Consider the following 130,734-nt stretch of genomic DNA (forward strand, 5'->3'; position numbering starts at 1 on the left):
AGCGCGGGAAGGTAAGAGAATTCACCAGAGCCAGAGCGGGGAGCAGAGCAGGCAGAAGGACCGAAGTGCACTGCTGAGGGGAGCAGCGGGCGGCAGGAGAGGTCTGCGCGCCATGCGGGACCCTCCTCCGGTGGCCGGGGAGCAGCCGGGGATCGAACAGGCGCCGCGGAGGCTGCGGGCCGCTTCGCAACCCAGCGCTCAACCGCTGCGCCACCAGGGAGGCCCAAGATTTATTATTTATTTATACAAGCACTGGGGTACAGACCAGAGGTGCGGGAGAGTGAGAGAATTCACCAGAGACAGAGCAGGGAGCAGAACAGGCAGAAGGACCAAAGTACACTGCTGAGGGGAGCAGTGGGCAAGACAGGAGAGGTCTGCCACACCAAATGGGAATCTCCCTGGCCGGCCAGGAATCAAACCTGCGCTACAGAGGTTGCGGACAGATTCACGGTGCTGCGCTTAACCCGCTGCACCACCGGGGAGGCCCCCTCCTTTGTTTTTTGCTGAATCTGCAGCACACTCTTTGAATTGTGCGTGGTACATAGAGGGTCCTTTTACATTTCCTGAGTAAGTGAGTTCTTCTTCGAAACACCTAGAGTTGGGTCTAAATTCTTGTTCTGCTTCTTAAATGCGTGGCAAATCTCTCGGCCTTTCTAAGCCTCAATTCCTCTTCTTTGAAGTAGGAATACTAAGTGTCTACTCTAACAGGACATTGTGAAGAGTAATGAGCCAGCATGCAAACTGCCTGGCGGTCTCTGATTGCCCTCTCCACCTCCTCCATTAATCTCAAATTACTTTGAGCACTTGACTTTCTCTGTGAGCCTTTAGGTACTTAATTTGGATTGTATCAATGTTGCATCTACTTTATAACTACGCCTAATTTGTTTCCTGTATGCTTTTATGTTAGAATCCCTCTTACTGGGATGGGTCATTTGCTTTCTATATATAGTATACCACCCAACCTCTCTCTCTCTTTCTAAACACTTATACATTTTCCCCACTGTCTTCATCATAGGTGTTGGAGCACATTTGATGGTCCCTTCTGATTTTTTTTAACATATTAAAAGGACAGGCTTATTAGGAAAGGAGAAAGAAAAAGAGAAGCAAAGAGGGGTATAGCTCAAGGATAGAGCATTTGACTGCAGAAAAAGAGAGGTACTTGCATAGTCACAGGTGGGCAGGAGAGCTGTATTTTTTTTCCCCAAGTTTTTTTTTTTAAGATTTATTTATTTATGCAGGGCCTCCCCTGGTGGCGCAGGCAGTTGAGCACAGCGCTGTGAAGCTGTCTGCAGCCTCTGTAGCACGGGTTTGATCCCAGCCGGCGGTGGAGATACCCACATGGCATGGCAGACCTCTCTTGTCTCACCTGCTGCTACCCTCAGCAGTGTATTTCGGTCAGTCTGCCTGTTCTGTTTCCCGCTCTGTCTCTGGTGAATCCTCTCACCCCCCTGCATCTCTGGCCTATACCCCGGTTCTTGTATGCATAAAGATGCTTTAAAGATTTATTTATTTATGCATACAAGAACTGGGGTACAGGCCAGATGTGCAGGGGGCTGAGAGGATTCATCAGAGACAGAGTGGGGAACAGAACAGGCAGACCGAGTGAAATACACTGCTGAGGGGAGCAGCGGGCGAGACAGGAGAGGTCTGCTGCGCCATGTGGGTTGCTCCCTGGCTGGCTGGGATCGAACTCGTGCTGCCGAGGCTGTGGATTGCTTCATAGTGCGGTGCTTAACCCCTTGCGCCACCAGGGAGGCCCAGGAGAGCTGTATTTTACCTGTCTCTTCTGATTCTAATGCATTATAACACCAACCAAGTGTATCATGATCACAGGCCTACTCAGAAAACTTGAATTTCAGTGCTGGGGCGGACTTTTGTGATAATATCTATATTTATCTTTCAAATAAGGAAAAAGACCCCCAAAGAGGAAGTGATTTGTCAAATATCACCAGGGTAGTAACAGAGCTGGGCTTAAAAATCTGGGTCTCAGGACACCTAGTCAGTTTTAGTTGGTAAGTTTAATAGACTTAAGTCTTGCAATTATGGTGGAAAGTTACAGTGCTGAGGGCCTGACTGAAAACTTCTGATTGCATGAGGATGTTTTTCAGTGGCTGTACTGACCAAATCTTTCTCTGTTCCTTCAGACTGTCAGTTAGAGAAACTGCCCATGAGGCCCCGGGATCGGTCCCGTGTGATTGATGCTGCCAAACATGCCCACAAGTTTTGTAATACAGAAGACGAGGAGACTATGTATCTTCGGAGGTAGGTGCCTGATGGTCTCTGTCTAGGATTTCCCTGTGTGTTAGGGCCTAGTTCTGAGGACTATAAATATCTAGTGTGGAATAAGCCATCCATTTGGATCCAGTGCATGTGGCATTTGTGGTGGTTCTCTAACTTCTGTTAATACAGCAACACCTTTGTTGTGCTTTGTTGAAGTGGTGCTGAAATGTGATTCTCTTGCCATTCAATAGCTGTAATTTGTCTTGTTTTTTGCAAGTAGAGTGAGTTCATTTAATCTGTAATCTCTTGGAACATACCATATGCCAGGCACTGAGCTAGGGACTGGAATTGAGAAGATGAGTCAGGTACTGTCCTGATGGTTAAAGAGCTATGGCTCAGTTCGGGAACAGGCTACCTGTTGTGACTGGATATGACAAAAATCGTGATGCGGTGACCAGAAGGCTACAGGAAATAGGAGTGGGCACTCTGCCTGAATGGTTGTCAGAAAAGGCACCAAAAGTTAGTGACATCTGTGTTTGGGCTTAAACTAGGATTTCTCCAACTAGGAGGGGGTGAGGAGCACTCCGGATGGAGGGACTATGGGAGCATTCAAAGCATCAAATAGGGTGTGCTTGAGAAATTTGAATAGTCCTTTGTGGCTAAAGCACAGGTTCCTGTATAAGAAGGGATTCTGGGGTGAGGACAGTAAAATATCCTGAAGTTGACAAATTTGGACTCTATCTGTAGACAATACTCATCTCTTTCAAGCAGGAGAGTGACATGCTTAGGTCTATTTTATTTTTTTTAAGATTTATTTATGCATAGTAGAACTGGGGTGTAGGCCAGAGGTATGGGGGATGAGAGGATTGACCATAGACAGTAGGGAGCAGAGCAGGTGGATTTACTGAAATACACTGCTGAGCGGAGCAGCGGGTGAGTCAGGAGAGGTCTGCTGCACCATGTGGGTTAGCTCCCTGGCTTGAGATTGAACTCAGGCTGCAGCGGTGATAGTGTGATAGCGCTGAGACTTAACCCTTAGGCCACCAGGGAGGCCTACTTAGATCTAGTTTAGATTTGGGAGTCTTTAATGTATGGGGAAATTGAAACCTGGGAAGGCACAATATTACACGAAAGTGTATGGGATAAGAGAAAAAGAGGACTGAAGATACAATCCTGGGCAACAGTGACATTTAAATAGCGGATTAAAGTAATTGGATCAGAACCAGGAAAACTTGGAGATGTGGAAAATGAAAGGAGAGGGTTTCAAGAAGGGAGAGTGAGTAGGGGAGGGTGGTGTTCAATAGGTGCCAGATGCCACCTCTTGACCTAGAGAGTTCAGTCTTAGGGAATTAAAAAGCCCATCCATTCATTCAGCAAATATTTCATTTCCCAGCTCCTTCTGTGTGTCAAGCACATTTCTGGAAGCCTGAGCTGTAACACTGTATTAGTTTCCTAGAGCTGCTGTCACAAAGTACCACAAAGCTGGTGGGTTAACTCAATGGAAATTAATTGTGTCAGAGTTCTGCACAGCTCCGGAGGCTGAAGTCTGAAATTAAGGTGTCAGTAAGGCCTTGCTGCCTCTGAATGTTGTAGGGGAGGATCAGTCCTTGCCTCTCCTAACCTCTGCTGGTGTTTGCTGACATTCCCAGGCATTCGCTGGCTTACAGATACGTCACTCCAGTCGCGTCCCTGCCATCACAGGGCCCTCTCCCTGTGTTTGTTTCTTTTCTTCTTATAAGTTACACTGAAATAAAGACACATTCTCCTCATCTACACAACCTCATCTTTAATAAAAAAATTTTGTTGAACCTTGTCCAATGACCCACTTTCCATTTTCTGAGGTTCATGGGTATGACTTTCTAAGGGTCACTATCCAACCTGCTACAACTAGTAAGCAAGCAAAGAGCCTGCCCTTACGGAGCTTATATTCTGGTGTTGAATTACAAAAAGCTACAGGTGGACATCTCACACTATTTATTTAAGAAACCAAACTAGTGTTACCCCACATGAATGAAAAGAGTTAGCAGCCACTGCTAGGTATCTGCTAGCACTGCTGTAACGAATGAGGCATCAAGCACCATTGTGACAACAGGACTTCTAGAATTGTGCAGCTGAAGAGAAAGTTGGTTATGTACACATACCACTGGGGTGCAAGTTATAGCATTTAAGAAGTTCACAAAGGAAGGTCTTTCAGGGAACATTGAGAAAACTGTACATTATGGTATATAGCAAGGTTTATAAAGAACATGCCCTATCTAAAGCTAATCAGTCTCTTGTGCTTTTTCTTCCTCTATGAACTCATTTTAAATAGTATCAGCTGCCTAACTTTAGGATCACTAAAATATTTATAGCATTGTATATCAAAATAGATTTATATACTATAACATACAAGTTATATACTTATATATAATATAATGACTATCCATATAATTATGATTATACAACAGTAGTGTGTGTGTGTGTGTGTATTCTGTATATATATATATATATATATATATATAATGTATGTCTTATGCAGTTAGTACAGAAAATAATCTAACAACACAAGCAGGCCTCAGCCTCCGATGGCATTATAAGGCACCTTTAGGAAACTGGTGACTGTTGGCTAAGTAGAAACCCTGGGATCCAATGGGCTTGATCCTGGAAGTGAGCCCACTTCAGACCTAGCCTTCGCCTCTGGCCACATGAGTCTTGGGCCACAGAATTCTTAGTTTACCAACAGGCACGGCAAACTTGCCTCTTGGCTGACATAGTTCCTGCTCTAATCGTGAGCAGTCTTTCCAAGGGCCCACTCTAGTGTGCTCCCTCCTGGCCAGGGTGGAATTTTGGTCTGCTCTTCCTTCCTCTTTATTCAGCTGACTATGGGAACACTGAGTATGGGAAAATCAGGCTGTCTGCCAACACGTGCTCTGGAGCTCATCCTGTTCTACTTCCAGGTCTTCCATTCTGATGTACCTCCCATTTGACACTGTTGTCCCCTAGGGTCCTCTTTCCCTCATTCACCACCTATCCCCCAGTGTAAATCCAGTGGGTGGTTTTCTGTGTCTGTCTTGACTGTGCCTCCCTTGATTCTCCTTCATTGCTTTCTGTGAAGCTGCTCTTGTGATTCTCCCACTCTTTCAGCCTTCTTGGTCTTTTGGAGTCTTCTGCCTGTCCCTTAAATGTTGATATTCCCCAGAGCTGTGACCTTGATTTTACCCTTTCTCTATACTCTTTTTCAACAGCCTTGCCACTTTTCATAGCATCAGTTACACTTGTATGCTGATGACTCACAAAATCTAAATCTGTATACATTTCTCTCTGTATATGTAACTGCCTGCTCTACCATTTAACCTGATGTTCTACCTCAGTTCCAGCATGACTAAGGCCAAAGTTATCATTGCTCTAGTGTTGAAAATACTACAGATTGGTTCACTCAGCTCCAGCCCCCTTCTGTATACTGGTATCTATAAAGTCAGGAACATATTCCTGCTCCCTTCCCCCAAAACACTAAGATTCTGAATGTGATTTAGCTTTTGCCAGTAAAAGGGATGGTAGGAGAATTTGTGTGAGGCTTCCAATGAAAACCCTTTTTACTCTTCTGCTTTTATTCCTGCCTACTTTTTGGAAAATGAATGTGATAATTGGAGTATCAAGAACCATCCCAGGACTGGGAAGGAAAGGCCACAAGAATTGCAGAGCTTTTGCCATGTTCTTCTTGGCTCTCCCATTGTTAGGAACCACCTTCCTATGGACCCCTTTTACTTGAGAATAGGCTCTTATGTTGATGGGTCTCTGTAAATGATCATCCAATCGCATTCCTTCTTTTCCTCCTTCTATGATGACATCACCATTAATACATAAGCTGAAGGCAGAAATTTGGGAGTCAGTCCTCTTTGTCTCATCCATCCCAGCCCCCACCAGCCCCTGTACACATCCAGTCACGTACCATGTCCTGTCCGTTCCACCTGCTAATCTCTCTTGTGACTGTCTCATGTCAGCACTGCTGCTCTCCCTTCATGCCCAGGACCCAAACTCTCTTGCTTGAGCCATTTATGTGGCCTCTTACCTGGTCTTTGCCTCTAGTTTTGCTCTCTGCCAATCTACTGCTGCTGCCTGAATGATATAAAATGCCTCAGATCTTTGGTGAGGCCAAAGGGCTCTTCTTTACCTCCAACAGTGCCTTTCATTTCTTCAAATGAAATTCTTATCCAGAAGTATAAACCAGGAAGCAGGAAACTGCTCTGATTGGGGAATAGTAGAGCCAGATTCACTAAGGACTCCTCTCCACCCTTACCTGATTTTATTTAAGGATCCTTGTGCACAGTTTTAGCAATCCTAGCTTCCAGGATAAAACTCAAGCCTGAAGAAAACTCTGTGATCTGGCCTTGGCCTGCCTGTTCATCTGCATCTCCTGGTACATCTTTATTTTTTTTTAAACAATAGACATTTATCATCTCATGTATTTCCTGTGGGTCCCAAATTCAAGACCAACTTAATTGGCTGGTTCTGGTCTCCTGAAGCAGCAGTGAAGATGCTGACTATGCGTACAGTCTCATTTGAAGTCTTGATTAGGGTTGGAGGTTCCACTTCCAGGGCGGCTTATGCTTATGGTTGGCAGCTGAGTGCTAACTAGTTGCTGATGAGAAGTTTTGGTTCCTCACCACAAGGTTCCATAGGGCTGCTTGGGCATCCTCACGGCATGGTAGCTGACTCCTACAGCATGACTAATTCGGATTAGTCATGACAGACATTAGCCAGACAGAAGCCACAATGTCTTTTGTGACCAAAACCCAGAAGTCACATATCATCATTTCTGCAGTGTTCTACTGGTGTCACTGCTCAGCCCGTTCATTGTGGGAAGGGACTACACAGGGGTGTAATAGCAGGGGGCAAGGATATTTGGGGACTGTCTCAGACTGGCCATCAAATCAGGAATAAGGTTTTGTTTTGTTTTCAGCCTTCCCTGTCTCTCATAGTCCTAGAGATTAAGGGCAGGAGAGAAAACCAACATCTATCTCACATAATCACTTCTTTCTAATCATACTTAAATGCTTTATCTCGTTCACATTAGAGTCTCAATGTCTCAATAAAATGAGCTTTTTCAGGACATGAAGCCTGAATCCTGAATGCCTTATACTTCTGAAGCCCTTAGGACATCTTGCTTGAATCTTGGCACACAGGAGTAGATTAATTTTTGTAAGCTTGACAAAATCCCTTTTATCCTTGGTATTTGAAGATTAACCCATTGGGAAATTCAGAGCCCCCTTTATTTGATATTTCTGTTTTGAAAGCCCAGTCTTAAAATAATACTGGCTGGTTTCAGGATTCTAGAAGTCAGTTGAATCTCTGCATTCAGACTTGGTACTCCCATCTCTGTGTTCTCTTTACATCACACACATTCCTCCATTTAAGAACTTACCTCCATTATTACAATTTTCCTCATTAAACTAAATTCTTTTTTTAAAGATTTATTTTTATTTATGGATATTTATGCATGAGGTACAGGCCAGAGGTGTGGGGGGTGAGAGGATTCACTAGAGACAGAGTGGGAACAGAACATACAGATCTATTGAAATACACTGCTGAGGGGAGCAGCAAGGGAGACAGGAGAGGTCTGCTGCGCCATGTGGGTAGCTCCCTGGCCGGGGATCAAACTCCTGCTGCAGTGGCTGCGGACAGCTTCATAGGTTGTGTCTTAACCCCTTGCACCACCAGGGAAGCCCCTAAACTAAATTCTTAATTCAACCAATATTTATCGCGTGTTTACTTTGTTTCCAGTGCTTTGCTCAGCTCTGGGGATAGAGTGGAGAGACTGTCAGGGGTGGTCTCCATGCTCTCTGATCTGATGGTCCTTGTAATCTAGTGGGATGACAGAAAAATAAAATAATTGGAAACTCATGAATGAAACAGAGAGCTCAATCAGAGACTCACATGAGAGCCTTTTGGAAAAAGTGGTCAGGGTTGGTCTGTATGACTAGATGGTATTTGAACTGAGAGCAAAAATGATGAGAACAGGGCATCTGTGACAAATCGGCAAGAAGAGCATTCTAGGCAAAGAAAAGAGCATGTGGGAAAGGAGGGGGAAGTGCTTGTTTGTCCAAAGAATAGAAGGAAGACTGGTGAGGCTAGTGTGTGCGGGCAGGGAGGGAATGCACGAGAAGGCAGGGGCCCAATGATGTGCTCAGCCAGTGTCTGGTAGGCGATGGAAGGAGTTGGATTTCATTCTAAGTGACTTGGAAGCTGTTCTTTGCCTCTATTTAGGGAAGGATTTGGAGTCAGATGGTAGTCGCAGCAGATTCTAGTGTAGGCAGTGGGAATTTTTATTTTAGATAAGAATTTAGAATGGGAAAGGCCTAGGTCTCGCACATGCACACAAACACACACAAGATCAGTATGACAAAATCTAAAATACACAAAAGTCTGAAATAGTTCTGTGGGGGGAAAAATCAAAGACAGATGTTAAACTGGGGAAGAAACATTTGCAAGTCTACTTAACAGAAAATTAAGACAACTTGGTAGATGAAGAGCGTGAACTGAAAGTTCACCAAAAAAGAAAGTACAGACTTCTGTTAAATGTATGAAGAGATACCTAACTTCACTCTTTAAAAAAAGAGATGCAAATCATGATATTCCATGTTTCACGTGTCAGATTGACAATAATGTACTTTAATAACAGTGTTGGTGAGTGTAGGGGAACAGGAACTCTCACATTTGTGGGAGTGTGGATTGGTTCACCTTCTCCACAGAGTAATTTGGCGACATTCATTAAAATTTTAAATGGACACCCTTCTAGGAATTTATCCAACAGGTAAAAGGCATTGTGGTTCATCCACACAAAGGAATACAGTGTATGCCTTTTAAAGAATGAAGCAGCTTATTATCAGTTGGTAGCTAAGGAACATATATTTATCTTTTAACCAAGAAATATTTTAAGTGAATGAAAAGGTAGAGAACAGTGTAAGTTATGCTTCATTTGTCTGAAAAGGGAAAGAAAATTATTTTTTTTATCTACCAATAAGGATTCTTTTCTCATGTGTTGATCAGCTATCTCTGGGAGGAACAGAAGAAAGCAGAGGCAGTATTTGCCTCTGGGGAAGTGAACTGAGTGGAGAAGCTATTTGTTTTTCATTTTATATTCTTATATATTCCATAATAGGCAATATGTATTGCTTATTGAAAATTTAAAGCCACACAAGAGGCCAGGAGCACCAGTCAGGAAGCTGTGACAGTAGTCCAGGAAGAGGTACTCGTGACCTGGGCTTACATGGTAGCAGGAATGTAGAGAAAAGTACTTGGGTTCATCATCTATTATTTTGGAGGTAATCCACAAGATCTGCTAATGAAGTAGATGAGAAGAATCAAGAATGAGTCCCAGGTTTCTGTTAGGTTTATGGGCAGGTGGAATTGAGTCTTTATCTAAGTGGTTATCTGAGGTGGTTATCTAAGACATTGTTGTTTGGAGTCTTGAGCTTGAAGGCCTGGACTTGACTTCAACCTACTCTACTCTGTGACCATGGACAAATTATGTAAATTGCTTTGTGCTTAGGGGCTTGTTGTAAGGATTAAATGAGTTAGTACATGTGCACATTGAAACACCAACTGGCACACTGAACACAGTAAAAGTAGCCCTGCCCACCTCCCCCACCCCCCGTCTCCCAGCAGGGAGATGCCTGACTCAGCCAATTTCGGTGGAAGGAAGAAATGCTGGAACTTTGAAAAATTAAGACTTGTTTAACCTGTCAGTTGATCTATGAAATGAAAATGTTTGACCTTTTTAGCATTTGAACAAATGAGATAGGTAGGTTATGAGCTTGGTTCATCTTTTTTTATTTTTAACTTCCATTTTCCTTGTAGGCCTGAAGGCATTGAACGACAATACAGGAAGAAGTGTGCAAAGTAAGTACTGGGTTTTTCCAAGCATAAGCAAGCAGAGGTTAAGTATTAGGACGAGAATGATTTGGCTACAATTCCCTGTTACGTCTTTATCCTTCTAATCTCAACAGCCTTCAGACTTCAGCTATATACCAATAAAAGCTGTCTATCCTAAGTATACAATTGGATGAATTTTGACAAAAGCATAGTCATGTGACATCACTGCTATCCTGATATGAATGTCCATCCCAGCACTCCACATGCCCCTTTTGACGGTTTTGCCTTTTCTAAAATTATATATACATTCTACAGATGTACCTTGTATGTCTAGTTTCTTTCACTTAGCATAAACTTCTGGGATTCATCCATGTATACTATTATGTATATCAGTAGTTTCCCTGTGCGGTTAAGTAGTATTCCAATTTAGCCATTTACCCACTGAAGGGCATTTGGATTGTTTCCAGCTTTGCTATTATAAACAAAGTTGCTATGTATCTTGTAGTATAGATTAGGTGGAAACGTGTGTTTTCTCTTGGAGTGGGATTGCTGGGTCATATGGTAAATGTAACACTGTGTAATTTAATCCAAGTCTAAGAGCCTTAGTTTAGAGATTATTATTTAAAGAAAAAATATATACATATATACAGATTTCCAGCTTTAGTCTGTTAATAGTAACAATTTTAAGCTATACTAAGTTCAGTGGTATTGATGTAACTAGTTATAGCTTGGCTCTCATAAGACTCAGGCTGAGTATTAAACAGAGAAGGTAGATAAGAAGGCATTTTAGTCTGGGGACACACTGGATTCATTAAATTGGTTTTATAATGTTTTATAGGTCTCCTTCATTGAGCTGAAAAAAAAATAGAATAAAAATGGCCAACCAAAAAACGTACAGCAATTATTACAGGGGTTAGATTGCCAGCCGCTGTATGGAGCCTTTACACTTCTCTTGATGCTGCAAAAACAAAATAGCACAAAACTAGCCCAAAGCCCCCATACTGGTTCCCAGGCTCCATGCCTTGGAAGAATGGTGGCAGTTTTGACTGGAAAGTAATCAGTCCAGGAGCCAGCATTTCCTCAACTTGTCTAATGATCAGAATCACTTGGGACACTGAGGAAAATGACTGATTCCCAGGCCTCACCACCCTCCTCTACTCTCCCCAAGATTTGCTGAATCAGGATCTTCTGGCGAGGGATGAGGGACGTAGGAATCTAATCAGCACTTTTAACAGGCTCACTCCATGATTCTTATCAAGTGGATTGGGAAAACTCCAGGAAGAGTTAATCATTCGTTTATGCCACAAATAAAAATATCTTCAGCATCTAAGCACACTGCCAGTCAAATTGGTATTTGGGGGATTTGGATCCAGAGGCTTCCCAGAGACTCACTCTGCTGTTTGTAGGTGTGGACTGCCTCTCTTCTACCAGTCCCAGCCGAAGAATGCACCCGTGACCTTCATTGTGGATGGAGCTGTGGTCAAGTTTGGCCAGGGTTTTGGGAAAACGAATATATATACTCAGAAACAAGAGCCTCCTAAAAAGGTGAGCACCACTGAAGGAGACAGATGCTTAATGCAGCTGCAGATGTAGTCCCAGATTGTTAAATAAGATTATGGAGTAACCCAAGTAAAAAAAGAAACAAAACAAAATTCTGGAGTACAAGAAACTGCCCTTTGTGACTGCATCCTTTGTTAAGAGAGTGCCATTTTGTATTTAAGCAGGGTTACCCGCTTGTGATTTCTATTCTGTGTGCTTTTTTTTTTCCCCTCCAGCTGCCTTATGAGTCAAATTAGAAACTGTGTGGTTTTTGTCACATTTATTTCCTTTGAAATTTCTTTTTCCATTGTGAATAATTAAAAATGGAAAGAATCAGTTAAGTTTTAAACATACCTTAGAAACCCTTGATGGCAAATGTTACAAAATATAATGCAAATAAAAACAGCGACCCTTTTAGATAGGCCATCCAGTCCCAAACGCACCCCCTGCATGCATACACACTCACTCATTCTATTCCTGTGACTCCAGGTGATGATGACCAAACGGACTAAAGACATGGGCAAGTTCAGCTCAGTCACTGTGTCTACTATTGATGAAGAGGAGGAGGAGATTGAGGCTGTAAGTGTGTCTACTCTCAGGGAAATTGGGTGGGTGCGGGGGGGAGCAAAGGGGATTCTAAGACTAGAGTATGGAGCAGCAGAACCCTAAGAAACTCTGCTCATGGACCTGCCTCTGCTAGTAAGAAGAAATATGACCCCAAGCTAGTTCCTACCCCGTATCTCAAGGCCTTCTGTAAAACAAGAGCCAGGGATTTGGGTTAGATCAATGATATTTTTTACATACTTTTGAAGTGCCTTAGGGACTAAATCCATCGTTCAGCTTCAGTTTAAAAATGATTGGGCTCAGTGACTCCTGTTCCCTTCTAGCCCAGCTCTGCTGGCTTGTGAGCCTGTCCTTGGCAGCAGCAGCAACTTCCTTTGTGGTGCTTCCCTCTGATGATGTCTGTGGAGTGATGTTATCTGTTATTTTAAAAATGGTTTTGGTGGAACTCTGAACTCTCCTGGATTATTGAAAAGATGAGAGTCGAAAGGGAAGAGAGTCTTGCCATTTCAGCAATAATTTCATAATTCGAGTAGGGTAAATGGCTACCGAAGGTCGTTGTTACTCGTTGGTGTGACTGCGGGTTTAAGGATTCTTCTTTACTCCCTAGAGGGAAGTTGCTGACTCTTATGCACAGAATGCCAAAGTGATTGAAAAACAGCTGGAGCGCAAAGGCATGAGCAAGAGGCGGCTACAGGAGCTGGTGAGTGGCCTGGGCTGACAAGGGGCTGGGCTTCACTGTCTGGATTTCTTGGTCTAGAAGATCCTCAGCAGGGGGAACATACCTCAGGAAGTCTGTGTAGGTTACTGGTGAAGTGGCCACCAGTTTCCAGCCCTGGGCTCTGACAGTGAGTGCACTTTGCCCTGGAGTAGTGACCACAAAATCTGGGCCCCGAATGCTTGTTAGCTCTCCCTAGCCTCTCCCTAGCCAGAGTGGTAGTTAATCTGCTTGTGGCCAAGGTGAAGAATTAACGATTGGACTTCAGGGTACAGTAGTACCAGGAACCTAGCTCTTTGTTGCTTCTTAAAGCTCTGCTAGGTCTGTCCTGCATTATTGAGGGGCTCCTTGGGAAGTACAAACATTTAAGTTTCGTGCTGCCTACACTTCTTTTTAGTAGTTTTTTTTAAAAATATTTATTTATTTATTTATACAAACACTGGGTACAGTCAGAAGCATAGGAGGGTGAGAGAATTCACCAGAGCCAGAGGGGAGAGCAGAGCAGGCAGAGGGACGAAGTACACTGCTGTGGGGAGCAGCGGGTGGCAGGAGAGGTGGCAGGAGAGGTCTGTGTGCCATGTGGGACCTTCGCTCGGTGGCCGGGGATCGAACCAGCACTGCAGAGGCTGCGGGCAGCTTCGCAACCCAGCGCTCAACCGCTGCGCCACTGGGGAGGCCCTTAGTAGTTTTTTTAAAAAATAATAGTCGCATTAAGATTGGACCTCACTGCACTGGTGCCTCCTCAAAAATTGTACCAGTGTAGTGTAGTGACTGGGAAGGCTCTTTTGCTGACAGAGGTGGTGGGTCTTGTGGGCCGTTTTCCCTCACTAGAGCAGTGCTGATCAAATTTTCTGAGGTGAAGGATGGGGGCTTTCTTCATTTTTAAAAATTTCCTATTTGTCAAGAACAGATTTGTAATTTATAAAATGAAATAAAACAAGATTTTGTTTCACTTATTAAGTTATTATTACTCTGTCAAATTGCTATAGAAGCTTCTAAATCCTAATTCTCAAATTTTGTATCTTGCATGAGCCAGTAACAAGCAGTTCACCACACAACATGAAGTAGCACTGTTCTAGATCAGCATTTTTTTTCCTGTTCTGCCGAGAATAGTATTCTAGGATAGCACAACACTGATCACCTTGCCCTTTGGGGTCCTGGGGCTGTGGGATAATTGCTGCACTCCTCACTACAGACCTCAGCCTTGTGTGCTCGCCCCATTTTGCCTACAGGCACTATCATTTTCTACGTGTGCCATATCATTGGAAAGCTTGGGAAGCAGTTGCTAGAGATTCAGAACCACTAGATTTAGAGCCACTATTCTAGTTTGAATACTAAATGAACATTAAGGGATAGAGTTTAGGCAGTAAGAATAAAGAAGGAAAATAAGGATTTATTTTTCTTTTATCTTTTTTTACATTTTAAAAGGAAAGGAAGAGACAGCGCTTGCACAGACACAAGCAGGCAGGGGGAAAAGCTAGGACAATAACAATTTCATGTCATGTATCAGTACATGTACTTTTCTTCCTCTTAGGCTGAACTGGAAGCCAAGAAAGCGAAAATGAAGGGGACCTTGATTGACAACCAGTTCAAATGATCATGACTGTTCTCTGAACTCAGATTAAAGCATTTAAATCAAGAAGAAAGAGAAATTACATTTTTTGTTTACGTGGACTAATTCTTTATTCCCAGCAGAAGGTTTTGCATCGTCTGCCATTGACTCTCCTACATGCAATGAGTTCTTTGAATCCATCTGACTGGCTTTTTAGATCTTTCTGTATATATAGGTCTTTGGTACTGTTTTTTTTTTGTCCATTTGATGGAAACTTCTTCATCTGTGTAGAAACTCTATGAATAGATCAGTGCTTGAATGTCTCTGGTTTCTAAGGTAGTGATTCTTATATCTTCTTTAGAGTTCATAAAATACTTAGACTTTTGAAAAAATATTTCACTGTGTCATAGAAAAAAGTGACTTGAATTGGGTTTAAAGTGGCAGCAAGCCAGATCCATGGAAGTGGCTGCCTCTCAGACTAGCAGGTATTGGCTATGGTTTGAATGTTTCTAATGTCAGCAAAAATCATAAGAAGCCAGAATCCACATAAAGCTTACTTTACTTCAAACATTAAAGCTCTGGGTAAGTGATTCTTTCTCAGAATTTCTACTTGAAAAAAGAAAAGCCAAATAGTATAAGGGGGTAGGATCACTCAGATCTGAGTGGTCATGGGGTCTCAGTAAGCAACCCAGGGGCCTACAATCCTGTCAGATAGCTTAGAGTGAGTACTGATTCCAGATGTGGGTGCTACATGGGTGGGAGATAGCATAGAGTAAGAAAAGATACTGAGATCAACAAAACTGTTGAGTATTTTTTACTTAATATTTACTTGTGTGTGAAGGAACAGTGAGCACAAGAACTCTGGTCTCTTCCTATAAGGATGCTGATCCCATCAGAAGGGCACCCTCATGACCTCAGCTAACCCATTATCTCCCAAAGGCCCACCTCCAAATGCCATCACATTGGGGGCCAGGGCTTCATTTCTGGAGTGAAAGGAGGGGGACACAGTTCAGCCCATAGCTTTATATAAGATGTTAATATTAGGGGAACCTGACAGAAGAGTACTATCTTTGAATAACTTCTGTAAACCTAAAATTATTAAAAGAGTTTTAAAGAATTTGGAAGGAAAAAAAAAAAAACCAAGCCAAGAAGTGTTAAAGGTGCCGATAGAGGAATTCAGATGATCAATCACAGAATCAGCTGGATCAAAATGAAGAGGGATGATGATGGAACTGAAATACTGGGGGAAAAAGGGAGGGTCAAGGATATATGAAGGTTATAAACAGGTTTAGTTTCACCATAAGTGATGCTGTTTGTTTTCCTGGAGTAATATAAAATATTAAAGGCTTAAGTGTAATGGACTGTGCTTTGCTAAATTTGAGTGAAAAAGAGGAAGTAGCCAGAGAAGTGCAGAAGCAGCAGCTGAATAAGATATTAACAAAATAAAAAGAGTTTTTTTAAAGGAGGTGGTCCACAGTCGTAAGGATCCCAAAGTGGTCAACAAGCTAGTTTTAAAAAATTTGTTCAGTCCTCCTAATAAAATTGTAAGTCTAAATGTAACCAACTACTACAGTGGCAACATTTTACAACATTTTTTTTACTATTTTGTCACACTTGGTAGTTTGCAAAAACAATCAAAAAAATAGAATAGGGCCTCCCCGGTGGCACAGCGGTTGAGCGCTGGGTTGCGAAGCTGCCCGCAGCCTCTGCAGCGCCAGTTCGATCCCCGGCCACCAGGCGAGGGTCCCACATGGTGCGCAGACCACTTCTGCCGCTCGCTGCTCCCCTCAGCAGTGTACTTCGTCTGCCTGTTATGCTCCCCGCTCTCACTCTGGTGAATTCTCTCACCCTCCCGCGCTTCTGACTGTACCCAGTGCTTGTATAAATGAATAAAATAAAATCTTTAAAAAAAAAATAGAATAAAGGGCCTCCTCCATGGCGCAGCAGTTGAGCGCTGTGTTGCCCGCAGCCTCTGCAGCACCGGTTTAATCCCAGGCCGCTGGGCGAGGGTCCCACATGGTGCGCAGACCTCTCCTGCCGCCCGCTGCTCCCCCCAGCAGTGTACTTTGTCCCTCTGTCTGCTCTGCCTTCCCCTCTGGCTCTGGTGAATTCTCTCACCCTCCTGTGCTTCTGACTGTACCCAGTGCTTGTATAAATAAAAAAATAGAATAAGTCCAAATTTTTTATATGGCTTTTTGTACTAACATGAAAAAACTGTTGCTAAAATGCTACTACTAAATAGAGAAATTATGTCATGTTATTTTAATAATTATTTCTATATGAAAAAGTATCGTGAACACATGCTGTTTGGTGTTAAGACAATGATTTTAATCTTTAAGATGAAATAAAATGTATAATTTGAACCAGATGTTGAAACAATTTATGATTAATATCTAAGGACAAATATTTCAGAAAATATGTAGAAAAGTAACTATAATTACTACAGGGGGTCCTTTATACAAGTGTTTTTATATTATACTTTGGCTTCTCAAAATGAAATTGTCATCTGTTCTCAATAACATTTTTTTTAATCCTGCAGGAGAAGCAATTTAGCATAGTTCTGTAGTCAGATTTCTGGCTTTATCATTTACTGGCTTTGGGATCTTGGGAAATATAAACTCTCAGAGTACTCATTTGTAAAATGAGGATGGTAATGATTAAACCTATCTCATAGGATTTACGTCATTACATACATTTACATCATCTCATTTACATTAAGATAATACCCATAAAGTGTTTTCCATAGTACCTGACACATAGTAAGTACTCAGTAAAAAACAGCTATTATTGTTCTTATTGCTGCTAAAAAAGTCATCACCCTTCAAATCTAAAAACAAAACAGGGTTAGTGGGGTTGACAGTATGCGAACAGCAACAATAGGAGGTTATGGTCAGAGAACAGAATGTTGATGTGGATGGCATCCAGGCTGTGGTCATGGGAGTTTGTGGCTAAAGTGGAGTGGAGGTAAAGGTCATTGTTTGGAGTTGAGGTCAGGGAATGTGAGGAGGTGATGGTTGGTCATCTTATTTGATGCTTAATCATCTCTCAGTAGGAGTACCCCTAAAAGAGGTAGAGAAGAATACTCAGTCGCAGGTACCTCGTAGGATACAGGAAAATAAAGGGGAAAATAGTAACAGCCCTACATAGGGCTTTCCCCAGGACCCCCGCCCCTCATTCTCCCATTCTTGCTAGCTTCCATCTACCCCCACTCCAGCCTACCTCCCCTTCTGAATAAGAAAATCAGGAAAGAAAAGCAAAGGAAAATGCCCTATTATCTCCCTACTATCTCTCAGCAGCACCTCACACACACACCTTGGGCACATACTAGGTGCAACCCACTGTAGATAATACAAAGAAGTTAAAATGCTCTTCTTGCTCCAACACCTTATAATACAGGTGAACAGATAAAAACATAGTACATGAAACAGTGTGACCTGACACCATACTGTATTTGTCTTTTTGTGACAGACATATGTAGAATAATTCCCTGAAGGTCCATCCATGTAGCAGCAGATGACAGGATTTCCTTCCTTTTTAAAGCTGACTAATACGCCAGTCTCTCTCTCTCTCTCTCTCTCTCTCTCTCTCTCTCTCTCTCTCTCTGTGTGTGTGTGTGTGTGTGTGTGTGTGTACCCCGAATTTCGTTTATCCCTTCATCAGTTGGACATTCAGTTTGCTTCCATCTTCTAGCTATTGTGAATAATGCTGCCATGAACATAGATGTATAAATATCTCTTCAAGACTCTACTTTCAATTCTTTTGGGTCCGTACCCAGAAGAGGGACTGCTGGATCAATAGTAATTCTATGTTTAATTATTCGAGGAACTGTTATCCACAGTGGCTACACCATTTTATGTCCCCATCGGTAATGTGTAGGGCCCCAGTTTCTCTAATCCTGTAATCACTTCTTATTTTCTATTTTTTAATAGTAGCCATCCTAATAGGTGTGAGGTGATATCTCAAGGTTTTGATTTGTATTTCTCTTGGCCATTTATACATTATCGTATGAGAAATGTCTGTTCAAGTCCTTACCTATTTTTTAATTGGGTTGATTTTTTTGTTGTAAACATATCTTTAATGCTAATTTTCCATCTGTATTCTCCTTTGGCAAAGTGTCTACTCATATCTTTTGCCCATTTTAAAGTGGGCTTTCTATGGACCTTGAGCGCTGGGTTGCGAAGCTGCCCACAGCCACTGCAGTGCCGGCTCGATCCCCGGCTGCTCCCCGGCCACCGGAGGAGGATCCCACCTGGCGCACAGACCTCTCCTGCCGCCCGCTGCTCCCCTCAGCAGTGTACTTCGGTCCTTCTGCCTGCTCTGCTCCCCGCTCTGACTCTGGTGAATTCTCTCACCCTCCCGCGCTTCTGACTGTACCCAGTGCTGTATAAATAATAAATAAATAAATCTTTAAATAAAAATAAAGTGGGCTTTCTTACTGTTGAGTTTTAAGAGTTCTTTATATAGTTGACATAAGTCTTATGTCAGATATCTCCTAGTCTGTGGATTATCTTTTCATTTTCTAAATAGTGTAATCCCTTTCATGACCCAGCATCATGCAGATTTTCTTCTATAATTCTTTTGGAAAGTTTATGTTTTACATTTAGGTCAATGATCCATTTTGAATTAATTTTTGTATAAAGTATCTTTTGTATATGTTGAGGTTTTTTTTAAGATTTATTTATTTATTTATACAAGCACTGGGTACAGTCAGAAGTGTGGGAGGGTGAGAGAATTCACCAGAGCCAGAGCAGGGAGCAGAACAGGCAGATGGATGAAGTAAGCTGCTGAGGGGAGCAGCGGGCAGCAGGAGAGGTCTGCGCACCATGTGGGACCCTCACCCAGTGGCCGGGGATTGAACCAGTGCTGCAGAGGCTGTGGGCAGCTTCGCAACCCAGCGCTCAACCGCTGCGCCACCAGGGAGGCCCTGCATTGTGTCTTGATTCAAAGGTCTTCAGGTAAACCAGTCTAGAATTGCAACACATCTGGAGGTGGATGAGAGGCAATGACACTTCATTAGAATGACAGCAATTTCAGTTAGCTGTACCAGAGGTCAGGCCTATAGTTGGTTTTTATTATACACAAATCGGTAGGGCAACATTTCTGCCCAAATATTTTAAGCCACTGCCAATGATTGCTAATTGTCAAATCATTTTAATTAACATTCTGGACTTGATTTCTGTTATACCAGCCATGTTTAATTGAAAAAATAAGATAAATCTTGCTTCTTTTTAATATTATAAATCTGCCCAACAATCTTCTAATTCAGAATCAGTCCTAAAATCTTTCTCTGATCTTTTACCTAATTATAAGTGTCCATATCTTGTAAATGAGGTGAGTTTGACTTTGTGAATTTATGGGTCCAGTGTCAGGTGGGGTCTCACCACAGTAGATAGTCTTTCTGCTATGTGTTTTGGATCAGTAGTTCTGTTGGAGAAAATGAATGGAGTTGCGTCATGGAGGTTTTGTTACTAGGACTACCTGACAGATGAGACATAGGAATCATGAGCAATGTCCCAATTTGTGGGTAAATTGAAATGTCATTTACGGAAATGGAGAGGAGCAGCTTTTGGGAAAGCCAAGTGTTCTGTTTTGCATGTGTTGGGCTTGATATGCCTGTGGGTTCTCCAAGTGGAGGTGTCAGGTAGTCAGTGCTCAATTGGGAAGGTCCAGCTAGAGACATAAATTTGGGAGTTGTCATTCTGTAGATGTTACCTAAAGCCATGAGACAAGATGAGATTGCCAGAGATATAAGTGCAAGGAGAATAGGTACAAAGATTGATTCCTGGGCATGCCATCATTTGAGTTGAGGAAAAATCCACAAAGAAGACTGAGAAGAAATGGCTAGTCAGGTTGAAGGAAAACAGTGAAAGATCCTGGAAGCTAAGAGAAGTGAGTGTTTTATGTCAGTCGGGGGCCAGTTAAGGAAGCAGTAACCGGAGGCTTCCCTGGTGGCTCAAGGGGTTAAGACACAACACTATGAAGCTATCCGCAGCCACAGCAGCACGAGTTCCATCCCTGGCCAGGGAGGTGACCCACATGGCGCAGCAGACCTCTCCTGTCTTGCCTGCTGCTCCCCTCAGCAGTGTATTTCAGTCAGTCTGCCTGTTCTGTTCCCCACTCTGTCTCTGGTGAATCCTCTCACCTCCCACACCTCTGCCTGTACCCCAGTTCTTGTATGAGTAAATTAATAAATCTTTAGGAAAAAAAAAAAAGAAAGCAGTAACTACATTCAGAATTTTAAAGAGAAAGAATTTAACACAAGCAATTGGTAACTCAGATGAGAGCCATTCTTTTCGGGAAGAGCTAAGAAACCAGGATGGGGATAGTGAATTAACCTGGAGATTGAGTAACAGCAGGAAGCAGCTTTACCCTGTAGGACTAGAGGTAAAAGTTGAAGGTGATACCCAAGTCTAGGATCTGGAAGGTAGAAGCAAGAAGACCAGCTCAGGAAGATTTTGGTTCATGGAGCAAGGGCCTTTCCAGTGGGAATCACAGAGGAGTTAGTCACTTCTAGGGATGACACTCAAAACAGAAGGAGAGGAAGGGGACTATCCTGACTTCTTCCCTTCCCCTCCTGATCTCTAATTTTCAGTCAATGAGCCCCACTGGCCAAATCCATCAGGAAGTCACAGGGAAAGGGTGGGAAATGTAGTGTCTGCTGTACACAGCTGAGCAGAGGGGATGGATCTGAGAGCAAATAGGCCGTTGACCAGCGCATGTAAGAAAGAACGATGAGGACTTGGAAATGACTATGACATTCGGTGATGTGGACTGGTCTTGGGTGACTTTGACAAGAGCAGTTCACTAGAGCCGTGTGAGCAAAAACCTGACAGCAGTGGGTTCATGAGAGAATGGGAGAAGAGGAATTGGAGACAGGGAATATAAACAGCTTTTTTTGTTGTTTGTTTAGCTGTAAGGAAAGGAGAGAAAATGCGCTGGTATGTGGAGTGGGAAGTAAGATTGATAGTAGGTATTTTCAAGATTGGAGAAGTAGTGTATTTGAATACTGATGGGGAAAATGTCAAGAGAGAAGGGACAGTATTACTGGGGTAATGTACTTGAGGAGGCAGGAAGGGATGGGATATTGTGCAGAGTGGTATGATAGGATTTGTAGAAAGTCAATCAGAATCATCACAGCCCAAGATGGGAAAAGACCTTAAAAATCATGTGCTCTGCCCTCCCATATGCAGGAATTCCCTGTGGAGCCTCCCAGACACATATTGGTCCAGCCTTTGCTTTAAAGTCTCCAAAGATGGTAAACAAATTTCTCAAAGCATCCATTTCCATTTTAAGACAGCTATAATTGTTAGAAAATGTTTCCTTTTCAAAACAATCAGAGGCAATTAGTGCTTTGTTCTGGATTGGGTTATGGCTTGGACCAGCTGTAGGAATCATTTTGGGGTTAATTGAGAAAATATAAATATGTGGTATTAAATGAGATGAACATTTGTTAAAATGGTGGAGATTGTTGGCTGAAAAGACAGCTTGCAGAGAACAGTATAAAGAGTAATCTTATTTGGTGTAGCATATCTCTATTCATTTGTATAAACACACTCCTCTCTCTTTCTCAAGCATGTGTGTAGAGGGGAGGCTTGACAAGAGAGATAGCAAGATCGGAAGAATATGCATTAAGTTATTAATAGCGGTGATCTCTGGGTAATGAGAATGTGTCATGGTTCTAGCAGCACTTCAATGAACAGAGATAGTTCTTATACTATTCTAGAAAAGAGAAAAAGATACCTTTCCCCAATTCTTTACACGAATATAGAATAACTGATACAAAAACCTGACAGTGCTAGTAGGAAAAAGAAGTATATAGACCAGTCTCATCGGCAAATAGAGATATAAAAATCCTGAATAGAGATGTAAACATTCTGAATAAAATATTAGCATATAGAATCCAGATGAAATTCTAGAGGTGTTTTCATTAATGTCAGGAACTAGCCTCAAATGCTGTCATCATTGCTATTACTCAATATTCTGAAAGTTCTACCTTATTGAATAAAATAAGAAAAATGAGAGGTATAAATGTGTAGAAGAAAGTGATAAAATTATCATTGTTTTAATTAAACTCCTTTGAGTTTTAGAAACAGATACCCAAGTTATCTTAAATAATAAGGATTTATTATAAGGACACACAGAGGAATAAGGTACTAAGAATAGAAGATTTCTTAAATATGTTAAAGGGTATCAAAGAAATGCTACAGCAAGCATCACACTTAAAAGCTTGCCTCCTGAAATTGGAGGCCAAGAGTTCCATCTATTCATTGTGGTAGCTTTTTTTTTTTTTTTTTTTTTTTTTTATAGAGGCATGTTTTTATTTATTTATTTGTTTGTTTGTTTGTTCTGTTTACACATGCACTGGGTACAGTCAGAAGCGCGGGAGGGTGAGAGAATTCACCAGAGCCAGAACAGGGAGCAGAGCAGGCAGAAGAACCGAAGTACACTGCTGAGGGGAGCAGCGGGCGGCGCCATGTGGGACCCTCCTCCGGTGGCCGGGGAGCAGCCGGGGATCGAACCGGCACTGCAGAGGCTGAGGGCAGCTTCGCAACCCAGCGCTCAACCGCTGCGCCACCGGGGAGGCCCCATCTATTCATTGTATTGGAAATCCTAGCCAGTGCAGTAACAGAGGGAAAAGAAACAAAAAATGTGAAAGATTTGGGTAGGAAGAAATATCACTGTCATTATTTGTAGAAAACGTGCTTGTATACATAGAGTATCCAAAAAAAGCTCATGAACATTTGAATTTATAAGTGAATTTAGAAAAGTTGCAGAACATGAAGTCAATATTGAAAGTTTTACTTTTGTATGTAAACAAGCAGTTTGAAACTTAATGAAGTCATTACAATAGCATAAAAATGCTAGGGATAGGACCTCCCTGATGGGGCGAGCGGTTGAGTGCCGCACTGTGAAGCTGTCCACAGCCTCTACAGTGCCAGTTCGATCCCGGCCGGCTAGGGAGCAACCCACATGGCGCAGCAGACCTCTCCTGTCTCGCCCGCTGCTTCCCCTCAGCAGTGTACTTCATCAGTCTGCCTGTTCTGTTCCCCGCTCTGTCTCTGGTGAATCCTCTCACCCTCCTGCGCATCTGGCCTGTACCCCGCTTCTTATATAAATAAATAAATCTTTAAAAAAATGCTAGGGATAAATCTAGGAAAACACATACAAGGGCTTTACATTTAAATTATAAAAGATAGATGAGAAAAATTAAAACCTAAATAAATGAAGTGATATACTATGTTAATCAATTAGAAGAGTTGATAGGTTTAGTGTTTCAATTCTTCACAATCTGATTCATAGATCCAATGAGATCCCATTCAAAAGTCCTATCAGGTGTGTGTGTGTGTGTGTGTATGTGTTTGTGTCTAGAGGGGGACTTCACAACCTAATTTAAATTATATGGAAATGAAGAGGTCCAAGAATAGCTAAGGTACTCTTGAAAAACTAGGTGGGAAGACTTGTTCTACCAGATACAGTCTTATAATATAGTGAAAGTAATCACAGCATTATATTGGCTCAGTGACAGGCAAGTAGACCAGTGAAACAGAATAATGTCCAGAAACAGATCCCCACAAATATATATCCCAGATAAACAACATAGGTTACCATTCCTTTCTATGGGAAAAGGAATTTTTTTTTCTTTTTTTTTTTTAAACTCTTTTTTGTTTTTTTTAAAGATTTATTTATTTATTTTATACAAGCATTGGGTACAGTCAGAAGCATGGGAACGTGAGAGAATTCACCAGAGTCAGAGCGGAGAGCAGAGCAGGCAGACTGACGAAGTACACTGTTGAGGGGAGCAGCGGGCGGCAGGAGAGGTCTGCGCGCCATGCAGGACCCTCCTCCGGTGGCCAGGAAGCAGCCGGGGATGGAACCGGCACCGCAGAGGCTGCGGGCAGCTTCGCAACCCAGCGCTCAACCGCTGCGCCACCGGGGAGGCCCGGGAATTTTTTTTTTTCAATGAACGTTTTTTTAGGACAATTGTCTATTCATATGGCAAAAGAAAAAAACTTGACCACTACCTCATATCATCCTTAAAAATCCATTTTGGTTAAATCATAGCTATAAATGTGCAAAGTAAAACATTAAGACTTCTAGGGCCTCCCAGGTGGCGCAGCGGTTGAGCGCTGGGTTGCGAAGCTGCCCGCAGCCTCTGCAGCGCCGGTTCGATCCCCGGCTGCTCCCGGTCACCGGAGGAGGGTCCCGCATGACGTGCAGACCTCTCCTGCCGCCCGCTGCTCCCCTCAGCAGTGTACTTCGGTCCTTCTGCCTGCTCTGCTCCCCGCTCTGGCTCTGGTGAATTCTCTCACCCTCCCGCGCTTCTGACTGTACCCAGTGCTTGTATGTATCAATCAGTCAATCAATAAATAAATCTTAAAAAAAAAGACTTCTAGAAAAATAATATAACAAAATATTTTCATTACTTGGGAAATAAAAGGCCTCGTAATCAAAATACAAAAGCACTGAATATAAAAAGATAAAATGGATACATTTGACTACATTAAAATTCAGAGGTGTTTATCAAAAGAGGCGATTAGGAGAATGAAAACATTTGTAACACAGGAACGTATAAAGGTCATATCCAGAGTACCTAAAGAACTGCACATCGTCTTTTGGCTAATAGAGGGTTTGACTCTGGACTCCGGGAAAAGCGCAGGCCATAGCGTCCAGACACAAGGACTCTAAAAGGACAGCAGAACGTTTATTCTTTCTGCCTCTGATGGTAGAGCCAGAAAGTGACGGAGGTTGGAGGGAACGTGGGATTTGAAAGCTAATCTGCTGTCTAAAGACCCACATTGAGTTTTTTTTTCCTCCCAGAAGGACTGGAAGGAACAGGTGGCCCTGGTTCATGGTGCCCTCCGTGGTAGTATCACGAAGGACAAGTGGAATGCAGGCATGAGTCCCTGAACGACAGGAATACCTCCTGGGAAATGTCTTTAGTTGGTGATTTCATCTTTGTGCGAACGTCAGAGTATAATAACACACACCTATGTGGTGGAGCCTTGGAGGACCTGGACTAGATAGAGGGGCCACCTTCATTTATACAGTCTGACATTGACCGAAATATCATTAGGCGACAGTCTGTACTCCGGAGTTAGGCCCAGATCATGAAAGCTCTAGAGGTCAGTTCTCAATGTCAGCTTGCTCCTGATCCCAGGCAGAGGAGGAGGTTCAAGAAAGCCCCCTGCCTGGCCTCCCAGACAGCTGGAGGTTGGGGTGGAGAGGGGAATGTAGTCATGCCTTCGGAATGGGGCTGGAGAGAGAATCAGCTATTAATAGGCATTCCTGCCCTCTCCCTCCCCCGTGGGTCCCAGCAAGATTTGGAGGACTTCCATGCCCTGGAACTGATTTGGTGCTTCTGCCCCTGGCCACCAGAAGATCCGTGCCACTTCTTCATTCATTCTAACCTCGGCTCCTCTGCCATCCCCTCTGCTCATTCCCCTCCAGCCTCAGTGGTCTCCTGACTCTCAAACAAACCCCAGCCCCAGGCACATTCCTGACTCCAGGTCTTTGTTTTTGTTGTTCCTTCTGATTGGAACACTCTTCCCTCAGGTATCTGCATGGCCCACTCCCTCCTCCATCCCCTGCTTCACATCTTGATTTAAATGTCTTATAGAGGTCTTTGCCTTCCAGTCTTTCTAAAATGTCATCACCTACCCAAAATGCTTATCCTTCCTTGCATTAGCTTCCCCCAAGACCCTACATATTTTTGTTGCTCATTTTGTTTGGTCTGGTACTTCCACTGTCATGTAAGCTCAGTGAGGACGGGGCTCTTTTGTTGGTTATTGTTCTATTCCAGAGCAGCGGAGATTTCCTGGAAGGGTAGTAGATGCTCAATAATTAAGGGGTTGACTGAAGGAATCAAACATTTACTGAGAACTGACTAGGGACCCACCCTGAGCACTGAGGGTGGTTGAGAGAAAGTACAGGCCTAGGCCTTGCCCTCAGGGCACTTGCAAGGATGAGGAATCAGGTCTGCAGGGCCCTCTAGTCTGATAACCCAGATGGAAGTAAGGACATGGATTGGTTCCTATGCTCCAGTAATTCCTGATGCCAGCGACGCTCGGGTTTCATGGCGACAGCTGAACCGGGAGGCCCCACTGGCAGAAATGCTCTCCTCCTCCTCCTCTTAGCCTCCTTTGATCCTGGGCCCGAAAAAGCAGTCCCTGAAATCTCTTGGCTGCTGCTCTGAAGCACGGCCTCCCCGCCCTGATGGAGGAACTCCTTAACAAGCACCCTAGAAAACTTGGTTAGGGAGTCCAGCACCCTCTCACACGCAGTCAAAAATCCACATATTACTTTTGACTCCCCCAAATTTAACTATTCATAACACGCTGTTGAATAGAAGCCGTAGAGATAACATAGTCAATTAATATATGTTGTATGTTAAATGTATTAACATTTAACACATTGTACTCTTAGAATAAAGTAACCCAGAGAAAAAAGAGAAAATACATTTATAGGGTTATATGGAATTATCAATACCATAAGTTTATATCATCTGTTTACAAGAAAATCTGCATGTAAGCTGATCCGCAGCTCAACCCAGGTTGTTCCAAGGTCAACTGTGTAACATACTGGGGTTGCCTATTGACACTCAGGGGCCACTCGCAATCATAAGCCTCTTGACGGCAGGGTCCATGTCAGAGCTGCTCACTGTCTAATGCCAGTGACTAGCCCAGTCCCTGCAGGCCAGACTGCCTGGGTTCCATCCCAGCTCTGCCACTTGCTAGTCATCTAACTTTGGGCAAGTCACCTAATCTCTCCTATGCCTCAGTTTCCTCATCTGTAAAATGGAGAAAATCAACGGTGCCCATCTCAGCGTAGCATTAGGAGAATGGCACACGTTATTATTTGTCAGGCGCTTAGAACAGTGTCTGCCATTTGTCAAGTGCTTGGCTAATGAAATACTGCCTGTTGATTGAACTGCGAGATGCGGTTGCCACCACCTGTCCTGAGCTCAGATATGAATCCCAGGACTCTTTGCTGCAGGGCTCTGAGCTCTGGGACAGCTCAGATCTACAGTATTTCTACTGTGTATATGGGGGGAGGGTATGCACAGGACACCCCCAGATGCCCTCACAGCAAGTTTCCATCAATGTCCTCTCGTAGCCTTTCCTGATTATTTCCAGTTCTGATCTGCAGCGAATGCCCTTGGCATAACCAGTTTTCCTTTGCTCTGCCAGGAAACTTGATTACTCTCCCTCTCTGATTTTTGTCGTTGCAGCTTGATGCCCTGGTTGCTTTGTGGGGAATTTTTAAAAAATATTCAGCATTCTAAGCATACACATACATTATGCAAAAAATTTTAGAACCTTCTTATCTTCTCTGGGCCAAGGCTGGGTTAGCCCATCGGAAACCTCCTCCCGATGCAGCAGCAGATGGCACAGACATGATCACAGGGGTGGGAGTGGGGGAATGTGAGGCCACTAGTGTCAGGTTATAAAGCTGGTACATTCTGAACTCAGCTGTGAGAGTAGTCCCAAAGCAGCAGACATGAGCTTTCCCGGGGGAAACGGAGCATGAGGAGGCAGGTGGGGTCTAGGCCAAGTGCTTCCCAAGAGTGGACTGGCTGATAATGGAGATGCTTAGCCCTGGCTCAGCAGGGTTCAACGTCGAGCTTCAGAGAGTCCCAGAACTCCCTGAAATGAAATGTTTTGTGTGCATGGACATTTTCTGTGGAGAGGATTCATTGATGTCACCAGATTTTCAGAAAGAAGAAAGAATGTTCCAGAAACACTGGTCTAGACCTGAAAGTGTGGGCGGCATCATGGCATTCTGGGACACACACAACCTTGCCGCCAGGTTGCCTGCTGTGCATTCAGTCTCGGGCAGGGCTTACCCCTTTGTGCTTCAGTGTCCTCATCTATAAAGTGGGCATAATGGAAGTAGCTACTTTTTGGGTTCTTGAGAGGTGAAAGTGAGGTACTGAGCACAAAGGCCTTAATAGATAGTTGAACATGACAAAGTAGGTATTACCATTGGGGATTTAGACCACCACCTGGTGTGTGCGTGTGTGTGCGTGTGTGTGCGTGTGTGTGCGTGTGTGTGCGTGTGTGTGTGTGTGTACATGTATGTGTGTTGCTGAGATTGGAGGGTAGGGGATAGGGCACAGTAGATGGAACTCCTGAAATTCACATTTTGTGTTCTGGCAGTTGGAGGAAGGACCCGTAACACTGTATGTGCTGGAGCAATGGACCCCTGGAGGATCTAAGTAGCCCATCTCTCCCCTCTAAAGTAGGGCTGGAAGTAGAATGAACTCCTCTTGTATTTAGAATGCTCTAAGGGTGCAGCAAGGTAATGCCACCTAGATAACTCCCCTACACATCTGCCATTTCTGTGTTCTGAAATTTCTAGGGTTACTCATAGGATGGGTAACAAAACCTTTGCTAAAGTGTACACTCAGTATCAATTCTGTGCAGGGAAGCAGGGTAAGCACCCCCCCTTACATTGTTGGCTTTGTTCTGGCATTGGCTGTTTCATTTTCTCCCTAGAAACCTTGTCACTCCTGCCAGTTATAAAAGTTGTCACTAAGGGGTCCTAGGTACTCATGAACAACAGCTGGTTTCCCGAGCGAGCAAGCACTCCTTCTAGCTGCCCCCTCCGCAGTGGAGACCCTTCTCGGAACTCAAGGCATTGTTTTGGAATGATCACCACTATTATTCCTGAATGAATTTATAAATAATGTTTAATCGGGCAATACGCTTATTTTTTGTCACTCTATTACCTGAAGAGCCACCTGTTCTATATTTCATCATTGTAGCAGCATTCTTTCCATTGTAGCTTCATAATTAGTCTGCCATTGTAATTTTCTATTTTGTATTTGCCTACTAATTAGGTTTAATTTGGACTCCTATAATTTTAATTCATCTGCTCATAAATAGTGTTTATTTTCCTTCTTGTCAACTCTCAAAATCGTTTTTTGATTGCTTCGTAGGATGTTAATCCACTCAGTTTTAGTTGTCATTAGCCAGATTGTCGCCAGTAACAATTGTATAACAAAAAGAATAGTTTTACATGGAAGTTCTTCAATTTAGGTCTCATTCAGAAAATAGTTTAGGTAAAAAACTGGGGAATTTAGGAACTTGGTGTAAAATGTTCTCTAAATAATACAGATGTTTGCTGACACAATGTATCAGGCAGAGAGGACAGGAAACATGGCAGTGGCCAAGGATGAGGAGCCTCAAAATCTGAGCACTATTGGGGTCTGCTAAATGATTTCTTTCCTAGTTTCAACTAAACCCCAATCCCACCTGGCAATCCCCTTTCAGTGTGCTGAAGCCGCTATTCTACAGCCAGGCGGCTTTCCTCCAGTCCCCAGCTCCAACCAGCCCCCTTAGCTGAAGTAGTTTCTGTTTTCACATCCTCACGCGGACTGAACCAAAGGTTCAGCTCAAATGCAACAGCGCCCCCTTCCTTCTGTAGTGGTCACTGTGATGGGCTTCCTGGACGTGGCTAAAGGATTGAAGCACTTGGCGCCTGCTGCAGAACACCCTCGCTGCCAGCCCCCTCAGGGAATGCCTCTGCTGGCGAGCTGCTTCCCCAAAGGGCATGCTTCTCCCTGCTTCTCCCTTCCTCAGCTGCCAGCATGCAATGGTGACAGATGTGGGCTTGGAAAGATGCAGCCCCAGCTCCTAGGTCCAGAGCTCCTCATGAGGCTGGCTGAGGCCTTCTGGAAGCTGCATGGGAGCCCAGTGTCTCCCTGCAACCTGCTTCCACACCTTCCCTTCCACAGGCCATCCTGAGAGCGGGCCCTAATAAGCCTCAGGCATGCTGATCTCTGTCTCACAGTGGGCTTCTCAGCAAAGCCTTCCTGCAGCACTCCCTTCTCCTACCCCCAGGTCCCTCCCGCTGCCGGAGACTGCCACCCACCTCCCCCTGTGCTCAGTCCCCCTGCCTCCCCTTGGACATTGTTCCATCACCATCACGATGTCCTCTCTCTTTCCTGTAACCAGCTTCTCTCTGTGCGTCCATCTCTTCCCCTCAGCATGAAAATTTGAACAAATACCTTCATCAAAACCTCCTTCGACACAGAGCCTCTTTCTAGCTTCTGTCCTTTCTTCCCCTTCCCAGTCTAAGCCTCTGGAGCCAGCGCACTGCAGTCTGGCGTCAGCTTCCACAGTGCTGCTAGAATGTCTCCTATTTCAGGCCTGTCTTATTTGCCACCTCTGGTGCACCTGGCTCTGATGGCCACTCTCGTGTCCCCCCTTCATTTCTAAGGCCCTTGGCTCTCTCCTGCTTTCTTTATGTTCCTTAAATGCTGGGGATTTCCAGGGCTCCATCTTTAGCCCTTTTTTCTTCATAATCATCATCTCTTTCCTGACTGTGGATTCGAAGACCCCCTGTGTGCTGGAGCTGCCCAAACTCCTGTCTCTGGCCCAGATGTCTGCGCCCCCACCACAACACAGCGCCAGCATCTCAAACCCAGCATGTCCACATTGCCTGTCGCCTCAGCCTCCTGCCCCCTGGGTCCTCCGTAGGACCCCCTCTCAGTGAATGACACCTCCATGTACCCAGTTACTCAAGCCAGAAAACTGGCACTTCTCTTGGCATCACCTCTCTGTCTTATCACCTACTTCCCAACAGCCACCACGTTCTGTTGATTCTGCTTATATCAGCGATCTTGGACCCCTCCTTTTTGCCCTCCCTGACAAGACCCCAGTTCAGGCTTTGAACCATCGAAGCCCAGTGACTGCCACAGCCTCCTTAGCATTCTTCTGGCCTCCACACCCGCCCTTCCCTCCTTTGTCAGAGCAGTGAGTCTTCCAAGTCCATTGCATCCTGCCGCTCCCCTGTCAAAAAGGCCCTGGTGGCTCCCTATCAACTTTCGAATGCAGGGGAGACTCCTTTTGCACCTCTCAGATCTGGCTCCTGCCTTGCCTGACTTCCTCCCCGCCCCCCCACCGCCACCTAACACTTTATTTTTTTTTTTATTTTTTTTTATAAGATTTATTTATTTATTTATACAAGCACTGGGTACAGTCAGAAGCGCGGGAGGGTGAGAGAATTCACCAGAGCCAGAGCGGGGAGCAGAGCAGGCAGAAGGACCGAAGTACACTGCTGAGGGGAGCAGCGGGCGGCAGGAGAGGTCTGCGCGCCATGTGGGACCCTCCTCTGGTGGCCGGGGAGCAGCTGGGGATCGAACTGGTGCTGCAGAGGCTGAGGGCAGCTTCGCAACCCAGCGCTCAACCGCTGCGCCACCGGGGAGGCCCACCTAACACTTTAGATTCTAGCTCAGCTGATGGCCTTGAAGTGCTTCGAACAGGCCTCCTTCTCCCAGGTCTGAGTACCTCCGGGAAAACCACCCCCCCACCCCCCCACCCCCACCCCCCCCCCACCCCCCCCCCCCCCCGCTTACCCTCCCTCCCCCATGTCCCCTTTATCCTCCTGGAGCCCTTGCTAACTGTCCCCACTCCCTGCGGCTGTTTGGGCCTTCGCCCCTCCCCTCCTCTTTCCAGACCCTCGCGGACTCCCGGCACCCTGCGCAGGGCCTGCCTTTCCCTATCTTTCTTTCTACCAGACTGCGTTCCTTGAAGCCATCGGTGATCCAGTCATCCTGGTACCTGGTACGGGCTCTGGCGATGGGTTGCTGCTCATGGAGGGCTTTGGGTTGAATGAGTCAATGAGGCGCAAGGAGCAGGAAGAGAAAAGAGAATGAGAAGAGACGTGAGAACAAGATGCTTGAGGGAGGCAGAAGGTGAGTCTTTGTCACAATGTTGCTCTGGCTGAACTCCCTGTCTTTGGTCCCTGACAGACGTCCTGACCAAAAGGCAATCTGCTTTTGCCCAGAACTCTGGCATGGCTGTGGTCGCTGTCCCTGTCTGCGTTAGGAAAGAGCATGGTGACCCACAGCCTGGCGCATCTCCGCCTTGCGGCCAGGGCCAGGCAGATCCGACCCCCGCCCGCTGCTCAGTGACCATGCCGGTCTGTGCATGCCGGTCTGTGTCCGTGGTCAGTGTGGACGGGGCCACTCACCCAAACTCTTGGCTGCCTGACATATGAAAGAAGGGGAGGAGAACCCCAACAAGGCTCATCACTGCTTCTGTGATACTCTTGTACACAGTCACACTTGCCACCCCAGGGGGCTGCAAAAAGATTTCAGGGAAGCTGAGCTGTCACTGCCCTTGGCCTTGGGGGGTAGTTGGCCTGAGTCTGGGGCAGCTCTGGTCACCAGCAGCCTCTTCCTCTGTGCCCCAGTGTTGCTAAACAAATATTTTCTGTGTGTGCTGTGACGTGAAAAAGATTATTACTAAATAATAGCTAATAATTCTGGTCAAACACCAAGAATTTCATGAGTGCCCCCCTCGGGTCTTGGCATCTTGAACTTTGAACTTACCCAAACATTTTTCTGCGCCCCACCCCACCCCATTTACGGCGGGTTTTTGTTTATTCCCGTTTTACAGATGAGGAAATTGAGGCACAGGAAGGTCAAGAGGCTTGTCAGAAACCCATCGAAGCCGGTGTGGGTAGCTGGCTCCAAAGGACAGGAAAATGTGGGCGCACAGCTTTGGGAAGAGCGACTGGGTGAGGGCCCGCCCTCTCCGGCTGCCGGCTGCCATGTAAACACTCTCTGCCCACAAGAGGTCAGTAGGTTCCGCCGAGCAGACAGGGGTTCCTGGAGGCAGTGCACAGTGGAAGGTGGAGCTGTCCTCCCAGACAGCAACCCAGCCAGCTCAGCAGCTCCCTAAAAGGAAATCCTGCTACCACCAGCACTTCCGGGAAGTGCCTCCTCCTCCGCTGACAAACCACAACCGCGATTGGCCAAGGTGTGCTTTTCCCAAGGAAAAGAAGCTCCCAGAGGCAGCTGCCGTATTATAGGGCCGGTCCTCAGGCTATGACCCGGCATTTGTGGTGGGCAGTACTTGTAGATGGGGCAGCTGGCCTTTGTGTCCTCTGCCCGGAGGGCTGCATTCAGAATAACTGGAAGCAAAAATATCACAGGGTCACCTCTGCTGGGCTAGAACCTTCCTGGGTAAGGGAGGTTGAGGTGGGGGGGAGACTTGAAGAGCATCCCCAGAATTTAGAATTTGGAATCAGACAGATCTGTCTTTTTATTTTTTATTTTTTTTTATTTTAATTTTTTTTAAATAATAAATTTTATTTTTATATTCCCCATACAATTGCAACCCCCCCCCATTCTGATCCCAATCCCTCCCCTCCCGCCCCCGCCCCCAAAAAGTGTCTCTGGTTCATAGTTTTTTGTTGATTTTGATTTTCGCTTTCTTATAGTTATTCATTTTTCTGGTCCCTTATTTAAGTTTTCTAGATTCCTGCTATGAGTGAGACCATCCGGTATTTTTCTTTTTCTTTCTGGCTTATTTCACTGAGCATGATCCCTTCCAGCGCCATCCATGTTGCTGCAAATTGCATGTGTTTATCTTTTTTGAATGCTGAGTAATATTCCATGGTGTATATGTACCACATCTTCTTGATCCAGTCATCTATTTTTGGGCATTTGGGCTGTTTCCAAAGCTTAGCTATTGTAAATAGTGCTGCTATAAACATAGGGGTGCAGGTGCTCTTTGGAATTGATGTTTCTGTGTCCTTTGGGTAAATACCTAGGAGTGGAATTGCTGGATCATATGGAAGCTCTATGTTTAGTAGGTCCAGAAATCTCCACACAGCTCTCCATAGTGGTTGGACCAGTTTGCATTCCCACCAACAGTGCAGGAGAGTTCCTTTTTCTCCACACCCTCGCCAACACTTGTTGTTGCTAGTTTTTTTAATATGTGCCATTCTCACTGGTGTAAGATGGTATAACACTCATTAACATATACTCACCAAACGAAGGAGCACCAAAATATATCAGACAACTGTTGTCCTCTCTGAAAACAGACATCAGAGAAAACACATACGTAGTGGGAGACTTCAACACGCCACTATCAACAATGGATAGATCAACAAGACAAAAAATAAGTAAAGAAACTAAAGCTCTAAATAAGGACCTAGAGCATTTGGGCTTAACAGACATCTATAGAACACTAAACCCCAAAAAAACGGAGTACACATTTTTCTCAAGCGCACATGGATCATTCTCCAGGATCAATCACATACTGGGGCACAAGACAAACATCAACAGATACACCAAGATTGAAATCATACCAACCATCTTTTCTGACCATGAAGGCATCAAACTAGAAATAAACCATAAAAAGAAGGCAAGGAACTTTCCTACCTCATGGAGATTAAAAACCACACTACTGGAAGACCACTGGACTAATGAGGAGATCAAAGAAGAAATTAAAAAATTCTTTGAATTGAATGACAAGGAGGACACCAATATCCTAAATGTATGGGATGCAGCAAAAGCAGTAATAAGAGGAAAATATATAGCAATAGAAGCTCACATCAAGAAACAAGAAAGAACTCAAAGAAACAACCTAATCTCGAAGCTCAAAGATCTAGAAAAAGAACAACAAAAAAACCCCAAAACCAGTAGAAGACCTGTCTTTTTAATCCTGAGCCTTTTTGTCTTATTAACTGTGACCTCAGGCAAGTTACATAAGTTCCCTAAACCTCAGTCTCCTAAATGGTAGAACATGAAATAATTAATACCTGTTTTTCAGGGCTCAGAGGACTTACCCACTCATTCATTTGACAAATGGCAGAGGGCCTAGCCCGGGCTTGCTACTAGGTTAGGTTCAGCACCTCCGATGCTTCCATGCAAGCCCGGCACATAGTAAGCGCCGAATTAACAGCTTCTCTAGGAAGGTCAGGCTGTGAATTTGGGCTCCTAATAGAAGGCAGCTGGAAGCATTTTGAACAGAGGAGTAGCCGAAGGAAAACCCTTTCCAGGAGCCCCCTCCCCCGTAAATGCAGTGTGGAGAAGGGATTGAGAAAGGCCAGCGTTTAAGTTTCCCCAGGGTTTTCCTGAGCAGCATCAAATCCAGGCAGAGCAAGAGGCCTCAGGCTAACGCTCATTGGAGTTGAGCCCATGTTGCAGTTGGGGCAGCTCCTAAAATCATAGACCACACAGTCTGCCTCTACCCCAGGGAAGACACAAGGGGAGGAGGAGCCCAAAAGAGCCTCACTGTCTGCTCTCTGAAAGATCACGGCGGGTCACCTGGCCTGTCTTTGGCAGTGGTGTCAGGATGTGGGAAACAGGTGTGGGCATGCATCTCCAGGCGTGATGCCGGGGTATTTAGAAGGACCTGAGAACAAAAAAATGCAAATGCCACATGGTGGGGAGGGCTTGATTCCTCTGACTCAGACAAGGGCCTCATGAGATGCAGAGACCCAAATGGCACCCTGGAGTCCTTTAGTAAACTATCAGCCTTTCCAAGCCTGTCTTGCCAACTGGGATGTTTTACACACACTTTTGCTTCCTAACTAATGAAACATTTGATTGTTCAAAACATACGTCTCCCAAGTCTCAAGTGATGCCTTCCTCTGGTGGATCAACATCCCCACCCACCTCTCAGATGATAGGGTTCTGCGTCAGCAGTGGCCCCCACAGTAGCAAAGCTGGTGAAGGGACATCTAGACTAGCCCTTTGCCATCATTTTCTACACTAGCAGACTAAGGGTCATCATGGTCATGTGACTTATTGAAGGTTGCATGGCCAGTAAGTGGCAGGTAGAACTGGAAATCTCTATAGGTGTCTTGTCAGGGGATGGGCCTGTGCTCTTTCCCAAGCCAAATGGCTTCCCGTGTGGGTTGTAGTTTAATGAACTTCCCTCATTCCCTTGCTACTCTCCACCTCCCTCTTCCAATTTTTCTCATTTAGTCTACACAGACACGGTTAGACCCACGTGGTTTGTCAGGCATGGAGACAGCAAGCCGGCCTAGCCAAATTTTGGAGAACCAGTGTCCTAGAAAGAACACAGTAAAAATTCCTGTCAGGCACCGAAGGGATATGCTGGAGCTGGAGTCCTTTCAGAGCCAGGCTGAGGGTGAAACAAGAACCTGTGGAGAGGAAAATTTCTGGGCTAAAGAGTACAGGCCTTGGTTTCCAGTCACAGCCATCTCTGGGTGATACTGTGAGGAAGAAGTGAGATCAAGGCATAGAAGAAGCATTCTTTTTTTTTTTTTTCTAGAAAAATTGAGTACCTCCTATGTCCGGGTGCTGACTAGGCATGAAGGAAACCACTGTGAAAGAGAGAGGTAAAGTCCCCATCCTCATGGAGACTTTTAAAAAGTCTTTATTTCTTTGCTTTAAAAAAATAACATTTTCTTCAGTCATGTGTCTGTCCTTTACCAGGTTTGGCCAAGGTTGGAGTGTCTCTTGGGCCTTTGAACGTTGTGTTTCTGGCGCCAAAGTATTCTGAACCTTGGGCTTAGTGAGTGGTGTGTTGGTAAATATTTAACAACCGGCTCTCTGGGGAGAAATGTATGTACATACCTACGAGCATGTGTGTGTATGTATGTATACAAGTTAATTATGTTACCGATATAAAGACTAAAACACAAAATCACCCATAATAATAAAACATACAATATTGTTTATTATAAATTCCTTGTAGCCAACTGATCCTCACAGAACGCTTTCATTGATGTTTGCTGCCTTCTAGACTCTCTAGCCAACCTGATGAAAAAAGGTAGTTCTGACATAAATGTTGGTTGATGTTTCATTTATGTGTGAAACAACAAAGACAGATGTCAGAACTTCATTATTTTGTCCTTAATCTGAGTGACTTGTTTGCTGAATAGGATAATGCTTTTCAAACACTGGAAGATTATTTCCTCATTATTTGGTATTATTCACAATGTAACAGCTGCAGATATGGCACACAGTTGAGTTTAATCTGCATTATTGACATTTCTTCCCATTGCTTTCTTAGATCTTAATAATCAACAAAGCCATAAATCAAACCCGGGTTTGCAGCATTAGCTGATTTCTGAGCTGCAAATACTCCCACCATAGCTGATCTCCAGCTGCCAACTTCAGCTGGGAAGAGGTATGCAGATGCACACTGTTATATATTATTCAAGCATACAGCATAATAGAAAATACATAACCTCAAGTGCACGGAAAATAGTAAAATATAGCAGCATGATTGGAAAATGACAAGTTTGGAGGTATTTACTGCCTTTGTTTTTAATAGAATTTATTTCATTGTAAGTATTTATAGTTTTAATCATAGCTGTATTTAACAACCGGTTCACACATTTTCTGAAAATGCAGCATTTCATTCTCATGAGCCAGTAGGAGCCAGCATATCCCCAGCCCTAACTATATTTCCAGGTCCTGAACAACTGTCAGCCCTACTTCCACTGCCCTTTGCCCTTAATTCAGAGCCCCCAGCCACTGCAGTAGCAGAATGCACTGCTGGATTCTAACCCTAGCTGTGACCTTGAATGAGGGCTGGGGGGACCGATGGACAACAGCGGCTTTTCCATGGGTGGTGGCCTCTTTCTGCCTGAAAAATGCTGGGATGGAAGAAAATGAGGGACACTTGCAGTGACTTTAGAAGGCACATCTAACAAACTCTCAAGATGAAGGGGAAGAGGAGGGGTTAGGGAGTGAGGGCAGGCGAGCCCCGGGTCAGCCCTCTCACCACTGGCTAGGCTGCAATTTATGCCTGGAAGACTTTCCAGAAATGCCACTGTCAGTGGAGGGCCTCCCTCATGGCGCAAGGGGTTAAGCACAGCACTATGAAGCTATCCGCAGCCTCTGCAGCATGAGTTCGATTCCTGGCCAGGGTGGTTACCCACAGGGTGCAGCAGACCTCTCCTGTCTCACCCGCTGCTCCCCTCAGCAGTGCATTTCAGGCAATATGCCTGTTCTGTTCCCCACTGTCTCTGGTGAATCCTCTCACCCCCCCCACCCCACACCTCTGGCCTGTACCAGAGTTCTTATATGCATAAATAAATAAATGCATAAATAAATAAATGTTCTTATATGCATAAGGGATATTACGAGCATCCTAGAAGCTACCCCTAGGGGTGGCCCAGGTTTTGCCCTTGGAGTATACATTTTGGGCCTGTTTGTTTCCTTTATAGCAGAAGGGCAGGTGACAATGTGATTTTGGGTGTGCGGTGGGGCTTCTTGCTGACCGGTTCGGTTGGCTTTGGAATATGGCCCTCTCAGGAGGACACCCACCTGGCACTCTGGGCCATCTGTGTGTGCAGGCCAAGAGTAGGCACTGTCCTTCCCGGCCACAAGCGCTTGTCTCTGCTCCACAGGGAACCCGTGGGCAACTTATCAGGCACAACTGCTCTGATGAGGTTGGGGCCATGTTGGGACAGGGTTCTGATGTTATTGGGTGTTTGCACGTAGGCTGGCACACCTCCAAGGGCACTGTCCCCAGCCCCACCTCACCCAGCACTCGCAAAGACCAGCCCTCCGTGAGTGAATGAATCAGTGAGTACAACCCTGGCTGACAGTCAAGATTTCTTCCTGGTAAGAACAGAAACCCTGCATGGGGTCCTGTGAGGGAGCACTCAGCTTGCCATCTGGCACAAGGAACCTCCTTTATTCTTCTTAACATGTGGGGGGAGGGGAACTGCCTCAACCCCCACCCCCAGGTGCACAGGGTTTTACTCGCTGGAGGTTCCAATTGTTTTTCTCCCCACTGATGAGAAGTCACTTCTGCCTCCCACCTCCTTGCACACCGCCCCACCTCAGGCGGAAGTGCTGACGGGGGCGGGATGTGTGTGTGTGTGTGTGTGTGTGTGTGTGATTTGCTCTTGGTAGCAGCCTGAGAACATCCTGTGCAGCTGAGAGGGCAATGGCAGCCCTCCCTGCCGTACCAGATGGGAACTGACCAGGAAGAGCACGCAGACACTGTTCCTACCCTCCTAGAGGGGAGGGATCAAACACTTCTACCATGTGCCCTCCCTGCCAAGCCACAGGTTCCACCTGACGCACCCCCGCCTCACCCACATCCTCCAGCAAAGGCCTCTGACCACACCATTCACAGGAGGGTGGAAAAGCGAGGAGGTTCCCTCTGTATGGAGTTGGCTGAGAGGCGTGACTGGCGTTTCCGTGGGAAAAAGCCTCTGGGCCCACTTTTTCTGTTGTTCTGCGCTGTGCACAGTGACTACGAAGAGGCCATTGCAAAGCTCTCTGCAGGAGCACTCAGGCCTTGTCTCCAAGGATGACGGCCACACCTCCTGGCAACATGCCCTGGGCTGAATGACCCTGCGAGTACACCAGGTTGGATGTTCTGGTGTGTGGTGTGCGTATGTGTGTGTATTTGTGTGTGGGGTGTGTTTGTGTGTGGTGCATGTGTGTGGGATATGTTCGTGGTGTGTGTGTGTATACGTGTGCTGTGGTGTGTGTGTTGTATGGGGGGTATGTTTGTGGTGTATGTGTGTGTGTGAAAATATTAAAATCCGTCTCCAGACCAGACTTTGCTCCTGTGCTCCCAATCTGAGTCCCAATGCAAGTGCCTAGCGGGCAGCCCCACGGAGCTATCCCACAGCCACTCAAATGGAGTTGCCTGCCCACCCTTTTCTTCCCCCTCACCCCCCGGAGTCTGTCCTGCCCCAAGATCCCCTTCTCAAGGAATGACACTGCCACTCACCTACTTGACCAGGCAGCAAACCCGGACAGTCCTCCATCCAGGACAACCACCTCTGGGAGTACGATCTTGCCTCCCGTCACCCTATTATCCCCACTCCATTCTCAGCCCAGTTCATAAACAGCCTCTGAAACTGCGCAGAAGAAGAAGGCCCTCGAGAGCAAACATCTTTTTTTCCTCCAAACTTTCGGCTCCCCCTTTATTTTGGTGAATTCTGGGTTCACATCCTGACATATTAGCTCATTTTTAACTCAAACCCAGTTTATCTGACTTCTACAGATATGGGACTTTCTTTGGCAGAAAGGGAGAAAAATGAAGTAAAAAGGAAGTTTTGACACCAATAAGGAAGCCAGGGGAAGGCAAAGTAGAGCAATGCACATGTGCATGATAGCCAGAGGGGATGCCCAGGTCTGGGGAGAACTGGCTTCCAGAGATGGGGTGGGCTGGCTTCTGAAGGGACCGCCCAGGAGAAAGCACTACCCTGAGGAAGGTGCAGCCCTGGGGAAGGGAGAGATATCAGCCAGGCGGCTCCTGTCTGACTGGGTGGCATGTTCCCCACCCCCACACCAAAGGTTGTGGGATGGAGCCAGCAAAGATTTCCCAGCGCTAACATTGCCCAGAATGTGACCTGGGCTTCCTTCCAGGAGGGATGGAGAAACTGGAATGGAAATTGGGGGTAGGGCTGGAGAAGCAGCTTCCATTGCCCCCCACATCCTACTGTTCTACTCCACCCCTGCCCTCTGACCTAAGGGTTGACAGAGCCCCAGATTTCTGCTCTGGGTGGGAACCGATCCTTCCCAGAGTCTGAAGGAGGTTTTCCCTCTGACGGGGTCACTCTTTACAAAACATCAATCTCTCTTTCCAACCCCCATCCTCTAGGCCACTGGAGACTCAGCCCCCGACAGCTACAGCCCCACAAGCCCCTTCACAGCTCTGCGAAGTCAGGTTGAAGCCTAAGTCCCCTCTTGGCTGCCCCTGACAAATCCAGGATGCGCCCCCATCAGTCCTCTAGGCCCGTGACACCACCGAACTTTTTGGGAATAGAACAGCAGGTAAACATTCTTCCAGGAAAGCTCTAGTGTAGTGTCCCCCAAACCTAACAGGCACCCAGAAACTTTCCCCAAGCCTCTAGCTGCTCAGCTTGCAATGCGTCTGGTTTTCTTTTTTCCCATCCTTGTGTGTCCCTTGAGGCCCCCCCTTCCCTGCACTCAGGTGAGAATACACCTTTTCCCGCCCCTTCCCAGCCCTGTAATGCACTATATGTGACATGGTCACAAATCTATAAACAACGAAAGGCACGCATTAGAAAACAAAACAAAATATTGGGGTACAAGTTCTTTTTTTCTAAGTTTTTGTGTATATTCATTGTCCTCAGGAGAAAATCCAGAATCCAACCATGATGTGCAAGTCTCTTCAAGATTTGGCTGCTGCAAAGTGGGGTGTAGTGGATCAAAGGGACACAAACTTCCAGTTATAAGATGCGGACATTCTGTGGGTGTGATGTGCAGCGTGGTGACGATGATTTACAACACTCTGTTAGATACTTGAAAGTTGCTAAGCAAGTAGATCTTTAAATGTTTTAACACCTACAAATATAATAATGATGTGATGTGATGGAACATTTGCTAACACTATGGTAGTAATCATTTTGCAATATATGCTTATCGGTCTTCACTGCACACATACACACAATGTTATACGTCAATTATATCTCAGTAAAGCTGGGGGGGGGGATCTGACTGCTACTTTCATTTCACCCCCTGTCCTTTGTACCTGACACCTGATTATAATTTTTAAACTTTTTACTTGGTGATTACTTTAAATTTACACTATGTTACAAAAATAAAAATAGTACAAGGAACAGTTGGACAGCCTGTAACCAGATTTACCTATTGTTAATATTTTATATGTATATATAATATATAGTATCATATTATGTGATATGTATGATATACTATGCATATCACATAACATATGATGTTACAGGTGTATAAAATATACACTTGCATTAGCAATAGGTGAGTGTGGGGGGACAGAGAACCCAAATGATAAAGGAAATGGCATAAAATGTTAACAGTGGTTGAAACCGGCTAATGACTACCCAGTGTTCCTTGTATAGCGCACACATCCACATCACACATCCCATATATATAGCTATACACACCCGTACATAGTTTTTCGTGAACCATTTTGAAAGTTCTACACATCATGATCCCTTACTCCTGCCCCTCAGTAGAGCTATCCCCGCCCCTCGCCATGGCACAGAGGTCAGCTTCATAAAGCTAACACTAGCAGATCTCCTGTCCATATTGCAGCTCTGTCAGCTGACATGGCGATGTTCTTGAGAACATGTCTTCCCCGCCCACGCAGGAGCTACTCGAAGGTCAGAGATTGCATTGAGTTGTTCTATTTAGCCTTATTTAATCCGGAACATTTCCATGGCAGCTTTGGCGACTTTTATGACTTTGCTATTTTCTTTTTTTTTTTTTAAAGATTTATTTAGTTATGCATACAAGAGCTGGGGTACAGGCCAGAGATGTGGGGGTGGGGGGTGGTGGTGAGGGGATTCACCAGAGACAGAATGGGGAACAGAACAAGCAGACTGACTGAAATACACTGCTGAGAGGAGCAGCGGGCGAGTCAGGAGAGGTCTGCTGCACCATGTGGGTAGCTCCCTGGCTGGCCCGGAATTGAACTCGTGCTGCAGTGGCTGTGGATTGCTTCATAGTGCGGTGCTTAACCCCTTGCGCCACCAGGGAGGCCCTTGACCTTGCTATTTTCAAAGAACACACTCCCCACCCCTGCTAACATTTTCCAACAGACTGTTCCTCCTATTGTGTTTGCCTGTTTCATCCTGATTAGACTGCGGATCTATCCCTCCGCTGGATACTGTGAAGGCCTCCTATGTCTTATGTGGGCCCTCGTGGACAGCTGTCTCACATTGGTGATGTTAATTTTGATTATCCATTTGAGCTGGTGCATGATTTCTCTTGCACATAATAAGCATCTGTGGGGAGACACTTTAAGATCATGCAAATATCCCACCTCTCATTAAAATCGCCACCAAACTTAGCATCCATGGATAATTCTTGCCTAATTTTTATCATGATGCTCCCCATCATGATGAATGGCGGGTTTCCAACTCCCACACTCCCTTCATCCACATTTACCACTTGGCCTTGCATCCCAGTCATTTGAAGCCACATTTCAGTTCACCACACCTGTTGCATCCTCTTGGCTGATTCCCATCAGTCCTTTAGCTTGGGGATGCCATGGGGGTTGGGGTGGGGGGTGGTACCCAGCTCCAGGGGGCGCCATTCACATTTTAGCCATGCCAAGTGGCACCTTGATCTTGGCTTACATGCCACTTCCTCGCAGAAGTTCCCCAAGATTCCCCAAATGTTGATTAGATACTCCCGCTCTTTGCTCCCAAAGCCCTGTCTCTGACCATGGCCAGTACCCCCATCACACACTGAGTTGTCTCCTTTCTCTGCCTCCCTCGTTTGGGTATCAGCTTCACCAGGGTAGGGTTTTTTCCTCTCTTCTCTACTATGTATCCTCAACATCTAGTGCTATACCTGCCTCCACCCCTGCCCCAGTATGTGTTCAGCAAATGTCAAATCAGTGAGCGACCTTGATCAAGTAGTGTAGCTGGTCATATACGTGGCTGGCTTCTCTGGAAGGGGACTTGGTCCTTAAGGGCAAGAGCTGCACTCATTAGTCTTGGTCTCCTCTTCCCCCGCCCTGAGTATTTGGCACACGACCTTGTTCATAACAGGCGCTGGGCAAACATTAGCTGGATGAGTCCCGGTGTGTATACTGGTTGTTAAGGAGACGCTTTTATTTTCCCTTTCCACAGAAAGGCACTAAGCTCTGTGTGGGCAATACCTGGGAACCAGGTGCCCTTTCAACTCCAGCTGTCCTGGTCCAGTAGGGCCCAACCCTGCCTGAGCACGGGCAATGCCGATATGTGTAGTCAGGTCGTTGAAGTTTCTGAACCTGATGGATACCAAAGACAGTGCAGCTCTGAAGCTCCCTGGAGGCTAGCCCCTGGCACTCCCTTGGAGCTTCCCCGGGAGCCCCTGGCCAATCTGGACACTGGGCGTGGTGAGCTGGCCTCAGGAGTCTTTCTGGTGCTAGGTGACTTGGAAGGCACGCTGCTGGAGCCAGGACAATGCAGAGAAAGGAGAGGCCCAGAAATGAGCAGCCTTTACTGTCTGCAGCACAGCCTGCCAGTCTGGCAGCGTGACTTGTGGTCGCTGCAGAGACGTGGAGCTGGGGCCCAGGCTGGCGTCTTGCTCCAAAGCCCCACAGGGCTGAGCCCCATCGCCATAGCAGGGCAGCACCACTGGGGAGACTGAGCGCTTCACGCAGCTCAACAGCCCCGGGCAACTTTTCCCAGAAGGCACTGGCTGGGGAAGCTCTCTAGAGATACCGTGGGGGGCCCAGCAGCAGCCCCAGGCAAAAGCCAATGTAGTAAGGACTTCAGCTGGTGCAATCCTGCCTTGATGGGGAACTTTTAGCCCAGATGCAGGTTACTCTTTAGGTTTTCCCCTCTAAGAGAGGCAACAGACAACAGGGCACTCTATTGATTTTTGCCCAGTGGGAAAAAAAATTGCACCAGAGAGGCCCAAGATCACTGAGCGAAAGGCTCGAAACTTCTAGCCTGAAGGGAAATAGAGCTAAAAGAGGAACCACTAACATTAACATTTTTATTTTTATTTCAATAGCATTTTATAGCATTTCCATATACCAGGCACTATTTTAAATGTTTTACAATCTGTTAACTCATAAAACTTGTAACAGTTGTTTTAATGTAGAAGTAGTCATCCACCCCGTTTTACAGTCAAAGAAACTAAGGCAAAGAGAGGTGAAATAACTTGCCTCTAGTCACCCAGCTGCTAAGTGGCAGAGTTTTATTATAATCCTGAAACTGTGGTAGCTGTGATAGTTTTTTTTCCTGTTTCTGCTTAACGTGCAAGAACAGCAGGCAATCTTGTGAGACTGAAACAATAGGACAAAAATACCCTTCCTCATTTTAAAAGAGGAAAATAGCAGAGTTTTCCTAAGTTGACAAGTTGTGTTTCATAGCACAGGCCCAGAAGAGTGTTGGTTGTCGTCGAGGTGACCACTCATTGCCAGAACCAAAAAATAGCTTTGGAAGATGGAATTAAGATGCTGGGTTTGTGATTAGATAGACAACACCCAGGAGGGAGGACTGCTCAGTTTTGTTGGAGTTCTGGACCTACATTTGACTCACACCATGATTCAGCAGAAAGCAACGAATCAGACTCTACCAAGTGAATTTTAAAAATACTTTCATTGTTCTTCAACACAGTTAACACTGCCCCAAACCCCAGTCCCAGAGACAGTGGTCTGAGAACCTTGCCTCCAGTCTCCTTGCCTCCCGTCTTCTGCCAGGGGACCTTGCATTAAACTGGTTCTTTTCTCAAAAGTTGGTGGCATGGCGTTTGGCATCTGTGCCAGTGGCTAGCCAGCTGGCCCACATTTGGCAATACCCCAGACTCTTTTTGAGTAATCTTCTGCTGTGCTACCTCCCTGGATTTGTAGGCCTTGAGAGAACAGGCAGAGCCCTCTTATATGGATCAAGTGTAGGAGTCCGGCCTAGCCCCTAGTCACACACACACACAGAGAGAGAGAAACAGACAGACAGACAGACAGACAGATAGACACAGAGAGACACAGAGAGAGACAGAGACACAGAAAGACTAAGAATGAGGACATCCATCTGGATGCTTCTGGAAAATCCAACTCTGTTAGGAACTAAGGCCTACCTCAGTGGTTCAGAAACACCTACATTTTATTTTCTGAGCCAAAATTCTGAGCTCAGATGGTTAAGGACTCCCTGAAGATGAACATGGCATCAATATCTCTATAACCCTGATCTCTGGCAAGAATCACTCAACATACTGGAGCCAGAGCTAAGCTTTGAGTTGACACTCAACAGAGCAGGGAAGAAGATGGGTGAACAGGGGCACTCTTGTTCTACTCTGAGTTTCATTGTGAAAGATAATGAGTTGTTTATAGGAAGCAAGGTCCCATGGCCTCTTTGTAAATCTCAGACCTGAGAAATTAAGACCACAGCTGCAAGCCCAAACAGGTAAGGTTGTGATAGTCTGTTGAAACATCAGCTAGAGAGAACAGGTACTCAGGGCTGGGAGAGAACAGGTACTCAGGGCTGGGAGAGAACAGGTACTCAGGGCTGGGAGAGAACAGGTACTCTGGGCTGAGACACATGACACACTTTGGAACAAGCAAACATTCAACCAACATTTTTTCTGAAGGCCTGTTTTGGCACTTGGCTAGGCATTGGGAATACAAATGTGAGTAAGGGGCCTCCCTGTTGGCACAAGGGTTTAAGTCTAAGCACTGTGAAGCAATCCGCAGCCACTGTAGCACAAGTTCTATCCCTGGCCAGGGAGCTGACCCACATGGCACAGCAGACCTCTCCTGTCTCGCCCATTGCTCCCCTCAGCAGTGCATCTCATTAGATCAGACTGTTCTGCTCCCCACTCTGTCTCTGGTGAATCCTCTCACCCCCACCCCCACACCTCTGGCCTACATCCAAGAGGTACATAAATAAATAAATCTAAAAAAAAAAAACCCACAAATGTGAGTAGGAATGCTACATTCTACCAACTTAACATATGTTGTAGTTGCTGAGAGGATGTCTGGAGGGGACAGGGGAATGTGGTACAGTGATGGCCTGGGGTAGGAGGGAGACTAGTGGTCACTCTGCAAACCTTGCAGGCTGATGAATTTGCTTTCAGGGGCATATATTGACTCTATATTTCCTATCTGAAAATGAAAGAGGTAAGAGGGAGAGACACGCATACGTAGAGATATAAAGAGTGAAGTAATAGCCAGAGGTCAAAAAGGCCTGTTCACAGCGCTAAGATCGCTGATATCAGTGGATGACGCAGGACTTCAAGATTGAATGTACACTTTCGTCTTCTTGGCTTAGGTTGAATTTAGGCTTAAGCCATGACAGTAACTTCCAAGAGGTTTTACCATGTCCTAGCTAGAAAAAAAACTGTGTGTTTTCTAGTCTTTTCCAAATATGTCACACAAGGTCACTGATAAGCTGACAAGAACGCACAGGTGTCTGAGACCGGCCCAAGTAGGAGGGATTTTGCACTTCCCCAGGTTTTGGCCTCCTCCTCCCCCTTCCTGGGCAAAGGTGAATAAGTGGTGACATCCATTCACTTTGCAAACACACACCCGCCCCTTGTCGGGCCTGCCCCTGGCACAAAGGAATGGTTCCTGGCAGGCTCTGTGTCAACTGGTCGCCAGCCACTGCCGGCTGCTCACGCTGGTCTCAACCTGCTGAGGACCCAGCACCCGCCTGAAAACGATGGTTCGGAAGGCAGCTCCGAATGTTTTCAGGATAACCAGCGGCCAAGGCAATTTTCTAGCGTGGGGTGTTTTCTCTGGAAAGAAAGCTGACAGTTTTTAATCCCGGCCTGACTTCCTCATGTGCGGCTCCTGCATGCTACCTGCAGGCTTCCTTTTTCTGAAGCCCCACCCGCTGCAGGGGATGGCAGGCAGGGTCACCACCCTTGGGGACACTTCCAGGGCCTGGGCAGCGTGCTGAGTGCTTTCCATGCCTTGTATTTTATCAGACTCCACAAACACCGAGTGAATAAGGAACTGTGACTGACTTCGTTTTACAGATGAAGAGCCTCAGCCTGAGAGAGGCACACAGCCAGTAAGTGGGGGTGACTGGACTGGAAGCCAGACCGTGTGGTTACCAGCCCATAACGGCTGTGCTAGAAAGGCTTTTAACTGCGTTGCTGTAGTGTCTCTCATGAAGTTCATTTTAATATTAGTCCAATCCAGTCCTATTTAGGAAGGGAAACATGCTGCCAAGAAATCACTTATGAGAGCCTGAAGCTAAATATAAACGGCTTTTCTATTAGCTCCTGTTTAGGGCTAGTCAGGCCAAAGCTCCTCTCCAAGTGCCCTGGGAGCCAGGGTTTATATGGGCGCGTACCACTTGGGTAGATAGGAAGGGAACTTAACTCTGCTGAGCTAGAGCCTCCTGACCTCCTGACAGAGAAAGTTAAGCTTTTAAAATCAGCTTGGAGGGCCTCCCTGGTGGCGCAAGGGGTTAAGCATCACACTATGAAGCAACCGCAGCCTCTGCAGCACGACTTAAACCCCCAGCCGGCCAGGGAGCAACCCACATGGCACAGCAGACCTCTCCTGACTCGCCTGCTGCTCCCCTCAGCAGTGTATTTCAGTCAATCTGCCTGTTTGTTCCCCGCTCTGTCTCTAGTGAATCCTCTCACCACCCCCCACCCCCGCATCTCTGGCCTGTACCCAGCTCTTGTATGCATAAATAAATAAACAAAATGAAATCAGCTTGGAAATGAAAAAACTTTAGGCCAGGCCCTGGGCAGGGTTGGCGCCGGACTGGAGAAGAGCATTATATGATAGAAAGCCTTGGGGGTGCTATTATCTCCCTATTTGACAGATGAGGAAACTGAGGTTCAGGAGGTTAAGTGCCTCCCCCCAGGACATAGAGCTAAGAAGTGGTAGAGGTGGGATCTGAACCCAGGTCTCTCTGATCCTAGAAGTAAGTGTGCCTTGTCTCTTCCATTTGAGTTAATTTGTTAAAGAAATTTTTGACTTCTGGATTTCTACTTCCCGACAGCCAAACTGTGCTCTGCTCAGAGTGGGCAAGTTTTGATTGACCTCAGTTTGCAGAAGCTGTGCTCACACCATTGGGTCCACTGGGCATCAGCTTCTTGGCTCCTCCCTGGCCCTGCTTGGGAGATACAATCAGCAAGGCGGCCAGGAGCTCGAAGCAGGAGGCTGTGCCAAGTATGAGCAATAACCCATGCTTCCTGTACTTAGGCGAGGGCTCTGTGGCTGTCCAGTGCCCACCTCGTGGCCACATCCCAACTCTGGTATTGCAGTGCCTGCTAGTGGAAGTGAATGACAGGGGAAGTGAATGACACCGATATCCCGCTCACGCTCCTTCGGACAGCTGGGGTACCTAGGAGAGAAGACTGCCTTTTAATATCACTACATTTCCGTGGAAATTGGACTCTGCCAGATATCATCTGCCCCCTTGTGGACAAAGCTTTCCGACATGTTGAGAGAAGAGAAGAAAACGCATGAAGTCTCTGAAGTTCCTAGAAAAATACCGCAGCCTGAAAATCTTGCAGGGTCTGGGAACTGGCCACAGTGATTTTCATTGACCAGGTACAGCAGAAACCCCATGTGTCTTCTGGTTGCTTCTACTCTTTGACAGGGGTTCCGGACCGTACTCAGCGACTTGCTCTTTAGCAGTAAAACGCACTCAGCAGGTCTCTGCATCTTTCTGGGTTCATACCTACTTCCCCGCTTAGTTTGTCGTGATCGCTCAGTAGCCTCCTTTCAAAACTAACAGGTCCTCTTGTTCCTCCTTTGCCTTTTCCCACCCTCCCGTCCTTTCCATCTCCACCGCCATCACCGGCGCGTGTCCTAATCTCCTCACGCTGCCACAGTCTCCACATCTGCATGTGTTCCCTACCATCTGGCCTCACACCATGTCTGTGCTAATCAGCCAACACCCTTTGCATACGAGGCCTACAGGGAGAAAAGGTCAAGGTCTCCAACTTCCTCTCAACCAACAACTACTGACTCTTGGCCTGCTGTACACAAAGTACTTGTCAGAAATCTGCGCAGCAGAGCTCTCCTGTCATGGCCGCTGCTCCCCTCAGCAGTGTATTTCAGTCAACCCGCCTGTTCCGTTCCCCACTCTGTCTCTGGTGAATCCTCTCACCCCCCACACCTCTGACCTGTACCCCATTTCTTGTATGCATAAATAAATCTTTAAAAAAAAAGACATCTGCTCAGGCCGAAGGTATATATTCTATGTCGTTTAGGCACGAGGCCAACCCTGTGATGTCCCAGCAATGGGAGGAACTTGCCTGAGGCCACACAGGCCACTGCTGGAAGAGCCAGGATTCTGCCCCAGGATTTTCTGACTCCACAATTCACACCTTTTCCACAAACTGCCACTCTCATCCACTCACTCTCTTCAACAAATAGAATAGAGTGTTTTCTACACACTGGTTACTGTTTTGGGCACCAAGGGTGTGGAGATGAGCAAGTCAGGGCTCTCTGTCCTGGATTCCTGGAAGTTCATATCAAGTGGGGAAGACAATGGCCTTGCCTGAAGCATCTGTGTCCCCTGGTTTCTGTTTGCTTGTCCAGACTCTGCCGATTTATGGGAAGCTTTTATTTCAACTTGGCACAATTCATTTCTTTCCCTCCCTCCACCTCCATCTTGCCTCCCTTCCTTCACAAACACTTCTTCGCCACTTACCAAGTACCAAGGACTGTGCCAGTCACTGTGGATACAATAGTGAGCAAAGCAGAGGTCCCTGCCCCCTGTCCCCTGCAGGTCTAGCCATTCACCTTGTCGTGCCTTCCACCTTTATGTACACCACTCCCTGTCTCTGTGGTGTTTCTTTGGCCTCTACAGAAATCCAAACTGATGGTCTAGGCCTGTCTCAGTTCTCTCCTCTGTGGTGGAGCCTCCCCTGCCCTCCCACCCGCCCACAGTGATTGCTCTAAATTCATTCAACATGGACCAGACCATCTGGATGACTCTCGTGTCTGGACAAGTCACTGGCACATGTCAGGCATTCTTGCACCCTGAACTTTCACATTTGTGTATGGATCTTGTCACATGACAACTATTCGCCTCATCCCCCAGGGGAAAAAAAAAAAAAAGAACAACTTTATTCTCCTCAAGAAACCCTTCCAGAATGTCTCCTATGTATTTTAGCGATGGAAAATGTGCTGAACTTTTAAGGAGACTCTGAATCACAGAGAGCTTTCATAAATATTTTATCATTTGATTGTCACAAAATGCTAGCCTTTCCATTTTACTTTTCAACTTTCAAATGTCATTTAGGTGACCTAATAGATAAATATAATTTTTCTCCTCATGAAAGTAAAAACATTGATGTGGTTATAGTAGTCTTTGACTACCCATGACCCACCCCACTCAAACATAAGGATGAAGAAATGGGTTCAGAGAAGTGCCACGGTGTGGCCCCAAGGGCACACAGCTGGGGGGGGGGGAGACACTTTCTAGTTTCCATTTCTTTTTCTTTTTTTTAAGGGTTTTTAAAAAATTTATTTTTATACAAGAGCTGGGGTACAGGCCAGAGATGTGGGGGGTGAGAGGACCCACCAGAGACAGAGTGGGGAACAGAACAGGCAGACTGACTGAAACACACTGCTGAGGGGAGCAGCGGGCCGGACAGGTGAGGTCTGCTGGGCCATGTGGGGTGCTCCCCTGCCGGCCTGGATCGAACCCGCGCTGCAGAGGCTGCGGACAGCTGCACAGCGTTGGCTCAACCCACTGAGCCACCGGGGAGGCCCTAGTTTCCATTTCTCCACGATACCTCCCACGAGGGCAGGGACTCTCTCTGTGTCCCGGGTGCCAAAAGCACAGGACTCTGCACCAAGGGTGGGGTTCAGCTGGGTTTTCTCTACCCATTGGCCCCCTGCTGACGGGTTTCCTCTGCCCCAAGACATTGCCCCTGAGAATCTCCTTCCGGAGTCACCACGGCGGCGGCGAGATCTCTTAGAGGCCGGGCAAGTGTTTGCTGGGCCCTCGCTCGGTGGCTTCCAGTGTGCCAGGGCTTGAGTGTGATGGGGGAGAACCACAGGTCGGATATTGCTGCGGAGTCAAGACTTTTCCAGTCAATACCTCCCACGCACTAAGCCAAGGAGGCAGCACCATCCGAGCGCCGGTGAGCAAGTGCAGAGGAGGCCTTGGGAGTTCAGAGGAGGGGCAAGCACGTGGCCGCCGTGGTCGGAGGAGGCGGTGGGCTGGAGGGAGGTGAGAGGACAGGAGCCCCTGCGGAGGGCGCCGCGGGCGCCGCGGGGCGGGCGGGCGGACGAAGTGCGCCCCCTGCAGGCAGCCGCGAGAAGGCGGTGGGACCCTCGGGGCTGCGGCCGCCGCTTCTCCCCTGGCCTCTGCTGCTGCGCGGCGCCACAGCTTCCTCCGCCCGGCTCCTCCAGCCTGCCCGGCGCGTCCAGTGGCTTTCGGGCGCCGTTAGGCGTTTCCCCCTCCAGCTGTGTTCGGTTCCACGCGTGGCGGGCGGGGGTATGTCCCCTGATCCCCACCTTTACTAAAACGCCGAGAGCACCCCCTACTAAATTTCTCTGTAAAAAAAAAACCACACACACACAACCCCGAGGGCCTCCCTGGTGGCGCCGGCGGTTGAGCGCAGGGCTGTGAAGCTGTCCGCAGCCTCTGCAGTGCCGGTTCCATCCCTGCCCACCGCGGAGCAGACCTCTCCTGCCTCTCCCGCTGCTCCCCTCAGCAGTGCTTTCAGTCAGTCTGCCTGTTCTGTTCCCCACTGTCTCTGGTGAGTCCTCTCACCCTCCCGCATGTCTGGCCTGTACCCCGGTTCTTGTATAAATAAATAAAATCTTAAAAAAAAAAATACCTGGGCCTCCCCGGTGGCGCAGCGGTTGAGCGCTGGGTTGCGAAGCTGCCCGCAGCCTCTACAGCGCCAGTTCGATCCCCGGCTGCTCCCCGGCCACCGGAGGAGGGTCCCACATGGCGCGCAGACCTCTCCTGCCGCCCGCTGCTCCCCTCAGCAGTGTACTTCGGTCCTTCTGCCTGCTCTGCTCCCCGCTCTGGCTCTGGTGAATTCTCTCACCCTCCCGTGCTTCTGACTGTACCCAGTGCTTGTATAAATAAATAAATAATAAATAAATAAATCTTAAAAAAAAAAAAAAAACCCGAAACAAAAAATGCCCACATCTGCAGGGAGAAGACCTGCCTGGAGAGAGCCCCAGGTCATTTAGCACTAAGCACATATTTCTGTGCGCAGCTCTGTCCCATGCGCCTCGCCAATGCAAATTCACTGACTCCACATCACAGCGCTGTTCTTCAGCCCATTTTGCTGCTCAGCAAGTGGAGGCACTGAGAACTTGCTACCTTTCCACTACTGGAAGAGGCAGACTCATGCTCTCAACCACTACACCAAGCACCCCTCCTTGGCTTGTGCTGATGACAAGGGGTCTGTCCCCAAACAGCCCCGTGGTTCCCAGCATGAACCTCTCCCCTTCCTGGGGCTCCCTGGCCCTTGTCCAGGCTCCACACTATCCTGTGCTGCCTCTTAGCCCTCTCTATGTGTAGTCCTCGGCCTAAGGGTTCTCCACTGAGCGTGTTCTTTGTGACTTGCCAGTACCTCAATTATCCTCATCCAGAAAATGGTAATCATAGCAGCTGCATCAGAAGCTGCAGAAAGTATTAGGTGAGAGAACCTACACACGATCAGAAGAGTTCCTGGTCCACAGGATAAAGAGGGGTTAGTAGACCACTAGGGGCCTCCTACAAGAGAGAGGGAGACGAAGAGGAGGGAGGGGGGAGAGAGACAGAGAGAGACCCACTGTAAGCTCTCCTTGGCTCAGTGGCTGGGGTTATCTTAGGTGCTGGGGACATTGGGCCCAGGGCCAGTCACATGCCTGGTCTAATCAGCCCTAATAAGTCACGCGGGTGTGCAGTTGGTACAGCTCTAATGGCAGCATCCTCGGGTGCCCTAGTAATATGCCTGTTCCTTTCCCCTTGGAGTGGCCTGAGTCATCTTGTATGATAGTGTTTAGTACTGTCACCATCACAACCAGATAGCCAGCCATCAAGTACGTATTATATGGAGGGCTCTGTGTTGGGGGCTCACCATCAAATGGTAGGAGCACTGGCTATGGAGTCAGATCTGTTTTCACACAGATTTGGGGAAGGAAGAGCCCCGAGATCCAGGCTTTCTAGTTTGCTCGTGTGGACAATAAAGCAGCCCTAAAGAAACCAGGTTATATCCAGCAATATTCAGAGCCCCCTGCTAAGCACAGGGGCTGGGTAAACTAATAGATGTAAGTCAGGAAGGCCCTATGCAATTTATTTCTCCAGAATTGTTCCCAGGTAGCAAGAGGCTGGATCCGGCCCACATTCATTCATGCCAATGGATAACCAAAGAAACAAATTCCATCAGTCATTCATTCTCTCATTTATTTCTCCTTCTAATGGAGATTTACCACATATTCACCATGTGCTGACTGGATTCTATGCTATGGTGTTAGGAATGTAAAAAACAAGCTCAGCCCCTAATGGACACTGACAAGTACATACTTAATTACCATACCATGAAATGAACAATAACATCCATTCACTCAATTATTTCTTGAATACCTACTCTGTATCAGGCAACATTTCAGGCACTGGAAATACAACCATGAATGAAACAGACGAAATCCCTGTGCTTGTGGAGCCGACATGAATAGACTACTTTAGCAGTTCAAAGGAGAGGGCCACGTGCTGGGAAGGCAGACAGTGAGGAGTGATCTGAGCTTCATCTTACATGACCATACTCTGGCAGAGCAGCAGAGAGGGGTAGTCAGGGGAGGGGGTCGGGGCAGGGGCAAGGGAGGAAGTAATAGTGCCACATAAATTGGAAATATGGAAATGAATGGCATGGCTGTGGAATGGCAAATGGTTTGGTTGGGACTGCGGAGCATGCGCAGAAGGAGTAGCAGAACAAGCGGTGCACTCGGGGGTCTTTTCACGCCAGGTGCCCTCTGAAAAAAGCATTTTTCTGAGACCCAACCCTGTTGAGAGGTGAGGAGTGCCAAGTACTACCTGGTTATGGATTGTATCATCGGTTGGTTTGGGCCTAACCTAATGGGCCAATGCCTCAGGCAAGTAAGAAGAGAGGTGCTCAGCATTCCTTGCTAAGAGCCTTCATTTAAAGGCAAAGTCTGTCCTAGAAAAGCTAATGAAACTTGAAGAAAATAAAATTTCACCCCAGAACTTCAGGTTCAAGTAATTTTTTTACAACAAAAATTCTTAAATTGATTGAAAAATAGAAAATAGTATGTCCTCTACAAAATAGGTTCTGAAAACAGTATTTTGGTCATTATAATTTCTATTTAACTTTGTCCAGTGGATTGTGTCTATTGGTAATGAAACTAGCTGACTTTCATGTCTTAGTATATATTTCATGACACAAATAAACAGTTGGACAGAATCACCTTGACATTTTCTTTGAAACTTTCTGTCAAGTCAGACAGCTCAGCAAACATTATCTTACCTCTCTAAGCCTCAGTCTCCTCAACTGTAAAATGGAGTTAATAATAACAACTACCTCTCAGGGCTGTTGAGAAGATCAGGAGAGTTAATCTAGGTGAAGTGTTTAACCCACATCTGGTATATAAAAGATCAAAATCATGAACTCTACTCCTGACCCTGTAGATTTAGAAAAATCAGCAGGTGCTATTTGTATCGATTGTTTAATCAGCAGAAGCAGGCTTATCTTAATCCAATCTGTGTGGCTCTAGAAATTTCAAAAGGAGCCATAGCCCCCTCAGGAGAAGATTTAAGAAATGGTAACTCAAACAAGAAACACTGATTTCCAATTTTCCTGGGGTGGAGGGAGAGTGTAAATTGAGGCACTAACCCATGATGAGATTTGATGTCCCCCACAGACTTCAAATTGTGGAACTGAGGGGGGATTACAATTTTACTGGGAAACTCTTGCTCCCAGTTGCCTATCCTAATTGACAAACAGCATGCCTCTACCCAGACATGTAAGCATCTTGACCTCCTGCCCTTCTGCCTGTCTACCCTCTGCAAGGCTTAATTTGTATAATCAATGGATCCCTGAGCCCTAAACTTAATCACAAAAGTGAAAGAAGATCTTTTGCTTTGAAAGGTCTCAGTACATTGCCTCTTCCCAGCAACTTCTGTCCTGAAGGTGTGAAGTCACAGGATTGGGTCATCAGGCGAGGGCCTCATGGATTCCTTGAAATACTGCTTGCTACAAGAGCAAAGGGAACCCTGGGGATCACAGTGTCTGCTGGGACAGCAGGGCAGTGAGGTCTGGGTGTGAAGCAAGATGGATTGATTTTTGGCCTTTGCTCCCTTTCATCATCAGTGTTGTAAAATCAGTGCTCCGAATTATTGCTCATGATTATCTCTCTAACCACAGGCTCCATTCCAAAAGACTCTCCAACCCCTCCCCTCTCTCTGATTCACTTTCTTGACAGCATTTTCTTGAGATTGGTTTAGAAAATTGTAGGCCAAGAATAAATCCCTTGAACCTGTCGCCCACGAATGAAATAGAAGCCACTTAAAGCATTTTGATAAAACAATAGCAGTCAAAATAATAGTAAAATTGTAGAAAGCAGGCGCCCGACTTTACACATACTAACTCCTTTGTCACACCCTTCCTATGCAGTGGGTACTAATGGTATCTGAATATAGCAGGTGGGGAAACTGAGGCACAAAGCAGGGTGTGAATGAGCTAAGCTGACCTTTATTTTATATAGTAAAGTTGGATAATTGTCCAGTGAGAAAGTGTGGTATTAGAAAATGAAACCTCTCGTATGAGCAAGTCCTGAGAGGAAAGATGGGGAGCAGTGGGGACATCAAGCAACGAGGAAGTCCCAGGTCTGCTCCCCACTCTGCCCTGACATACAGGGCTGGTTCCACAGTCCTCCCACTCCAGCTTCTACTCTGTAAGCAGGAGCAGAGGCAGATTTTGTCAGGGAGGAGGAGCCACTTATATAATCGTGGTGCCCTCTTTTAAAAAAAAAAACCAACATAGCTTACTTTTTGAAAATTTTACAAATCCATACGACCAAGTGAACAAGCGGCTCCTGCGCCTCCCAGGGCCGGGAAGGGCCAGGCAAGGGATGGCTCTGCCGCGCAGGCAGCCTCAGCGTCACAGCTCAAGTGCCTGTGCGGACAAAAGTCTCTGCTCTCACGGAGCAGGGCGCTGGCAGCTCCTGTCGACGGGAGAGTTCCCTTTTCACTCCCAAGCACGAGGCCCTCCGAAGTGAATCTGTCGACAGCAACTTAGCACAGACTTTGCTCGGGTTCTAGCTTTGAAGCCACGACCATCTCCATTCTGGGCGTGAGAGCTTGAGAGCCGGTGAGACGGATCATGTGATCAGATTCGGCACTTTCTCTTAAATCGCCACAGTGCTGCTTTCCTCCCTGCCTGACAGAAGTTGCCCAAGGAAATGCAATCCCAGATGGATGCTCACCATCAACATTAGAGCTCTCCTCCATGGTTCCCTTCATTGGCAATCATGGAAATGCGGTGGATTAATAGACTCCTTTAATCTAACTCCAAAGAGGGTCCGGCGAAACAACCGCCCAATCTAGCACAACATTGTTTATTTCTGTTGCTGGGATACCGAAGGCTCTTTTAGCCTTTGCCTAGAAGAGCACCATGCATCTGAACTTGTTCACCTGCACATAAAGCAAATAATAGCTGAAATGATGAGAAAGCTCCCTCAAACATTTGGAGTGGAACACAAGGCTTTTTGTGTGTGTCCAGAAATTACAGTGTCCGAAATTTGTTGTTCAACTAAATCTCCACCTGCATACTGAAGTGCACATTACACATAATAAGATGAGGCTTTGAAAAGACAGATGTTAATTATTTTGAGGTAAATCACATCACCTTTGACCCAGACTCCGAGCTGTAATTTTGTTGCTCAGCTTCTTGGTCCCGAAATTAATGTAAATCTTTACATTTGTAATTTTACTTGCCAATGCTAACCCACCCACACAGTCTGCAAATGACTGCCCTGAGTCAGAGACTGTTCACTTTCGACTATATTAGATATTTTAAAAATGTTCTCTGGAAGGATTAAATCACCTATTCGCAACCCTTTCACTGATTCTGCTGTATGTAAAAATTATGGAGTCAGAATACATCTAAACTGGAAGGGACTTTAGGGCGAGGAAACCAACGTTTTAATATGAAAGCTGGTCGCCAGTTCATTCCCTGACCAAAGCAAAAACCCCTAAGGAAAGTACTGGTTTAGGATTTTAGAATACAGATTCACACTTCAAAATCTTTGCTTGGAGTCTGGAAGCTCCCCCTTCCCACCCTCCTGCCTGTGACTGTCTGTGTGCAGGGGGTACCCCACATCTGACAGGGGTCTGGAAGCATCGTGCCATTTTGAATCCAAGCGGTCAGAACATGATTCAGATAGAAATAAATCTGCTACTGTCACAACAACATGCATTCCCTTTTTCCCATGGATGTACCAGACAGTCAATCATGGTTATTTTTGAGGAGGGGGTGTAGGGTTGGGAGAGGCAGGACAGGGAGATACTGGCTTTTCATTTCCTATCTTTTCTTTACTATTTGGTTTTGATTATGATGTACACATAGTAACTATGTTAAAAGCCTAAAGAAAAAAAAGAGACGCTATGCTCACAAACTTCACAGGAGAAATTAAATTTACCTCATTAACACTGATGCTTAAAAATCCATTATCCAGCACAACAGTACTTTTAAAATTTTTCTACCAAAGTGTTCATAATGGCAGAGGAGACTGAATGGATTCCCCCAGGAGTCCAGGGGCTGTGCCAGAAACCATCCTCTGTACGCAGGAACTCTTTGTAGCTTATGTTTTTAAAATGCATTCAAATTGTGCAAAAGACTCTCACATAGCCGCATCTCTTTTAATACAGAAATAATGGCTTAAATGACTTACCATCCACGAAAACTGGCCCCCGGGGCGGGAGACACCCCTGGTTTCTTTCCCCAGCGGTCCGGCGCACCCACAGCACACCACCGCCAGCGCCCGAGTGGAGAGAGGCCGCTGGAATGGGAAGCGCGGCTGTGCGCAAGCTGACCTGTATTCTGGCTCTCTCACCTGGAATCAGGCTTCACAAATCCTGTTATGCATTGAATAGTAACAAAACAACAGCATAAATTAGGGTGTTGCTAAGATTGTGTACCATCTATGTTCGTGTGAACATAATGGACATAATGAATTCTATAGCACTATCCTGCTCAGCTTGGAGAGATTAAAACCACTTTGTCTTTAAATTAAATTTCAAAAATCATTGAACAACAAGAATAGAAAGAACAACAAAAACCCCCTCATCTATGTCAGCCACCCGATTGCAGGAGGCACCACTTCTTGCTTTCTGATCATTAGTGCCTGGTCCTAGGTTTATTTTAATAGCCGCCAGCTCAGTGAGCCCACATCTATTATAATAACCATAAAAGGGGGCTGGTTTCTCGTGTATTATGGTTTGCAGCCCGAAGTGGAGAGTCTCATTCCCTTTCAGGATCAAAATTTATAACCGAAGTTTGTTTTCTATCAGTGCTATGCAACAGAGGAATGATAGAGGCAGGCGCAGAAAAAGGAAACTGGGTTTGAACTCATTCTTAGGTAGTGCTCCGCTTGGGCAAATCTTCATTCAACAAAATGGATGCCTAACCATGAAAATTTCCTGCCGAACTGCTGACTAGATCGCTGGGACCATACTTACTGCTCTCCATGCTTTATGTGACTTAACCCTCACTAACAGCACCCTTAGAAAATATGGTGAGCACCATCATACCTCCATTTTACAGATGAGCAAACTGAGACTCAGGAGATGAAGTGACTTGCTCAGGGTAGATGGCTAAGCTGCAGAGCCAGGATTCAAATGCAGGTACTTCGGCTTCTGGAAACGCTGAAATCTTAACTGCCTCTTAATAATGAGCATAGTTGCCATTTATAGAGTACCTATTATATATGTTCTATGATACATGCCTTGCATAAATTATGTAATCCTTACAACAACCCTTTGGGGCAGGCATTATGATTATCATCATTTTATAGATGAAGAAAATTGAGGGTTAGAGTATGAAGTAACTTGCCCAATAGCACAAGGAAGTGGCAGAACGCAGGCTTTTCTGAGACCAGAAGTTGTTATTTTTTACTTTGATATTTTTAACATATAAAAATTATATGTCTTTAAGGTATACAGCTTGATGTCTTGATATATGCATACAATGTGAAAAGAGCTCCTAATGACTAAGCCATAGTCAGATTCAGGAGCTTGGCCAAGGGATGAGCAACGAAACCTCTAGCATCCCTAGAGCATTAACACATGCCATGCAGGCCCAGTCTACATGAAGCCCTTACACGCCGGTGTGTGCGCTCTTCTGCAGGAACCAGTTTTACCTGTGCACATGGGTCACCCAGCCTATCATTTCCTACTTTCAGTGTTGTGGCTTGACAGCCATGGTGCTTTATTCCCATTCAAATCTCACATTACAGGTAAAATCCACCTGATTTCTGAGCTGTAATCAAAAGCTACAGCAATTGCACATTCTCACAGGGATCCCAAGTTGAGAGTTTATCCAAAAGAAACAAAAATGCCCTCCACTCACTGGGTTTATTATTAGGACGTTTGGCTAAGAAGTTAGTTAGCTCCTCTTTAGTGTGTTTTAAGGTGGTGGTCGTTGTCTGGCTCTCTGCAATCTTTACCAGCCCTGCAATCTCAGCACTGCTTCACTGTGCCAGCCCTAATCCTCTGCTTTGAATGGGATTAGACACAAGTGTTTGAGCCAGGTGAAGATGGAAGGCAACTGGGCAGAAATTAGTTAATTATTATTACCTAAATTTTTTTTTCATTCAGATGAGATGAAACTCACATGACAACCAGCCATTTAAGCATGAACAACTTGGCTTCTATCTATTGATTAATAATCCACAGGACTGATACTTTTTGGTGAAAACTCGCTCAGCTCTGACCATCCACAGGCAGTAGAGCAATGGTCTGAATTTCATTTTCCTAACGTGGTGGGATTATTGATGGATGCCATCACCAAGTTACTCTTTGATAATAAGGCTGAAGGTTGGTTTTAAAAGCAAGCTCTTTATCGCTTCTCGGCCTTTTAGCTAAGATCAAGTGTAAAAGAAAGCTCTTTAACTCTGGAGACTGTAGCTTTTATTAAACATGCAGTATTTACTAGGAATGTACTTGAGTATTTAACTCAAATGTAACACTTAATCACAAAATGTTTTTAAATGAAAATAAGCCACAAACAAAATTATATTTCAGATATTTTTTATTTCTTCAAATTTGTCATTTATCAGGAGTGACTGAAATAAAAAATATAATTGAGTCCCAGTATTATTATGATCATCAACATCATCATCATGGAAATGGCTTTAAGAGAAAACTGGTCAGATGAATATTATTGCTTCCCATTTTCAACCAGTAAATAGTTGCCGCTGATAAATAGACAGCCAATAGTCTGTCAAGATATGTTACATAATACAACATGCCTGCTCGTGGGGGGGGGGGAGAACTAGGAAATAACTTATGTGTACTTCTTGATTTCATCATACAAGACAAGCACAAAAGCACCACCCATGCCTCTGAGAACATTGGACCATGCACCCTTGAAGAAAGCTTTGCCTCCTTCATCGCGAGCGATCTTCCTCCAGCAGTCAATCGTGCCCGTGTACATGATGTCAGCTGCAAAGAAACAAAAGACACAGAGTTGGTGAATGAAAGCTGATAAAAAGTCCCCAAGAGTTACTAGATAAGCCAGAGCCCCTCATTTAAGAGCTAGTGTCACCTTGGAAAAACCCAATACTTGCACCTTGGTGCTGGCAATCCTGAAAGATCAATGTGAGGAGCAGAAAAGGGATGTGAGGCTACCTGAGAGCCTTAATACCATCTCCAGTAACAAGAAGGTCTCTAACACCATGTAAGCAGGCATCCAAAGGGCCTGCAGTGGACACAGACCCACCAAACTCCATCCCAAGACCTGAATAGACTGCCATTTTTGAAGTCAGGCATTGACATTTTGTGGCCATAGCTTGTCCCACACCATCTTCTGCTCAAGGGGGGAACTTAGGAACTTACTTCCTTTGCGTCCTGACTGCATCATCATGCGGCGACGCACAGTGTCAAATGGATAGGAAGTCAACCCAGCCACGGCCGTGACCGACTGTGCAATCATCCAGCTGATGAAGATGTGCGTGTTCTTGGGATCTGGAAGCATTCCTGAGAATAGAAAAGACACTTTTACCGAAAAGCAGAGTGGTATGGACTTGTTGGATTTCATGTCCCCCAACATCTCATCTGTGCACAAAGGGCTATCCTGCGTGAATTTGGCTTTCTTCAGCCATTACAAAATATCTCTGGCTCCAGGAAAATTAGGATGGCACCATCATCTTTCAAATGGTCTCATTAAGAACAGTGTCAAAGCATGTGGCAAACTTACCCTTTGCAGTGTCATAGATACCGAAGTAGGCAGCTCGGTAGATGATAATACCCTGCACAGACACGTTAAAGCCTTGGTACAGGCCTTTAATTCCATCAGATTTGGAGATCTTAACCAGGCAGTCACCGAGGCCTTTGAATTCCCTTTCAGCTCCAGCTTTGCCCACATCAGCGGCTAGACGGGTACGGGCAAAATCAAGAGGGTACACAAAGCACAAGGATGTGGCCCCAGCGGCACCGCCTGATGCCAGATTCCCTGCAAAGTAGCGCCAAAACTGGGTCCTCTTGTCCACACCACCCAGGAAGATCTGCTTGTATTTATCTTTGAAGGCAAAGTTGAGAGCCTGGGTGGGAAAGTATCTGATGACATTGGCCAGGTTACCACGCCAGAAGGACAGGACTCCCTGCTCCTTAGGGATACGAACCACACAGTCTATGATGCCCTTGTATTGCTTATCAGCGGTGATTTGCTTGCTGGCATGCTGCACCTGAAAGACAAAGGAGGCCAAGAGGAAGAGTCAGAACCACGGGGGAAATGCCAAGGGGAGACAATCATCTCAACGCTTTTTAAGGTTATTTCTCCCTTCTCCCCAAATCTAGTCGTCTATACCACTCAGGCTGGACCCTCCTAAGTCTCTGATGCTGACACAGGTCTAAGAAGCACTAGGTCTCCACCCCTTTGGGTGGGAAGGGGGCACCCTCAAGCGTACCCATGACCTTTAGACCTGGGGGAAAGGTCATTACCTCAGACCAGGTTCAGAGGCATTAGGGCGAGTCCCACTTAGGGCGCGGTCCCCTGGGTGACCGTGGCCTACGCCTCAGGTCTCCGGGGCTGCTTCCCTCCCGCTCCGCCTCCACTCTCCTAGAGGTGACCCGCGGCCACCCCGCGACACCCGCCCGGGCGCGCCCTCTAGAGCCGGAGCGGGAGAGCGCGCCGCGCAGGAAGGCAGGCCGCGGGACGCGCCGGCGGCGGCGCGGGGGCGGACGCAGGAGGCACACGCGTTTCCCGGCGCCCGCTTCCGGCCCCGCCAGGCTGAGCTCGTCCGCCCGGCCGCGCCACCGGCCCGCGTGGCCTGCGCTAGGCTTTTATCTCCTTGCCGCGACCTTGAGGTCTTCGGTGAGGGCAGGTGTTCCGCCCTCCAGCGCCGGTTTTCTGGCTTCGCCCTTGACCCCGGGGGCAGCCACTCCCGGATGGCCCCCCTCCGAGTCCGCAGCCTCCGGGACGCCCCAGCTTTGGCCTTCCGCACCTCCCTCGGCCCCCGACCCCTTCTAGATCCAGAACTCGAATCCCTAAAGCATCTCTCCCAAGTTGATCGCCCGTGGGATCCGATTCCGCGGCCCTCGCGCGGCCACTTCCCAGGACCGGTCTGAGAGTTCGCTCCCGGCCACCTCGGGGGCGCCCCTCCCGCAGGATCCCCGCCGCCTGGCCACTTCCCGGTCGGGCTCCCCGGTCCCAGGACGCACCTGCAGCAGCAGCTTGACCCGCTCGATGGGCGCTACCGCGGTCTTGGAGATGGCCGCGGCCACCCCACCTGCCAGGAAGTCCTTGGCGAAGGACACAGCGGCATCTGTCATGTTGAAAAGAAAGAGGAAGCGGGTGATGGCGGGACTGGACGAGGAAGCGGCCTGCACTCCGGGGCTTTGGGGCGGAGCGAAGCAAATGGCCGATTTATATAGGGGGAGCGGGCGCCCGGGCGGCCGGCGTCGGAGGCGGGCCGGGGCGGGCGCCGAGCGCGGGGCGGCAGGGCCGCTGAGTGGCTGGGCACACGGAGGGAGGAGCCGCGGAGTCGGGCCACGGGCCGCCCTCCGCGCCGCCCGGCTGGGCTGCAGCGCTTGACCTGGTCAGAGCAAGAGGCGGCCCCGGGGAATACTCGGGGCTGGGACACTGGGCCCTGGGAGTGGGAAGGGGAACGAGGTCACCAAAACCTCTGGGGCAGGGCCGGGAGAAGGGTGAGGCGCAGGACTTAAGGGGATGTGTCCCCCGCCCCCCCTCCTCGGTGGTCAACATAAATAGTATTTAATACAGATGTTTAAAAAATCGTATAGACAAACTTCCACCCGCTGACCGCCTGCCTATTTTTGTAAATAAAGTGTAATTGGAGCCCAGGACTGGAATTAGGGTGAGGCTGGGTCGTGCAAGTACAGGATGGGATCCCTTTTAAAGTTTTGATCATTTGCTCAACATGGACTTTTGCATGACTTTTCTTTTAAAACAGTGCATTCAAAATCATTTATCTTCATTACTGAGTTGTCTGACGCCCCCTTAAATTTGGCACCCCTTAAGGCAAGTGCCTCGCTTTCCTCACCCTAGTTCTGCCCTGGAGCTTCACAAATGAAGCCAGAGGAAATTGGGGTGACAGCAGAGCTGGGGCACTGTCAGCGTGCTCTGGACCTCGGTTTGCAACACGGTTTAACAAAGATCGTGCCAGGATTGGGTGGAGGAGAGTCCAGAGGACTGGGCTGGAAGTGGGAGAGTTATTTTAGCCAGAAACCAAATATAGAGGTTGTCCAGGGAAGGTTCAGAGGCTGGGCAGGCTAAGTTGGCCTTTCACTCTCTGGACCCTAGGTAAAGTACTCTTGGATTGAGTAGATTTCCTGAGCTCCGGAAATGTTTAGAGGAGTCAGTAGAATTAGATTGACAGCCATTGTGTCAGTGGATAAGTACTTACTGAGTCCCTTAATTGCTGCATTGGGTAAGTATTTAACATGAATGTCCTTCACAACCTACATGTTAGCTTGAGTTCACTCCCTCCTGTTCAGAACAGGAAGTGATAGTGTAATCGCGAATCCTGTCTAAGTAATCCCAACAATGTTTATAAAAATAAAGATAAGAGTTGAAAATTGCAGCTATTGCTGAACCCCATGTGCCCAGCAATGATGAAGGCATCTCCCTCCCTTTCCTTTCCTGCCTTCTTCCACCTTCTTCAGAAAGAGGTGCCTGTTACAGGACTCAGCCTTAGGATTCCTCCAAGATTGTCAGGTCCTTCTTCTGTACAGATACTTTGCAATTTGTTCGTCCAAGAACCCCCGGAAAACCCAGGCAATAGGAACTGCTGAGCACACACTAGGATTTGAAACCAGCTTTGTTGATCTTAGGGAAATCTTTGACCTGCTTAGCAAAAGAATGTAACAGCGAGGCAGGCCGATACAGAGACAATCTTGCTACAGTCTCGGAGAATGATAAAGTATATTCTCTGAAAGTGATCGTTACCCTTCTGCCCCTGCTGGCCAGAGAAGTAACATCTTAAGCAAAAAGGTACAGTTTATTTAGAGGGAGGTGGTTTATAAAGCCTTTTTTTTTTTTTTAAAGATTTCTTTATTTATTTTATACAAGCACTGGGTACAGTCAGAAGCGCGGGAGGGTGAGAGGATTCACCAGAGCCAGAGCGGGGAGCAGAGCAGGCAGAAGGACCGAAGTACACTGCTGAGGGGAGCAGCAGGCGGCAGGAGAGGTCTGCGCGCCATGTGGGACCCTCCTCCGGTGGCCGTGGATTGAACCGGTGCTGCAGAGGCTGGGGGCAGCTTTTCAGCCCAGCACTCAACCGCTGCGCCACCAGGGGAGGCCCGGTTTATAAAGCCTTTTTAAAATAAGAGTTTAAAACTCTCTAGTTTGAATTCTTGACATTTATTCAAGTGTCTATTGCTCTTTGATACCTCATCTTTACATCCTACTCTTGTCCTACCCTTCCCTGGTCACATCTGCTGCTCCTTCAGAGCATAATCCTCTTCCAAAGTTCTTTTACTGTGTTCAAGCATTTTCATATTCACCATTCAATCGGATTTCATTTCTCTGTAAAAAGAATGATCAAAGAATTGCATAGAATCTGTCTGCCCTCTGGGGGCCTAAGTAAGTTTTATTGAGGATGAAATATAAGACTGGTCACTGAAAAGCAACTTCCTGCCATGACTTGGTATTTTGCTAAGTCCGCTGTGAACTAGGGCTCTCTAGGTGCTTGTGATCATGTATATACTTCAGGGAGTCAGATGTTCTAGAAAGTGTCAAGGTCATGAAAGAAAAAGAAATGTCACTGATTAAAGGAGACTAAGGAGCACCACAGCTTAAAGCAATGTGTGATCCTGTTTTGGGTCCTTCACCAGGAAAAACATTGGTGGTACTACTGGTGAAATTTGAATATCTATAGATTAGTAGTATTTGACCAGTACTATTCTTAATTACAGTAGTTATGTAACATGTTAACATTTGGAGAAGCTGAGTGAAGGAGCTATGGACATTTTAAAATAATTTTTGGCAACATTTTTATGTCTGAAAGTGAGAAAAAGTAAAAAAAAATTAATTTCACAAAAACCCCAGGAGCAAGATCCCACAAAAATAGGGAATAATATTAGTGATAATGATGACAATGTTGATAATGATATATGGTTGATCAATTCATCAAAAATGAATTCCTCCAATGGGGCATGTGCAGTTGTGTGGGGGAATATAAAAATAAAATTTATTATTTAAAAAAAAAAATGAATTCCTCCAGTGAGGCACAGCAGGGACTGTGTGTTAGTAACTACTGTGTTTCTGGAAGTTATGTAAAATACAAACATAATTAAGAAAAAGGAACTAAAACTAAAGCAGTGCCTAGTAATTCTCAAGAAAAAAAAAAACAAGGAAGAGGATAAAAAATTATACTTAAAGCCTCAGTTATCTATATATTGACACCCAGAATATGGGTAATGAAAGGAATGTAAAATGTTAATACAAGCAATTTTATGTCATTCAAATTTGGTTGAACAGGACTACTGGCTGGCATCTGGAAATGCAAGGGTAAACCTGGTTCAGAGAGATACCATAGAGAAGGAAAGCAGAGTGTCATATGTCGCGAAGGTATAACTAGTAATTGATTGGCTGGAGAGTGAAAATGAAAGTGATTGTGATTGTGCACGGATAAAAGAGATTGCCTAAGTAGAGAGAAGCTCAGAACAGTACTTCACAAAACCTCATAGAGGCAAGAAATGGTAATCAGAGACAAACCTTCTGAATACCTGTTGGAAGTTTTCCTATTATAGCAACAATTTAGATAAATTCTTAACTTGCTGATTAATTACGGTCCTCATGAATTAAAGAAGCAGTGAGGTAAATTGCTAAACTGGGCTTAATCCTAATGACAAAAAAAAATTCCTTTTTGGTTAGCACAGTGAAAGTGACAAGAATCTTGGGGAAAGTAGTCATACCGTCTGGATCTGTTAAGCAAAACAATGCTGAGCCTGGTCAGATAGGTTAACTAACATGTGTGTGAGTGTGTGTGTGTTAGGCTTTAAAGGGATCAGAGAAAAAAGACAAGTATGATCCTTGGCCAAACACCAAAGAGTGAGGTAGCTCAAGAGCGTCAGGGGTTCCAGAGATAAAATTCAGACCTGTACCACTTGGATTTTTAAAGTACACATATAGATGACAGAAGGAGGGCTAAGCTTCCAAGGACAAAGACCAAAGAGTATCACCATCTCTAGGAACTGAGTCAAAGGGCTGAAGTCCATAATAAATTCTGGACACATAAAATGGGAAGGACCACAATAAAGTGTTCCAATGCTCTGTGTAGTAGTGCAAGACGTTTGAGCACAAGGAACTGAGCTTACTGGTAGCATGCGTGATCCCAGGGTCTCAGGACCGTAGTGGGCTGTGAGCTGGCAATGCCAACAATTCTGATTCTTCAGTTGGACTAAGGAGGATGGTGGTGAACAGATCAGAGGAACTCTCAGTTCTACTTAGGCCTTTGTTGGCTGGTCCACAGAGCTTTGTGCTCACTTCTGGCTGCTGTGTGTAAGAGGAGATGCACAAACTGGAACATATTCAAAGGCAGTCAGAAAAGTGAAGAGTCTGTAAATCTTGTCATATGAGAAATGGCTGAATGAATGAGATATTTAACTGAGAAAAACTGTCTTCATAATTGAAGGACTGTGGTTCTGTAGAAGAGAATGAGACATTCTCTATGGAATCAGTACCAATGGGTAGGTAGAAGTGTCAGGAAGGCAGACTCCAGCTGGGCAAGAAACAACGTTCTGAAGTATGAGTCACTTCAGATGGAATTGGTTGCTTTGTGACGTGGGAAACTTCTTGTCTCTGGAAACGTTGAATGGAAGCTGAGTAACAATTGTAGGGATACGGTAGAGTGTTGGCTGGGAAGAGTTTTACACTCTTCCAGTTCTAAGGGTCTGTGGCTCTCTATGTTTGTATCTGTAAGTTGGGGTTTGAGCATCTGAGTTGGGGAATCCAGGGCAAGAGAGAAAGAGCAGTAGTGCAGCCCCGTGGGCAGGAGGGTGGTTGGCATCTGGAGCCAAATTCCTAGAGTTCAGGTGTCTCTCTGGCTCTGCACTTGCTGTCAGGCCTTGAGTGAGTCGCTTTAGTTCTCCACACTTCAGTGTCTTCAGGTGTAAAATGAGAAGGATAAAAGCCTTACCCCTTGAAGAACTGTAGGGAGTAAGCATTTCATGCATGTGAGATTTTATTAATATTAAGAAAAATACTAATTTTTGTTGGTCATTTATGAGTTGTTTTAATTTTTAAAAAATATTTATTTATGCATACAAGAGCTGGGGTACAGGCCAGAGGTACAGGGGGTGAGAGGATTCACCAGAGACAGAGTGGGGAGCAGAACAGGCAGACTGACTGAAATACACTGCTGAGGGGAGCAGCGGGTAAGTCAGGAGAGGTCTGCTGTGTCATGTGGGTCATCATCCTGGCTGGAAATCGAACTTGTGCTGCAATAGCTGCTGCGGACTGCTTTACAGTGCTGATGCTTAACCCCCTGCGCCACCAGGGAGGCCCCATTTCTGAGTTTTAAATAGCTTCCTCCAGCCCAAATTATGTACGGTGGCAAACCAGTCCCCCGTCCAAATAAGGATGCTACGTTTAATTTGGCAACCATATCAGAGACCACAGAGCATAGAAGCAGGATTTGAGTGTCTAGGCGGTACCCCAAAAAAGCCCTCTTCAGTTTTCAGACCTGGCTTGCATTTGCAATACAGAGGACTGTAACACCACACTTGTATTTGCAGTATAATTGCGAAGGAGAAAACGCTCATGCTTGGCAGCCAACCTTCCTGTCTCAGGCATTTCAAATTTAACATGTCCAAAAGAGAACGACCCATACCCGGTTTTGAGAAACAAGTGACATCCATCCTTCTATATAAGTTTAAGGCATACAGCATGATGGCTTGATTTCCATAGATTGTGAAATGATGACCACAGCAAGTTCAGCTGACATTCATCTTCTCATGATGCAATAAAAAAGAAGAAAAAAATTCTCCTTGTGATGAGAACTCTGGGGTTTTGCTCTCTTCACAGCTTTCCTCTACATCATGCAGCAACGTCAGCTCCAGTGGCCATGCTATGTGGCATCCCTAGGCCTTGCAACTGGAAGTTTGTGTCTTTTGATCACCTTCCACCAATTCCCCCTCCCCCCACCCTCCAACTCTGGCAGCCACATCTGGTCTCTCCTTCTATGAGAGACCTCAGATTCCACATATAAGTAAAATCATACTGACTCTGCCTGACTTATTTCAAGTAGCATAAAGTCTTCAAGGTCCATCCATGTTGTCACAAATGGCAGGATTTCCTCATTTTTCTGTCTGAATATTATCAAGAGAACTTTTAATTCCTTCCCTACCAGAAGTCTGGCTTACACCAGTCTTCCCCACATCAGCAAGTGGTATCTATTTTGTTAATCAAGTCAAAAACCCAAACCCTACATAGGACCTTTGATTTCTTCCTTTGATATCCTACATCTCAGCTCCAAAATACATCTTAAAGCCATTCACTCCTCTCCATCTTTACCACCATTCTAGTCCAAGCCATCATATGTCATCAAGACTTAGATTTCAGTAAGTCTCTGGATTGCTTCCCTCCGATTCATTACCCCCACAGCAACCAGAATATTTAAAAAATGAAAATCAGGGCCTCCCTGGTGGTGCAGGGGTTAAAGTCTCAGCGCTATCAAGCCATAGCCAGCCATTGCTGCATGAATTCGAACCCCGGCCAGGGAGCTAACCCTCATGGCACAGCAGACCTCTTCTATCTTTCCCCCTGCTCCCCTCAGCAGTGTATTTCACAAAAACCAAATCTTTAAAGAAAATGAAGATCAGATTCTCTAAGTTATCCGCATAAAACCTTTGGATGACTTCCAACGGCCTTTAGAATAAAATCTAACTTCTTATTACAGCCCACGTGGCCAACATGGGCTGGCCTCCGTTCGGCCTCATCGTGTACTCCCCCCTTAGCTGCTAGCCAGGGCTTTCCCCACTATCGGTACCACTTTTATATTTCTGTTCCCTCTGTTGGGAGTGCTTTTCTCCATAGTTCTTTGTATGGTTGGCTCATTTTCAGCCTTGAGGATTCATCTCCAGTGTCACTTCAAAGTGGTCTTCTCCGGTCCCCTGATTTCAAGTACTTCCCTCACAACCAGAGACACACTATGGGGGTGGAGGATGGGGAAAGGAGGGATTGGGGTCAAAATAAGGGGGTTGCAATTATATGGGGAATATAAACATAAAATTTAAAAAAAAAACAGGTGGGAAGAGCACAAGGGACTATGGTGATGGCGCATGGGTAAATTGGTGGTGGGAATTTCACGGGGACTATGACCGAGATGACAAATCATACATTGTAAAAAATGAAGAACAATGTAAAAAATATATAAAATAAAAAAATAAAAATAAAACAGAAAAACATACAAAAAAAAAGAAGTACTTCCCTCACCCCAGGGTCTAATAAAGGGCCCTGCTTATTCCCCTTCTAATGCTACAATCTGTAATTAACTAGCATATCAGATTAATTTGCTCATAAATTACTCTCAGGCCAATACTGCATTACGCTTCGTCCTCCTCCTACTTAGTTTGGTGCATAATGGCAGCTAGAAAGCACAGTCCTTTCGTACCACTGAGAAAATGAAAATAGCTGAAAGGAACAGAGATTTTAAGAGTTGTTCTGCCATTAGAAAAATGAGGTATATCCTTCTACTTAATCGAAAAAGAAAATCAATACTGCAGCTCAGAAGACATTCCTGTGTGGCCATAGCAGGAGCTGAGCTAAGCTCTCACAACACTTGCAGAAGAGCACAAAAGATACACAGTGATGTAAGTGACCTGAGGTTAGGATTTTGAATTTAGTTAAAAAAAATTTTTTTTGCAGCTTTCAGAACTTTTCAAAAAGTTGTTCAAGTCAAGGGAAAAAAAAAAAGAGTAAGAAACATGAACTATTTACTCTAGGAAAAGAAGTTGCCACCCTCCAAACCCCAGCAGACTGGGCCACAGATGAGATTTTCCTGTGTGTTTGTGTTAACTGCTATTCCCCACAAAACACAGTCTGCCACAGCAGTTGGTAAAACAAGTTATTACCGCAGATTTCGGTAAGACAAGTTTCTGAGGGTTTAAGGACTTTGGTCAGAATATTTAAAAAATGAAAATCAGGGCCTCCTTGGTGGTGTAGGGGTTAAAGTCTCAGCATTTAACCACAATTTTATAAGTTAAGGTTAGTAATAAATGACCAATCCATCCTGTTTTTGGAAAATATATTTAATAAGGAAAAATACTTTCACCATCTGAAAGCCTCTGTGGTGTGCATGAATAAATTAACAACTTAACATTAGACATCTTTTTTTCTAACGCATAGGTAGGCACTATGTGAAAGGCACACTCAATAAACTTGAGCTGGAACCCCCAAGGTGGAGCAATCCCAAATTATAAAAAGAAAATTGAGTGGAGATGATTACCCAAAGTGTTTTGTACAGTTACATTTTTTTGGTATGTGTGTTAAATGTTCTGTTTGATCCTTTCCAGGCAACTGGGACATCTTGTATAAGTTGATTAAATAATTTATTTTCAGGGTAGGCTCGCAAAGCAAGTTATAAGAAACAGAATTTGGGCCACGTGATCTATACGTGACTTCAAGTGGAAGGTTTTTTGGGGGGCATAATGAAGCAGTCGTGGTGAAATCTGTCTTCCTGAAACACAAGATTCTAAGCCTGGGATGCTTCCAATTTAAATAAAGGATAGTTTCACTTCAACAGGGACGGCTTTTCAATGGTAAACATTCCCAGTTTCTGATAAGGCATGTTCTACACTGTGGTGTGTGCACTCAGAGGTCAGCAAAGAAAACGAGTTCCAAAACGAATGTACTGGAACTCAGGATACATGGAGTGAAACTAGGCCAACATGGGCTTGGGCAAGTTGTGACCCTGTGGCTGAGCTCATGACATGGTATCTGCTCAACTACAGGCAGTGCCCTTTCTTTGATGTTACATGAGTGGCACATTTCATTACCACTAGGTTTTGTTATCAAGCCTGGTGGAATGCCCTCATGACACTGTCCTGTGGGGAAGCCTTCCTGTGGCACAGGTGCTCACAGGGACATCAGCTGGGAGCTCAGTGGTTAAATGGCTGAATCTTCTCAGTTCCAAGCGCAGCAGACAGGAAGTGCCCTCTCGACACTGACACTCCACGTGGGCACAATGAGACTCCAGGGTTCTGGGATTGCAACATCCCGGCAGTCAGCGCACTTCTAGTTCCATCCCACTCTAAAGAGTTGGTTTTTTAGAGTTCAGTGTTTCGGATTTTAAGAACTTCTTTAATTCTCGCAATTCCTGGGGCTTCAAGCTCTGATCCACTCCAGGGGTCAATTTATAGCTCAGAGGAGACACAATGTAACCATTTCTGTAGAGACAGATCCTCTTGCAGAACTCAAAGGTGCCAAACATAACTCCAAAGTATGGAACTATCTGTTTAAAAAAAACGTGAAAATCACATTAAAATCTTCAAAAGAAAATGTCAACGCATCCACTATCAACTTGCATCAGGGTGAACTGAGATGAAGAAGGTGGACATGGTAATAACTCTTTTTGGGATGGGGAAGATGGCAAAATGAAGGTTGGCACAAAGGGTGTGGGAGAAGAACGGAAGAGGGCCAAGTGACTGAAGGGTATGCCCCGGGGAAGCCTGGGTCTGGATTCATCTGCATACAGACACCCGACATTTTCTGCCACACTTGCTGGCCTTGGTTGGAATCAGGGTATCAACTAGTGGAAGGTTGGTCCAGAGTTTGTAACTTTTTTTTTTTGTCATGGAGTTCCTTGGGAATATGATGTAAGCTATGCACCCTCTCCCCAGAGAGATGTGCGTGCCCTCACATACAATTGCATACACTCTTAGGATGGGGGACTGGGTTCCCCTTAAGAGTCCATGAATCCCTGTGTTTTGAAGGTCTATACTACATGCTCAGCTCCTCTGGGATGGGGTATCAGAAGCCTCAACAGTGTACAGGGCCTCCTCTCCCAGGGCTGCCAGCCAGTCTATATTCGTGGGCCTTGGGCTCCCACCAGTGCTAGGGGTTGCTTCCATGCGAACTGTGTAGGAGAGGCAAAGCAACAGGGTAGAACTGGAAGAGGCAGTAAAGCAGTAGAGGCTGACCTCTCCTCTCACCTTCAGCAAGTTGGCTGCCAATCCGTTCCACAGCCCCAGCACCCCTTGCGTCTTCACTACCTGCCGGAAGCAGTCTACTACCCCTGAGAAGTGGACATCTACTCCTCCACAGTGCGGAAGACAGGGGCTCTGGGCCTGGCAGGGAACAGAAGACGGCATGAGGTGATTTAGTCATCAGGAAATAAATATCCTAGTCAGCACAGCTAAGGGCTCAAGTCTATAGACTTGGATGCAATGCTCCAGGCCAAGACAATGGCAAAAATGGCCACTGCAGGGCTCATTGTGTTCCACGAGCTTCACACACAGTGAAGTTATGATGCCTCATTCATGTATCGGTGGTTTATTTGGCTTGGAAGGAAGCAGCCATTTGGGACAGACAACTTCACACCACTGCTTCCCAACCTAGGCCCTCTGGCCACGAGAAGTACTCACATACCCTGAACATTTGCAAAGTGCCCTCCTGTTCCTTGCCTTAACTGGTCTTCCCCTGTGAACACTCTCAGTGGGGCTGCTCATTTCCCGCCTCACAGATGTCCCAGGGTGGGGAGCAGAGCCATGGCACCTTGTTCTAGCACTTCTTGCTGTTCACACACCCCAATTCCTTCCCTTTCAAGCCAGAAGCTCAGGTCGCTGGCCCACTGCTCATTGCTGCCCTCGTTATTGACATGCTGGCCACACTTCCACATTCACTGAAGATTGACACGGGGGGGGGGGCCCTCCACCCAAACTTACTACCATCTTAGGTAACTTCAGCATCGACAGAGACAAACCACCCCTGGCTTTCTGCACCTCGTCTTTAGTTGGCCACCCACTCCTTTGCATCCCCCACACGTGGACTTCATTACCATTCCCAGAACTATCCGGGTCACCCAAATGCTCCACCTCGGAAAGTAACAATTTTGTCCTTTAGCAAAACAATCTTGTGATCCGATGAAATGGGTTTTCAATATCCTGTCTACATACAAAATCAACACTATTCCCCAACGCTGGGGCACCAGTCCCTCACATCTAGTCATCAGACACAGTGTCAAATTTACCTTTAGCTATGCACACAATTCCGTTTGTTTCTACCACGTCTAGTGGGGGCGAGCATCGCATTCTGTCGCAATGGAACCAAGATTTTCCACAGGGGAGAGGCTGTACAGTGGGGCAGGAAGAAGAACACATACTCTGGAGTCATACAGGTGGGGTTCCAGGCCTGGCTGCTCCACTTACTGGCCAGGTGACCCCTGGCAACTTACCAACGCTGCTCAAGCCTCAGTTTCCCTCTTTAGAGAATGGGAAGAGCACCTGCTGTATGGGGCGGCAGGGAATTAGATGAGGTGGGCGGGTAAAGCACTTCATGGTGTCAGGCATGTAGTAAGGACCAACGGACACGAGCCAGCGTTGCCATCATTATTATGTTGAAAGTATTCTAGACAGCAACAAAATCCCCTACCTAGCTTATTAGACCTTATTAGAAGATGTCCACTTGCGAAATCTTCCACTTCAGAAGTGCTCGGAGCACAGTGTTCTCATCCATCCAGATCCCTGTCTCACTTATTCAGATTATTCACGACCGTGTGGATGGTTCATCCCTCTAGTCCCGCGCGCTCCTTCACCCGCCAGGCCACCAATTCCCTGCCTGCCTCACTGTCCTCCTTTCTGTCCTGGCCGCTTTTTTCTGCATCTATTCTCAAAATCGTTGCCACCTGTCCTTCAGTAGATCTCCACCCTCCCCCAAACCCGTCTCTGCTCTAAGTCTCTGAAAAAGAATCCAGATGGGCCGGATCGGCGGAACTGAAGCTGCGCTGGCTGTAACTTTGGATCCTCGTACTATGAAGCAAGTCTTCAAAGCACCCATTTTGCCATTTCCTACAATGGCTCTTCCAAACCTTACCACACACTCAGCGCCTGCACCCCACAGCATTTCCTCCATCTAGGCAGGTGCCCCCACTTTCTAGTTCACAGGGAAAATAGATTAGACAGGGCTTCTTGCTTCTGTGTATAAATATCTTTCTTCCTACCGGTGCCCGGGGTGACATACCTTTGAACTTCTCTCTTGGGCACCTTTCCCAAGAGACCTGACTTTTCCCCTTAGCAAATAAATAAACTCAAATCCCTCCCACCTTAAAAGCAACTGCTTCCATTGATCTTAACTTTGCCCTGAAGACACAACCCAAGCTCTCATTTCCAAACGAACATAATCAAATGACCTTATTTTGGTTTCAGAGTTCTAGGTGTTTAAAGACTGGTATAGATGTGTGTGACCACTGCCACGATCAGGATACGGAACTGAGACATCAGTCCTATGAATTCTCAGATGCCCCCCATTCCAAGCAAGGCCTCCCCCACTCCAGGCCATCACTAGTATGTTCTTTGTGGCTATAGTTTTGCCTTTCTAGAATGTCACGTAAATGAAACAGAAGAGAAAGACTGGAGACAGTGAGCGCAGACAGTTCTTTCCAGGTCTTTCTCTTTTTACACTGGCTTCTTTCACTCAGCATGGCACTGTGTACATAGTTCTACTTTACTAAGAAGAGATGGCGTGGTAGAGAATATCACACATGTAGTCCGCAATGTTATTACTGCTATAATTAATCAATAACTGCTATTTATTGACTGCTTATGCACCTTTGAGGAAACTGAGGTTCAGGGACAGGTGAAGTGATTTGACCAAAACCTTGTCAGCTAGTAAATAACACATTTCATTCTGTCTCAAATTAGTTGTTTCATGTCCCTTTCCCCCAGGGGACTGAGATCCCTGATGGTTGGGACCTTGCTTTGCTCAGCTCTTCTCACCATCACCCCCCATGAAAGCGTGGGGATACATGAACAAATGATAGGGAAGTGGTGCTACAACCCCACTGTCATGGTTCAAACTGTTCAGAAGCCCAGGCCTTTCGGACTCTTGAGTTTTGCTGTCTCTGACCAGGATGCCTGGCTCTTTCTTGCTTTCTTTCTGATCCCTGTATCTTCACCATTCCAAGTCCTGATAACTCAGACTCTTCAAATCACAGGCTCAAATATGAAAGGGACTTTAAGACAGACCAGTGCAATTACCTCCTTTTACAGCTAAAGCCCAAGACCCTGAGAGTGACAAAAGCTGAGGCAGGACTAGAGCCATAGGACTAGGAGCTGGGTGGACCCTGCTTCTCCCCCAAGCTGCTGCAATCTGTACTCTGGAATCCTGCCTCCCACTCACTCCCTGACCTTGGTCTCTAGATCCCAAGACTTAAAAGGGTAACTTGTTCCATGTGTGCCACCCACCTCACCGTCCTTGCAGGACACTCCACCCTGCAACCAGTGGCTGCACGGTGGCGGTGGCGGCAATGACAGCAGGTCATCCTGCTGAGGTGAGACTTTAGCTTTTCTTGTGATCCCACACTAGGAGGACACTCAATGTCAGGGATTCCAACTAGTGTGTGAGAGTGTGTGTGTGTGTGTGTGTGTGTGTGTCTGTGGGGTAGTTAGTAAAACTTGTGAAGCTTGAATTGTGAACTATTGGAAGGAAAGTCCATTTTATTGGGTATGACTAAAACTAGACTAATGAAGGACAACTTAGTAGAGACACTTCGCGGGCCTGACTTGTCTGCATAGCTGAGTGGTTTGTGAAAGCCTTGGTAGCACTACACAAGGTCATATGCATGAGTTTTACCATCACAAAGCCCTGGATTTGAACCCTTCAAAAGTGGAAGTGCAGTGTCTTCCACTCATTGCTGTGTGATCTTAAGCAAGTTCCTTAACTTCTCTGAGTTTCAGTTTCTTCATTTCTAAAAAGGGGTAATACTTATCTCTTAGGGTTGCTGAGAAAATGAAAGGGGAAAAGGAAGCATCCCAGCAGCACAGTAAGTGCTCAATAATGTCAGCCCATATTATATAGTCCAGCAGGCCTTAAAAGCAGCTTCTTTTGGTAAAATCATATTGTCTATATTAATAACTTCACTATTCCCTAGACTACTAAAATGTTAGCTGAGAGGCATGCAGATTAATGAGTTTATTTCATATGAACAAGTGTTGCATCTTTCCTCATTACTCCAGCTTGAAGCTGGATTGAATCCACCTAGCAATGTTCCATGTTTCAAAATACACAACCCACTGCTAAGCATCAAGGTGAATGGTGAACTCTGGGGTTAGGCCTCCTCTTTGAGGTACAGTAACAACCACGGACAGGTCAGCGTATGAGAAACAGAACTGGAATGGATGAGCGGAATCTTTCAGTCTGGAGTGACAGGAGCCGAAACAGCCAGGGGTGTTTGGTGAATGTCTTACTTTCAAGAATTCACTCAGCCTTGTCCCAACCTGGCCTGCTTTCCTCCTTTTTTTTTTTTATTTATACAAGAGCTGGAGCACAGGCCAGAGGTGCGGGGAGGGTGAGAGGATTCACCAGAGACAGAGTGGGAGCAGAACAGGCAGACAGACCGAAAACACTGCTGAGGGGAGCAGCGGGCGAGACAGGAGAGGTCTGCCCCACCATATGGGCATCTACCTGGCTGGCCAGGAATTGAACCAGCACTGCAGAGGCTGCGGATAGCTCCACAGCGCTGCGCTCAACCCATTGAGCCACTGGGGAGGCCCCTGCTTTCCTTCTTTTCCCATTGACAGATAACTTGTCAAGCAGACAGTAAGCTTCTTTTGCCCTTAGAAAGCACCTGCTTGAAGTTCCTCCTGCTGCTGTTAACAGGGCATGCTGAAAAGAGGAAATGAAGCTTCTTATTCTGCTATGCAGTATTGTTATTGGTTTTTCTTCTGCTAGTTTCTGGGAAAACTGCAAAAAGCCCCGAATCATGCATGAAGGTAATCATTTTGCAATCAGGTGCCCCCCGCCAGATCAAAAACAAAAAGGCACCTAACCAAGTTACAAAAGTTATTTGCGTAACAGGTCACTTATAATCAACTTGTGTGTTAAGGACCATCTACATTCAATCTTAGAGCCTTAACAAACTTCCAAATTTTCACCTTTGCTGCCAAGCCACCGTCACTCTCATGGACCACCGCAGCAGTTTCCTGAGTAATCTCCTTGGGACACAGAAGCTTGAGGCTCCTTGCCTTCCCCTTCCTACTGTCCATTCTTGACACAGTGGCCACAATGATTTTTAAAAAGATCTTATAACTTACCTTCTTAAAATATTTTAATGGATTTATTTAAGAGAATAAAATCTGCTCCCTATAGGGTATAGCACTAATGCAGTGAGCGCTGAGTATCTAACAACTGGTTCTGTGGGGGAGAACAAGCTGAGCGGTAGCATTTACCGATTTCAATGGTGTAAATACTTCTGTCAAGGTTGATTTCAAGCTACCAACTGGGAGGTCAACTAGCTCCTACAATAACAGCTGCAATAACCTCCCTAGGTAACTCCCCTGATGTCAACTCTTCAGGGGGTCCCCACTGACCTCAAGATAAGGCCCAGACTCTTTAATCCGGCTTACCAGGCCCTCCATCACCTGGCTCTCTGCCTGTGTCCAGGACTATGTTGTATGCTTCAAATACTTTTCAGTTCCACTGCCAGGACCTCACATCATCTCTTTCAAGGGGCACCATTTCCTTACCCCCCACCCAACCTCCAGTCTACACTTTCCACCCAATCCTCCACACTGTAGCATGGTACCATTCCAGATACACTGAATGCTGTCAGCTTTGCCCAGAGAGCTTTATCAATTCCCAATTTTCCAAAGAAAAACACTCAGGAGAAAAATTTTCCAAAGGAAATCTTAACAGAATTCAAACACCTTTACAATCTGGTCCCTACCTATCTTCCCAGTATCATTTCCTGCTACTAATTTGTGAGGTTAAGTTCATGTGTCAACTTGGCTAGTCTGCAGTACCCAGAGAGTTGGTCAAACACCAGTGTAGATGTTACTGGAAACATAATTTTTTTAGATGAGATTGACATTTACATCACCAGACTCTGAGTAAAGCAAATTACAATTCATCACGTGGGTGGGTCTCATCCGATTAGTTGAAGATGTTATGAGAAAAAAAGACCAAGGTCCCTTGAGACAGAGGGAGTTCTGCCAGCAGTTTGCCTTTGGACTTGAACTGGAACATCAACTTGAACCATAACATTTCTAGCCTGCCAGCCTACTCTCAGATTTCAGATATGCTAGCCCTCAGTCATTGAGAACCAGTACCCTAAATCTTTCTCTCCATGTATATGTGTGTATATACATGTATATATATTTGTAATTTAAAAATCTGGATATTTGGACATTCACATTCATATAGATGGATATTCATATATATGAATATATTGCAATATATAATTTTTTATCCATGGACTGTTTCTTCGAAGAACCTAGACTACTGTCATCCCCCGCAGCATGTGTTTGGATTAGTTCCAGGACCCCCAGGGACACCAAAATATGAAGATGCTCAAGTCCCCTATATAAAATAATGTACATATTACACCATATAATCTACACACATCCTCCTGGACACTTCCAATCATCCCTAGATTACTTACAATACTTAAGCCAATGTCAATAATACGTAAATAGTTGTGAGACTGTGTTGTTTAGGGAATAATGACAAGAATAGTATAGACAGAGCCATCATAGGTCTTACGTCATAACATGAAGTTTTCAGGGGAGGTTTGTATAATCTACAGATGTGGAACCCATGAATAGGGAATACCAAATGTGATAATATCTACCCCTCCCCCTGGGATCCCACATTCAGTCACATATGCTATCCCTGGAACACTATTTATACTTTTTTCTAATGGGCAAAATCCTAGTCACCCAGGACTGAGTCAGAAGCCACCTCATCTTGGAACTTTTCTTGATTCCCTAATTGAAACTGCTTGTTTCTTTCTTCTCTCCTCTTCCTTCCTAACTCTCTCCCTTCTTTTCTTAAAATTTATCACCCCCACTTTAAAAACCCTTTTTATTGTGGAAAATTTCAGGCATATACAAAAGTAGAGAGGATAATAAAATGAGTGCAAAGTTCTATTACCCAGCTTTACCAGTTAGCAAAACACAACCAACCCTTTTTTTTATCTTTACCTTCATAAGATGTCATTGTAATTCATATGTGGATATTTAATTATGTTTCTTAAAATATAATGGCTTCTCTAAAATATAAAATACATGTACAAAATACACGATGCCATTACACCACCTAAAATATTACAATTCTTTAAGACCATCATGTATCCAGTCAGTGTTCCCATTTTCTTGATTGTCTCATCAATTATTTAAGGACTTCTTTGTTTGAATCAAGGTTCTTTCTGTAATCTGTGCTCCCAAAGCTATTTGCTTAGGCCTCTGCTGTCGGGTCCATCTGGTCTGAGCTGTCTGGGTACAATCCTGCACTGGCAGCCAGCACGCTTACCAGAGCAAGTTCTAGGTCTTCCTCACTGTCGCGCTTTAGGAGCTAACATCCTTCATTTGAACATTTTCAGACACAGAAGCCAAATTCCCCTCAATCTCAGGGTCACTAGTAGCTTTTCCCAAATACAACCATTTACCTGTGAGCAGGTTCAAATAAGCCAGATGGACGGTCATGCAGGGATAAAAAGGCCAGTATTTGCTGAGTCCTTGGTGTTAGGCATTACACTAAGTACTTTACATGTACTATGTCCTTTAATCTTCATAAAAGCCTCATGAAATAGGCAGTATTATCTTATTAGCCCTATTTTATAGATGACAAAATGAGATCTGCAAAAGGATAAATCTTCTAATTCATAGAACACAAGAGATACATCAACTTGAATCTGGGCCTGATGGACTTGGAATCAAGCTCTACCTTACTAAGCTACACTGTGTTCTGATGCCCAGGACTGAGAATGCTATCTTAGCCCCCCCACAAATTTGTTACTAACCATCTTGGTCAAGGGTGGCTGCCACAGCACATACACGGAATTAAGCCTTTCTGCTAAACCGGAGCTCATGGTATGATATGAATGAGTGCCTCTGCGAGAGTCATACTAAACAAATACGTAGGACACAAAGGCAAACCCGTGGTGCTGGTCGATCCTGGTTGTAGAGTGAATGTTTGTCTGGAAGTGGGGCCTCTGGGAGGGGATTAGGCCATGAGGGTGGAGCCTTTATGAGCGAGATGAGTGCCCTTATAAAGAAAGAAGAGAGAGAGTCTGTCTTACTCCACCATGTGAGGGCACAGCAAGATGGTGGCTGCCTACAAACACGCAGACAGGTTTTTACCAGATATGGAATCTACCAGTACCTTAACCCTGAACTTTCTGTTCTTCAGAATTGTGAGAAATGAGTGTTTGCTGTTAAGCCACTCAGAATGTGATATTCTGTTACAGTAACTCAAACTGAGACACCTCCAAAGCGAGAAGGAATGGTGAGGCATACACCAGAGCTTCTCAACCCTCAGCTGTGTAGTAGACCAACCAGGATGCTTTACAAAACCATCAATGACTGGCATCTACCCTGGAGTTCGAGATTTAACTGACCAAGGGGGAGGCCTGGATGTTGGCACGTTTGGCAAAAACCCCAGGTGATTCTGATGTGCATTCAGGGTTGAAGATCACTGGTGAGGGCCCAACACAGCCCCACGAAGCTCAGGGTTCAGACCTGGGTCCACCAGCCTGCTGCTGGTGCTGGTACTGCCCGGGGAAAGAGCATGGGGTCTGAAGCCTGGCTGCATGGACTGACTTTGCCACTCCAGCCCTGTGACCTTGAGCAAATGCCTGGACTTTCCTTAGTCTCAATTTCCTCATCTAACAAATGGGGATGATATTATCTACCTTAGAGGACTGTGGTAAAGATTAAATGAAATACATGTAGCATTTGACACAGAGCAAGGGCTATATAAATAACCATTATTAATATCATTCTTAGTATTATCTAAACCAATCACTAGACTGGAATGCGAGACCACCATTTGCCCAAACTATATCTTTAGTAGAGACACAACGTATGTCAAACTGCTAGTCACAAGGACCTAACTTAAATCCTTCCTCCACATAAACCCTAAGTTGTCTAGTTCATGCCCATAGCTCCTAGGAGGAGCTTGCTGCACTTTGCTGGGAATGATCAGAGGAGCTGGCCCTAGTCCTGGCTCTGCCACTATCTGTATAACCTTGGCTATGTCCTTTAGTTCTCTGAACCTTTTTCATTCCTGCACATGTCAAGTGAGGAGAGAGGAACTAAATGACTTTCAATGCCCTCTCTCACTCCTGTAATCCATGCTGCTGGCTCCATGCTCCTTCTGCTCTAGGACTTTCAACCTACCTGCCATCTCCTCTGCTAGCTAAGTCTCTCATCTTGCTCAGCACAAATACCACTTCTTCAGGGAAGTTCTCTGAGATTCCCAGCCAAAGTCAGGAGCCTAGTAAACACGCCTAGTAAACACTCTGTACTTGTCCTTCCTGGCACGTGACAGGTTGGAATGATTTAGTGTATAATTCTTTCTTTCATGTGTACACCCTGCTGCTGCCTGACTTCATGGAATTGTAAATACCAAGAGGGCAGTGACCATGTCAGTCTTGATCATAGATTTGTCCCCAAAGCCTATTAACATGCCTGGCAGACAGCAGGTACTTAATTCGTATTGAAGGAAAGAAGGAATACACCTGCAATAGATGAAAAGGTAGGATGAGCGGCTTCCTTGGTGGTGCAGGCGGTTGAGCGCAGCGCTGTCCACAGCCTCTGCAGCGCCGGTTCGATCCCCGCCAGCCTCAGAGCAACCCACATGGCGCGCCAGACCTCTCCTGTAGCACCTGCTGCTCCTCTCAACAGTGTATTTTGTCCGTCTGTCTGTTCTGTTCCCCGCTCTGTCTCTGGTGAATCCTCTCACCTTCCCATGCATCTAGCCTGTACCCTTGTATAAATAAAATAAATCTTTTTTTAAAAAAAGAAAAGATAGGATGAGTACTTGAAAGCAAAGCAATTGTTTCTGTCATAGACTCCACAGAGGCCTTCCAACAGAGGCAATATTTTAGGTGGTTTGTTCTTTTCAGGAGTATTGAAGTGATTCAGTGATATTTATAAAGATGTAACGCTCACAGATATCCTTTGAGTGAAGCAATCCTACTTGTGGGAGTTTATGCTACAGATATATTTGCCCAAGTGGAAAATGACATGTTACAAGGATTTTTGTTGCACCATTGTCAGTAACAGCAGAAACTTGGAAACAACATAAATGCCCACCAACAGGGGGCCAGTTATAGCAACTATGGAACACTACACTTCCATTTAAAAGTATGTGGCAGCTCCATCTGGACTAGTCTGGTGCAATCTCCAAGATACATGTGTTTGGTGAAAAACATGGTGACGAGTATCTGTGGTATGCTGCTGATCATCTAAAAGCAAAAAGCACAAAAATGCACTTGTTTATGTAGATCTTTGCATAGACCATCTCTGGAAAGATTCAGGTAAGATACTGGAAATGCCAGTGTTATCTCAGAGAATGGGGAAGCCAGGGGACAAAGGTTGAAGAAGACTTATTTTTCAATGTATACTCTTTGTACATTTTGGATTTTATATCATAAACATATGTTACCCTGGCAAAATGTAGAGTATTTAATTTAAAGACTGTTAAATGAAAAAAAAGGAAGGACAAGCCACAGACAGGAGAAAATCTTTGCAAAAAACACAGCTGATAAAGGACCCCTATCCAAAATATACAAAGAACTCTTAAAACTCAATAGTAAGAAAGGCAATCAGATTTTAAAAATGGGCCAAAGGCCTTAAGAGACACCTCACCAAAAAAAGATATACAGGGCCTCCCCAGCCAGGGAGCTAACCCACATGGCACAGCAGACCTCTCCTGTCTTGCCCGCTGCTCCCCTCAGCAGTGTATTTCAGTAGATCCACCTGTTCTGCACCTTACTCTATCTGTGTTGAATCCTCTCACCCCCACACCTCTGGCCTATATCCCAGTTCTGGTATGCATAAATAAATAAAAATAAATCTTTAAAAAAAGATATACAAATGGCAAATAAGCATATGGAAAGATTTCCACATATGTTAAGTCTTTGGGTGATATGTCATCAGGGAAATGCAAATTAAAACAACCAGATACCACTACACACCTATCAGGATGGCTAAACTCCAGAATACTGGCACTGCCAAATGCTGGTGAAGATGGAAAAACAGGAACTCTCATTCACTGCTTGTGGGGATGCCAAACAGCACAGTCACTTTGGAAGAGAGATTTCATGCAGAACTAAATATATTTTACCATACAATCCAGCAATCCCGTTAAGTAGATTAGACTCAAACTTGGTATTTACCCAAAGGAGTTGAAAACTTATGTCTACACAAAACCCGTCACATGGCTGCTTATCGCAGCTTTATTCATAATTGTCAAAACTAGGAAGCAACCAAGATGTCCTTTGGTATGTGAGATAAACTGGTGTACGTCTAGACAATGGAATATGATTCAGTGTGAAAAATAAATGAGCTATCAAGTCATGAAAAGAACGGGAGGAACCTTAAATGTACATTTACTATGTGAAAACAGCCAACCTGAAAAGACTACACACTGTATGATTTTAACTATGTGATGTTCTGGAAAAGGTAAAACTCTGGAGACAGTAAAAGATCAGTGGTTGCCAGAGGCTGGGATAGAGAGGAGGGAGAGGAGTAGGTGGAGCACAGGTGATGTTTGAGGCAGTGAAATACCTACTGATGGATGCATGTCATTACACATTTGTCCAAATCCACGGAACGTACACCACCAAGAGTGGGCCCGAGGGAAGCTGTGGGTTTTGGGTGATTATGACAAGTACAATGAAGGTTCACCAATTTTAACAAAATCACCACTCTTGGGGATGGGAGTTTATAATGCATGTGGGGGTATGTGGGAATCTCTATACCTTCCTCTCAATTTTGTCATGGACCTAAAACTGTTTGAAAAAAAATTAAAGTCTTAATGAAAAAAGATTTCTATTTTTTTTAGAAGTTTTTTTTTTTTAAAGAGGCACGTATTTTTATTTATTTATTTATTTGTTTATTTGTTTGTTTGTTCGTTTATACAAGCACTGGGTACAGTCAGAAGCGCGGGAGGGAGGGTGAGAGAATTTACCAGAGCCAGAGCGGGGAGCAGAGCAGGCAGAAGGACCGAAGTACACTGCTGAGGGGAGCAGCGGGCGGCAGGAGAGGTCTGCGCGCCATGCGGGACCCCCAGCTGGCCGGGGAGCAGCTGGGGATCGAACCGGCGCCGCAGAGGCCGCGGGGAGCTTCGCAACCCAGCGCTCAACCACTGCGCCACCGGGGAGGTCCAAGATTTCTATGTTTTGACTGACCAGACTGAAAAGTAAGGTAGCAGCAAGGAGTTGAAAATGCAACAAGCTGAAGGTCACGTCCCCACACTCTCCCATTATCCTGAGCACTTAAAACAAGACACAAAAGGAAGGAGACCACTAGTTGGAATAAATAGGATTTTAGGACCTTTTGCTTGTTATTTGGTAATGAGTTCTCTGTAGCTGTATAAGATACAACCTGAAGATCATTCTAAGGACTTACACACATGGAAGGCACTTGTGGGAAGAGGCTTTGTCTTTTGGCAAATTCCCAAGAAGCAAAAAAGACAATCAGAGGAAAGGACCTTTATGTCTTGTGAACCACAGGGCCCAAGTTTTTCTTGGCAGAGCCCAGACCTGCAACTGCTCCTCAGATATCTGGGCAGTACCCCAGCTCAGCACTGGGGATGTCTACACAGGTGGGTGGAGGCGGCTACCCTCCTCCTGCAGGGCAGACCCCAGTTCTAGCTGCAGGCCAGAGGACTGAGTAGCTCTTCAGAAAGCCAATGATGAAGACGGGGGAAGCCAGCAAATGGACAGCAGGTTAGTGTTGTTTGGGAAGACAGAAGGGAAGCAGTTCCTGTGTGCCCACTGGGGGCTGTGGGTAAGGAAACCCAAGGTGCAGCTGGACCAGGCTGGAGAAAGCAAATGGGAGGCAAATGAGGCGCGCTGGCAAGCCCGTGGGAGAGGCAGACAGAGTGCAGCCCCAGGAGCCAACAGTAGAGGCGCCTTGCTTAGGGGTAGACTGGACAGGAATGTGAGGAACATAATCGGAAGAGAAGGTTCTCAGAAGCCTGGGGCTAACAGATATAGGCAGAGCCTTGTCCCTGGTGGCCTCCAGGCAAATCGCTGTTAAACTAACCAAACAACGACAATCAGCTCTTCTGTCCTGCCTGCTCACCGTTATGTACAGAGATGGTCTTTTGAGGTTTTGTGGTGCTAGCTCATTTGTATATATTTTTTTAAGATTTATTTATTTATTTATACAAACCTTGGGTACAGTCAGAAGCGCGGGAGGGTGAGAGAATTCACCAGTAGCTAATTTGTATTTTTATAGCCATCACAGGAACCACTGAAATACACCTGGACGGGCTTTTACAGTTCTAAACAGGCCTTCGATGCCATGCGTGGACTCTGAAGAGATGCTTCAAGAACAATTAAAAAAAATGGTAGCTCGGTTTTGAGTATTTATCATGTGCTGGGCTTTGCAGCTACATTAACCCACTTCAGGGGTACAGGAGTGAGGCACTATTCTTACCCCCATGTTTTACAGATGAGGTCAGAGAGTTTACCTGGTTTACCTGATTGCAAGCGGGGTAAGTAAGGGGTCCCAAGCCCCCACTCTTGACCACTGAGCTCTCTGCCCACTTAAGCTTTAAGATGGACACAGGCTGTCAAAAACAATCCAGTAACAAGTGGGGGAGGGGGGAAGAGGGTAAACCTTGGTGCTGTGTTTCCATAGTTGGCCAGTCAGCGCAGGGCTCAGCGAACCCTGTCCTCATGTCCTGACCGCAGGGCAGGAGCTGAATGCTCACAGCTGCTGTCCTTCCTGGCTGACAGTGGGCCTCTTCTGGACCTCTCCTCCCTCCCCCTACCTCTCTCCTTGGCCCCACTCTGGAGACAGGTAAGATCCTCTCGGAGCTGCTGTTAGTGTTCAACTGGAGCTCAGCCAGGCCTGCTTAGCCCAGGGAGGTCATTTTGCTTCCCAGACTTCATCTCGTCAAAGGAAGGTAAGGAGAAAAGGGCGGGCTGGTTTTTCAAGTAGAATTGGGAAGGCTCCTGCCTGTGCCCTCCCTGGCCTGCCCTCTGGGGACAGTCTTGTTTCCAGGACCAACAACTGCTGCCCCTAAAGTATTTGGGGCATGCTCTAGCTTTTGAAAGACTGAAAGGGTGTGCTCTCCTTCCCTATCCTTTAACTGATGCCCAGACAAAGCACCTTGCCTCAGGGGTCTCCAGATAGCTGCATGGATGGGAAAAGCAGCCTTCCCCCCACACTGCCAAGGCAAATGCCACTGACTTAGGCAGAAGTCACCCCCCACCCCGAGGGGCCAGACACCAAAATAAGACGACAGCAAGGAGCTGACAATGCAACAAGCTCCAGGTAATGTCCCCATCCTCTCCCGTGACCCCGAGAGCCCAGTGCCCAGCAGCGTCACTGCAAAACAGGTAAGGGCTCCACTGGGACAACAGCTCCATTCCTACTGAGAGTAGGTGCCATGCCAACCAAGGAGGGCTGGCCTCAGCAGAAAAGCTAGACTCTGCTAAGCGCCTCCTAGCAGGCATGCTGATAACAACTGAGACACCCCCCCCCCCCCCCCCCCCCCCCCCGCTTGGTGCCTGCACCCCCATGGGGCCTTCTTCCTACTCCCTCTGGGAACCCACCCTATAACCAGCGCATGGCTAAAGGGCTGTGGCTGCTGAATGATCCATCTATGGCCGTGGCTGCTGCTTCAAATCTTTCCATTGTTAGGCTGCAGCAAAGGAGGCCCGTTTTCCAAAGATCTTTTTCTCCCTTCTAACTTGAACTAACCATTTCCTGACCCAAGCCAGGCTGGTGCCTATTTCTGAGCTTACCAGATACCATTTCCTTCCAAAGCTCTAACCCTGAGGACATGGACTCCCAGTTCTCAAGGTTGGGTCTCCCTCATCTTTTGCCACAGCCAGGGCCGGGGCCCAGTAGAGCACCTAGGAGCTGTACTCCTGGAGGATGAAGCCTAGGGCTGGGGGGAAGGGCTGGGCTCAACCCCAGCTGCCCCATGCACTGACTTTGTGCCTGTCAGGCAATTGACTTACCCTACCTGTGCCACCTTTCCTCATCTAGAAAATAGGAATAACTATTTATTTCACAGGGTCAATAAAGTAGATGAAGGAGAAAATAAACTGTTTTGTCCATAATAAATGACCAATCAACGGCAACTATATTATTTTCATTTTGTAATCCCAAGAAAGCTGTTCCTTTTATCACCTCTACCTTACCCTCACGCCATCCTTACCCCTGACCAAAGCCTCCCACTGAAGGAGGGCACACACTAGACACATTCATTTACAGCGCGTCACATTCGCTGCATTCAACAAACTAGCGCCTACTCTCTTGGACACTGGATTGTCCCGGGCCGTACTAAAGACTGGAGGTGGGAAGAAAGGGGTTGTACCACCAAAACGGTGTCAAGATTGCTTTACTCTGTCCTGTGAGCATATTTACCCATCCTGAAATGTTAACTGCCCTTTGGACTGAGATACAGAGAGGCTGACAGCTAAGGCAGGAGGTGGAGACCGCGCTGTCAGACCAAGAATCACAGGCGATTTTAGGCAGGGTCAAGCTGGGGTTCCCTTAGGGCAGCAGGACAGGGAAGGAGCAGGCTGTTCTTACCTTCAGTATGGGTAGGGACAAGCGCACAGACTTGGGGCTCACCCAGTGGCAGCTCAAGTTCAAGTCTCTACTCATAGGTAGTGAGGATCCCATAAGCCGGCTCTGAACTTCATTCATTTTTAAAACAAGTATCAAATGCCTGCTACGCCAGATCATGTGCTATGTGGACGTACAAACGTCTAAGACATACTTCCCAAAGACAAAGAGCTCGTGGTCTACAGGGGGAGAGTAGTAGACACAGAAGATGATGACACGTATGCGACATGTGCCACAGAGAGCAGGAGCATGAATAAGCCGTGAGCATGCAGAGGGGAGACTCCTTCTGCTTGCAATGAGAAGATCGCAAGAGGTGGCTTTGGCAGGGCAGAGGCACAGGGCATGGGTGCAGAGATGGGTGAAAGAGGGGCATGGAGAGAAATGCTATAGAAAACGAGCTGGCTGGAGCAGAGAGCACATACAGGTCAACAGCATCACATAATAGGGGTCATTTACCCACAAAGCTCTGCAAACAAAGTATTATGCCCCTGGGGGTGACAGTGAAAATGCAGCATCTGTCATTATTGTCAGGGCACACTGCCAACTGGGCTCTCCTGCCACACCGTCCCATCGGAGTGGTCAGGGTCACCCGTTGTGGTTCTACAAAGACCAAATATAGCCTTTATCCATGAAGATAGGTGAGTTGGTTGGAGGGGTCAGAAAAGCCAACTCCTTTATCCAGCAGAAACAACAGAGGTGCTGCTGGAGGTCAGAAGAGATAGCTCACAAGCAAATCCCAGTTGAGCCTTTAAGGAGCTGAGACAGATGCTCCAGGCAGAGGTGACTAGACTGGGAAATACACTTAGGTTTGCGAAGGTGATCATTTCCATTGACTCGGAGGCTTCCCTAGAGCAGAGGTCATAAAAAGGCATGCTTTGTTTCAGCCCAGACAGTACTGAACTTTTTTATTTGCCAACATTGCAAGACTGGAAGATTTTACAGAAAAATGTTGGATTTCAGGCTCCCTTGAACACTGGGCCCCCATTTTGAAAGGGCAGCCATCCAGTCCTTCAGAAAAGAGTTTGCCACAGCCTCCAGGCTCACTGCTTCCTTTCTGCTTTTCTTTTCTTTCTTTCTTTTTTTTGTTTCTTTATCATTTATACCTATTATTGCACCTTATCACAAGGGAATATTATTGAAACATTTTGCAATTTAACTGGATAATACATTTATCAACAAATCAAATCTACAAATAAAACATTTCATTGTGTAAAATGTCCATTAATATAGGAAGTCCTCCCCCCAAGAGCTTTTATTGTATTCTAATCACATTTTGTGAGCAGTCTTGTTAGCTCTCCTACTGTTTCAGAATGCCTTAGGAGGGCCTAATGCTCAGAATGCACTGGAAAACTTACTCTGTAGGTGGGAAATGTATATGCTGTCTGGGCTCCACCCCCCTCCTTTTTTTTCTCACATTACTTCCAACTTCCTGCCAGTGCATGAATTTGCAACTCTGCGTGGTGAGGGTGGCAAAGTTGCTAAGGGCAGCCTGCCAGGTCAAGGGGCTCGGTCTTTATTCTCTAGGGGCAATAAAGAACATGACAGAGGGAGAGCTGAAGAAAATTAGTCTGGCAGGAGCCCAGGGGGTGAGCTGAAGAAAACTGAAATGAGTATTGACCCTGGAGACAAGCTGCTGAGGCTTGTATTTCAGCTCACTGCCTGGACGGGTGAGGTTGGGCAGGCTATAGGAACTTTCAATGCCTCAGTCTTTTCATCTGTACAATGGGCTTGATAAGAATAGTACCTACTTTGTAAAGTTGCTGTAAGGAGCAAATGAGATCATGAGCATAAAGCACTTAGCACACTGCCTGGTACTTTAGTGCTGGAAGCATATGATCATTTTTAGAATTAATCTTGGAGACCCATTAGAGGATTACGGCAACAGCCTAGGCATGGGCTGGATAGGGAGGGTCAATGACAAAAAGAAAGAACAGTGTCAGAATGTTAGGAATGAAGAACCATCGGGGCTCTATGTTGACTGGGGAAGGGAGGAAAAGGAAGAATGGAAGAACTTGTGCCTGTCCAGCTTAGGTAACAGGGCAAGATGGCATTGAAATGAAAAACTCTGGGAAGCAACTTACAGGGGAAAGAAGTCAGTGTGAACATATTCAGAGGTGACAGTCAAATGGCAGCACCATCAGGCAGTGAGAAATGTGCGCTGGAGCGCAGGAAATGTGTCAGCGCCGAAGATGTGGGTTTGAGCAGGAGACCCCACGAGCAGGCAGGCCGCTCTGGGAGGGACTGGCTGTGTCTAGTTCAGCAAAGGCGGCCCGAGGTGTTAAGCATCTTGGCCAGGCTCAGCATCTGTTTGAACAGGCTGGGGCCTCTGCACTCGCAGACCATGTGTGTATTCTGCTCAGTCAGCTGTGCCACTTGGCTCCTACCTTTGTCCTTCATCTTTATGTGCTTTCAGTTCCAGTGCTGACCTGGCCCAATCTTGCTTACCTTGCGAGCCTCGATGGGGTCAAAGTCCCCTGGCGTAGCAACACAGGCTGACACTTGGTTTTATATTTGTTAAAATGGAGACACCCAATAGGGGCGACAGCAGAGGGGACCACGCTTGTGCCTGGTGTCTCCCTCCTTCTCTCAGAAGGCCTAAGCCCATGTTCTCAGGGTTCTAAGCTGTTCTCATTTGTTTTCTGGAGTTTCAGGGCAGCCGTCTCCCTCTTTATCCCCTCTTCCTACACTCCCATACATACACCTGTCCAGAAAACCATTTGCTCAGGACTCCTTGATCTTATCAGGGCCCAGAGATGCATCAGGCCAATTTCCCTCAATATTTTCCTCTTCTACTTGTTCTCTCAATACAGTGAGAGATGCCAGCCCGTTTCGGTCCAGGCGCTGGGCCAGGTATGGGTGATGCAAAGGTGACAAGGCCAGATTACCCGCACAAGCTGAAAGTGTGGTGAAGGGGACTTCAGGCAGGATGGTGCTGGGGTCTGTGTAAGCACCCCAGGTGGGGGGCATCTCATTTCTCTTTTGTCCACAGTGCTGCCCACCCTGCTTCCCCCAGCAACCATTTCATCAAAACATGCACATGCATAATTTATTTACCTCTCCATTCTCTAGCCTGCCAGCCAGGAGTCAGGGCAAGAAAAAGAAAAAGGAATAAAATGAGTGTACGCATGGTGAAGGAAGGGCTCAGCTGGTTAAATAAGCCTTCTGATTATTGTTATTAGTGTTCAAGAGGGTACCAACCTGATGTGGCATTAAATGGGCAGATTGTGCGTGTATGTTTGTGCACATGTGCACGTGCATATAAAAGCCTGTTAGGAGAACGAGACATTCAGACAAAGTGGCCAGTCAGCACGGGTTGAAAAATACCCTGTCCAAACGGTTATCTAACAGACACCTGACGTTGATTTGCTTCCTGACGGGCAGTGTAAGGGGGAAAGCTAATGGCATGCAAATATTACCATTAAGTGTGCTCAGGGCAGAACAGCTTGGCTGCCCTGCAAAGCTCTCTCATTACAAATTCTGCTGGCAACCCTTGCCTGCTCCCGTAGGGAACAGACTGTTATCAGATCTCTCTTAGAAAATCTGGATTATGCGCTTTGCAGGAAAAAACAACTACAACCAAATCTGGGATGAGCCTGTTCTTTCTAGGACCCCTGTCCTCCAGACTGAAGATGTATTTCAAGCAGGAGGTGGTTAACAGAACAGAGACAGATCATTAACAGCAAGGTTCTCATACCCTGAGTGTTCAGAGGCTCTGTTTGCTGCAGCGACATCTAGTGGCCAAGGAGAACAACGACATGTTTGCTTTTAAAATTCTTGTGCTGGTTTGTTTTTTTAAAGATTTATTTATTTTTAAATAAATAAAAATAAATAACCTAACTTTAAAAAAACAGTTTACAGGCCAGATGAGCGGGAGGGTGAGAGGATTCACCAGAGACAGAGCGGGAACTGAACAGGCAGACGGACGAAATACACTGCTGAGGGGCGCAGCGGGAGAGACAGGAGAGGTCCGCTGTGCCATGTGGGACCCTCGCCCGGCAGGCCGGGATTGAACCGGCGCCTCAGAGGCTGTGGACAGTTTCACAGCGGGGCTTCAACCGCCTGCACCACCAGGGGAGGTCCTGGTTTGTTTTTTTAATGAGGGGTGGACTCACAATGTGTTTTGCTTATTAACTCCTATACACTCTGACCACAATATGCTGATCATATTTTGTGAAAACAGCACAATTAACCTTTTGAAATTTTGTTTACAACCATGACTTTGCATTTATTTTAAAGCTTCTTGTTGAAGCTCTGGGTAAGATAATCTAGGTTTCCACACAAGGGAAAAGATGATCCGGTTTCTCCCCCAAACACTTGCTTTTACTTCAGCTTTCTCCAGTTTATAGCACAGTGTTGTGGTAAGTATATATTTTAGAGCAGAGTGTAGTATTGCCTAGATTCCCCCAGAAGTCACAGTTTTGGCTCTCAGCTTGAAGAAGGAAAACTAAAAGTTTATGGAGAAGCCTGAAGCCACCCCCACTCCCTCACCCTGTGTTTATTTAGATGACATTGAACTTAACTGAAATAATTTCTCACTGTACACCCTACCCAAGCTCAAAGCTCTGGTTTGGGGCAGTTCACCAAACCTTCAACTATGCCTAAGGAACACTAAATTTTAAGAGATGGCAGAAAGTGCTGGAGAGATCCTCCTGCTCTACTAGTTCAACAAATGAACTAGCTGAGTTCAAAGCATGGAAATCAGTGATATAAACAGCCATTGCTTCAACCATCTTCTTTCTGTTGATCAATCAGAGGGAGCCTGTTCTCATTCCTGGCGGTAAGAAATTCTTAGGGTCAGGGTTCTAAAAACTGAGTAAAAAGCTTTTATCATACCTCCTTCCACTCAAACTCTCCCTGGCTTTTTTTTTTTTAAAAGAAGCTATCTTTTTTTTAGAAAGAGCATAACAACCACACGAAGAAATCAACATTTGTAAAGGTTGACTCATAAGAAATTGTCACTTGAATATGTCCAAAATGTAGAATATTGGCCAATTCATATCATTCAATCTAAAGAAAGAAGACTGAATCTAAAGGAGACAACTATATTCCTGAATGAAAGACAATATTTTATAGAGTATCTCAAATATATACATTTAACATAATTCTGATCATAATCACAAGATCAATTCTAAAGTTCCTCAGGAAGAACAAATGACTGAGAATAATTAAGGCAGAAAAGAAGGTTGGAAAAGAAAGGCAATGAGGAGGGAGATGCTGCATTACATACGAAAAGGTATTACAAAGTTACAGGAATTAAAATAGTGTGGTATTGGCATAAGAACAAACCGATAAATGAACTGAATAGAATGTACAGCCTGAGACAGACCCTAGAATATGTGGACACCTAGGACATGGCTAATGTTGCTTCACAAAGTAGCGGAGGAAAGACAGATTATTCAAAAATGGTGCTTAAACAATTGGTAAACTGTTTTTTTGAAGTTAGGTGATGCCTCATGTCATACACCAGGTAAATTTTAAATACATATTAAAGTGTTTAGCAAGTATTTAAAGAACACATAAATGATGACTGTGGGACAGGGGAGGCCTTTTACAAGAAAAGCAAAGTTAGAAACAAAAAAGAATAGATATAATTGCATGAAAATTTAAAATATGTACAACAAAACAACACATAAACAGCATGGGAAGCCAAACGTGTGCAGTGAATGACTAAGAGCTACTATCTTTAACATATAAACACTTCTTACCAATCAGTAGAAAAAGCCGAATATCCTAAAAAAAACAGGCAATGGACGTCAATGGAAAATTAACACAGAAATACAAAGGGTCAACTGATATATGAAAAACTTGCACTTTGTTTATCATCAATGAAATTCAAACGAAAACAATGTGATAATACTTAGCAACTATTAGGTTCACAAGGATTTCAAAAGTGATAGTAATTACTGTTGATGAAAATCGGGGAGATGAATCATTTTCACTGACCGTGGGTGCCAGTGTAAGCTTACCACTTTTTTTAGGGTGAAGACCTCATTAAGAGCATTAGAATTATTTTATCTTGTGACCTGTAAGTCGATTTCTAGGAATATAGCTGAAGAGCGACATCACAGATGTGAAAAAATAAAAGGGTTTTTATGGCAGTGTTATATTGCAGAATTGGAAACAGCCTAAAGATTCAGAAATGGAGAGACTGTTAGTTATGGCACAGTGGAGGCAGAGACTGAAGCCATGCTGCCGAAGGCCAAGGAGCACTTAGGGCTACAGAAGTTGCAAGAGACAAGGAAGGGTCCTCCCCCTACATCCTTTGAAAGGAGCATGCCCTGCCAACACCTTAATAGACAACTTTTAGCCTCCAGAACCTTGAAAGAATGAATCTTTGTTGTTTGAAAAATAGTATTTATGGCACATCCATACGGCAGGATATTATGTGATAATTAAAAAGATGTTCTCAATACTTGATGCCCTGGGGCAATATCCAACACAGAATTGGAAAAAAAGAATACTAATTTTTATATACATTTTCAACACAATTTTGTTAAGAAAAAAATAATCTTCCATATACACATATTATATTTGAACATGCACACACACATATGCATGCCTACACACAGAAGATACACAGAAGAAAAACTATAAATCATTATTGTGCACAAATGTTGGGTTTAAAGATAACTTTTCTTTTTTGGACTTTTCTGCATTTCCCAAATTTTCTACGACTTATATGCATTAATTTTCTCATTGTGGTAAATATATATAACATAAAATTGGCATTTTAACCATTTCTAAGTATATGGTCATTACTTTAAAACTGAGGAATAATAGCTTTATACGTAAGCATGCACTAGGGAGACATTAACTTGGCATCGGCATGAGAGTTACAATACTGTGACAAATGGATGAAGGACAGGATAGAACACAGCCCTGACAGATAAAAAGTCTGACGGGCAGAGGCAGAACTGGGTGCAATCTCAATATGTACTGGCAGTGTTTCCTTATAGGCTGAGATAGGCACTTTCAGGCTTTTCAGTGCTGAGGTAATTGAGGTGAGGCCTGACCCAGTTCAGCCCGGGATAGCCCAGCCCAGGCAATCACAGCCACTGAGACAGCAGTGGGACAAAAGAGAGACTCTGGGAAAGACAAAGTCCGCTGGGACTGATCATTTGCAACTGGATTCAAGGGATCTCGAGCAGTTCTTTAAAAATACATCAATTGTATCCATCAAGATTTGTCCTGAAGAGCCCCGGGACTTGAGGTGTAAGGAAAGCAGCCAGAGTAAGCAGGGCAAGGGGAGGAAGCCAAGCCGCAGTCCTGCTAGGACGCTCAGAGTGCCCCCTCTGCACAGACCCTTCTGGAACCCCCAGTCTCACTTGGCCCAATTTTTGTTTGTTTTTAATCAAATCTGGCTGATTCTAAGCCAAATACTCACAACTTTGGGACCTCTGACACAGGCTTTTGCCTTCATGGTCTGTAGAGAACACGTGAACTTTCACAGGCAGCATTTAGGAAAAAGCAAGACCAATGCCTCTAAGACACGGTCCCGTCTCAAATGCATTTACTCCCTAGACAAGGAAGTCAGGTACTGTTGGATCCTTTGGACCCTCATGAATGATAAGCTCCTGGTTTATTCTGGTTCTTTCTGTTCTGTTGCACTGACATAAAGAGTGGCTAGGAAAAAAAAAGAATGCTGTGTCCTGCCTGTGGAGGCCACAGGGAGAGGGAGAGTTAGGAGGCTGCACTGGTGGCATTAAGAAGAGAGCAAAGAAAAGTGGGCCTCCTCTGGAGGCTTCTTCCAAGACCTACGAAGGTCGAGCATGGGAAGGGGGAGCCAGCAGCCCTGAGGTTGGAGCAGAAATGCCACTGAGCTAGGGTCTGAAAAGTATCAGCATGAGCAGTCCTGAGCCCTTGGAAACCTGGCATCATCCAGGCTGGTGTTCTTTGCTGTTGAGACCCACCCACTTGGAGGCGTCCCCCTGATGCCCACTCCAACCTAACTCCTCACCTGCATCTTTCTCTTCACGGTGTCAAAGGGGAAGGACAGGGTCTGGGTCACGGTGGCAGCCAGGCACACGTTGGCAAAGTTCTGGAGGACAGTGAACCGATCTCGGGGTCCATTCCAGATATTCTCCAGGTTCATGTAAACGAGAAGGGAGCCGGCGGAGAAAGGGAGAGCACCTGCAAAACAAGGCCAGGAAGAGCCGCTGAAGTCTCAGGAAATGCGACTAGAGAATAGGGGGAAACCCAGGGGAGGTAAGAAGGATGGGCTCTGGGCTTGCTAAAATCACCCCATCAAAAGCAGCAGGAAAGAACTTTTTTGATGGATGGTAATGTGCTGTATTTTGAGAGGGACAGTGTCAACTGTCAAGATGTGCCCGTGTGGCTCACTATAGGCTTCTGCATTTTACCGTATGTAAATTTTACTTTCAAAAGAACCATAAAGGTCTAATTAACTCTATTTAATGATACATGCATTGAAGGGTGCAGTGTACTGATGGCTGCAACTTGGAAACGAAAAAATATAGAAGCTGGACTGATGGGTAGGTGGAGAGGTCACAGGAGCAAATAAGATGTCATCAAAGCATCTAGAAGATAGGTATATATGGAGGGGGTTTCCAACTCCAATTTTTTCTGGATGTTTGAAATTTAAAAAGATGAAATGGGGGAGGAAAATGACTCTCATAAAAAGAAAAGTTAGTGGGTGGCATCTCATGTTTTGGAGGTGAGGAGAGACTTGTCTCCCGCTGAGAAGGAAGTATTTTAAGAAACTGCAAAGTGAGACTGAAGTGGTGAGGGAGGTTACTTGACCTTGCCTTTGAGAATGTGGCCATCTCAGGCTCCAGTGGACACACTACACTGTATGTTATCCTCACCTTTCTAGAAAAAGAGGGTGAGCTGGTAGTGCAGCAGGTGGCACTTTTTCCAAAAACTTCAGGAATCCTCTTAACGAGATTTAAAACAGGGGTAACAAAAGTGGGATTGCTTGTCTTTAGGAGAAGTGTAATATTTATTTTATAACCATACTAAAAATTCACCAACACCCACTTCCCTTCATTGGAAAATATTTGTGGAGCGTATGTTATGTGCTGGATCCTATAGCTAGTGCCGGGAATATAAAAAGGAGCAGGCCAGTCCCCACAGGTGCTCACCATCTAGTGGAGAAGAGAGATTGCTGATATGTGCAATCACAGAGGCCATAAAAGATGCATTTGGTATGCAAGGATCAGAGGGATTAATATTGCCTGGGGAAATCAGGAAGGACTTCAAAGAAGAGAGGACTGTTCAACTGGATCTTGAGGAATGAGTAAGAGTTCATGAGCCATTGAGTGGACAGGCAGTCCACACAGAGGGAAGGGCCTGGACAAAGGGATTGGTATATTCAAAAAATGCAAGTATTTCTGAAAGCTGGAGCAGGCATGCAGGTGGGTGTGGGAGGAGATAAGTTCAGACAGGCTGGCAGGGGCTGGGATGCCATTAAGAACTGGGCTTGTCCCTGTAGCTCAGAAAGAATTGCTGAAGGCTGTTAAGGAGGGCAGTGGAATGACTGAAATGATCAACTTGCATCTGAAAGATTACTTCACCCTGGTGGCAATGCACAGGGCGGGCTGAAGCAGGAGAAACCCAAGACTAGAACCAGGTGGGTGCCTTGCCTGAGTGTCTGGGGCAGAGAAGATGAGAGCAACCTAGAGCAGAGGATATGGGTGTGCGGGTCGGGGGGAGGGGGCAGGGGCAGACATGAGAGTTCAAAAAGATCAATGGACCGCACTTGGTGACTGATACGGGAGTGGAGTGAGGAGATGAAGTGATTCCTACATTTCTTGTGGCTTGGGTCACTGCGTGGGAGGAGAGTGGTCTCATTCATTAGGGAACACAGGAGAGCAGGTGTGAGACTAACAAGGACAGCAGGTTTAGTCCCGAGTTTGATGTACCCAGGGAGCACCTAGGTGCAGGTGTTCAATAGCAGGTCTTCATACTGCCGCTGGGAATTGGTGCAGTGGGTAGGAGAGAGGGCTCTGGGGTTATGTTGCTAGGTTCTTCTGCTGTCTATCTATGACCTTGGGCAGGTCACTTAGCTTCCCTAAGCATCCATTTCCCTGTCTGTAAAATGAGACTTGTATGCAAAGCACTGAGCACAGGGCCTGGCACAAAGCACCAGAGTCATTGTTACCAGAGAGATGAGATTGGACATCATTAGTGTATAATGACGCTTATTCAGGCCCTTAGATTAGATGAAGCCATGTGAGGAGGAGGGAAAGCGTAAGGGCAGGGGAGAAAGAATAAGTAGAGGGTACAAAGGAAGCCAAAGGAGGAACCCAAGGGCATAGCAATGTGTAGGAGGCTGGCAGTGTCACATAAGCCTGATGAGTGAGACAAGAGCAGCCAGAGAGGTGGGAAAGACCTAGGAGCTAAGAACCCACCCCCCCAGAGGTGGGGTCCTAGGAGCTAAGTTTCCAGGAGCTGGGGTGATCAACATCATCAATGCTGCAATGTAGGTCAGGTAAAGGATGGCAGTCTACCGGATTTGGCAAGTGTTTGTGGTGACCTGTGTGTCTGTAACCCTAGCAAAGGTTGGAAAGACCACAGTTGCTACTTTGCTTGTGCTCGTACACGTGAGCATGCATGCGTAGTCAGGTGGGAAGAGTGCGGGGTTGTCTTCCCATCACTTTGTGCTGAGTCACCTCTACTCTCTGTCCTACTTCTCACTGGGACATGACAGGCCAAAGTCAGGAATGGGATGGAATGGGATGAAACTAATTGGCTCTATATGAATGGAAGCCATATGACCTTGACCTCAATAAAACAGACTGAACTGGTTATAAAGGTATATAATACATTCATACACACCAAAGAACACAGCCTTTCATGGACAAGGAGAAAAGTCCCATCTTACCTAAAACAGTAAGGGAAACTCCTCGATAAAGGGCTAGGAACCCCTCCTGGTGATAAATGGTAGAAAAAGCATGGAGGATCCCCTTGTAAGATGGTTCCAGCATGTTTTGCACTATCAGTCGGGTTTTGATGAGGTCTGTAGGATATGTCACAATGGTGGAAACCATGCCAGCGAGACTCCCGGCCATGATGGACCTGCCCTGGGAAATGCAGCCCAGGTCATCCGTGAAAAGCATGACAAACCTGGGAGGAAACAGGAGAGAAAGCCCAAGGGGATCAGCTATGGCTGGTGCCAGAGGAATTCACACTACTCATTTTCCAGCATTTGGAAATGCTTTAGAAGGTGAAAATTACTAATGTATTAGAATTCATGAAAACCAGTCATTCCCACACTATTTATATAATTCTAGTTGCTCTAAGGAAAAGATGTCCAACTTCTTATTTTCATCTGCCCTAAGCCTTCCCACCTCACTGAAAGCATTTTCCTGTCATAACCTGACCGTCAACCCTGGATTGTAAATGCACAGAAGTACTTGGTAAATTCAGGGCCTCCCCGGTGGCACAGTGGTTGAGCATTGGGCTGCAAAGCTGCCCGCAGCCTCTGCAGCACCGGTTCGATCCCCGGCCACCAGCGAGGGTCCCACATGGCACGCAGACCTCTCCTGCCGCCCGCTGCTCCCCTCAGCAGTGTGCTTCGTCAGTCCTGCGTGCTCTGCTCTTCGCTCTGGCTCTGGTGAATTCTCTCACCCTCCCGCGCTTCTGACTGTACCCAGTGCTTGTATAAGTAAATAAATAAACAAATAAATAAATCTTAAAAAAAAAAAAGTACTTGGTAAATTCCAAACTGGAATGTGCGCCTTAGGTTCTGTAAAAGAAATGAAACAGCTTGAAATGATGACTTGGAGCATGCCCAGTCAGTGAATTTAAAGACATACTGGTTTGACAATTATACACAATGCATCCCACAGTTGTCAGGAAAATGGCAAATAAAAACAACAGCAAGATGCCATGTCTCGCCTCGCAGACTGGGGATGATAAAAAGTGTGATACTACTGAGAGATGGTGAGGGCATGGGGGAGCAGAAGCTCTCAGCCACTGCTGGTAAGCACCAATTGCTACAGTCACTTTGAAGCATCTACTGAGATGGAAGGACGCCTACCCTTACCTCACAATTTCACGTCTAGGTGCATGTCCTACATAAACTCTTGCATATATATATATATATATATATATATATATATATACATGGAATGGATAATTTTAGTACAGTCATACAATGGATGCTATGTAGTTAGAATGGATGAGCTTAGAACTATGCAGCAAATGCATAAAGCATAAAAGCATACAGTTGCATGAAAAAAGCAAATTGAAGAGTGACATAGTGTACGGTAAGCATCTATCTGATTTAACAAACACATCCACAAAACCATACCATAGATTTGTAAAAGGACAAGTACATACAAAGAGGTGTAAAATAGACCTTTGGGAAGGTGGAGGCGGTAGGATGGGGAATAAGAAGGAAGAGGACTTCAGTTTTATCTGTAATATTATTCTATTTCTTTTTTTTTGGTCATTTTTTGAACTTCCATAGCATGTGTTGTGTCATTGCATATTTCTTGTATTTGAGAAAAGATAACTGAAGTTTCTTTATACTGTTAATTCTGGATGGTGGGTATATGAATGTTTGCTGGATAATTCTTTGTAATTGTAGTTTCAGAATTTCATCAAAAAGTGTCATTGGGTAGCCCTTTCCAAATGCAAAATAGAAAGCCTCTGTTACAATCCACAGAGCTTCCTCAGTCAAACTTCCTACCTTGGAAGAAATGGTTTTGGTTTTTATTATTATTTTTTAACTAATTATTGTCACAGGAACTTGGATATAAAGATAATAGAGAGGTCTTTTATACCCTCTACCTAGTTTTCCCCATTGGTTACAGGCGAGGAGAACAAATCTACAAGGACTGGGACTAAGCTTCTATCCAACTTTATTCTTTTTTTTAAGATTTATTTATTTATGCATACAAGAACCCTGGGGTATAGGCCAGAGGTGAGAGGATTCACCAGAGACAGAGAGGGGAACAGAACAGGCAGACTGACTGAAGTACACTGCTGAGAGGAGCAGTGGGTGAGACAGGAGAGCACTGCTGCACCATATGGGTTGCTCCCTGGCTGCCTGGGAATTGAATTCGTGCTGCAGAGCCTGAGGATAGCTTCATAGTGCGGTGCTTAACCCCTTGTGCCACCAGGGAGGCCCCCTGTTTTGTTTTTTAAATGCCCACCCAACATAGGGCTCAAACACACAACCTTCGGATTAGAGTCTCATGCTCTTCCGGAAAAGCCAGCAAGCCAAAAACACCCAAGAAATTGGTAAAAGGGACTTTTATATGGCACACACTGCTTGGCTAGGAAGCAAAGGGATTTTACTCCTCCTTGCTGATGAGGACAATATCAAAAAAAGCTTGGAAGCTAGGGGAATATATTTTCTGCCAGAAAGTGGGGTAGGGAGAGAGGGGGGACAGCAAGGATTTGAAGAAAAAGAGAGTGAACAGAATGAGGCTGAAATAATTGTATCTTTTAAAAACTGAGAGCATCCCCAGTGCTTTGGCTTTCAAACCTCCAGTGAAGAGGTGCCCTTCCTGATCCTTCATATTGGCAGCAGGCCAGAGCCCTCTGCACACTAAATAAGACAAGTAGGTGTTCCATTGAAATCACAGACGGGGTTCAAAGAAGGCTCGCTAGCTCTCCAGTACACATTCATGGATAAATAACATCTTCAAGCTGTAGGCAAGTCTTACTTCATTTTGTCAATGTGCCTTAACCACCAACTGACACACACATTTGAGTTAACCAGCTACCTTTTAAAGATGCTGGCATTTGCATCCATTTCACTAACTGTTCATTTCCTCGTTCCTCCCTCTTTCCTCCCCTGGCCAGCTAAGTTGTGGGGGAACCTTAGAAGAAGCAGGGAAGATGGGAAGTGGAAATGCTTGGCTGGAAAGCTGGTCTGCAGGAAGTTGGAAAAACCTAGAAGGAGTCTGAAAGGCCAAAAACAAAACAAAATAAAACACCACCACTATTCATTCTCAATGCCTCGCCCTTACTCCCTATCCTCTGAGGCCACGCTCAGGGCAAGCATTCATTCAGTCCCCATTTCGTGAACATCTACAAGGTGCCAGACACTGTGCTAACAACACTCAGCATAGCTCCTAAGAGAGGTCAGCTGTCATAGGGGCAACAGAAAACAGGTCCTCAGTTCACTGAATGACTTGAACTAGGAAGAGGAACCGTGTGTTAGGAGAGTTTGTTTTCTAAAGTAAGGTCTTGGGCCTCCCCTGGTGGCGCAGGCGGTTGAGCACAGCACTGTGAAGCTGTCCGTAGCCTCTGCAGTGCCAGTTTGATCCCAGTCGGCCTGCGAGGGTCCCACATGGCGCGGCAGACCTCTCCTGTCTCACCCGCTGCTCCCCTCAGCAGTGTATTTCATCAGTCTGCCTGTTCTGTTCCCCGCTGTCTCTGGTGAGTCCTCTCACCCTCCCACAAATCTAGCCTGTATCCCCGTTCTTGTATAAATAATAAATAAATCTTAAAAAAAATAAAATAAAGTAAGGTCTTACTGTCAAATATACAAAATTAAAAATAAGAACTAAAAAGAGTCCTTTCTTCTCAGACTCCTGCCATCTGATACAGGGACAAGGCCCACAATCTTTCTGTTTAGAATCACAAAATCAAGGCAGGCAACTCTGATAGGCCATCAGTGACATCATCCTGGTTCCCACTTTTAAAAATCTTGCCTGACTGGCTGGGCAGCATGTTCCCCTTTCTGCTCTTCCCTGCACCCGCCCCCCCCCCCAGATGCCCGGAAGCTTTTTCCAGTGAGACTGGTTACGGGTCTTCCTTTCAGTCACACAGACATTGCTCAACACCCTTGAGTATCTGTAGTTAATGCTGTCGACACTTCAGCCTGACACAGGTCAGTGGCCAAAGCTGCCAGTACAGCCCATGGAGTGGTCACACAGCAAGGAATGGTGTTGGGTATGGACAATTTCAGAGCTGCAGGGACCCAAGTCAAGATCTGTACAAGCAGATGTCAAATTGGAGGAAGGTATACAGTCCGATATGTCTGAAAGCTGTCCATTGCCTTAGGTATTATTTTACTATATGAGAACTTTGCTCCTGATAGACTCTACGGAGTGGACGGCTTTGACCTGAAATCTGAGTAAGTGGACATTTCAGCAGTGCAGTGGTGGATGGGACCTGGTTTCAAGCTCCAGTTCTACCATTGTGTTTATGGACAAGTCACCCAACCACTCCATTTCCTGAACCGGGATGCCTGAGCTGTGTTAAAAACCCATGATCACAGGCTGTACCGTTACCCCCAGCCAACTATTTTTGCAAATCCATGGTTGGGAAAGAACAAAGGTTAATCAGTGAAATGATGGAGAAAGGAATCACCTTTATGTAGGAAGGATGGCACTGTGATTAATCAAGCACTCTGCCTTCTAGTTATGCCTAGTCATTCACAGAAATACTTCCCATTAGTTTCCGGATAGTAGTCTTACAAGGAAAAAAAAAAAAAAGATGAGCACACCTAGCCCAGGTAACTATTCTTCCTCTCCCACACATCTCTTCTCTCCTAAGGTCGCCAGCCTATTTCAGGTGTCCTTAGCTGCCACAGGGCTAGTAGAGCAGGTTTTTAACTGGTACCACCACTAAAAGTCTTCCTCCTCTCTAGTCATCCTACCCTGCCTCTGGGTGGCAATAATTTCTGTTGAATCACATTCATCAAAGCATCCTCTCCCAGAAGTCCCCCACTGCCATCCTTGCATATCCATTCCAAACTCCTTAACCCAGGCCTCCAAGATCTCACTACAACAAGTTTTCCAGGATGTATTTCCCGCTACTGCTATAAACACACCTTAGGCCCCAGTCATGCTGCATGCCTTCCCACCTCTGTGCCTGTGCTTATGACATCACCTGCCAAAATTTCTGTACCATGTAATCCACAGCAAGCATGCGCTATGGACACACTAGTCTTTTTTTTTTTTTTTTTCTATTACTCTAAAGTCTGGGGCACAGGGATCAGGCCCCTTTCATCCTTACATGGTCCGTAGCATAATGCAGACAGTGGGTATTCCATGAAGCCTCACTAAATCAGTGTCAAGTGAATGCAGCGAGAAAGGCAGCATGATATAACAGAAATGAGTATGGGATGTGGATTCAGAAACCAGGGTGGGAGAGTCCAGCTCTGCTAACTGACAAGCAGTGTGACCATTCCGCACCTGTAAAATGGGCATAATACTTCCTGCCCTGTGGACCTTAGAGGGCAGAAGGCAGAAGCTGTAAAACTCCAATGATGTACACGCACATGCACACTTGTACACACACGAATAACTACATAGAGGAAATGCATGGTAATTAGCTTGATTATGATGATCATTTCATAAAGCCTACATCTATCAAGACATCAAGTAGTATAACTTAACTATAAAATATTTTCACATGTCAATGGTATTCCAATAAAACTGTTTAAAAATCTTAATGATGTACATACATTAGGTGGTTAACAGAAAAGCCACAAAACTTAAACATCCTTTAAAGTTGTCTTCCTCCCCTCGGGTCACAGTCTAAAGGAAGATTCCATACACTTGATAGAGAGGAAGTGGGGAGAAATTGAGTCACTAAAACTCAGAGAACTGTTTACCAACTGCAAGACCAGATATTACTGAGGGCGAGGGGGTCTGGGGAGCGAGGAAAGCCTCCGCAGAAAAGCCTGAAGGCTCTCACTATCTTCCTTCCGCGAAGGCAAAGGCATCCGCGTAGTCAGCTGCTAGGTGAGCATTTCAGCTCTGGCTTCCCAGTGAGGAACTGGGAAGTTCCTCAGAGGCGGACACTGGCTTCCCAATGTCAAGGCACAATGCTTGGACAGTCAGCTTCCAAGCCTGAACTACTGGTCAAAAGCACCAGCTGTATGTCTAATTCCGAGCTAAGGCCAGGCTTCAAGGTGAGCATTGTGCCCATTGAAAGTGGAACACAGGGACCATCTCTCCAAACACAGAAACAGCCTTCCCTCCTGAAATTTTTACTGTTTACTGAATATTTTACTGTTCTTTCAGGTTGTTTCCAGATCAAATGCAAATTTCTCTTAGCAGTGAGGTAGCTTTAACACTCTTTAGGACCTTAGATCTTGCACCTCCCCGGTGGCTCAGTGGTTGAGCGCTAGCTTGCGAAGCTACCCGCAGCCTCTTCAGCAACAGCTTGATTCCCGGCCCCTGGGTGGTAGAGAGCTGGGTTGCGAAGCTGCCTGCAGCCTCTGCAGTGCCAGTTCGATTCTCGGCACATGGCGCGCAGACCTCTCCTGCTGCCCGCTGCTCCCCTCAGCAGCGTATTTTGTCAGTCTGCCTGCTCTGCTCCCCGCTCTGGCTCTGGTGAATTCTCTCACCTTCCAGCAATTCTGACTGTACCCAGTGCTTGTGTAAATAAATAAATCAATCTTTTTTTTTTTTTTTAAAAAGGACCTTAGATCTTTCCCTAAGCGGCTGTGGAAGACTGGGCCCGGGCCAGCGAGGGGCCTGAGGCAGAAGGCTGAGCAGAAGGTCTGCAGGCTCAGCTGCAGCCCGACATCAAGGTTCCTTTGGGAGGGCGGGGCACACGCATGGGGCCCTCACACCCTACCCAGCATTTTCTTCTAGAGGCTTTGGTCACAGACACACTCACATACACCCTTCAAAAGGGTCTCTCTCCTCCTAAGACAGTCATGGCAAAATAGCCCAAGTTGGTGGAAGGGAGACCGGGTAGGAGCTTTTCCTTTGGACATCTCTTCCCTCCCCCCCCCCCACCCCGAATCTTCACCTCGCGTCCCACCTTAAGCCACTTCTGCGCCAGGGCAGCGCCCCACAAAACTACTCCTTGCGGGGCAAGAGAGGCGGAAAAACTTGGAAGGAGGGAGGTTACGGTTTAGGGGGCCCCGGCGTTTTGGCCTAACTGCCCTGAGGGCAGTTTTGGCCTAACTGCCCACGAAGTCCAGATGGGGGCTGCGGCCCACGACAGGGCCGTGGGCGGGGGCACGGCCTCCCGCCTCCCGGGCTGCCCGGCTCTTACTTGCGGTAGGCGGCGAGCTGCACGGCGCTGCAGGGGAACAGGCGCAGGCACGCCACCCCGTTCCCCTTCCACAGGGCCCGGAGCCCCTCGGCACGCCACACCCGGAGCCCCGCGGCCCACGGCCCCCGGGCGCGGTCGCGCGCCCCGCCGACCTGGGCCAGCACGGTGGCAAGCTCCAGCGGCGCGGTGACGCTGAGGCTGAGCACCCCCGCCAGCCCAGCGCACAGCAGCCGTTGGCTGCCAGTCAGCCGGCTGTCCCGCCGCCAAGTCGCCATCGCGCCCAGCCGGCCCGAGCCCCGGGCGCGGACACCGCGTGGCGTGGCCCGCGCCGCTGGGCCTGGGGCTCCCGGGCTCCGGGCGGAGGGGGCGAAGCAGGCCCCGCCCTGCGTGGGGAGGATCCGCGGCGGGGAAGCCGGGAAAACTGGGAGCCGGGCCCTTTCCCCGCCCCCCCTCCCCCTGGTGGTCGGAGCCGGGGCTGCGGCGGAGGCGGGGGGGGGGGCCGTGGGGCCGGGCCAGGGGCCTGAGGCCTCGCGGCTGAATAGGTGCTCTTCGGTTGGCAAGGTGGGCAAGCTTCTGTGGTCCCTTGCGAAGCTGTCACCATGTTCTCTCCAGACCGGCCAGCTAGACTTCTTGTTGCCTAAGTAGGCAGGGCTCCCTCCGCCTCACTTCTTGTTTACAATTTCTCTCCCTTCCCGCATTCCACCGCGCCTTCTTCCTTTTCTCTGACTGGGGTCCTCTTCCCTCCAACCTTGTTTTTTCTGTCCCAAGTAAAAGTCATCCAGATTTCCCCAGGGCAGAAGGGGAAAACCTTCCATAACAACCACAACTGCTACCTATCAGATACTTGGTCGAGTATTAGGCTTTACACACATTATCTCATTTAACCCTCAAAACAACCTTCAGTAGCTATGTTTTCATTTGAAGAGGCTGTAGATGTGGTTAAAGCCAGGACTCTGGAGACTGTCAGAATTTTGGCTCTGCAGTTCACCAGCTGTGTGTCCCTGGGTAAGTCACTCAGCCTCTCTACCTCAATAACTTCATCTATAGTTTCTTCCTCCTAGGGATTGTTGTAAGGACTAAATGAACAATGACTGATACAGATGTAGGGGCAGAGGAAATGACCCCCTAAGTCCTGAGTTTTCTCAGGCTGCTCAAGCAACCATATTAATATCAGAAAAATTAGTAGGAGAAAACCCAAATTTAATTACATACATACAGAGAATCTACATGGTGTGGATTCTAAAGCCAATGGGGTAAAATGCCCTGAGCGATACAGTGGGATAGTGACCTGGGAGTTCAAGGAGAGAGGAGAGGGACTCACATAAGGAAATGACTCATATAACAAAGACCAGATGCTTTATAAATTACAGGTCTGCTCTGCGATGTAGATAGGTTTCTCCAATAGAAAGGTTATTTTCTGGTTAAAAAAAAAATCCAAAATCTGGATAATACGCCCAATTTTCATTCAAGGTAGTTTAAGGAATGGTTGGTTAAAGTGTCTGCTGAGCCTGCAGGGCCTCAGTTAACCTCAGCTTGAAACAATCCATATGCCAAAGTGACACATACTGGGGTAAATACTACATATGTATAATGATTTAGAGATAACGATTGGCTATGACCAGAGATTATTTTACAGAAAAAAACAAGACAGAGAAATTGACTTGCTCAAGGTCACACAGCTTCTACCTGTCAGGGTTCAAATCTAAGTCGGTTTTATGTCAATATCCACTTACAGCGATAATGACATTTCCACTAGAGTGTAACTCTATCAGGACATTTTCAGTTGTTCTGTTAACTGAGAGGACAGGAGAAGCAAAGAAGGGCTAAAAGTGAGTTGACCAGAGTCTAAAGGGGATTTCAATAAGTTAACAAATTCCAAATTTCCCTTATGAATAACAGTAAAGAAAAGGCAGCCCAGTCATCTGTTAGCATAAGACATCCCAGGGACACAGATGCTTTTAAGCTTCTATAGGCGCTTTCCTACATTTATTAACACACATGATGATAAAGGACCTTTATCTATAAAAGGTACTGCAGGGTTTCAATTGAGAGAACTGGTTCTAATTACAGAAGCCTTACTGTGCTTTCACTGATGGGAATATGCCTATTTTTCATGTTCTGTGAATTCTGTGTGCCTGTCAGTTCATTTCACCACCGTGGGAGATTAGGGGAAGTAGGTTTATGACTCTGAAGACCAGAGGACACCCGGATTTTATGAGGGCTTGAACTGAAATTTGGAGACAACATTAAGGAAAATTTCAGGTACCAGTTCCATCCTAAAGCATTTGGTTGGATGGCAGGACTTGATCCTAAAGCCCCTAGAGGGAGTATTTCCCTGGAAAGGAACAATTGAAGCAGTAATTCCATTGAATGGAAATTGGCTCAACTTAGTTGCATTGTTTTTGTTTTGTTTAAAGGCAACTTGTGTGTGAGCTTCCCAGTGGGGAAGCTGGTATTCCCTGTTCTTCAGAACCACCACTCTTTTTGGCTTCAGCAGAGATAAGATGTTCAAGTGAGCTGGAAGCAGGAAAAGCCATTTTAGTCTTCATAGCTGTGGGGTAGGAGAGATCAAATTGATGGCCTGTTTTCACCTTGCAAGTAAAAATGCCTGTTTTTCCCCTTTTAGGTATATTTAACCAGAAAATGGATAAGAGCAAACTATATATTTGCTGTCTGCTGTCTTTTATGATAATATACTCACATAACAAGGTGTGTTAATATATTCCTCAGCCAGCCTGTCATTCCTTTGCTAAGTATTGGGAACATTATATATATATATATATATATATTTATCTCAAACATGAATAAATCCCTGGCAGTGCTACATGTGCATTGTGACTTGTAGACTTAGGCAAACCTTCTTGCCTCTCTTATCCATTTGTTGAAAAGTCTATGAAAAACATGATAGCTTAACTTTAGAAAATGTGAAACTGATACGCTACATTAAAAATAAATGTATGATGACAAAAAAACGGTAAAAGTTAGTAAACAATCTTAGAAGTAGTGTGGTAACCTATGGAGTAAGGTGGCTAGCTGATTCAAACCAGTGGGCAACCTCCTGTTGCCCTAGTCAGGCCTTGGGAGATGCTAGCTGTAGTGTAAATAGTTTTCAGGCTTTTCTGCCCTCCCACCATTAGGATTGCCCTGCCTGATGGGGCACCTGCAGTTGTTACATTGTTGTGTTGTTTACTTCTGTGGGCCATGGGAGGAGTATTGAGATAGTGGACAAGAGAAGCAGAAGCATGAGAAGCAGAAGAAGCAGGAGAGAGAAGGGGAGGAAGAAGCTAGAGAAGCCCAGAGTGAAAACTTGCCTGGGGCTTGGAGGCCTCCAGGCCTCCTGGCCCCCTGGCACCGGTGCCTGCCATGTACCTGGTTGCTGCACTACATGTAAAAGCTTAATAAAAGCCTGAGAAAGCCACCGAGAGCTCCAGGACTCCTCCTTTACCCACTCTGCTCAGATCATAGAAACCTGCTCTGTCCCTGTCTTGCCACTACAGTTGTCGTAAGTCGGAAAGATAATTCGAAGCAGATGGGTATGGAGCCCTCTGAAGACCTCAGGAGGGACTGAGGAGTAGCAGACTGTGTTTGCCTGTGACAACGCTGCATGTGCCATGGCAGCACAGGTGGTGACCAGAGTTCAAGGAGCTGTAGGAAGAGGTAAAGATGCTGCGGCAGCACAGGAGGTGGACAAGGTCCTTGAGCTGTGGGATGAGACCTCAAGTGGAGGAGGAGACGGCCGGAGAGGACCAGCCAAGGACCCCTGTGGCAGAATCGTAGGGGAAGAAAGGACCAGGATTTGGAGCTCGCCCAGTGCTGATGTAGGAAAAACCTGACGGACTTGGACTTACAATCCCGCCAGAAGGTGGCGGAACTTTGGCAGGGTAATGTTATGTTTTGGGGACCCTGGGGGAAGATGGTATTGTTTGTACATCCCAGGAGATGAGAATCTGGGGATGGCCAGTGGGCCTTGATGGCCAAAAGCAGCCTGTATACTGCCTAGTAGCTAGGCAGAGGAAAAAAGCCAACTTAGAAAGGCAAAAGCTGGTGCTGAAATTGGGAAGTCTTGAGCGGCTGTGAAGCAGCCTGAGTATGCTACCGAAGGCCAGTGAGTCTCTTAAAATCACCTGTGGGTGATGCCCTGCTCACGGTGAGGGTGAGGAGCTGAGGAACCCGTCCTTGGGGAACAGGTGGGGAACGTGGCTTGTGGTGGAGGCCACAGCCGGAGAGGGGACCCAAGAGAGGCCGCATGTGGAGCTTGTATCCACAGATCCCCAAACCATGTGCTTGTGCAATGGGTTGGCCTGAATGCAGGGGTCTGCGTGTTGCATTGGTGGCTATGAAAGCCGAGTGTTGGAGTGACCGCAGACAGAAACCCTGAGGATTGGGCAATTACCCCCAAAGTACAGAATGGCCAATCCAAGAGTGAGTGCATCTTTGGGGTGGATGATGTGTGAGGCTTGTGGCTGGGACCACAGCCAGAGAAGGCCAGAAAGCCTGATGGCTCCTGGTGTGTGACGGCAGATGACTGAGTTGTTCCCCTCCCTTGAATGAGCAGTGCCCTCGGCAGCAGAAGTGGTATATGATCTGCTGGTGCCAATAATTTGGTGCCCTGCCTGGAAATATTTGTGTTCTGTTGTATTTCATCATTATTTTCTTTTGTGGGCCATGGCTGCTGTGTTTGTGTTTGTTAAAGGAAACTTGTATATACTTGTATATAGAATGTATGGCGGAAAACCCTGAGGGGGTGGATTGTAGGTAAAAATTCAGGCTTTTCTGCCCTCCCACCATTAGGATTGCCCTGCCTGATGGGGCACCTACAGTTGTTACATTGTTGTGTTGATTACTTCTTTGGGCCATGGGAGGAATATTGAGATACTCCCCAAGAGAAGCAGAAGCAGGAGAAAAGCAGAACAGGCAGGAGAAAAGCAGAACAGGCAGGAGAGAGAAGGGGAGAAACAAGCCAGAGAAGCCTAGAGTGAAGACTTGCCCCGGGGCTTGGAGGCCTCCTGGCCCCCTGGCACCCCTGCCTGCCATGTACCTGGTTGCTACATTACATGTGAAAGCTTAATAAAAGCCTGAGAAAGCCACCGAGGGCTCCAGGAATCCTCCTTTACCCAGTGTGCCGGGATCATAGATATCCTGCTCAGTGCCCTTGATGGCACTACACTAGCACTTTCCAATTCTCCAACTCTCATTTTTTAATTTCTCTTCTCACTAATGGAAATCTTGTATATTATCTTAGTTTAATTTGCTGCTGATTCTCAGATCGTGGTTTCTCTTGCCATTGCTGGAGAGGAAAGATTTTCCTGATCTTTCTAGATTTTTTCAACTGGAAAAGGATTAAATTAAACAGATGATTGGGAAGGAAAAAAACAATTACATACTTACTGGGGTCTCTCACTGACATGATTAGCCAAAAGACATTAAGGCAAAATGGTTGGATTTGCCATCCTGGACTAAGAAGCAGGGGGTAGGGGTTGGGACTTCAAAGAGAACTCTGGAAGGCAATTCACAGGAAGATGAGAAGATCAAATGTTTGGTAAACAAATGTTTGCCATGCCAAGATCCTGGGACCCAGGAAGGAATTTGTGCAAACAAGCACTGGAATTAACTCCAGGGATAGCTGGCTTCCTGGATCAGGCCTACTTCCTAAATTCCTTTAGGTAGTTAAGGGGATGGGGGAGGTAAAAAGCTCTTCCTGAGTCTTTCGGGTCCTAATTGCCTTTAGTTTAAGACAGTTCATATGCCACATAGCATAGGCATATTGGGGGGTTGGCTATTATGCTCCCCCTCACTGTACCAAAGTTGGTTGATTCCTGTTCTCTCTCTTTTTTTTTTTAAATCCTTTTTTTTTTTATATTTTAAGATTTCTTTATACAAGCACTGGGTACAGTCAGAAGCGCCGGAGGGTGAGAGGATTCACCAGAGCCAGAGCGGGGAGCAGAGCAGGCAGAAGGACCGAAGTACACTGCTGAGGGGAGCAGCGGGCGGCAGGAGAGGTCTATGCGCCATATGGGACCCTCCTACGGTGGGCAGGGTGCAGCTGGGGAACAAACCTGCGCTGCAGAGGCTGAGGGCAGCTTTACAACCCAGCGCTCAACTGCTGCGCCACTGGGGAGGCCCGATTCCTGCTCTCTTAATTTGACTTTCATTCTTTAACCTCATGGAATTTTGTGAATGGCAAAAGTAGTATGTGTCTGTTGTACCAATAGAAACAGTATAGAGGGCCTCCCTGGTGGCGCAGCGGTTGAGCGCTGGGTTGCGAAGCTGCCGGCAGCCTCGGCGGCGCCGGTTCGATCCCCGGCTGCTCCCCGGCCACCGGAGGAGGGTCCCACATGGCGCGCAGAGCTCTCCTGCCGCCCGCTGCTCCCCTCAGCAGTGTACCTCGGTCCTTCTGCCTGCTCTGCTCCCTGCTCTGGCTCTGGTGAATTCTCTCACCCTCCCGCGCTTCTGACTGTACCCAGTGCTTGTATAAACAAAAAACAAACAAATAAATAAAGAAATAAAACATGCCTCTATAAAAAAAAAGAAACAGTATAGAGGTGTTTTCAAGAAAGTTAAGTTCCCCCACATGTGCTCTGAGGTTATCAATGTTGAGATCTTTGTGTGCATTCGTCGTCATGATTCTTTTCATGCTCAGACAAATAAACATTCACGTTTGTGGTGTCAGTTTTATCTAAACAGAAATGAGATCATTCCTTTGGAAGGATGTCCAAAAAATTGATAATCAGGTTATATCTAGGGAAGGAAACAAGGAGATTTGGAAATAGAGGTGAAAGGGAGATGGACTTTTGACTGTGTGCCCTTTTGTACTGCTTGCTTCCCCCCTTTTTTCTTTTGACCACGGGTAGGTATATCAAGGGAAAAAATCACTCCTTCACCATCGATTTTTCTCAGAAGCGTTCTCATTCCATCGGTATTTTATGTGACGTTGCTTTGCCATTGGTGAGGTGTTGGCTTTCACGTGTTGGACAACTCAGTGACATTGTAAATGAAACAAAATTTAGCTTGCCTTCTATTTACATGGTAATTGCATTTCTGCAAAATTCCATGTACATATAATCACATTGTGCAAAAAATGTCTTAATGAATAAAGCAGAGTTAAGTTCTCAGCTCCCATAATTGAAAACAGCTTTTTCATCTACAAAGATGTCTGGTGGGATCTTTGACAGCCACCAAGGATGCAGGCCAACCTTGTGCATTGCACATGTGTGGTATCCCTGGCCCTGGCCCTCAGTAAAGTGCTCCTATCGTTGCCATCTCCCCACACCCCCAACACACACACACACACACACACACACACACACACACATATTTCTAAAACTTCTTCCTAAGAGGCAGTACCATTCCTTTATAAACCACTGCTCTAGCTGCTGCCTCTGCTTAGAAAGGTGTTTCCTTAGATATTTGCGGAGCTGGTTCCTTCTTGTCCTTTAGAGCTCAGCTTAAATGTTAATTCCTCTCAGAGGGCTTGCCAGACCACCCAATTTACAAAGCTTCATTGCTATTCTCTGGACATCATTTATTCCTACCTGCTATTTTTCTTTTCTTGGTTTAATGTCTGTTTCCACCTACCGGAATGTAAGATCCTGGAGGGAAGGGTTCTTGTCTCTTGTTCACAACCGTTCCAGTGGGCCTGGAACATTGGCTGGCACACAGGTAACCATCAGTAATTATTAGTGACATGAATGAAAGATGGAAGGAAGAAAGAATGGGAAGAAGAAAGGAATGATGGAAGGGAGGAGGAAGAAAGTTTCTTCTGTTGTACAAGTTGGAACAGATTAGCAAGAAATGCTGTCCTTATAAAATTATGTATGTGGGTCATCTATAAATAGCAAATATGAGTAAATAGGTAAATAGCAAAATATGAGCTAAATTCACAAGATTGGTGAATTCATCATTTGTAGCCTTGTCAGAACTATGAACTGTGATACTGTGATTCTTGACAGAGACACTTGCTTTGTCCCCAGTTGTCATTTCAACATGTCTTTTTTTTTTTTTATTTTTTTTTTTTAATATTTTTTTTTAGAGGCATGTTTTTTATTTATTTATTTGTTTGTTTGTTTGTTTTGTTTACACATGCACTGGGTACAGTCAGAAGCGCAGGAGGGTGAGAGAATTCACCAGAGCCAGAGCGGGGAGCAGAGCAGGCAGAAGGACCGAAGGACACTGCTGAGGGGAGCAGCGGGCGGCAGGAGAGGTCTGCGCGCCATGTGGGACCCTCCTCCGGTGGCCGGGGAGCAGCCGGGGATCGAACCGGCGCCGCAGAGGTCGCCGGCAGCTTCGCAACCCAGCGCTCAACCGCTGCGCCACCGGGGAGGCCCTCAACATGTCTTTAGTAGCTGTTTTGACAAGGGTGTCAACAGTGACTTCGGCAGCTCCATCCTTTGCAATTCAATATAACATTATAGAATATGGCTTCTACGGCTTTGACATTATCATCCCTTGGCACATTTTGTTGAACTTTAGGCAATGCTTGAATCCCCTTCCATTCTGCCTCAAAACTGATGATGCTATTTGAAAGCAGGAAGGTTTCATATCAAAATGTGTGAGCCTTTTCATTCATTCTCTAATTCATTCATCCCACAAATATTTATTGAATAAATATTCAATGTTCCTATATCAGGAACTATACTGGAGTCATCTGTCACATGTGGGACTTAATTGACTGCCATTACCAGGCCATGATAATCTGAATTTCAATGGCTTTCCATAGTAGTCATATGACACTTATAGTTTCTTTTTCAACTGGCATTTTTACAACACTAAGAGATGGTCCAGGTGATGGAATGATATACCTCTGATACCTAGCTGAAAGCCTGGGACAAACTCATCATATTATAATCACAAACTTAACATCCACCCTTTTTAGCCATTTATATACAATAAAATTAGGCTTCACTCCCCCCACCCCACCCCCTCCATCCCGGGCAACCACCGATCTGTTCTCTGTCCCTACAGTTTTGTCTTTTGAAAATGTCATGTGAACGGAAGCATGTAACTTTTTGACTTCCTTTGCTCAGCATGGTGCTTTTGAAATTCATCTATGTTGTGCTCATCTACAGTTTCTCCCTTTTTATTGTGGAGTAGTATTCCATTGTGTGGATGTACCATAACTTGTTTATCGAGTCACCTACTGGTTGAAAATTGGGCTGATTCTGGATTTTAGTTATTATGAATAAAGCTGCTACGAATATACACTTGTTTTGTATGAAATGTTTGTGTGATGTTGGTATGAAGAGAGACTGCCCGCAGGATTGGAAGAGGGTGATATAATGGGATCTCGAGAGCCAGGGGTGGAGGGGAGTAGCTCACTGGTAGAACACATCCTTTGCGTGTGATCCAGGGAAGAACCAGAGGTTTCTCAAGAGTGGGGAGGAGCAGAGATCTGAAAGTAGCCTTGGGGAGAGCTCCAACTCCACCTCTTGGCACTTTTAGGCATTTAACTGTGAGGAGATGAGAAAATAAACCACCTGCACTTTAAAGGGTTTAGCAGTCAGCCAAGGTTTCAGCTATAGCAGGTTGGGGAGGGAATATTCGGAGAGGTTTGAAGCTATTGGGATTTGGCCCATCAGAGACTGGGAGTTCTGAGCCCCGGCCCTCACCCTAACTTAACCTCATCTTCACCTTAACTCACTGGTAAGGTCCAGCTGTTGTAGTGTAAGGTGTGCCTTTACTTCAGCTGGTGTTGGAAGCAAAGGACTTGGAAATGGCACGACACAATGCAAGAGACCTCGACCCCCTGGTTCACTACTTAGGGAAGCCTGTCTGGGAGAGTTTCTTAGACAGGAACCATCCTATGGCACCTTGAGTTACTGAGAAATAAAACTTTGTGTTAAGTCTCTGAAACTTCAGGGTTTATTTGTTACTGCTGTAAAGTCAAATCTATCCTGACTAATATATCTGAGTAAATACGGCGAGTTCTGTTGTCCACAGTGAGTGAAAACTCATGTGAAAGCTCTCTTTACCTGAGCTGTGCAAAGATTTATTTGAGAAGCACTGAATTGTAAGTTGTGTTAAGGATTTTGTTCTCATCTTTATGAAGAGGTGAGCAATAATGATAATTAATTATTTTTGCTCAAGAAAGTCATTGACTTTCATAGGGAAAAGTTATCATTTAACTGAATTTCAAGAAAAATCTGTGTCTTATGGAGTAGGGGGCATCCTTCAATCTGAATGATCATAAGCATGGCTACGATTGACTCAACCACCGAAATTTATGCTTTCATGATGAACTTCATCAATTTTGTACCATGCAAAAGAAAGGGAATACAGTGATGGTGCAAAACTGACTGAAGCATACATGCTTGGATGGGGGTTGTGAGTTTGTGGCATTTACTGGTTTTCATTTGAATTACATAGTCATGAAGTCAACTAAGAAACTAGCTGAAAACATTTTGATCATAATGAAGAGACTCTTGAAATGCTTGATTAAGAGTCTTCTGCAGAATTTCTCCAAAGTGGATAGCAGTGGTGAGTGGCTAATTGTGTCAATTTGGGACCTCCAAGAAGCAGATGCTAATATGGAGTTAGGGATGCAAGATGTTGATTGGGGATAATGCCTGTAAAAGATAAAAGGGCAGGGAGCAAGACTGGTCAGGGAAAGCTTGTAGACCATAATACAGATCTGACATCTGTGTAAGGATGGGAAGATGAAGGGGAATCAGGTAGCATTGCCTTAGACGGTGAGGCCAGTGGAACAGTATTGAGCAACTCAAGTTCTGTAGGCAAAACTGCTTGTTAGGAGAGTCTGATGCTGGGCACTAATGCTCCGGGCCCTGTATTGCCACTAGATGCTGTCATTGGCTGGAGTCCTCCAAGAGAAAGCATGGCCTGTGACCTTGGAAGTTGCTGCATCTGGAGGCTGTCAGCTAACTGCACTCCTCACAGATGGACAGAAAGTGAATTCTTTCTTTTTTTTTTTTTGTTTTTTTTGCTTTGTTTATACAAGCACTGGGTACAGTCAGAAGCGCAGGAGGGTGAGAGAATTCACCAGAGCCAGAGCGGGGAGCAGAGCAGGCAGAAGGACCGAAGTACACTGCTGAGGGGAGCAGCGGGTGGCAGGAGAGGTCTGCGCGCCATGTGGGACCCTCCTCCGGTGTCCGTGGAGCAGCCGGGGATCGAACCGGTGCCGCAGAGGCCGGGGGCAGCTTCGCAACCCAGCGCTCAACCGCTGCGCCACCGGGGAGACCCAGAAAGTGAATTCTTTCTTGAAGGGAGATCTAAGCCACACACCACTATGCCTGCCACAGTCCACCCATGGATTCATTTCTCCAAACCTGTTCAAAGTTCCTATGGGCCTCCCTGCCTGAGGGGAAACATAGGAGAGAGTAGTGGGAAGAACAACAGCTTGCCTGGCTGCAGCTGGTCTGGGGCCACCGGAGATTCTCATCCCTCCCTCCTCCTGCTGTCTGCTCTGTCGCCATACTGATTTTCTGCCTGTTTGCTCCATCAGTTACTGACAAAGGGGTGCTGAAGTCTCCCATGAGAATAGTGGGTATATCTATTTTTCCGTGCTGTTCTGTAAGTTTTACCTCACTCATTTTGATGTTTTATTGTTAGATGCATATACATTCAGTACTGTATGTCTGCTTAAGAATTGACCCCTTTTATTATTATGTAATGCTCCTCCTTCTTATTGACAGTATTCCTTGTTCTGAAGCTTCCTTTGTCTGATAGAAATGTAGCTACTTCAGCTTTCCTTTGGCTAGTGTTTTCCTGGTATATTTATATCATTCTTTTTATTTTTAACCTACCTGTCTTTACATTTAAAATGACTTCCTTATAGAAAACATATAGTTTTTTTAATCCATTTCAACACTCTCTTTTAATTGGTGCATTTAGACCATTCACAGTTAAAACAGTTTTTAAAACAGTAGATTAATACCTACCATCTTTGTGACTGTTTTCTATTTGCTGCATTTATTCTTTGTTTCCTCCCTACCCTCCTCCTCTTTCTACTCCAGTTTTCATTGAGCTTTTTATAGGATTCCATTTTATTTCCTCTTTGTATATCAATTATAGTGGCTGCTCTGGAGTTAATAATATACATTATTAACTAATATACCTTCAAATAGCACTATATGGCTTCATGTCTCATGTGGGAATCTTATAATAGAGTATTTCACATTCCTCCTCCCATCCCTCTGGTCTCCACAGTGCTCTGGTGGAAGTTATAGCTTATAGTTCAGTGGGACTGTTATGCTCCTGGCAAAAAGTGTGCCCCTCTGTGGGTACACCCCTTGATTCCTGCACCTGTGTGTTTCTTCTCTTGGGGAGATGGTGCCATATAGAGGTCAGTGATTTAGCATTGACATATCCTGGAGTTCGGTACCACATCCTTGCAAAGTATTGCTTCTGAGCTGGTGCTTGGGCTGCAGCACCAGTGGACCATTCCATCGCTTTATCAAGGGGGCTACTTCTGAGTGGTATGGAGTGTGATCTGCCGAGGAAACACTGTGGTCACAGGCACGCTCCTGTACTTTCTTTTACTGTGAAGTAAATGCCCTGGTCAGATGCACTGCTGTGTCAGGTTCCACACTTTAGGTCAGGCACTCCTTGAGTCCCTGGATAGTGGTGCTGGCTAAGGTTTCTGTTGGCAGGAAAGGAAAACCATACTCATAACAAATGTCCATTTCTGTGAGAATGAATTGTTGGTCCCTCCAGGGTGCAGGAGGCCCTATCACCTGCATTGCTGGTTATGAGCCCAGCTGTGACATTGCTGCCCCACTATCATCCATTCTGGCCTGCTTGTGGCCTGCACATGAACTTCTCAGTGATGCCGGTGCCCCTCTCAGACATGAGCACTTTCCTCTTGGCCTTGCTGAACAGTCTTCTTTGAGCCCTCCTGTGCAACGTCATCCTCCAGTGCAGCTTCTGGCCTCCCATGAAGTATCCACTCAGCAGGCTCCACTCTGAGCCTTCTAGTCCACCGGTGTCATGGCGATTCAGGGGTTGCTACCCGACAGTGTGAGCCAACACGTCTTCCATGTTTGTAGTACGCATTGTAGCTGTGTGTCCGCACCATCTTTCAGGGGCTGTGCCAGGGTGTTCAGGCCCGCGTCCCAGAGAGTGCTCCTACATTTACACACTATCTTTTACCCAAACATGTGATCAACCTCCCTGTTTATTACCTGAATCACTTACTAGAGAGATTCTCTGGGTTCCTCTGGGTTCCTGGGTGTCAATGTCTAGTAATCCTTCCCCAGTGTAGTCACCCAAGTAAATAGCCACAGGTCCCTTCAGGAAATGACTGGAGCTATCACTGGGATATGTAATTGCCAAAGTAACTGAGGGCTTTTCCTCCTGGGGACTTAGCCACTCCTTCAGTCTATGGGTTCTGGGTCTGAAAACTGACCCAGGTCTGGGGACTGGGCAGGGGATTGTGAATTTTTACTGGAGTGCATGGAAGCAGATTTTGTTGCCCTATTGGGGAGGAGAGGTCTTTTTACTGTCTTTCTTTAAGGGGTAAGTGAATGCTAGCCCTTAATATAGAGGGGGAGGTTACTTCTGCAGGCTCTGAGGATTCAGAGCAGCTTGAGGAGCCAAAAATGTTTGGAAGAACCCACTTAGAAGCCGCCATGCCATATGCCAGATTCTGCCATTCATGCGCCAGTCAGAGCCCTGACTTTGGCATTACAGATATGTTTGGTCATCTGAAAAGCTTGGTGATTCAAATTACCAATTTCTGTGTTTGGCTTTTAGGTTTTTTTTTTCTCTCATTGAAGGAGATAAGGATGTCTTTGTGAGCTGCCAAAGAAGTGCTCTAGCTATTGCAGTTATTTTTCTATTGTTCATTGCCCTCAGCAGTTTTGTTAATCCCTCCATAGGATGGCAATGTAATTTAATAAGAGCCAGCCAACTCTACCATGTTTGTGTGCCATGTTATCCCTCTCTACTTTTCATTGCACCTGCCAGTGCATTTCTTTTTTACCAGAAGTTCCCTGCAATTCACTACTAGCGAAAGTCTTAGCAATTAGGCCACCACTTGCACCAGGGACTATTCTTGGCCTGCATACCACCTGTGATGAAGTTCTCATTTTATTTCGGGTTGTAAAATGATCAAGTCCTTAAACCCTACCTTACCTCTGCTTTCTCAGACCCATCCTGGCACCAGTTGTCTCCGGTCAGGTCCTCTGGGAGGCAAACACTGAGACAGAGTTAGTAGTGAAGAGGTTTATTGGAGGTATTGCCTGTGAAACACAAAGGGGAGGAAGAAGGATTGGGCAGGAAATGCCTCAGACCATGGTGCAGACTTGTGAACAGAAAGGGAATAAGCAGCAGAATTCGGAAGGGAGAGTATCAGAGCACAATGCAGATTTGACCAAGTCTAAATCTAAACATCAGAACACTCCAAGACTCAGTCAGTCCTGGACTCTCTTCCCTTAATAATTCCTTTCAGTTTCGTGTTTTTAGGTACCACCAGATTACTCACTCCCAAGAAAAAGAGAAGGCATAAATAAATAAAAACAATGAGAATAGGTGTAAAGTAACATACAGTAGATAGGATATTGAAACAGTAAGAGAACTTTACAAACATCTTTATGCCAATAAATTTGAACACTGAAATAAAATGGATAATTTCATAAAAAACCACAGTTTACCAAAACTGACTCTAAAAGAAATGGGAAAACAGAGCATCTTTATGATTATTAATGAAATTGAAGTAGTGGTTAAAATCCAACAAGAAATATTGCAACCCACTCCATACCTCCTAGATAGCTGATTGTACAGGTGAGCTCCTGCAAACACTCAAGGAACAGATAATCTCAATACTGTATAAGCTGTTGCAATACATCCCCTCCAACTTACTTAATAAGGCTAGCATAATCTTGATACCAAACAAGACAAAGATATTATGAAATGAGAAAATTATAGGCTAACTCCACCTATGAATATATATATATGCAAAAAAAACCCCAAAATAAAGTATTAACAACCAGAAGCAATAATGTATAAAAATACATTATGGCCAACTTGCATCTATTTCCATTATATGAGTGCTTTAGCAATAGAAATATCTATTAAATCATCGTAACAATAAAGGATCATAAGTAGCACTGCTATTCAGTCTTGTACAGAAGGTCCCAATTAGAGTAGTAAGAAAAGAATTAAAAAGTGAGGATTAAAAAAATGAACCAAAAACTTTTACTAGCAGAGAACATAATTGTCTACATAGAAAACACAAAATAATGTGCTAACTATTAAAACTGGCTAGAGTTAGCAAAGTTTGAGGAAATAAAAGCACTATCAAAAAAAAATAGTGAACTAGTAATAGCTCACAGTAGCAACCAAGATGTAAAAGGCACTCAGGAATAAATTTAACAAGAGATAATATGTGAGATACATATGCAAAAACTATAAATCTTTATTGAATGATGCTAAGGAAAACCTGTTAAAGGAGGAATAAAATATGTTCATGTCTAGGAAAATTTAATGTAATGGTATCAAGTCTCCCTAAATTCACTTAGGGATTTAATGCAATTTCAATTAAAATTCTAAATAAGACCAGTGATAACCAAACAATATTCCAAACAATATTAAACCAGCACAATAAACCCTATCAGATGTCAACATTTCTTACAAGCTGTAGTAATTAACACAGTGCAGATAAAAAATAAAAAGACCATGGAACAATATAGAGAACACAGAAGCAGACCCACTCATAAATGGAAACTTGATACATGACCAGTACGGAAAGGAAAAAATTGTTCAATAAATGTTGCTGGAGCTGCTGGTGATCCCTATGGAAAAAAATAAATTAAATACCAAGCACACATTGTTTACAAAATTCAAGGTGGTTATATTCAAAGTGCATTTTTTAATCAAACCATTTGAACTGTGGAGAGTTTTTCAGGTCTCAGAAGAACACAGAAATGAATCTCTAAAACACTTTTTTCTTCAAGGTTTGAAATGAGTTACCACTCATTTTCTTTACATAGCACTCCAAGCATCGTAGCATTTTTTTTTTTAAACAGAAGACACATTTCGAAATAATTTTCTCTAATGGTCTAAGTCTCTTCTAAATAGCAAATCTAAACTAGAAAACCATTTAATTTATACATCCATTTCTAACACTCAAATAGGTTCAAAGGAACATTGCCAGATAGCTAATGAAAATATCGTAGTTATTTATTTATTTTATATCCCCACGGAAGCATTCTTTATTTTTTTGATTGTTTGATTCTAATTAGTTGATCAACATGCATGGCCTTTCTTAAGACCTGTTAATTAGTATGGCTGTTGCTCTAACAATTTTCTAGCAATTTACATTTTCTGAATATCTGGTATATCATGCATTCGTTTTTATCATTTAATGGAATTACAAAATCAGAAATTTAGAATGCGCTGCTTAAGCTTGCTTTAATTAGAAATGGAGCAGTGAAAGCAGGCGGGACCCTTGGAAACAGTTGTTTGCCAGCATAAGATAGACACGATTCGGGAAAAACCTTCTGAATTCCTTTCCTAGGGCTACCATTATAAAGTACCACAAACTGGGCTCCTTAACACAATAATTGTTGTGCTACAGTCTTAGAGGCTGGCAGTCTGAAATCAAGGTGTCAGCAGGACGGCTCCTTCTGAAATGCATAGGGCAGAATCCTTCCTTCTCTCAGTCCTTCATTTGAGAATCATCTCCTCGACTCTGCCTGTTGCCATGAGGATGTGGTAAAGAGAGAAGCCAGGTGGCTGTGTGAGCAGGGCCTCCCAGGGCCTCCCAGGGCCTCCCAGGGCCTCGAGTCTGCTTCTGAAAGGATGTAGGGTCCATTTCTCAAATTGGAGGAATCAGAAACTTTGTTGGCTTCCCCAGGAGCGTTCAGGTCTAGGGTTAGAAACGCCCTGTCTAAATTCACAAGTGGTTGGTTGCTAATCCAGAATGTCAGTTTGGGAATTTGCACTGAGAAATATGCCTGCTAAGTATTGCAAGGATTGTCCAGGGAGCAACATTGGAAAGTAGATCTGCTCCAACAGGTCTAGCCACGGGTCCTTTAGTGCCATCCTAATGCCTGCTATCTGAGGCCTGGTCTCCCCCTACCAAAGGGAGTAAGACAAACGGGGTGGGAGTGTTGGGCACAGGCTTGAATTCTGGGTAGCAGGTCTCAGGGACTGGTTTGTCTTAGTTCTCAGCAGCCTGAGGCTGAGAGCCACTTACTGTGCGGAAAAGAACCAAGGTTCTACCAGGAAAGCAACACCAGGAATGGAGTCCAAAGCAAGGGAGATGTGAGGAGGGCATTTGGTCACTTCGACAGGTGGGGGAGGGCCAGTTGAGAGGAGAAGGAGAAGCAAATTTTTGGCTCAGTCTGGATCTGAATCATCCCTCTTGCCCAATCTTGAACTTATACTCGCTCATCCTGGTGACCAGACTTGAACTTTCTCTAAGGACTTTGACTTGCTCTTCAGGTTCTCAGCAGCCTATGCTGCCTTTGGTAGAAGCCTCACCCTCTGGCTCTGGCCCCAAAAAACCCATTTCGCCCCAGAAAAGGAGGATTGAGTTATTGAGCCATACATCTCTGGTTCCTGAGCGCTCTACCAGCTACCCCGACAGTCCCTGCTGCCATCCACACCCTGAGTCTGTGATGATACTGAGGAAAGAACAGAATTCCGTGGGGAAGTATCTGCTTTGCTGACCCGAAAAGTGCAAGCAAGGGCAGAGTCGATTGCACAGTTGGTTCTAAAATCTAGAATTTAGGACAAGTTTTACAAGAGACATTTTGGATTTTTCCAGCCTTGCTTGCTTTTCTCTTTTTGCTTCGTTAGATTAAAATTTCCTGCCTCTGTCATGTTCCCTCTCACTTTTGGACTTTCCTGGACTTTTATTAGTAGCTACTCATCATACACTACTGATGAGGGGTCATATCAACTATTCCTGCAATTCAGTCACTTCATCTAACAACCGACCTCAGCAATCACACAAGCAAGTGAGCTGCTTGAAATCTGAGGTTTGTTAATCACCAAAGGCACTGAGTGCCTGGCACATAGGGACCTAAGGAATATTTATTGAATGAATGGAGAAATGAAGATCTGATTGAACGACTCGGTGAAGATTCATTTGTAGCCCTTGTTTGTTGTCCAGTTCTTGCAGGAAAGTTAAGGAGCTACTTTAAAAAACTATATAGATAATACATGAGCACATTCTCACTATAAAAGAATCAAACATTCAAGAAGTATACAGAGCAAAAGCCCACATTATCCTCCCTTCCACCACCTGAATCCCAGTCTCCTTCATGGAGGTAACCACCACCGCAGTTCAGTGGGCACAGTCCCACCTACTCTCCATGCATTTACATACATGCAGTATATGTGTGTTTATATATGCATAGGTGTTTCCTCCATAAGTGGAATTATATTTTGTTTTGGATTTAGCAATATATCATGAACAACTTTCCATGTTAGTACAGCTACTTGCAATATTTTTAATGGCTGCTTAATATTCTATAATGTGGACATACCATATTTAATTTAACATTGGTAGGTATTTCAGTACTCTACAGTTTGTCTCTAATACATTGCTGCAATAACCATCCTTGCTCTGCATAGATATTGCATATGCGTTAATATTTAGTAAGACTAGTTCTGCCGCCTTTCTTCTTTTTCTTCAGCAGTTTTCTGGTTTTTTTTTTCTTCAGCAGTTTTCTACTCTTCCTTGCTTATTTTTCCATATGAACATTAGATCAATTTACCTCACCCCTAGAGGACACAGTTTTACTGGGATAATTTCAATCTACAAACTTAGAATTGTCATATTGTTTTTCCTTTTACCTGTCCCTTCCTGCCTGCTCAACTTTTATTCACTTTTTAGATGAACTACATATTTTTAAAAATATAATGCCTTGTCATAGATATGAGGATGTGTTCCATTTTACTTTTATATAATTTATAACAAACATCCTTATAACATGGTATTACATGTATCATGTGAGTATTTCTGGAAGATAAATTCCTAGCAATGAATTTGTTGGTATCAAAAGTTTTGTGCATTTAAAATTTTGATTGATGCTATCAAATTGCACTTAAACTGCATGTCTTTAAAGACTACCCATATGCTAATGACCCCAAATTTCTGTTTCCAGCCCTGACCTCTCCTGTGAAATCCAGAGCCGTAAAGCCAATTGAGTACAGCCCCTCCACTTTGATGTCTAAAACGTCACTCAAATTTAACGTATGCAAAACCCAATTCCTAATCTTCTCTCAAAATCTGCAACCCCTGAAGCTTTCCCCATAACAGCAAATGGCACCTCTAACTCTCACTTGCCTAGGCAAAAATCTGGGGAGTCATTCTGGATTTCCGTTTTATTCATAGCTGTCAGCAAATCCTGTTGAATCTACTATCAAAATACATCCCGTGTTGATCACTACTGCTGTGGTCCAAGCCTGTTAGAAGTCACCATCACCTCTCCTCTGGCTTATTGAAATAACTGATCTCGGGGCATCCCTGGTGGTGCAAGGGGTTAAGATGCAACCTGTGAAGCTTAACCTATGAAGCTGAACCACAGCCACTGCAGCACGAGTTCAATCCCTGGCCAGGGAGCAACCCACATGGCGCAGCAGACCTCTCTCCTGCCTCGGCCGCTGCTCCCCCCAGCAGTGTATTTCAGTCAGTCTGCCTGTTCTGTTCCCCACTCTGTCTCTGGTGAATCCTCTCACCCCTCGCACCTCTGGCCTGTAACCCCGTTCTTATATGCATAAATAAATAAATCTTTTTTAAAAAAAAAATAATTGATCTCCTTCCATCTTCCCTTGCTCCCCTATAAGATAGTCTCAGTACAGCTGACTGAGTGGTTCTTTGAAATGATAACAGATCAAACTGCTTTTGCTTTAAATCCTCCCGTGGCTTTTCATCTCGTGCTGCATAAAAGATAAAGTCACCACAGTATCTTGTAAGGCCTGTATGCTCTGTCCTGACTTATATCATCTAATATTCGACTAGTTTCCTCTTGCACCCTGATCCTTGACCCTTGATCACTCCTTTCTAGTCACAATGACTCCCCTGCTATTCTTTTAACACACACAGCTTTCCTCACCACTCAGTACATTTGCCCTCATTGTTATCTCCAATTCAGCTGTTCTAAGATGGGGACCATTTTGCTTCCCAGGCAACCTTTGGCAATGCTTGAAGACATTTTTGCCCATCACAACTGAGGGGAGGGTGCTACTGGCATGCAGCAGGTAGAGATCAGAGGTGCTGCTAGACATCCTAAAATGCACATCACAGCCTCCCCACATCTAAGAATTATCTGGCCCAAACTGTCAATATTGTCCAGGTTGCGAAACCTTGCTCTATTTGCTCTGCTCTTCCCCCCAGATATTTACACAGCTCATGCCCTTACTTCCGGATCTGTCCTGGTGTCACTTTCTCAGAGATAACCGCTCGATTGAAAATTGCAATCCATCTAACTCCTAGCTCTCCTTCCTGTTTGTTTGCTTCCTTGGAAAAGTCATGATGCATTTTTTGCATACAAAACAGAAAAAATATGTCATGAATTTTCTGAATGAGTGAATGGATGCCAACTTTATCATATAGTACTATGTTCTCCCTTATATTTGAGTCTGTTTCTATATGCCATTGTGTTCCATTAAACTTTCAATTACTGCATCACACATTTTATTGCTGTGGCTTTATAATAGACTTTATTATTAGGTAGGGTTAATTCCTACCCTTCTTTCCAGAATGTAATGTATTTTGTATTTGCCACATGCCCCATCTCTTCCTAAAGAGACTCTCTAGAATCTTGGCTTTGTGTTGCATTGCATTTCTAGATCAATTTATAGAGAACTAAGATTATTGTAATGTTGAATTTTCTTATTTAATTATCTCCATTTATGGAAGTATCATTATATATCCCACAAGAGTTTTATAATTTTCTTTATAGAGGTCTTCATACTCATTTCTTTACTAGTCCTAAATTTTTTTTATTTTATTACTATTGTGAATGAGATCATTTTTTTTTTATAAATTTAACCATTTACCGATTTTACACGACAATTTCATCACCAGTCACTTCAGATAATAAGAATGAGGAAAATTTTTATTTTTTATTTTTTTTTAAAAGATTTATTTTTTATTTATTTATACAAGCACTGGGTACAGTCAGAAGCGCGGGAGGGTGAGAGAATTCACCAGAGCCAGAGTGGGGAGCAGAGCAGGCAGAAGGACCGAAGTACACTGCTGAGGGGAGCAGCGGGCGGCAGGAGAGGTCTGCGCGCCATGCGGGACCCTCCTCCGGTGGCCGGGGAGCAGCCGGGGATCGAACCGGTGCCGCAGAGGCTGCGGGCAGCTTTGCAACCCAGCGCTCAACCGTTGCGCCACCGGGGAGGCCCATGAGGAAAATTTTTAAATGGAGAATATTATATTTCTGATTTTGTTTCTACAATAGAAATGAAGTGTCTGTTTCTGTGTTCTGATATGTTAACTTCACAGTTTCTTGCAATCTGAAAGATTTTGTAAACTTTTTTTGTAGTTATTGAAGTCTGGATACTCTATTCGTTTTTCCTTTGACACTTCCTGACTTCAAAATTTACATCCCAAATACCTGGACCACAGTGGGGAAGAAACAAGACCCAGACTTCTTTTTTCTTTGAGTAGATGACTTAGTTTTTATTTTTTTATTTAAAGATTTATTTATTTATTTATACAAGCACTGGGTATAGTCAGAAGCTCGGGAGGGTGAGAGAATTCACCAGAGCCAGAGCGGGGAGCAGAACAGGCAGACTGACGAAATACACTGCTGAGGGGAGCAGTGGGCGGCAGGAGAGGTCTGCGCACCATGTGGGACCCTCTCTGGCAGCCAGGGATCGAACTGGCGCTGCAGAGGCTGCAGGCAGCTTTGCAGCCCAGCGCTCAACCACTGCAGCACCAGGGGAGGCCCTTAGATGACTTTTTTTTTTTAAATAAACTTTTTACCTTTTTTTGTTAAGTTTTTTTTAAAGATTTACTTATTTTTATACAAGAGCTGGGGTACAAGCCAGAGGCACGGGAGGGTGAGGGGATTCACCAGACACAGTACGGGGAGCAGAACAGGCAGACGACAGAAATACACTGCTGAGGGGTGCAGCAGGCGGGACAGGAGTGGTCTGCTGAGGCATGTGGGAATCTCCTTGGCTGGCCAGGAATGGAACCTGTGCTGCAGAGGCTGTGGACAGCTTCACAGCACTGCGCTCAACACGCTGTGCCACCGGGGAGGCCCTAAAATAAACGTTTTAAAAAGATTTATTTATTTATTTATTTATTTATTTATTTATTTATTTATTTATGTATAGAAGAACTGGGGTGTAGGCCAGAGGTGCAGTGGGTGGAGGGTCAGAGGATTCACCAGAGACAGAGTTGGGGGCAGAACAGGTGGATCCATTGAAATACACTACTGAGGGGAGCAGCGGGTGAGTGGGCGAGACAAGAGATGTCTGCTAAGCCATATGTGGGTCAGCAACCGGCTGGGGATCGAACTCAGGCCATCATGGTGATAGCACTGAGACCGAACCCCTAGGCCACCAGGGAGGCCCCCAATGACATATTTTTTTTTAAGTTGACTTGTTAATCGTTAAGAAAATCACCTCAGGGCCTCCCCAGTGGCGCAGCGGTTGAGCGCTGGGTTGCGAAGCTGCCCGCGGCCTCTGCGGCGCCAGTTCGATCCCCGGCTGCTCCCCGGCCACCGGAGGAGGATCCCACATGGTGCGCAGACCTCTCCTGACGCCCGCTGCTCCCCTCAGCAGTGTACTTCGGTCCTTCTGCCTGCTCTGCTCTCCGCTCTGGCTCTGGTGAATTCTCTCACCCTCCTGCGCTTCTGACTGTACCCAGTGCATGTATAAACAAACAAACAAACAAATTAAATAAATAAATAAAAACATGCCTCTATTAAAAAAGAAAAAAAAGAAAAAAAAAGAAAATCACCTCAACAATTCAGTTCCTACTGAAGGTCTTGTGTCAGCTTTTAAGTTTAAAGGAGGGTCTACTTACAGTATTTAAATACTATGGAAGTCCCCTCATTTAATGGACCAGTAGTGGTTTCTAACCTTTGTCAGACAAAAACATTTTACCCACAGTACTTAAAAAAAACCTCAGAATGAAAAATATTTGGAATGGAATTATTTTCTTTCAAATCTGCTTTAGAAATGGAATAAACTGAAATGCATTCAAACCTAGGAAACTGCATGGGCACCATTTTATGTGATCTGCATGTGGAAAATGTTATATTTAACAAAAGGGCAAAAAAGCCCATAATATGCCATCTTATTCATGTATGTTAGAGAAAGCACATGTTCCCATTAGCCCCTGGGTATTGTGAGACCAAACACACAGAAGCATTCATTGACTAGGCAGAAGTCTCAATTAGGCAGCAGTTTTTGCCAAGAATATAGAGAGAAACATCTTGATTAAAGTTGGGGGTGGGGATGGACAATTTTATCCCCGTTGCAGATGTCTGATTAGCTATGAAAAGAGAACGTGTTCTTTCTAAGCTTTGGGTTAATAATGTTAAAATCTATTTCTGTGGCTCTTGTTAAAAAAATAATCAGCTGTGACATGGAAGGCAAAAACCATTAAAAGAAAACAATAAAATGCTTAGACCACATTTTAAAAAGACCAAGTTCTGTAAAAACACCACAAATAACGTTGCAAGTGAAACAATATTTTGGGGGAAAATATTTGCAACCTATGTGACATGTTTGTACCAAACTGATTAAAATAAAAAGAAGGTACTTGCTCAAATAGAAAAATCAGCAAAGGCCCGATTGTAATGCAAAAGAAGAAATGGGAATGGGAATAGACATGAGAAGTTGTTATGCTTTGCTGGTGATCAGACACATGCAA

General features: G+C 45.5%; 3 protein-coding genes across 3 annotated transcripts in view; 1 reads left to right on the plus strand and 2 right to left on the minus strand.

The window, feature by feature from the left end:
- Window positions 1-16,804, plus strand: part of STEEP1 (STING1 ER exit protein 1) — an 18,853-nt gene extending 2,049 nt beyond the window's left edge. The window contains exons 2-7 of the mRNA XM_037512023.2: window positions 2,145-2,262; window positions 10,057-10,098; window positions 11,478-11,616; window positions 12,100-12,189; window positions 12,782-12,874; window positions 14,424-16,804. Coding sequence (XP_037367920.1) covers window positions 2,145-2,262; window positions 10,057-10,098; window positions 11,478-11,616; window positions 12,100-12,189; window positions 12,782-12,874; window positions 14,424-14,486 — 545 coding nt within the window. The 3' untranslated portion in view covers window positions 14,487-16,804. The remainder of the gene's footprint in view (window positions 1-2,144; window positions 2,263-10,056; window positions 10,099-11,477; window positions 11,617-12,099; window positions 12,190-12,781; window positions 12,875-14,423) is intronic.
- A 43,994-nt stretch (window positions 16,805-60,798) lies between these two features.
- Window positions 60,799-63,640, minus strand: SLC25A5 (solute carrier family 25 member 5). The gene is made up of 4 exons (XM_037512915.1): window positions 63,444-63,640; window positions 61,981-62,467; window positions 61,620-61,760; window positions 60,799-61,226 (listed from the first exon to the last, which is right to left on the minus strand). The coding sequence occupies exons 1-4, from the start codon at window positions 63,552-63,554 to the stop codon at window positions 61,069-61,071; spliced, it is 897 nt and encodes a 298-aa protein (XP_037368812.1). The 5' UTR covers window positions 63,555-63,640; the 3' UTR covers window positions 60,799-61,068.
- Window positions 63,641-71,484: 7,844 nt separating this feature from the next.
- Window positions 71,485-107,298, minus strand: SLC25A43 (solute carrier family 25 member 43). The gene is made up of 5 exons (XM_037512025.2): window positions 106,935-107,298; window positions 99,841-100,082; window positions 96,955-97,127; window positions 73,398-73,532; window positions 71,485-72,697 (listed from the first exon to the last, which is right to left on the minus strand). The coding sequence occupies exons 1-5, from the start codon at window positions 107,207-107,209 to the stop codon at window positions 72,497-72,499; spliced, it is 1,026 nt and encodes a 341-aa protein (XP_037367922.1). The 5' UTR covers window positions 107,210-107,298; the 3' UTR covers window positions 71,485-72,496.
- Window positions 107,299-130,734: the final 23,436 nt, after the last annotated feature.

This window comes from Talpa occidentalis, unplaced genomic scaffold (genome assembly GCF_014898055.3).
Source record: "Talpa occidentalis isolate TD23 unplaced genomic scaffold, MPIMG_talOcc4v2.1 talOcc4.15, whole genome shotgun sequence".
Classification (NCBI taxonomy): domain Eukaryota; kingdom Metazoa; phylum Chordata; class Mammalia; order Eulipotyphla; family Talpidae; genus Talpa; species Talpa occidentalis.

Excerpts from the sequence above, each read along its gene's own strand:
- SLC25A5 (XM_037512915.1), bottom strand. The coding sequence starts at position 63,554 with ATGACAGATGCCGCTGTGTCCTTCGCCAAGGACTTCCTGGCAGGTGGG. Across the intron at positions 61,761-61,980 it reads TATCTATGACACTGCAAAGG|GAATGCTTCCAGATCCCAAG; the intron begins GTAAGTTTGCCA and ends TTCTATTCTCAG. Across the intron at positions 61,227-61,619 it reads GCAGTCAGGACGCAAAGGAA|CTGACATCATGTACACGGGC; the intron begins GTAAGTTCCTAA and ends GTTTCTTTGCAG.
- SLC25A43 (XM_037512025.2), bottom strand. The coding sequence starts at position 107,209 with ATGGCGACTTGGCGGCGGGACAGCCGGCTGACTGGCAGCCAACGGCTG. Across the intron at positions 100,083-106,934 it reads CAGCTCGCCGCCTACCGCAA|GTTTGTCATGCTTTTCACGG; the intron begins GTAAGAGCCGGG and ends GTTTCCTCCCAG. Across the intron at positions 97,128-99,840 it reads AGTTTCCCTTACTGTTTTAG|GTGCTCTCCCTTTCTCCGCC; the intron begins GTAAGATGGGAC and ends CTTGTTTTGCAG.